Consider the following 144,179-nt stretch of genomic DNA (forward strand, 5'->3'; position numbering starts at 1 on the left):
GTCATTCCCAGTCATTCTGTTGTTAGGGTCAGTTTGCATATTATCCTTTTATTATATAGGTTAGAGGCCTGGTGAATGGGTGGGGGCCAGCTGGCTTGCCCTGAAGGGTGTCCCAGATCAGGGTGGGGGTCCTGCTGGGGTGCCTGGCCAGCCTGGGTGAGGGGCTGATGGGTGTTTTCAGGCTGGCCACACCCCCTTTAGGGTGGGGGCTCCCTACTGGGGTGCCTGGCCAGTCTGGGTGAGGGGCTGAGGGCCGTTTTCAGGCTGGCCAATGCCCCCCAGCGACGGAAGCTCCCAGCCTCTCCCTTTTTTCTTTTTTCTTTTTTTATTGTGGGATTTATTTACCTTTTATAATTGAAACTTTCTTGCTTTGAGTGGAGCTCAGAGCCGCCGCAGCAAGCTTGGCTTCCTCCATCATTGGGGCAACCAAGCCTCCTGCTTGCTCCAGCTCCGTGGCTGCTGGCCGCCATCTTGGTTGGGTTAATTTGCATATAGTCACTCTGATTGGCTGGTAGGTGTGGCTTAAGGCATAGCAAAGGTACAGTCAATTTGCATGTTTGTCTTTTATTAGTGTAGATTTGTCCTAAGGCGAGGTAGAGATATACACATCAAAGGGTAGGGTTTATACAGAATCCATTGTCAGGTTTTGGAGAAACTGCCTTCGGCTGTTCAGGTGTTTGGCCAGTAGGAGGCAATAACATGTAGATTAAGATGCCCTGAGCTGTCTGGCAGCAAGCAATTATCCTTTTCAGGTTTGGGGAAATGCCTTCAGCCATTCCCAACAGGCAATAACATATGTGACTCAGCCCTTGTTGAGTCCCCAAGTTCCATCAACCTTTTGATGAAACTCTTGCAATTATGGCATGCTTCCAGCAACAATGTTTTATAAATATCTATTAACTGAGTTAACAATTATAGTAATAGTTAACACTTTTGGCATTGTCAGACAATTAGATTTTAGCCATTCTGGTGAGTCAGTGGTGGTATGCTACTTGGTTTTCATTTGCACTTCCCTGATGACTAATGAGATAGAACACCTGTTTGTGTGTGTATTGGCCTTATGAACACCTTCTGTATTAATTGGTGAGGGCTGTCATAACAAAGTGCTACAGACTGGGTGGCTTAAACAGCAGAAACTTATTTTCTCACAATTTGGGAGGGCTAGAAGTTTGATATCAAGGTGCCAGTAGGGTTGGTTTCTTCTGAGGCCTCTCTCTGACTTGTAGATGGCTGTGTTCTCACATGGTCTTTCCTCTGTCGTGTCTGTGTCCTAATCTCCTCTTCCTATAAGGACACCAGTCATATTAGATTAGGGTTTATCCTAAAGACCTCATTTTAACTTAATCACTTCTTTAAATATCCTATCTCCAAACACAATCATGTTCTATTGCCGGAAGGCTGTCTTCATGTTATTCCTTCTTCGCCGACTCCGTCCACACCTTTGGGGACCCTGGACCTGCTGGGGTTGGACTCCAGCATCTGGCGCCCAACGTTTTTTTGTGTGTGTTTTTTTCTGATTCAATCTCAGTTTTATTGAATTCTTGATAACAGGAATAGGATTTGCAGGGAGAGCAGGGATATCAGAAAGGTCTGTACTGGATGTTTTCTGAGAGGCCAACAGAGAAGCAGCTGTCTGAACAGTCTCTGATTGAGTTGTACTTGTCTCTGTATCAAGTTGTTCCTCTTCTGTTTTGGTTTTCTTGGGATTTTCTTCTCTGTGAGGTGAGGATTTCCTCTTGACCCCTCCCGTGGGACTAGGTATTTTTGTTGCTGCATTTCCTGAAGGTCGTGGTGGTGGGTTGACCAGGTGTGTTGCAGAAACCACTCTGGAGACCGCAGGCTTTGGTGGTGATGAAATGGCTGGCTGTGTGGCAGTTTGAGGAATGCTCTTGCTCAATGTACCTGTCAAACCAATTCCCTTGCCCCCTGAGCTTTCACTGGAATCCACTTGTGGCGCAGGAACTTCGGCGGCCTGGACGTTGATCACAGATGCTGCTGTCACAGCTGGAGCAGGACTGTTTCCCTGAGAGCTGCCAGAACTGTTCAATGGACTGGTCTTCATAGCACTAGTAGGTGAAGGCACAGACATGCTGTTATCACTGTCCATAGACAACTCGAGGCTGTTCTCATTCAGAGGTGTCAATCTGACACCTTCTGTTGAATGCTTTTTCTTTTTTTGAAGCACATGATTAGGTAGTAGTTCATGGAGTTGCTTTCTTTTTACATGCATTGCAGCAATTTTCATGTCCACCTCAAACATCTTGCTGTTTATTGCTTGCCTATAAACTGTATCTGTGAAGGACTGAATATCATAGGTGAGATCAACACTGAGATTTTCAGAGTTTTCCGTTTTTTTAAACACTAATCCAATCACCCACATCGTGTGAAATTCTTCCTTGTCAGGATTTTCTTTGGGTGCTGGAAATGACTGGGGATTCACATGAGCCAGCGTAATAAATTCATTCTTCTCCAAACTTCCAACCAAGATTCGAATTTTGGATCCCACCAAGCCCGCCCATTCTAGGCGTTGTTTTTCTGTTGGTGCACTTGCTAGAAGTACAATATAATGCTTGTACTTTTGAAAGAAGTTTGGAGCTTCAAAAAGTTTGGACCACTCTCCCTTACTCAGCAAAATTTCATCTGTGATAGCAAGACCTTGTTTAAACTCCTCAACCATGACCATCCGTGTCGAAACAGACACATTGTACGTGGAGTTCTGCTGTGGGTATGCTGGTGTAATTATAGGCATAAGATGGTACCTATCACTGGGGTTTACCCTTGGGTCCCATACAGGCAAATTAAGATTGCATTCTTCAGGCTGTTTCAATAGCACTGGATTTGGCCATTCCCATTTAGAAAATACCAAGAAAAATTTATGTACAAGAGTTGATGCTATTGCATTTGGATAAAGCTGGCAAGTTCTTGCTACTAGCATAGCCCAGGAAACACCACCGAGGAAACCTAATATATTGGAATAGATGTTGTGGCGTTTGGCCCACAGTTTGATAGCTCTCAGAGTTAACCTGAAGTTGTCAATGTTTGGTACTAGGTGTAAAATTTCATCGGTTACCCTGCAACCGTTAAGACTTCTTATGCATCTTATATCTAAATTTTTAAGCAGACTGTCATCTCGTAAGTCCAAGTCTTCTGGGATAGTCTGTAGTGCTAATCTTGCAAATAAAATATCAATCTCTATCCCATCAAAACACAGTTTGATAACTGGCACAAATGCCTCTTCAACAGCCCTTAAATCTTTTACTTCTTCCTGTAATTTCAACTTATCATAGAATGAGGTGAAAAAGTCACTTCGATCAACATGCCTTGGTGCAACACACAACGCATCAATATCGGCACCTTTTGTGTGTGCTCCTAATCTGTAAGATCCAAACGTAAAAATTTTTCCTCCAACATTTTCAATTACAGATTGTGGAAGATTCTTGCTTTCACTGATTTCTCGTATCCACTCTTTTACCAGGTTATTTAATTTTCCCAAAATTAAAATCCTGCACTGCAATTCCTCTTCTTCTTCAAAAACCCCATAGGGTTTCAGAGTCTCAATTAGTTTCTGTGTAAGCAGGCAGTCCGTCTCCTTGGGGGCTGCTAAGCTGATAGGAGAGGTAATGCCATAGTGCTTCTGTGGCGGCTGTGTTTGCTGTGATCCCTGCGTTGTAACTGGAAATGGCATCGTCTCCTGCGCCGGCATTCCCCCCGCAACCACCGCTGCTGCCGCCCTGGGCATGATCCACTGAGGCGGGAGCGGGTGGGGGGGGTGCCTACTGCAGCCCAGTGTCCAACCCCACTCCTGCACCCGCTCCCGTCTCTTTAAGCGCTTCTCCTCCTTCCCCCTCCTCCTAACATGGCACCTGAGCTCTACCACAGCAACGTTCTAGAACCGCTGACGCCGCCACGCAAGCTGGGCACTCACCTGCGCAGAGTCGGTAGAGCGTGAGACTCTTAATCTCAGGGTCGTGGGTTCGTGCCCCACGTTGGGCGCCAGATGCTGGAGTCCAACCCCAGCAGATCCAGGAGTCCCCAAAGGTGTGGACGGAGTCGGCGAAGAAGGAATGACACGAAGACAGCCTTCAGTTGATCAGCAGCCTAGTCAGGACCTCTAGTCAGGATCTCCAGCCAAAGTTCTGGTCAGCGTTCTGGTTAGGAACTGATCAGAGGATCTGATGTATATTGTCTGGTTACATTCGTATTTATACCAGCCGATTTTAATCCTGTCAATTTCTATTACAAAGGTTAGGGCGTTTCTTATCTCCATTCCAGGGAGTAAAGATTATGTAGCTTAAGGGTGATTGTTCATAGTTAAAGTGATTAACTACCCGCCTGGCACTTAATTAAGGGGTTGTATCTCCTCCCTAACCTCAGGGAAAAATCCCCACCTGGGGAAACAACCTTTCTCAGAGAGGTGACCTTGGTTAAAACACATAGCACCAAGGGGAGCAAACATATTAAGAACAGTATGCTATATACACCAGGTCCCTTAAAACATATACTGTGCAGATGTTTCTTTCCTGCAGCGACTGTGTCAAGCAGCAAGGATGGACTGGCTTCCGGCATTATATGGCACAGATGAATTTGGGAGTAGGGGACACAACACATCTCTCACCTCACATATTCACTGTATTTATTTATTTATTTACTTACTTATTGGTGAATACATTTAAATTCTACTCTTAGGAAATTTTGTAATACTCAACCCATACCAGCCATTTAACAAATTGTTAATAGAATGGATGGCTGAATCTTTCATGGGTCCTCACAAAGGACAAATGAGTATCCTCTCAATAAAATTTACTCTTGCACATATGCTGTTTTGGTTTTCTTTAATATATCTTTATCTGTTTTCTTCACCAAAATGGTGAAAAGATTGAGGACAGAAAATATCTACTCATTTTGGTATTGTTAGCAATTGGCACTGTAAATTGAATGAATGGTTGAATAGATAAATATGGGTTTCAGGAAAGTTAAATTGACAAAAGAGTAATTAGGAGTATAATACAAAGGCAATGAAGACCTGAATTAGGATGCTAGTAGTGATGAAAGAAATACTAAGAATGTCAAAGTGGCAAGGTTAAAAGAATTTGACAACCAAGCAAAAGTTAAGGAGGGACGAAAAACAAAATTAACTCTAAGTCAATTTTACTCTTCTTGGTTTCCTCACAATGAGAAGGAAGAGTTTGGATCTATTCAATCTCATCATAGGGACTCCACCCCCATGACCTCATCCAAACCTAATAACGTCCCAAAGACCCCACCTCCAACGTCATAACATGAATTTGGGGGTGACACAAACATACTGTCCTTAGCAGGTGGAAACTTTCAGATAATAATATAGAAGCTGAGCCCACCTGACATGGCTTAGTGGTTGAGTGTCAACCTATGAACCAGAAGGTCACGGTTCGATTCCCGGTTGGGACACATGCCTGGGTTGTGGGCTCGATCCCCAGTGGGGGGCATGCAGGAGGCAGCCGATCAGTAATTCTCTCTCATCATTGATGTTTCTATCTTTCTCTCCCTCTCCCTTCTTCTCTGAAATCAATAAAAAATATACTTAAAAATGATAGTATAGAAGCTGATGTAGGAAGTGGTTTCTAACCCTAAAGATGTAGAAATTATGAATATTTAAAAAATTGTTTAAAGTACATAGCCAAGCCAAAAGCAAGAAAGAACAACCCCACTTGCCAGAAATGAAGAGAGGCCTAAACTAACAGCATGAAGTAGGAGCTAAAACAGAACAGGAAATAATTAGAGACCTTTGGCACAGGAGTTTTAGTACTTTTGAGAAGAACAGCAAACAGTTTCAGCCCATGTGTGAGGGAGAACTTGAATAATCCTATGAACCAAGGTTGTCCTGTTTAGTGAAAATGGGAAAAGGAAAAATTCTACCAAACCAACACAATAAGACAATAAAAACAAATAAGAAGTATAAGAATTAGAAGTGAAGAGAAAAGATTCAAGCTGGACCAAGATGGCGGCGTAGGTAAACACCGGAGACCGCTGCCGCAAACAACCATTTCAAAAATACAACTAAAAGACTGAACGGACATCACCCAGAACCACAGGAAGGCTGGCTGAAGAGAGACTCTACAACTAGAAGGAAAGACAACAGCACACCGAGGCTCAGAGGAGGCGCAGTGTGGAAAATACAAAGGTACCGAGGTGCACGCGAAAGCAGGCTGGTGGCTGAGGGCGCGGTTGTCGTTTTCGGTCGGGAGTGAGTCTCAGACTCTGGGCTCCAGATCCGGGCGAGTCTCTAGGGACCCAGACTCAAACTGGAGAAGCAGGATTATCCGGCATCAGTTGGAACCTGAGGGCAGCTTTCTCTCCGAGGTTTGCAGCGGCTGCTGGGGTTCTGAGAAGCAGAGCCTCTGGGAACGGGACTGAGAGCGGCCATAACTGCTCCCTCCGCCTGCCCTGTTGATCCTGCCCCGCCCAAACCCTGCGCACAGCCATTTGCCGATCGCCTCAGGCAAAGGCTGGATTAGCGCCTCCCCAGAAGACAGCGTTTTCCACACAGCTGATTCCTACAGCCAGTCGGCCTGGTGGTCAAATCCCTCTAGTGTTAACTACAACAATTAAGGCTTGGCTAGAACAAGACTGCGCACAAAGACCACAAGGGGGTGCACCAAGAAAGCATAAAAGATGCGGAGACAAAAAAACATGACAGAAATGGAGGATATGGAGCTAAGAATCGCAATTTTGAGGGCTTGCTATAAACTTGAGCAGAGCCTCACGAAAACTAATGAGACCCTCGATGCTACGATAAAGAAATTAGAAAGTAAGCATACACGGACTGAAATAAAGAATATTATACCAAATAGCAGACCAGAGGAGCACAAGAATCAAACCAAAGATTCGACAAAAAACACCCAACTGGAAAAGCAAAATGAAAAAAGAATCCGAAAGTGTGAAGATAGTGTAAGGAGCCTCTGGGACAGCTTCAAGCACACTAATATCAGAATAATAGGGGTGCCAGAAGATGAGAGACAGCAAGATATTGAAAACCTATTTGAAGAAATAATGGCAGAAAACTTCCCCCACCTGGTGAAAGAAATGGACTTACAGGTCCAAGAAGCGCAGAGAACCCCAAACAAAAGGAATCCAAAGAGGACCACACCAAGACACATCATAATTAAAATGCCAAGAGCAAAAGACAAAGAGAGAATCTTAAAAGCAGCAAGAGAAAGAGACTCAATTACCTACAAGGGAATACCCATACGACTGTCAGCTGATTTCTCAACAGAAACTTTGCAGGCCAGAAGGGAATGGCAAGAAATATTCAAAGTGCTGAATACCAAGAACCTACAACCAAGATTACTTTATCCAGCAAAGCTATCATTCAGAAGTGAAGGTCAGATAAAGAGCTTCACAGATAAGGAAAAGCTAAAGGACTTCATCACCACTAAACCAGTATTATACGAAATGCTGAAAGGTTTCCTTTAAGAAGAGAAAGAAGAAAAAGGTAAAGATACAAATTGTGAACAACAAACATGCATCTATCAACAAGTGAATCTAAGAATCAAGTGAATAAATAATCTGATGTACAGAATGAACTGGTGATTACAATGAATCAGGGACATAGAAGGGGAATGGACTGACTATTCTTGGGGGGGGGGAGGGGAATGGGAGATGCGGGAAGAGAATGGACAAAAATCGTGCACCTATGGATGAGGACAGTGGGTGGGGAGTGACGGCGGAGGGTGGGGCGGGAACTGGGAGAAGAGGAGTTATGGGAAAAAAAGAGGAACAAATGTAATCAGAACAATAAAGATTTAATTTTAAAAAAAAAGAATTAGAAGTGAAGAGACAAATGCTTTCATTATTTTTAGGTGACACAATTATTTAAAAAAAAACACAAGGTAAACTATCATAACCAATAAGATAAACTATTATACAAGGTTGTTATAATAATTTACCAGAACAAGATCAGTATATAAAAATTATTACTGTCTCTCAATTCCAGCAATATCTAATTAGAAAACATAATCAAAAGATTTCATTTAATATTTGGTGACAGAAGATGATTTGACTTTGGGTGGTGGGCACACAATGCAATATACGGGGAGCAATGGGCAGCAACAGCTTATCCTGAACTAACCCCCTGAACCTGTCGCCAAGGTCCTCTTTTCTCTGACTCTCCAGTGAGCTGACAGCAGCACTGCCTTGGGCTGCTTCTCTTCCATAACATTTCTAGAGCCAAAGGAGCCTCACTTAGTCTCTCTTCTGTTGCTTCTTCTATCCTGAGCCCTTCCTTGTTTCACTGTCCTCAGCCTTAATAAACATACTCTCAAAAATTTTTATTTCATTTATAATAGCAATGAACAATAAAGTTGGAATTAACATAATAAATAAAGCCAGACCTTATGTAGAAAATTTTAAGTAAAGATTATATATAAAGTAACTATAGCATACATACAGTTCAAAAAATTTAACATACAGAAAGAAAGAAATATTACTTAGAAATTCCATTCCACCCTTTCCCAGCTATTTGATTCCCTTCTGCAGGGACAGCTACTCTTAGTTTCTTATGCATTCTTTCATAGATATTCTAGACATATACATGCAAATAGGTATCATTCTTATTTTTTTACAAAATGATAGCATAGAAGAACATTGCCCAGCACCCCACTTCTTTTCACATATCATATATCTCGGAAATAATTTCATATCAGTACATATAAAATTGCCTCATCCTTTTAAAGTATACCACTGTATCACTTATAGAACCAATCCCATATATATGGAAATTGGTACAATGCTACTGTGAAAACCCCTGTACATAAATCAATTTCCACATTTCCATGTGCAGGCAATCTCAAGTTCAAATTGCTAGAAGAGGAATTATTAACTCAAAGGGTACGTGCATTTCAATTTCTGACAGAAAAGCCAATAGGCCTTCATAGGGGGTGCACGAATTCACATTCCTACCAGCCATGTAGGCCAGTGCCTGTTTTCCCCCAATATATTCTCCATCCCTGCGGGTTTCTTTTTTTTTTTTCCTTCAAAATTTGATCTTCACCAATATGATAAGTAAAAAATGGTCTCATGCAAATGAGATACCATAGAGATATCACTTCACATACACTAGGATGGTTATAATAAAAAAGATAGATAGATATTTTGGTGAGGAGCCCTCATACACTGCTGATGGTAGCAATTTTAAATGATGCAGCCACCTTGGAAAACAGCTGGGCAGTATCTGAAAAACTGAAACATAAAGTTACTATTTGACCCAGCAATGTCACTCTTAGGGATATACCCAAGAGAAATGAAAATATATGTCCTCACAAAAATTTGTACACAAATGCTCATAGCAGCATCATTCCATCAAAAAGACAGAAATAACCAAAATGCCCATCAGCTGATGAAAGTATAAACAAAATGTGGTATATTAATTCAATGGAATAACATTATTTAACCAGAAAAAAGCAGTAAAAGTACTGATACATGCTACAACACGATGAACCTTGAAAACATTATGCTAAGTGGAAGAGGTCAGTCACAAAAAACAACATATCATATGATTTCATTTGAATGTAATGTCCAGAATAGGCAAATCTATAGATACAGAAAGTAGATTAGTGGTTGCCTAAGGTTAAGGTACAGGGAAGGATTGGAAATGACATCTAAAGGTGATAGTGTTTCTTTAGGGGGTGATGAACACAATCTAAAATTGTTTGTGGTGATGGTTGTACAACTCTGTGACTGTACTAAAATCACTGAATTATACACTTAAAATAGGTGAATTATGGTATATGGACTATATCTCAATATATCTCAAGCTGTTTCAAAAAATGGCCTCTGTGTAGTTTGCATTGCTACTATTAAGAGTGAAGTTGAGTCCTGGTGGGGTATCTCAGTTGATTAGAGTGTCATCTGTATACCCCCAGGTTGTGGGCTCAATCCCCAGTTAGGGCACATGCAAGCATTAACCAATGAATGCATGCATAAGTGGAACAACAAGTCAATGCATCTCTTTCTCTCTTTCAAATCAATTAAAAAAAAAAAAAAGTCCTAGAGCTGCAAAAACATGGTTGGAATTTGAAGGCATCATAAGTGAAATAAGTCTGACAAAGAAAGACAAATACCATATGATTTCACTTATATGTGAAATCTAAAAAAACAGTAAAGAAACAAAAACCAAGCTCATGGATACAGAGAATTGATTGGTAGTTACCAGACATGGGGAAGTGAGGGGTGGGAAAAATGGATAAAGTGAGTTAAAAAGTACAAACTCCCAGCTATAACATAAATAAATCACAGGGTTGTAATATAAAGCATATTGGTAATAAAAAACTATATTGTATATTTGAAAGTTGCTGATAGTAAATCTTAAAAGTTCTCATCACAAGAAAAACAACTGTAACTGTGTGATGATGAATATTAACTAGACTTATTGTGGGGGTCATTTCAGAATATATACATATATTGAATTATGTTGTACACCTGAAACTAATATAATGTTATATATCAATTATATCTCAATTAAAAAAATTGTAAACATGTACTTTTCCTAATGCTCAAATTCTACTTCTAAAATATATCCCGTCAAATAACCACATATGTTCAGAAATAAGTATGTAAACTATATAAAGGGTGTTTCTTGCAATATCATGAATAATAATAAAAAATTACAAGTTAAAGTGTCCAGAAAAATGGAAATCATTCATGAATTATGAATTATTTGTCCTGTAGATGTGATGAAGTTGTTTAAGGAAAGTATGAGGTAGACATATACACCTTGATATGCAAAGAACTCCAAGGTGAATAATGCTAAAGTCTTAAATATGCCCACACAAAGAAAGGTATATGTTTGTGATTACAATTAATAGAAAGAGGGTATAGAGATTATAATTTTTTAACAGCAGACCCAGCTCATAGTTGTGTTTGCTTGGAACTTTTTTCATAAAATGAAAAAATAGAAAATGTCACTTTCAAAGATTAATGTGGGAAGACTGATAGAGATCATGAGAGGACCAAAATCTTCCTAAACCAAAGGTCAACAATAGTTGAGTTTGTGAATCGGGGTGGGAACAAGGGGGATTGTTCATATTTTGTTCCCAACTCTTTTGTATTCTTGACTCTTGCTGAACAGAAAAAAATATTGACATATTAATTGTAAAAAAGGGGGGAAGGGGTAGGACAATTGCATACTGTGTACTCTATGTACTGATAATTGTATTCAACCCAATTCTATACATCTAGGGCAGGATCGACAAATATTTTCTGTACATAACCAGATAGCAAATATTTTAGCCTTTGTAGATCACATAATCTCTAGTGTTCAGTAAAAATAATTACTAGATGGGCAAAGAAGCACCAATAATGTGATTCATAAGTAGGAGAAAATTCAAGCAATAGAAATAAACCCAGAAATAGCAGAGATGATAGAAATAACAGAGGTCTTTACTACAATTATTATAAATGTGTTCAATAATTTAAAGAAAAGACATATAACACAAGAAATGGAAACTATAAAAATAATTAAATGGACTTCCAGAGCTGATAAATTTTTTAACATCTTATAAAAAAAATAATTGGATGCATTTAACAGATTTGACACTACCGAAGAAAGAGCAATAAATTTGAAACTATTCAAACTGAAGCAAAGAAAGGAAAAAGAGCTGAAAAAAATAACAGAACATCAGTGACCTGTGGGACATTTTAAAGTACTCTAAAATTATGTAATTGGAATCTAGATGGGGAAACAGAAATAATGTCTGAAAAGTTTTCAAATTCTGCAAACACTAAAAAACTACAGATCTAACAAGCTTGAAAGACTCTAAATAGAATAAACACCAAGGAAACCATACCAAGGCACATTACAATATAATACTGAAAATCAGTGATAAGGAGAAAATCTTAAAAGGATCAAGAGAGAAAAAAAAAAGACATTATATACAGGAAAACAGGTAAGAGTTTAAGTGACTTCTAATTAGAAACAATCCAAATCAAGAAGACCATGGGATAGTATCTTTAATATACTAGGAGGAAAAACCTGTGATTTTACATACAGTAAAAAATTACTCAAAAAAGTGACATAAAGTCATTTTTAGACAAACAAAAAGTGAGAAAATTGTCAGCAGCATACCTACATTATAGGAAATATTAAGGAAATTTTGTAAGGCAGAAGTAAAATAATACCCAGTGGAAACTTCGACTTATACAAAGGAATTAAGGGGAATGGCAATCATAAATATCAGAAAATGTAAATAATTTTTGTTTTCTATTTTAAAATTTCTTTAAAAGAAAGTTAAAACAAAAGTGGTAACAATGTATTGTAGAGCTTAAATATTTAGGAAAGTAAAATGCACAATGGAATGGCACAAAAGATATGAAGACAGCAGTATACTGTTGTAAAGCTCTTACATTATACACTACTAGAGGCCCGATGCACAAAATTTGTGTAAGGGGCTTGGCCTCCACTGCCATGGCGGCTGCCTCTGTCTCGGCCCCTACCACCGGAGGCTTCATCTGGAAGGTCATCTGGAAGGTCATCTGGAAGGACATCCGGTCTAATTAGCATATTACACTTTTATTATTATAGATTTGAAGGTAGACTTATATAAATTAATAATACATATTTGTAAGAAACTAATGGACATGTGAAAAGATGTTCCTGGTCAAGGATATATAGTTTAAAGCAATAAGATACCATTTTTCACCTGTTAGATTGATAAAAATGACAGAATATGAATTCACTGTTGGTGACCATGTGGTATGCTAGTAGGAGTGTGAATTACTAGTCTGGATAATAATCTGGTATAATCTATTAAAGTGTAAAAGCTCATACCATTTTTTTAAATTTAACAAGCCACATGTGAGATTCTATTACATACAAATAAAAGCACCATATAATTGTACATGAATATTCTTATTTTATTGAGTATGTTGTATTTTTGTTTGGGAGGAAATTGGGAAAAACTTGAAGAACTATAACTAAAAGAATAGTTGACTAAATCTTAGTACATATATAGCATAGTATGGAATACTTGTAGCTATTGAAAAAAATGAGTTAAATCCATGTATGTTAAAGAATAAAGTTTATGCCATGTGGTAAAGAAAACCAGATGACACATAGAAAGTTAGATGGGTAGCATGGCTCAATTTTTGTTCAAATGCAGAAAAAAAACTATCATGCTTTTATACCTCTATAAGGCATGAAGAAAAAAATGTGGAAATATTCTCACAAAGCTATTACTTTTTTTGTGAGAGACTGGAAGGGACAGAACAAATTATTAAAATTTGCTATTTCTCTGCTGTGTTTGAGTTGTAGAAAAGGATACTTTATTGAGATTCTTCCTCTCTCGGTTTTAGCAGAGGTCTCATGGGCCAAATGAAAGAACTCTAATACATCACCTATCAGACAGCAGTGCTTGAACCTGTGACTTCCAGTGTCTCACATTTTCTCCTTTCCAAGATGGAGCATTCATTGTTCCCATTCCACCACTTTACACTGTGGCTGGGGAGTGGGGTGCAGGTAATGTATGTTTGGGGATTATAAGCAGTAGACCAGAGTAATCATATCCCACAGTAGCTGCTGCTCACTACCCAGCGAGCTTGACTCTGAGCTGGAGGCAGTGACAGGACAGGATTTGGACTGTCTCACTTGGGAATCAGAGAGTATTCTTATGAATGAGAAGCATGGAGTAAAGGAACACTGGAGCCTAAAAATACTGAAATATAGAAAAGGATGTTCATGTTCACCAAGCTTTCACTGAAGAACTCTATAACGAAATAAATAAAAAACTAAGGAACATATGTGTGGTTTTGTGTAAGAATGTTTGTGAGAAGGTTGTCTTTTATGTGACTCACTCTCCCGTGGGCCACCAAAACACTTTCTCTTGGGCCACCAAAAGTTCTGCCACTGCCCTAGCCAGTTTGGCTCAGTGGATAGAGCGTTGGCCTGAGGACTGAAGGGTCCTGAGTTTGATTCTGGTCAAGGGCACATGCCCGGGGTTGCGGTCTTGATCCCCAGTAGGGTGGCATGCAGGAGGCAGCCAATCAATGATTCTCTCTCATCATTGATGTTTCTATCTCTCTCTCCCTCTCCCTTCCTCTCTGAAATCAATAAAACTATATTAAAAATAAAAAAGTTCTGCTGCTGATGACCAGGTTACAAACCATTAAATTATGGAATCTGTGAATCCTATGACTCATATGTGTTTTCAATTTAGCTGTTGAGAATGACAGACTGTGAATCAAGTTCATATTATGTGCAACCCTGTGGCTGTCAGTGTTTTAAATTTACTTCATATTCTAATTTTACACTTGAACCTTTATTTTCATTCAATAAGGCCTGTGGCAACTTAAACACCTCTTGGAATTGCACTGCTTCTATCCAAGACATGGCATTTTCCATGTGGTTTGTTCATCTATAAACAACATCTGTGCTTGCTGAATATCAGTTGTAAAAAAGTTACAACTTTGAATTTTGGGAATATTTTTATTGCTAATCTAAGAATCTTGTACTACAGTATCTATATATATAAAAAGCCAGTGTCTGTGACAACTGTGACGACCAAACGACCAGTCACCATGAGGTGCATTGAGCACCTCTCGGTCCCTCCCCACCGGCCCACGAGTGGGGTGGGGCGGGACTGGGGACTGGCCAGCGGGCTGTACGGCTGACCTCTTGGTCCCTGTCCCTGACCCGCAGGCTCCAATGGATCAGCAATGGTGAACGGGGGAATTGGGTTGGGTGGCGGGAGGACCGGTTGGCTGTCAGGCTGTTGGGATCACCAGCTAATCCCCTGCTTCTCGGGGGCTCAGGCCTGCAGGAAAGCGGGTGCCGGTGACTTCATCTCCATGTGCATGCGCTGGGCCGGCCACTGATGGAACGCACTGCCTGCTCAGGGCCGCTCACGCCAGGGTGGGTAGGTCATGGGCACGCCCCGCAGCTTCCATCAGCACCTCAAGTCCCAGCAGCAGCGGCGATTGTGGCGACGACCGCGTGAGCGGCCCTGAACGGGCAACATGTTCCATCAGCGGCCGGCCTGGCACATGTGCATGGAGGTGCGGTCGCCGGCGTCCGCTTTCCTACAGGACTGAGCCCCCAAGCAGCCAGGGATGAGCTGGTGATCCCAACAGCCTGACAGCCCAGCGGTGGAGGGCGTTTGGCCTGGGGACTGGCAAATGGGCGGAAGATGGCCCTGATCTCAGGAGGCTAGGCCTTAAGGACCCTACCCGCACGATTCATGCGCTGGGCCTCTAGTTTTTATATAAGCCTTTCAACACATGATGCAAGTATATTTAGTAGTTGCATTGGTGTCCTATATATGTAATGCTTTAGTCCAGTGATGGCAAACTTTTTGAGCTCAGCGTGTCAGCATTTTGAAAAACCCTAACTTAACTCTGGTGACGTGTCACATATAGAAATTTTTTGATATTTGCAACCATAGTAAAAGAAAGACTTATATTTTTTATATTTATTTTATATATTTAAATGCCATTTAACAAAGAAAAATCAACCCAAAAAATGAGTTCACGTGTCACCTCTGACACGCGTCATAGGTTCGCCATCACTGCTTTAGTCAGATGAGTAAAATTAATAATTAAGTAAAAACTTTTACATATGTACTATTTGTAATACTTTAAACAATAAAATAAAATTTAAATTTTTTTATTGATTTCAGAGAGGAATTAAGAGGGAAAGAGAGATAGAAACATCAATGATGAGAGAGAATCATTGACTGGCTGCCTCCTGCACAACCCCACTGGGGATCAAGCCCGCAACCCAGGCATGTGCCCTTGACTTGAATCGAACCTGGGACCTTCAGTCCACAGGCCAACACTCTATCCACCAAGCCAAACCGGCTAGGGCAATAAAATAAAATTTTAAAAAACTTTTAAGAATGAAACTTCTGTAAAGTGAAGTAGCAAAGATGAATAATTAATCTTAGATTCTGATCTCCTTATTATAAGTAAAAGGTTAAAATGTATGTAAAAACCTTCTTACCAAGCTTAACGGGGGCCAACATTGGTCTGATGTCCTAAGTCACTATGTGGGCAACCACCTCTTAGTATTTATTCTGACAAATGACTCAGTTGTTCACAGCACAGTGTGAGTAAGTATTTTCAGGACTGTTGGTATCAGCAATGAACCAAAATAGACATTTAAAGGAATGGAAAAGTATCAGAAATGGAAACTGAACTAATATTTCCTAGAAAAGTCTTTGTCACTGTCACTGTGGTTTTCACTTACTTGAGCTTTTGATTTGCAAGTACGTACGTTCATCTGCTATAGCTGTACAGATGGCCATCTCACACCCATCGACCTAACAACAACCATCCTAACAATCCTAGGTTGATATTTGGGTTTGTATGTTTGAAGTTCTTGCTTCATCAGGCATTCTCTACTGTCTAGGTCTTGTTCTCAGAAAATATAGAGGCAAGATTTTTCTCCTCTCCAGCTAGATAGGCAACTACTGACAACAGCCATGAATTGACTAGGATAACTACCCAGATATTAAAAGGAGGAGGAGGAATATGCATAACCCACAGACACAGACAATAGGGTGGTGAAGGCCTGATGTGGGGGAGGGAGGACAGGCTAGAAGAGGTCAATGGGGGAAACAACAGGAAATAGGTAATACTTTCAACAATAAAGATTTTTTTTTAAGTTAAAAAAAAAGGAGGAAGAGAAGGGAGAGAAAGGGAGAAGGAAAACAGAAAGGTCTCTACAGATTCCATAGGTGAAGGCCACCTACTTGCTAAGGAAAACTATATATAATTTTCAAACTACATTTTAAATACCCTTTTGAAAGTTTTAAAGATTTAACATCACCTATAACTTTGGTTGACCAGTGAGATCTCTCCAGAACGTCAATTCATCTCAGTAAATATTTATTGAGCGCCTGTCGTGTGCCACTCACTGTGCCAGGTGCTGGAGATAAGGGATCAAACAAGACAGATGTGTCCCTTACATTCATCCAACTTATGATATAGAGAGAATCACTATTACCAATAACTATTAGCACAGGTCTTATCTTGATTTTAAGCCTTAATTGGATAATATACTCATAGATTTAGAAGATGATAATTTCTCTAAAACTGTTTATGTAAGCCTTGGCCGGTGTGGCCCAGTTGGTTGGGCATTATCACAGGCACCAACAGGTTGCCGGTTTATTTCTGGTCAGGGCACATGCCCAGATTGCGGGTTCGATCCCTATAAGGGGGCATGCAGGAGGCAGCCAATTGATGTTTCTCCCTCTCCCTTCCTCCCTCTCTAAAAGCCCGGCTGGTGTGGCTCAATGGTTGAGCAATGACCTATGAACCAGGAGGTCACAGGTTTGATTCCTGGTCAGAGCACATGCCCGGGTTGCAGGCTCGATCCCCAGTAGGAGGCGTGCAGGAGGCAGCCGGTTCATGGTTCTCTCTTATCATGGATGTTTCTATCTCTTTCCCTCTCTCTTCCTCTGAAATCAATGAAAATATATTTAAAAATAAAATGAAATAAAAGTCAATTTTAAAAGCTTAAAAAAGAAAAAAAGAATTGTCCTTCAAAAAAATATTTATGTAAGATTGGTCATCTTCTGATGTATTTGCATCTAAGAAAAAGAAGATAATAAAGAAGGCTGTCATTGTTGCCTTTATCTTATTGCATTCTCATAATGAGTTTTGCTTGCTTTACAATCAGATTCAGTCCAATATCTCTCATCTGTTCCCCTAGAGAAAATGGCTCAGGTGCATTTGGAACACTGTCTTGTGTCTGAATTAGCAATTTTCTAAGATGCTGCAATAAAAGTTAATAGACCAGCGGTCTTTAAACATTTTAGATTGTGCATTCTTTCAGAAAAAAAGGGACTTGAGAATACATCCTAATATATGTTCAGTTGTGTTTTCATTTACTTATAAATTTTACATACACAAATAAATGTTTTGCAAATAGATATTGTAAAATATACACAAAAAATAAGTTAAATTTGAAAATTAAATGGAGAACAATATAGTTTTGAAATAACTATTAACAAAATAAAAGCCTTCCTTCTCACTAAAAATTATTGAAAAATAAGCTAATCCATAAATTATACAAGCTAATTATTAATATTTGGTTACCATAATTTTATTATTACTGATATTGATTAGTTGTCATTTTAAACTAATCAAAAGCTGTTGCATTTTCATTTTTTTTTTAACAAATGAGTTAAGAATTCACTGAACTACTCATTTGAAAAAAGATAGCAAATTGTTTCCAAGGTTTTTAAAGCATTTTTTTTTTTTTGGTATATGACAAACTTACATAATTTTTAGCAAGCCATTCCCCCGCCCCTCCACCACCACTAATGGCAGTATTTTGAACATTTTTTTCAAATGTTCTCTTTATTGCATGTTCTCACTCAGTGTTAAAATGTTAACATTACCTCGAAAAGACAAAGAAGTCTGAGATTTTTATTTTATTTTATTTTTTAAGGAAAATCTATTAGGTAATATACTACTGCAAGACAGCTATCATTACAGAAAATATTTTTAAAATGAGAATATTTGCTCTTTTGTAAAAGATAAATAAAAAATAACTCACTTCTAATTAAGATTACTCCCTCCCCCCAATATGTTGTATTGATTTGAGAGAGAGATAGGAAAGGAGAGTGATAGAGAGATAGAAACACCCATCAGCTGCCTCCTGCATGCCCCACACTGGGGATCAAGCCTGTAACCCAGGCATGTGCCCTGACCGGGAACTGAACTGGTGACCTCTTGGTTCATGGGTCACACCAGCTGGGCTAAATTATTCTTTTAACTTTGTTGCAACTGATTTTCACAATCATTCATCATTTTACTACACAGTAATGTTAAAATTTGGCAATTTATAAAATTCATTTTTATCAAGTTGTCCACATAAATAAATTGCTGAAGTATCCTATATAATAAAGAGCTAATATGCAAATGATCATCACACCCTCATGCCCTAGTGCCAGGGCCGGGGGATTTTGTGGGTCTCGTGGTGCACACAGGTGGGCGGGGACTTGACTCTGGGTCCCGTGGCACGCCCCAGACTCTGACAGGAGGGAGATTTTCATGTACATTTTACTAATTTTCTTTCATCCCTGACACTTCTATTATAGAGAAAGGGAAAATAGCAATATTAAAATATTTCCTCTAATTCCCTTTTAATGTGCATGAATTTCGTGCATTGGGCCACTAGTATAAACTAAAATGTCACAATGTCATAAAAGCAATCTATGCATTGTCAATTCTAAAATGTACATTTTAAAAATTTTAGCATCTTATGTCTACTACCAAAATATGGTAAGGTAGTTGGCTCTAAGCATGCTCAGCAAACCTAGATTGGTTTTAATGGACTGAAAAAATATCCCAGAGAAATTAGTGGGACATTCTTTTAAGAATTGCTGCCTTATTAACACTCTTACATCATTGAGGTTGATATTGGGTAAAACAAGGAAGTGATGGGAAACACTGAAATCTGAATATCTAAAGACTATTTTAACAATTTTTTCTTATACATAGTTTCCTTTTTCTTTCTTGAACGAATAAGGATGGCTAATAAACATATATGCTTAAATAAATCTAAAAGAAATACTTCAATAAATAAAATTGTAATTAAAATATTCTAAGTGATAAGAAAGCATTGTCATAGTTTATGTGACAGATCTTTTTTTTAAAAATATGTTTTATTGATTTTTTTTACAGAGAGGAAGGGAGAGGGACAGAGAGTTAGAAACATCGATGAGAGAGAATCATCGATCAGCTGCCTCCAGCACACCCCCCACTGGGGATGTGCCCGCAACCAAGGCACATGCCCTTGACCGGAATCGAACCTGGGACCCTTCAGTCCGCAGGCCAACGCTCTATCCACTGAGCCAAACTGGCCAGGGCTGTGACAGATCTTTTAGTTTCTTACTGGTACGTAAAAAAAAAAAAGGACGTCTTACACTAGTAGTTGAAGAATTCCTAGATTCAGTGCAATATTGTCAGAAGTAAGGGCGCCGCTGTCACCCCCACTGCATTTTGTGCAATTGCCCCTCTTCCCCCAGAATCCCACTGACAACACAGAACATGGGCCCATTTGGGGTGGGTGTCATAACATCGAGTAAATGTTCACTTCTTCCTTATACTTCAGAAAGCAAACACAAACGCAAGTCCTGCTATTTCCTTCCCACCCTGCCCTGCACACGGCCCACTCAGGAGACCAGGGCCCTGGGGTGTGGTAAGAACGGGGCGCTCCGGGCTGCACAGAGGAAGAGCATCTCAGGAAAGTTCTCTAATCAGACCGTCAACCAAGTGCCACTTCTCTGCGGCTGTGAAAACCCACAGCATGACTGTGTCGCGCTCACCCCGTCGGTGCAGAATTCACCGCGCCAACTCATCCTGGCTCGGGCTCCTGAGACGGGCTGTACCCCCGCGTTTACAGAGGGGAAACGGAGGGGTGGAGAGAGAACTTCCTTGCTCGGGACCTCAGAGGCACAGCCACGGTGGCGGGAGGGGTCCCTGGCCCGCTTTGTCCGCCCGCTGCGCGGAAACCTCAGGCGCTGGCGCAGGGCGTCAGGGCTGAAGGCGGCAGCGCCGTCCTTCCGTCCGCGTCGCCGTCTGCGCACCTCGGCCCCTGCGCGCGGGCGCCACCCCGGGGTCTCCAGGCGGCGCGGCGGGCGCGGGGCCCAGGGGGCGCTGAGGCCGGGACTCCCCGAGCGCCCTCGGCAGGCGCAACACGTGCGACCCAGAGCGCGGGGAGCACCCGGACCGTGCTGGCCGCATGGTGAGTGACCAGGGGCTCAGGTGGGGCAGGGGACGGAACCCAGGGATACAGGCGAGCTGGGTGGGTAAGTGCCCAAGCTCCAGTGCTGGCTTCTCGCGGGGCTTGGGTGGTGGCCTCTCCTCAAGGTCCTCATTCTCAGGGCGCTGGTGTTCCTTGAGGGTGCTGGGTGGGCTTTGGCTAGGTGGAGGGGAGTGCGCGCTCACACCGAGCCCAGCCAGACACAGGATCACAGGTTCCTGAGAAAGGGGGGCGGGGGGGGGGGCATCTGGAAAAGGGCAGAGGGCACCCCTCAGGGTCCAGCCCAGGTCTAGGCCCACGGGCGTGACTCGGGGCTTGAAAATGGACTTTCTATGAGATACTGAGGATCATACTTAGTCTTGCGTGGGGGCGATTGCCCCCTTTCCGGCAGCGCTTTCCTGTGGCCTCTCAGGTACAGTGGCTGGCCAGTTCCTAGCACAGTGCTCTGGGGTGAGCAGACTGTCTGGCCAGCCTGTTTTCTCATCTGTGAAATGTCTCTTTCAGAGGCCCTTGTCACCTGATTGAAGGACACTAAATATAAGCACTGTAAGAGATTAAGGTCTTATATATTAAGGTCTAGATATAGGTCTTACGATAGTAGCCCCAAAACAACTTTATACCCTGGTATGTCTAAAGAACAGGGTGAAATTAGTCCTTGAAAGAAAGGAGGGAGGGGAGGGGAGAAAACTAGATAATTGTTACAATCCTTAGGTGTATATCCGGTGTCGATAAAATCTTTGTTGAGCACCTACTATGTAGCCAGCACATTGTTATCCCATATAACTGTTTAAAAACCCAGTGAGTGGTTATTAGTATTCCCATTTTACCAATGTGGACACTTAGGCACTTTCTCAGAGATAGTGTTACACGTTACTGGCTCTAAATTCTGTGCTCCTTGCCTTTTCACACCTCAGGCTTAAGGTTATAGCCACCTCCTCTTGGGCAAACAAACATCAGATTCTTATTTCCCTATAACAGGTGTCCTATTTCTCTGTCCCACAGATAACTGAAAAGACCTTAGTGTTCAAGAGCGGTCACTCTCCTCCCCATTTTAGTGTGAAATCCTCAATTCTAGATTTAAACCCTCGATTTTGCAGACCTTCGGATTTAAAGAACAAAATTTCCGGTCCATATGTCATATGTGAGAATTAACACCCTGTTAACTTTAAAATGCTTTTAATCAAGATTTTCTTGTAATTAATAGGTTATTTTGTTATTAATTCACTGTTATTTTTAACAAATGTTAGCAAATAGGCTATGTTGGAAAAAATACTGTAGTAATTTCATCGACATAAATAAATATTACATATCTACAACTATAATCTACATATTTAAATCCAAGAGCCACCATGCATAAACAATGTTGAGCAAGTGATTAGCAAGTGATCACACTCTATCACACTCCATAACGGGCTCTGTCATGTCCCGTGGCATGACTTTCTGCAGCAGTTTTAACGCGTGTGGAGGTGGTGTTCCACTGCACCAGGTGTGAGCATTTGTTTACTCAAGATGATTGGTATGCATGTGTTTACCAGACTAATCAATCTAAATTAAAAACTGCAGTAATACATATAGAAAACTTCTCTGTGAAATTAAACTTTTCATACATTCTTCATTTTAATTACACAAACGTGTCTACATAAGTAAAAACAGGTAAACTAATTTGTCAATTTTTAACACATGCATTCGGAAAACCTACTTTATTATATAATGAACTTTTGGCTTAAACGGATGCCCCCTACCCAAATTAGCTGTTATATCGAGGTTTTCCTGGATTATCACTTCATTAGTCGCAAAAGTCTCTGCAAGAGTTTGCAACATTCTTTTATCTTTTGTCATGTTTCTTGAATGTCCCGATGTTTACATAAGATGGTAAATTCCCGAATGTTGGTAAGCTCTTAATCTTTTTTTGTATGAGAATGAGTTCTAGTGTGAAAAAAATTCTAAAGCACATGTAAAATTTTTATAGGGAAAGACTCCTCTAAGTACAGTAGTAGATGTTGCACTCATTTTTTTAGTACTACACCTGGATTCTTTAGCCAATTACTTGTTATCTTTGTAATTACACTCACTGTGGTGCTCTCAGCTTCTATATATAAATTTGTGCAAACTAACTTGTAAAGAAAGCCAAGTCCTTCCACCCCCACAAAAGAAAGCCAAATCCCAAAGAAGCCTTGTCCAATTTCCTTTGGCTCTTCTTCTTTTTTATATATATTTTATCTTGGTCACAGATTTCTCCACCTGTACAATAGAAATGCCAGTGGACACTTTATGCAGAAGACCAAGTAGTAACAACTCAGTTATGTGCTCTGAATTGTGATAATTTGATAAGTAAATGCTTATAAAAGATTAAGATTAGAATCTTAATTTACTTTTTTTTGTGTGATGTCCAGAAGAAAAGGGAAACATTAAGTAAAATGTTAGTCAGAGATGCTGAGGCATGGGGTTGTTAGTGTAGAAACTTCAGTTGAATTCTTAGTTTATTTAAGAAACTTGAGGAACACTGCAGGATGCAATCATTAGTTTTAGTCCCCACCCCATCTCCACATGTGCCTCCAGTTACTTGAAGATAATTGTGAAGTTCCTAGAAAATTCCCAAAACAAAGTAATTGAAATGTGCTTTAATATCTTTAATGTCTCATAGCACTTTATGAAAAGACTCAGGGGTTGATGTTATAAACTGGCAAGACCCAAGGTTAAATCCCCACCCCCATGCCATGGTCCACAATTAGAGACTTCAAGATTGAGGATGTCCAATGAGAAACCTTCCAATAAACTCAGGATGAAACGTTAGTGAAGGAGATTTAATTCTCACAATAAATGTTGATTGTCATTTTTCAAACAGGAAAAAAGGCTTTGAAATGTGAAATCACTTGTGATGGTGATAGAGGTAGAAGTGGAGGACCCAGAATGGCACGCAGGTTTTCTAGCCCCAAACATCATGCTCTTTCCAGTTCATCACCCTTCCCAGTAGAAAATGGCTTATTTTATTTACTAGAGGCCCGGTGCAGGAAATTCGTGCACAAGTGCGGTCCCAAGGCCTGGCTGGTGATCGAAGCGGGAGCATCTGGTGTGGAAGGGCAGCTCCTAGCTGACCTCTGGGCCCTGGGCAGCACCTGGGCCCCCGAGTTCCTGAGTGCCCCCCTGCACCTGAGTCATCAGGCCCCTGCCGGGCTCCCTCAGCGCCTGGGAGCCGGGCAGCAGCCCACCCCCCGCCCCCTTCCCTGCTGCCGCCACTGGTCGCTGTCTGCTGGGTGATCAGCAGGGGCAATTGGGCCCTGTTTGCACCTGCCTTGGCCTGGCACCACCTGCTCACCTGCTGCAGTCTCGCTCTCATCAGGGCCCATCAGGGCTGGCAGCGCCTCCACTACCACCCACTGCCAGCACCGCGTTGCTGACGCCTGCCATGTTCCGTGCTGCCCCCTGGTAGTCAGCGCATGCCATAGCAAGCGGTCAAACTCCCAGTTGAGGGGACAATTTGCATATTAGGCTTTTATTATATCGGATAGCTCTAGAAGACTGCAGAGGGGGGGAAATAGAGAAGGTTGGATTGTTAAAACTTAATTGAACAAGTGTGGTGAATAGTGTAGGCTTGTGGAGCTATTCTAAGAATGAAAAGACAAAATGTAGCAAATAACATTAGTTAATTTTAAAGCACCTTCTTTCTTCAAGACTCCACCCATGTTGTCTGCCTTTCTTTCTTTCTTTCTTTCTTTCTTTCTTTCTTTCTTTCTTTCTTTCTTTCTTTCTCTCTCTCTCTCTCTCTCTCTCTCTCTCTCTTCTTACTTTCTTTCTTTCTTTCTCTCTTTCTCTCTCTCTCTTTCTTTCTTTCTTCAATTTATAAGGCAGTTCACAGTACAAATGATTCAGGGATTAAGGCTGGATAAGATTCCCTAATGCATTTTAAAATTTACTTGTTTACACACAACATTTGGGGAGCCTGTCCAGTGTGATATATCTGAAATGGAAATAAAGACAAGTGAACTGGTAGAAAAAACAAGAGAAAAGAAAGGAGAAAAATGTAAGAGTATCTTTGTTAAGAAAAATAATAAAGGGGTCATAAAGAGGGAAAGAAGAAAACTTTGTGACTAAAATTAAAAAAAAAAAGTACCAAAACTTCAGAAGTCTCTTGAATTTGGGTAAGAGAGGAAAATTTCTATACATGGTAAAATTAGGACTACATGGGAACAATTCAAGAGCCTCAGTAGCTGCATAAGAAAGGAAAACAGGGGTGTGTCCAATTCGGCTCATGTAAAGGGTGTTGAGACTATTGGGTAAAAAAGCAGAGAGGATTGATGTGTTACTTTTTCTTCCCCTTCAAGACATCTAACTTGGTACGAAGGGGCTGATTTGATTGGGGACTGACAGGCCAGCATTTGTTTATGTTATAGCTTGTTAGGTTTTTCTCCAAAAACCTCAGAAAGAGAGAAGAGACAGTGCTTCATTCAGGAGACTGTTCTTTTTCATGACATAGATCATGAGAAGTCATGGAGCAGAGGTTGGCTCCAATGCTAGGCTGCAAGTTAGCTCCTTGGCGGACCTGATTTTCCTTTTCCATTCTCATAGCAGAATGGATCATTAGAGACACTTACATCTTGTATATGCATGGGGTTTTGTTGTTTCATCCTCTTTTGAGGGCGGTGGGTATCAGAAATAATGATTCAAGCTTCTGAAGATCACAAGCATTAGGCATTATAAGTGCTTTACTAGATGTACCGGTATCATGAATACCATGTTTGTAATGTGTATGGTGCCTGGGACATAGAGATCAACAAACCGTAGCATTACTTGTAGTATTATGCTGCTACTGTTGCTACTGATCAGAAACTCGAACATGTTGGATCAGAAGTAATATTGGATTAGAAATCCGGAGAACTGTGATCTGATCTGGATTCTGCTATTAGTGTGACCATTGGCAAACTCCTTCTTTTCTCTAGACCTCAGTTTGTCTCTCTGTAAAATGGGGAAGGTAGAAGAGATGAGCTCCAAAGTGTTGTCTGTATACTGATCTGGCACCGGTAAGCCATGCCTATAAGTAGCTTTCCTAGAAGGGAAGGATTTTGGACCCTGCCTCATTGAGTCAACTGGGTAATGAACAGCATACATTTGTAAGACGTCCAACCTTGATGTAGGTTCAGGGTTGTTCTGCAGTGGCCCAGACTCGAGTTGGGTGGGGAAGGGGGCAGCAGGCACATGGCATTTACTAGCAAACCTTTGAGCTTCCTTCTTCCTCTGACTTATTAAATTATCTGATGGTCAGTGTTCGAATAAAGAGTGCCTAACATAATTTTTTACTTAGTCTAACAGAACATACAATTCCTGTACATTGAAAGTACTCTCCGTGGATAGAGCATCGGCCTGTGGACTGAAGGGTCCTGGTTTGATTCCGGTCAAGAACATGTACCTGGGTTGCAGGTTTGATCCCTGGCCCTGTTCAGCGCGCATGTAGGAGGCAACCAATCGATGTGTATCTCTCACATCGATGTTTCTCTCTGTGTGTCTCTCCCCTTCCCTTCCACTTTCTCTAAAAATCAGTGAAAAAATATCAAAACAAAACAAAACAAGGTAATAAGTGACTTTAAAAAGAAATGCAAAAACAAGATACAGAAGGGAAAATGAAAACTAGCCTGAGAGTGGTGCTACTTGGTGTTAGTTACTCTTATGGTCCAAGACACTATAAGACAATATCATGTTAACCTTCCGAAAAACTTTGTCTAGGTACCTGGTGTATGAATGAGGAAATGGTACTCTATGGCTCAGAAGGCAAAGTGGAACTGAGATCGGCTAGCCTTTCTCTTTTCCACCATACCATGCTGCCCCCGGAACTTAATATGGTGCTACAGAAGAAAAGCAGAGTAGAAAGTGTTTCTCTGCCTGTGAACGTATCACCTGTGGTAAGGGTTTTTCCTAAACTAGTAAAATAAGATTTTGAAGTCGTTGCCTATTTTTTACTTCTTCCTGGAGCAGTGGAGGAAGAGACTCACCGAGAGACAGTCGTTGCCTCTGCCACCTGCCAGTAGCTCTGTGTCTGGCTAGTCCCCGCCCCCCTCACTGAGACATTGTTTTCTCTGTCTGGGAACTGTCACAACTGGAGTGATGAGTCAGTGACACAGCACACTCTTTCTTTTTCTGATTCAATGTAGAGTTGTAGTTTTAATACGGACCCTCCAGGCAGGCTGTGTGAAGGATGTTTACAGTAGATATGGGGTTTCATTTTATTGGAAGATACCTCATTTACTTGAAGGTCTTTGGGTTTCTGAGTTTCTTATAAAGGGAGAAGGTGTTTTACCTTGTATTCAGAGAAAATGATCAAGTTTGTGTCTGGACTATGTAAACTGAATTTGATCCTCTGTTTTGCCTATTTCATATATACAAGGTATCCCCAAAATGTATACACTACTAAAAGCTGATAGCTCAATTGATGTTCCTTTCTTTTCAGATTTAACCCATTGGAATTTATAATTATTCAAAGTGTATATACAATTTGGGGGATACCCTACATACATATTTTATATATATATATATATATATATATACACATATATATATATATATACATATATATACACACACATATATATATACACACACACACACATTTTAAAAATTCTTATACCATCCAGTTAAATAATTTAATATTGAATATTTTACTATTTGGAGAATGTTACAGCTTCATAAATTGCAATGCGCATTGGAAGATACCCCGTAGATACCCTTTGCAGTTAGGAAGCAGAAACCTGTTTAATCCTATGTATCTGTCCATTCTAGTTCAAGTCATAATTTCCTTTATGGAGAATATTTCAAATTTTAATGATGCAAGTAAAGTAACTATAATAAACAAAAACTTATTAATGACATCAGCCACAATGTAGCAGAATAAGATTTAATGTAGTTTTAATTACATAAAACTAAACTATAAGTAAACTAGTAGCCCTGCGCACAAATCTGTGCGCCAGTAGCTCTCTGCAGGGCCTGGCTGCTCCATGCCCGCTGCCTAGAGGCTCTCTGCAACACAGAAGCCCATCTACGGCTGGACGCGGAATGCTTGCCTTGTCGCCGCAGCGATGAAGCAAGCATTCCGCCAGGCCCCTCACGCTGCCTGCTCTCAGCAGCCGCCCCCCCGGGACTGGGGGACTCCAGTGAGGCTAAGAGAACTGGGCACTGCCATCTTGTGGCTATGGGCGCTGCCATCTTTGTGACAGAGTGGCGGTTAATTTGCATATTACCCTTTTATTAGATAGGATTAGATAAACACAGAAAAGTTTCATTCAGTTCAGCACATGCCTACTATGTGCCACAGATTGTGGCTTCTGCCCATGAGGAGCTTGCAAGCAAATGGAGGAGACAGGTAGATACCTAAATAAGTTAGTTCTACTTAAGGCAGGTGCTAAGATAAGAGGATGCAAGATGCTATGAAGATACTAGTAGGAGGCTTCTGTCCGACCTGAAGACTTAAGTAAAGCTTCCAAAGATCTGACAACTTCTTTCCATCTCTGCCGCTATAACAGTGGTCCACACCACCATCATTTCCTACCCGGGTCTCTGCAATTGCTTCCTAACTGGTCTGCTTGCTTCCACTCTGGCCCCCATACAAGGGGCCAAGACTAGTTTTTTGTTTTGGTTTTTGTTTGTTTGTTTGTTTTGTGTATGTGCATTTAATGTAATTCATATCTTCTATCACCCCCAATTAAAACCCAGTTAAATGTATAAATGGAACTTCTAATTAAACACCAGTGGTTTCCCATAGGGTTGAGGGTAAAATGCATGCTCCCCTCCATAGCAAACAAGCCCATGATAGATTTAGCTCCTGCCTTCTCCAGTTCACTTCATACCAATCTCCCATAGTCACTTTCCCTAGCCACTGTGACCTTATTTCAGTGCTTCATCCACAGCAAGCTTGTTCCTCTGCCTCTGGCTCCGCAGTCACCATTTTCTCTGTCAGGAAAATTCTTCCCGAGCCTTCACTTGGCCTACCCCACTCTCAGCTCCAGCTTCACCTGCTAGAAACACCTCATTGACCAGCTTCTCTTCTCCCCAGGCTCTCTCTCCCTTTAGCCTCGTGTTCTTTCTTCTGTCATTATCTGAATTTGTGATTTATCTCTTTGTCTTCTACCTCTCTACTCCAGGATGTTGGTTCCAATGAGAGCCAAAACTCTCTGTCTTCCTCTCCACTCTGTCCCAAACTCCTGGCACATAGAAACTTAATACATATTTGTTGAATGAATGACTGAATAAAAGGTGTCTGGGATAAATGAGTAAGACTCAGCCAGTCTAAGAACAGTGGAAAAGTAGCAGAAGGATGAGTTGGCATGAGCTGTGCAGTTCAGTCTCATTAGAGAGCTGAATGTCAGCAGAGAGGGGTGGTCAGCACGTGGCTGGTGGTAGACAGGAATTAGCTTGCAGAGGCCATTGTAAGCCATGTACTTGTACTTTATGGTTTAGAGAGAGGGACACTGTCAGATTTCTATTTGGATCAGTGTTTCTCAAACATTTTTAATGAAGGCCCAGAAGAACTACATTTTATATTATCTGCACATTGAGATCTATCCCTAGACTTCAGAAGCCACCATATTTCTTGGCTCTGGCCCCCTTTCTCCATCTTCAGAGCCAGCAGAGGTGGGGAGAGTACTTCTTGCATTGAAGCTCTCTGCCTCCCGCCTCAACTTTTATGAATTGATGCTCTTAGACTGAGCCCATTTGGCCACCTCCTGGTCCTTAATTTTAAAGACATCTCCGCCGAAGCCAGTTTGGCTCAGTGGATAGAGCATCGGCCTGCGGAATGAAAGGTCCCAGGTTCGATTCTGGTCAGGGGCATGTGCCTGGGTTGCGGGCACAATCCCCAGTGGGAGGTGTGCAGGAGGCAGCTGATTGATGTTTCTCTCTCATCAATGTTTCTAGCTCTCTGTCTCTCTCCCTTCCTCTCTGCAAAAAATCAATAAAATATATTAAAAAAAAAAGACATCTCCAAAATCCCTTTGTCATGTAACCTAATATATTCATGGGGCCTGGGAATTAGGGCAATGGTCGGCAAACTCATTAGTCAACAGAGCCAAATATCAACAGTACAACGATTGAAATTTCTTTTGAGAGCCAAATTTTTTAAACTTAAATTATATAGGTAGGTACATTGTTATTAACTTAAGTAGGGTACTCCTAAGCTGGCCTTTGCTAAAAACATCCTCAATCTGAGGGGTTGACCTCAGCGAACGTACCCCCACTTCTAATGCCACTTCTTCAAAATAGACTCGCCCAGGCCGAAAACCAACTTCTGCGCATGGGCCACGAAGTTTCAATCGCACTGTACATGCGTGCCTGCACATGGTATTTTGTGGAAGAGCCACACTTAAGGGGCCAAAGAGCCGCATGTGGCTCGCGAGCCAAGGTTTGCTGACTACTGGATTAGGGCATAGACATATTTTGTGGACCATTATTCTGCCTGCCATAGGAATGTTTAGGGAGTTTTCTATAGTTTATATCCCTTGTCCCTCCCTCCTTTCCTCCCTCCCTCCTTCCTTTTCTCCCTCCCTCCCTGCTTTCTTTCAGGAACCATTTATTGAGTAATCTTTCCCAATGCTAAGTGCTGGCATACAGCAGTGAGCAAGACAGTTAATGTTTCTGCTCTCATGGTGGCTTAAATTCAAACAAGTAATTACAAACAAGTAATGAAGTAAATAAACAAGGTGGTTATAGATTGTACCATGAAGGCAATGAGTAGAAAGTAGCTAGCTGGGCAAGACCACTTTGGCTAGGTGGTCAGGGAGGGGCTCTCTGAGGAAGTGACACATGAGATGAGATCTGAAGAATGTAAGTCAGTCAGCCACTGAGAACAAGGGAAAGAAACTTCTAGCAGAGGAAATGGAAAGTGCAGAGTCCCCTGGGCAGCAAAAGGCATGTCTTGTTTAACGAACAGTCAGAAGGTCAGTGTGAATGGAGCAGAGTGAGCAGAGCAAAAACGTAAAGCAAATGCTGGTGACAAGGCGGGGAGAGGTGAGGCCATGCAGTGGCTGAGAGATCCTGTGTGTGGTAAGGACTTTGAATTTTATTCTAAAGCATGGAGGACCCATTCAAGGGTTTTAAAAAGTGGTGGTGTAAGAGGTAACAGAATCTGATTTATGTGTTTATTTTATCTTATTTTTTATTATTTATTTTTTATTTCTTTTCTGATTTATGTTTTTAAAAGGTAGTCAGCTATGTGAAAATGACTTAGAAAGGGGCAAGATGACCTATGGATGAGGACAGTGGGTGGGGAGTGAGGGAGGAGGGTGGGGTGGGAACTGGGTGGAGGGGAGTTATGGGGGGAAAAAGAGGAACAAATGTAATAATCTGAACAATAAAGATTTAATTAATAAAAAAATAAAGGGGCAAGATGGAGTTGAGAGATACTTTAAGGGGCTACTTCAGTCATCTGTGGGAGAGATGACAGTGGTTGGGATTAGAGTGAGGATGGTAGAAAAGGAGAGAAGTGAATGATCTGTGATATACTTTGGAGGTAAAATTGATAAGACTTAGTAATGGTTTGGTTGTAAGGGATGAAAAAGAGAATGGAATCAAGGATGACTTCTAGGTTTTTGAGCAACTTAGGGATAAAAATGTTATTCACTGAGATGGAAAAGGCTGGGGGAAGAACCAGTTTGGAGAAGGGAGCATGTTAATATTGAGTAGTCTGCTGGACATCCAGGAAGTGATTCCAAGGAGACAGACATGTGAGACTGGAGCTCAGGGAGAAGTAGAGTTGAAGATACGCATCTCAGAGCCCTAACCAGTTTGGCTCAGTGGATAGAGCATTGGCCTGCAGACTCAAGGGTCCCAGGTTCGATTCTGGTCAAGGGCATGTCCCTTGGTTGCGGGCACATCCCTAGTAGGGAGTGTGTAGGAGGCAGCTGATTGATGTTTCTTTCTCATCTATGTTTCTAACTCTCTATCCCTCTCCCTTCCTCTCTGTAAAAAATCAATAAAATATATTTTTTAAAAAAGATACGCATCTCAGAGTTGTTAGCATACAGATGATATCTAGAGCCAGGTGATCAGATGAGATCTCCCGGGAGAAAGTAGAAATGGAGAAAAAATAATGCATTAGGTGAGCTGAGATCTTCCAAGAATTAAATGTCAGGAGGAGACAGAATTGCAACCAGCAAAGACTATAGAAAAGATAGTGATATTATTTGGGGCTACCCTGAGTGTGATAGGCGTTAAAGGAGCAAGTAGGCATAGGGAAGCCCATTAGGGCAAGACTGTTGTGTCTAGCAGTTAACACTGTGGCTGGCATCATTGAATGAAGAAGTGAATTTTTCTGAGGCTCTATAGCATGCTCTGGCACGTTTCTAGGTATGGGGATAAGAAGTGAACATTTGGAATGGCTGTTTCCCAGTGGCCTGACATCAGGGAACTTTCCATCTTACTTTGTGAAAGCCCACTTTTAATAGAATTTAGATAATTTGCTAATGACTAGTAGAGCCATTCCTTAGATTTACATTTGGAAACAATCAGAAATCGCCAGCTTGCATTTTCCAAACCATTCAAGATGAAAATACTCTGTAAAATAGTAATATATGAACAAACAAACACACAAGTAAAATTGAACTTTTATAGAAAACCTCAACAACCCTCTTTAGAACCCGTTGACTTTTTTTCCTACTGTCAAAGAGATCAATCTTTTACAAAGTTCCAGGCTGTGTGTGTGTGCGGGGGGGGGGGGGGTGTGCAGGGACGGGGGAGTGGGCATTATGAGCTACTTTTAATCTCTTACTTCCAGAAGTAGGTGACTAGGTCAGAAATTCTCATTAGTCTTGGAATTTCACACTGTTGTGTTTGACTGTGATGAGGCAACATGTTTGGAAGAAAAAAAATGTGTAGGATTGAGGCTTAGAAAGTTAAATGACTTGCCAATAGTCTCAAAGTATTTACACCCAGTTCTAAAGGACTCCAAAAGCCATGGCTCTTCTCCCACCCTTTGCTGACCCCAAGAAACTTAAATGACGTGGGGGTTAGAGATGACTAAGATTTTTCAATTTACTAGTTTTAAAGATACACTTCATTATTTAAAAAATAACAAGCAAAATCTTAACAATATGGAGAAAATTAAAGGGGCATTTTAAGCACTTCTAAATGATGTTGGTTCTGGTATTTTTTTAATGTGTTTAACATGAATGAATCCTTCTTTTACAGGAAAAATATAGAGGTATATTCCAGAGGTGACAGTTCATGGCACATATAGTTAGAGCATGCTATTTGGCACTTATTTTTGTCATCATGTCGCCATTGGTTCAAGCAACAATAGGTAAGATATTTCTGTAATCTATTTGTGGAAGGATTTGTGGTTTAAATTCTCAGTTACAGATTAAAAATATGCACTTGTGGTAAATGTTCTGGTAGTTGGTCTTTTGTAATCAATCTACCATGTAAGTGGATAATCTGGTTCTATGTATGTAACTAACATGTATTTTATTTAATTTGTACTAATGATTAAAAGTTCAGTGATAACATTTCCTCTTGAAAATGGCTAGGTAGCCAAGCTCAGCATCATGAACGAATGTTTTACATTATAATGTACGAGAGGCCCAGTACACGAAATTCGTGCATGGGGTGGGAGATCCCTCAGCCTGGCCTGCACCCTCTCCAATCCAGGACCCTTTGGGGGATGTCTGACTGCTTGTTTAGGCCCGATCCCTGCAGGATCGGGCCTAAACCGGCAATGGGACATCCATCTCACAATCTGGGACCACTGGCAGCTCCTAACTGCTCACCTGCCTGTTTGCCTGATTGCTCCTAATCACTCTGCCTGCCTGCCTGATCACCCCTAACCACTCTGCATGCCTGCCTGATGCTCCTAACTGCTCTCCTGCCTGCCTGATTGGCCCTAATCGCCTCTGCCTGCCTGATCACCCCTAACTACCTCTGCCTACCTGCCTGATTGCCCCTAACCTCTCTGCCTGCCTACCTGCTCACCCCTAACCACCTTTGCATGCCTGCCTGATCACCCCTATTTGTTCCCCTGCCGGCCTGATGACCCCTAACTGCTCTCCTGCCTGTTTGATCTCCCCTAACTGCCTCTGCCTGCCTGCCTGCCTGCCTGATCACTCCTAACTGCTCTCCCCTGCTGGCCTGATCACCTCTAACTGCCTCTGCCCTGGCCCCCATCACCATGACTTTGTCTGGAAGGACATCCGGAAGATGTCTGGAATCTATTAGTATAGATTCTAAAAGGGTATTTATGGTTGAAGTCAGCTATTTTTTAAAAGTGGTGGCTGGCATTTTCTTTGCTTCTTTCTATTGGGAGCTTATTTTTTACTTTCTGGCCTATTAGGATCAAAGAATATCAAACAAGCAGAAAACAAACATAACTAAGATAAGAGAAAGATGTAGTTTTAGTTTTGAAAATAGAAGTGAGAACTTTTTATTTTAAAAGAATTTTCAGTACTTCATTTATTTGATTTAAATAACATGTTTTTTACATCAATTTCTATTTATGGTAGTTGACCCAAGAAATCTTACAATTACCTCCCCTTCCAAAAATAAAAACATAAAAAAATAAAAGACTTTCAGTGAATATTTTATATCACATCTAAAAATTCAGGGTGAATCTATAATTCTGAGGGTTTTTTTTTTTTAAATTGGCAATTACTAAGTACCACCAAAAACTGTTAATTCTGAATAGTTGTCATATTTATTTATACAAAAACTTCAGTAATAAGAATGACCTCTCTTTTAAATAAGAGTTTAATGTGGTAACTGACATATAGTAAATAATATGGAGGACTCTTTTTTTCATATTGGCTGTATTGGGTAATGGTTCATCTAGCCCAAGGTCTTACATCTTGAAGGAATATCAAAATATGGCATGGTAAGACCTAATTTCTATCTTTGTTGCCAACTACAAATACACCAGAGCCCCTGAATATTTTCTGTTATAAAATAATGTTATAGATTACACATACTTTATACCACTAATATAATAAAAGAGGGAACTATTCCAAAATCTGTCCCTAAAGTTTGTAATAGCCTTTTAAAATTGTCTCTTTTTGGAATGAGTATTTAAGTAAGCATCATAAATCATAAATGGGAATGGAAACAAATGTGATTTATTCTGGGAAGTACTTTTTAGTAGTCTGGTGAATAATTTACATACAGAGAGACTGGCTTTTCCTGGAACTGTGTTCTTGAATGTTCTTCCAACCCTGTTTTCTCACCACTTTCCTATTTATAGTTCTGGTTCTAATATTACTGTTTTGAGAGGAATGCGTGTTTTAATTCAGTTAGACTTTAATATGGTGGCCTTCTGTTCTCGTTGTGCATCACCAATACAGCCGGAGCAATGGAGGTTATTTATATTTCCAGGATTTGGTGGGGTTCATTTTGCCCTGCATTTGGGGAATTAATGAACCCTCCGTTTTGGAATGGGTTGCTTATATGCCAACGAAAGTATTGCGTTTTGTGTCTCACAGCAGATGTGTGCAAGAGAGGAGATGTGACTGTGGAGCCTTCCCGTGTCCTTCCACTTGGATCTGCTGTCAATATTTCATGCTCTTTAAAGCCCAAGCAAGGCTGCTCTCCATATTCCAATTTTAACAGGTTAAGCCTCTACAAGTTTCATCAAAAAATAAAGTTCCAGCATGGCCACTCCCTCAGTTCGCAGGTCTCAGGTCTTCCTCTGGGCTCAACAGTGTTTGTCTGCAAACTGGCCTGCGGCAGTAGTGAGGAGATCCAGATATGTGGGGCAGAGATCTCAGTTGGTGGTGAGCATTCCATTCTGAATTCCTAAAAATTGGTGATCGTTTGGTATTTGTCCTGTGTTAAGCAGAAAGCCCAGTATAGGACTGTGTTCTTTCTTCTCCCACCATGTGGACATATTTTATCTTGGTAGTAACATGAGCACCTCAATGTGAGAAGTCCAGAAATCTATGAAATTGGGGTCTCATTTCGTAAGGCTCTATTTCCTCTCTCTCTTCTTCCTTCTCTCCGTCCCTCTCCTCCCTCCCCTTTTTGGCCATTAACACCATTTACCTGTTGTCCTTGGACGCCAATGTCAGGAAAATGGATCTCTGCAATCTTCATGCCTTCTTGACTTTGAGAATTTGTTCAAAACTACAACCTCCTAAAAAGAAGAAAGAGATGTCTCTTTGGACTTAAGCAGTCCAGGCTGCCTACCCAAAGCTGAACACTTCTCCTCTCTCTAACTTTATGTACAAAAAATAGTTCTTCCATCCATAGTCACTCCTGACCACTGATCATCATACTTAGCAGAGGTTAAAAGAAAACTATCATTATATTTATCTTTTCTTGAAAATTGCCTAGGGTAAACCTGACATGCTAACACTCCCTAGGTGGGGGGAGAGTTGTATAGTTCCAGGGAAGCGAGAGTAAGGGAGCCAGGAAGGTAGCAAAGCAAACACAAGGTGGTTAAGTTACTGAGCTGGTCACAGAGGCATCAGAAAATACAGTTGGTTGCTTGGTCACTAGGAACATCCCCAGAAAGAACATATGGAAATGCAATGACAGGAGAAAGAGAGAAGAATTTAACTGTCTGCCTTTGGTCAGAGCATCAACTGCCCCTTACTGCTGGCTTACACAGTGGATCCCTCCAGGCAGCTGCTGGGAATAAGAGCTGAGATGTCACAGTTGGCATCTGTAGCATGAGCCACAGTGCACAGAGTGAGCCAGCAGAAGACCTGCCTGCAGCTTTCAGTCTGCAGCCTGCAGCCTTAAAGGCCCAGCCAGACAAACCCGTGAGCATACATGGGTCCTGAGAGATCCCGTGGTGCTTTGTGCCCCTGTGGTTCCAGGGAAGGTCTAGAGTAGCAGGTGAGAGGCATGAAGAGAGTAGGAGCAATTGCTACAGCAGGCTGACCAAATGCAAGGACAGGGTCCCTGTCATAAAAACAGTGATGTAGAACTCAATAAGGCTCTTTCCTGCAAAGGTGAAGCCTCTTCTCTGTGACCTATAAGGATATGGTTGGTGCCAGGCAATCTTCCTGGAGGGTCACCAGAAGCATTGAGAGGAACACCAAGCAATGGCCAAACAAATCACTGGGGGACAAAGAGACATAAACTAGGTCCAGTACTCCTCTTTCAGTTCAGAGTCTCCTGTCCCCACCCTTATGGATCATGTGCTCTCAGCTCTGACAGCCTGTGGTGTCATAAGAGGAGCCTGGGCTTTGAATTCCAACCCTGCCACCAGCAATGTACCCTTCGACAATTTCAATTCTCTGAGCCTCAGTTTCTCCCTCTGCATTATGGAGATACTAACACCTATCTCATAAGATGGTTTCAGATATTAGATGGTACCTTGTATGCAAAGTGCTTCATCTAGTACCAGGCACATAGGAGGTACATAGGTCATGAGTGCGGAGATTGCACATCTGTCCAGTTTTACTCTCTTCTTTCCCTTAAGAGAAAGAATAAGCATTGGTTATAGACAAAATGAAAATTTTTCTAAAAAACGCCAATGGTCCTCACCTCCCTTGTCTTCAGAACTCCTGAATTTTTCACCCAGGTTATTTGCCATCTTACAGACTGACATTGCATATTTGTATTAGACATTCCCAGCTCTGTGATGTCAGTTCCAGGAGTCCACAGTGCTGCTGTGTTGTTGTTTTTTCTTTTTGGTGGCCTAACAATGGCCTTGGAAGTCGGTATTCTTGTCGTTATCCTTAGCCATTTTGTTCCATTTCCTATCTTTGCTCAGATAAATTGGAGTGCTGCAACTCCTTTTCATGTTTTGCTTTTTCCATCCACAGTATGCGTTTGTGACAGTCTGCAGCAGCAGCGGATCTAGGGAGGTGGGGAGGAGATCTGTCAGGTGCAGCTCAGTTGGGTGGTGCTGCCTGCCTGCCGGAATGTTGCTTGTGCAACGCGCTCAAGGCGTAACCACACCATGAAATGGCTGCTCTTTGAGCAAGTTTAACACCTTTGAGGTCAAGGACTGACTGGAAGCAACACCTTTTTCTGAATAAAGCTAGTCATTCCAGGAAAAGACACAGTGAATGTTGGTTTCACCCAGTGTAGTAAGAGTAACCCTACCTAGTGAGAGAGTAAGCAGCCTAGCCCATGGAAACTACTCAGTGTCTATTTAAATCATTAATGTATAAATGTCCATAAAGTATGTACTCCAAGTAAAGCTGTAGAAATTAGATTTAGATGGTACAGCTCAGAAGGACATGAGTAGGGTCAATGGATAGAAATGTCTTGGCAGTACATTTCAGGTTCAACGGAGAAAAAGAGCCCCCGATGTTTAAAGATTTGTAATATTAAGTGGACTTTATTCTGGAAAGGTAAACTCATCGTCACTGGGGCCATGGAGGCAGCATTGGGTATTCACCTGCCAGGGAGAATAGTAAAATGTGGTGAAAGGCTTGGACATAAGTCAGCCACTCCTAGGCTGGAGCCCTGCTTCTGCCACTTCATAGATTTGTAATCTTTGGCAAGATACTTAACCTCTAAGTCTTAGTTTCCTCTTCAATAAAGTGAGGATAATAATAGTATGTACATAATGTAGCTGCGGTGACGTCTACTTGAGAAAAACCGTACATAAAACACTTAGCATAGGACTTGGCATATAGTAAGTGTTTGCTATTGTTAGTAGAAGAAATTCATGCCTCGGAGGCAAACTTGAATTTGATGGGATCTAACATAGCTACCAGCTTGTCTGGGATGGGACATATAGAGAAAGTATTGTTATCTTGTTGACAAATAATAACAATGTGATTGAATTATCACTTGTGTGGCATTTCAAATGTATGGCTTTGCTCTTTATTTTTAAAGTTGTTCCAGAACAGCCTCAAAACTTATCATGCACACAGAAGGGAGAACGTGGGACTGTGGCCTGCACCTGGGACAGAGGACGAGACACCCACCTACCTACTGCGTATACTTTACAGTGAGTGAGAGACTGTTCTTGCAGGTTTTTGTGGGTCTCTGTATGACATTTAGAAGTACCTAATAGTTCTAGTTTAACCAGTGAGAAGAAGCAATAGACAGCTCTAGATCATTAGACGTTTTTTTTAAAAAATGCTAGCGTTCATAAATTAAAACTGGTTCAATTCATCTAAAGTGTGGGAACTGATGCATGGGTCTGAGGTCTAACTCAGAGTTCTCTTCAGGGCATCCAAGGCCAATTTTTTGCACGTTCTTCCCTGCTCTAGGAGGGTTAAACTGGCTGCTTTATATACCTTTTCTCACAGACTCTTGTGGTCATGATATATAAATAGACTCTTCCTTGTGGAGCTTTCCATTAGCCTGGGAGAGTTTCTTTTCGAAGCACCTTTGCCTGACGTGCACGAGCGTACGCAGAGAGAGTCTGGGAGTTTCTGTTTCTTGCAGTTGATTCCATAATCCCATCCAAAGATCCCGCTGGGTTGCACTGTGCCTAAGTGAGCAGCAGATGGGGAAAGGAAGTGGGCCCCAAGGTTCTGGTCTGTACTAGAAACTGGCACTTCTGTGCAGTAAATGCCAAGGTGGACCATGGATCCTTTGGATCTGACCTAAGGAACCAAGACATCAAGAAAGGGTTTGGGAAATTCAGGCAGTGTAGGGATGCTTACTCATCTCTATGAATGTCAAAAAAAACAAACTCAGTCCTACTAAAGAAAGGGAGAGGGGGAAGTATGATCCTATTTATGACCATAGAATATAAACATTTCCATAGTGTACCCTCTAGTAATAAGACTGACCCTAAAAATATGTCTAGAATTTTAAATATTTGAAAGTTTCGTTCTTTTGTGTTAAAAGGGGGAAGTAGCACATAACGTATCCTGCTAAACACAGATGTCTCTTAATCACAGGTTAAATGGACCAAAAAATTTAACTTGGCAGAAGACATGTAATGATTATTACTGTGACCATTTGGACCTTGGAATCAACCTAACCCTGGAATCACCTGAATCAAGTTATACAGCCAGGGTTACTACCATCAGTGATCTTGGAAATGCTTCTTCATTTCCATCCACATTCACATTCTTGGACATAGGTACATTTTATTTCACTTTTTGTAGGTGTCATACATTGGCACATGAACATTATTTCAAAAATCACTTGAATATCCTATATGTGATTGTTTCAAAAGAGGCAGTGGTTGATGGAAAGTGACCAACAAGCATAGGCATAGGATAAACATTACTTTGATGCAGGTAAAAGGGTGCATGATCCTGGAGCTATATAGAGATGGTTGTATAAAAGTCAACATTATTCTCTATATTGGACAAACAGGAGCCCCTGGTTTCAATCCCACGAAGGCACCAGCTGCCAGTAATACTATCTGTCTGAGAGAGGGTCCTGTGAGGTTATCTCAAGAAGCTCAGTGTAGGCCATTCTTGGTAGAGATGTCTTTTTACCCCCATGGCTGTTCCACTCTTCTGAGTTAGGCTACATGTAGGCCTGCTGGTCTGGAGCAGCTGGCGCAAACTAAAAATAAAATGGATCAAGGTTTATGTGCACCTCGCTCTGTGAGTACTTACCTCTGCTCCTCTCAGCGTGGTTGCTAGAATGAGCCAGTCCCAGCACATTTCTGAGCAAATATAATTGGCCCAGGTGAATCAAAGACCAGTCCCAGGCATTCCCAGATTCTGCCCATCCCAGGTAGAACTGGGTTTCTGGCCTGCCTGAAGTCCCAGCCTCACACTATGTGTTTCTCTTCTCTCTTCCCACAGCACCTCTTTGCATACACACTGCTAACTATAAGTCTGAACATAGGCATTTAATATGCATTTTCCTATCACACTTCTCCCCATCTACTTTGCATCTCTTTACATAGGCATCTCTAAGCCACGTTCTTCCCTCTTATTCTTTTCTTCTGTTCCCCTGTTCTTATATCCCCTTCTTGTGACTTTTCTACCAACATTTCTTCTCTTCCTGAGGGGATCACCTCTAGCCACCTCTAACTCAGCACTGGGACTCTCAGATTTTGCACATCGTTTTTTTTTTTTAAATCATTGAATTAAGTGGAATCAACGATAGTGCGTTGCTGTCGGTGGTAGTTTATTTGGTAAAAATGAGGGCAGATTAAGAGGAATTATTTTAAGGACTTAGAAGTGAATCAAACTTTTTCTTCTTTCTAAAAGCCAGGGACTTCTCTCTTGTTTATTTCACCAAATTGGTTGGTCATGCATCTTAGAGATGAATTTTGTTCAACTCTTTATAGCTCATGGTAATACATAAGACAATTTCTGATTGTGGAGCCTGAATCACACCTTTTTGTTTATCCTGTTTACCAGTGAGGCCTCTTCCTCCGTGGGACATCAGAATCAAATGTGCAAATGATTCTGTGAGCAGGTGTACTCTTCAGTGGAGAGATGAGGGGATGGTGCTGTTTAATCGACTCAGATATCGGCCCAGTAACAGCAGGTCCTGGAATATGGTAATGGTTTTTGGAGTGAAGGGGGAAAACAGACCTCTGTCTTTTCATACCAGCAAAATATGTAGTTTAAAGTATATACTTGAGTTATACCAGAAAGCCAGATATACCTCTATTTATGAAGAAATATCTTGAATTCTGATCACTGATTTTTTTAAGTTGCAAGCTTCTGTAGACCAGCATTAATTTTCCATATTTTGTGTCTAGTAAAGGGCTCATTTCTCCTTGAGTTTTTTTTAACCCCTGCCCTATTATTACTTTTTAGTAATTTTTTAACATATTGGGAACAGAAATATTAGGGTCTGTCCACAGAAGTTTATGTGGAATTTAATATTCCAAAGATAAAGCCCCACACTTTGATATATTAGGCATTATTTTTTTTACAATAAAAAGTATAGGATTATAATTTCTTCCAGTATTTTTATAAACTATAATGTCTTTTTTAAAATATATTTTTATTGATTTCAGAGAGGAAGGGAAAGGGAGAAAGAGATAAAAAACATTAATGATGAGAGGGAATCATTGATTGGCTGCCTCCTTCACACCCCCTACTGGGGATCGAGCTCTCAACCCAGCATGTGCCCTTGACAGGAATTGAACCCAGGACCCTTCATTCTGCAGGCCAACACTCTATCCACTGAGCCAAACCAGCTAGAGCTAAACTATAATGTCTTATAATGACAAAGGATCAGTTTCATATACAGCTGATATTCAAGAGAGGTACAGTAACTAAATTTCTTAAATATTTTTATATAATTAAAGTTTTCTGTTTGAACCCAGTTCTATGTCTTTATAAGGATTAAAATATGCATCACATTCTAATTGTGATCAAATGTAGAAAATTCTCCAAGGCCTTTATGAAAATTGGCAGTTTTCAACTTATACTTCCTTTTCAGCTAGTTTTAGGAATCCTCTTGGAACTTATGTAGATAGGTTCTTAATCTCAGGAGATATTTTTGTTTTGTTTATTCTGAAACAGTATTATTTCAGTGTATTCAATAACCCAGCCATTGATATATCTTCTCATTGAATAACAGATCTGAAAAAAAAAAATGAGTTACCTGGTCTAGTTTTTTACCTTTTTGTTAAAATTCTTTAAATTAATAGAGTATTAATATGCACCTTAAAAATCTTGTCTGTTTGAAGGTTAATACTACAAATGCCAAAGGAAGACATGATTTGTTGGATCTGAAACCATTCACAGATTATGAATTTCAGGTTTCCTCTAAACTACATCTTTATAAAGGCAGTTGGAGTGACTGGAGTGAATCATTGAGAATGCAAACACCAGAAGAAGGTATGTGTCAACCCCCCCCCCCCCCAAAAAAAAAACAGGAATGGGGTGGGGTGGGGGTGGAGAGAAAGGATGGAGGGAAAGAAGATGATGCAGTGATTTCCTTGGAATAGAATCGCTAAAGTACTGATACTGAGTCAAAGAGTATGATTGCATTAATTAACAAGTTAATTTCCACATGAACTTAAGTTCTGAAACTGTCAGAGAGATCTGTTTATATTGCTAGGAAATATTTAACATTAGGTAAGTCCTACTTCTGTTTGGCACATGTCATGTTGGTGACAAGCTTAAGCCTCAGTAATCTTTGGTTATAACTTCCTATTTTTATTGCACTTATTATTCTTTTACTTACCATCTCAGTAATTCTCTCTCTCTTAAGTTACAGAGCTAAACCAGTAATTAATTTCATTCTTTCATAGTTAAATCTTCATTCAGTTTACTGTTTGGATTCTATGAAAATGAATTTGGCTCTGTGAGCCACTAAAAGCTTGAAAGGAGGAGGATTCTGGACACATAATATTTTAAAGTAAAATTTAACATCCAGCCATCTTTCTCCTTCAAATACTGCAGCATTGCACTTCTTCCAGGCTTTGACTCCCTGCTTAGATGAGTGCCAGCAGACTGTCCATAGCTATGAAAAGGATATCAAATGTATTTTTCAGTCTTATGGGCTTTTATATTTGGTAATCATTGGGAAGGTAATTTTACTGAAGTATAATAAAAATATTTTATTAGAGCAAAAATGCTTATATGAGCATTATTTCAGTAATTAACAAATCTTGGGAAACAAAAGAAATAGCCACCTGAATATTAGTATTCAAAAGCTCTCAATTAGTTATATAGCATGGACTTTTCATAATTTGTGTACATTTGGCTCAGGAAAAATTATTAGCATATAATACATTGCTTTATTATCTTGAGGTTTTGTAATATTAATACTTACTTGTGGAAACTTATGGATCTGTGTGCATATGAACTAACCTTGTGATTAAGTTACATTCATTTTCTGTGAGCAAGTAGTGGCTTTTGGTAATTGATGACACTTATCAATGATTCTTCAATGACATTCAAGCACCTAAAGGACCTATTAATAAAATGTAATTCCTGAGATAATTGTATATTCTTCCCCTCTTCTTGTATGAATCTCATTACTTCTATTTTTAAAAAATGTTTAAAAATGAAATCATTCAACAAATTAGAATTTATTTCCTCTTATTTCATAATAAAAATCTCGTAAATTAAATCTCATTGATCCATTTGCTGTCTGCTTAAATACTTGCCATTTTCATAATCCAGAGCTTATTTTTATTATCCTTGTATTACACATAGTCAAAGTAATGAATTTTTTAAAAACATATTTTATTGATTTTTTACAGAGAGGAAGGGAGAGGGACAGAGAGCTAGAAACATGGATGAGAGAGAAACATCAATCAGCTGCCTCCCTCACACCCCTCACTGGGGATGTGCTCACAACCAAGGTACATGCCCTTGACCGGAATCGAACCTGGGGCCCCTCAGTCCGCAGGCTGACGCTCTATCCACTGAGCCAAACCGGTCATGGCGTAATGAATTTTTAAAAAGTACTTCATGGAGTTGATTTTATTTATACACAGTACAGATAAAATTCTTGAAAATGGGCCATATTTTCTAAGTTCAAGGTAGTAAATATTTGTTATATTACATGAGTCTAAAGTATAAACAAGGGAAACTCTGGATTTGTGAATCCTTGTCATTCTTACTCACCTTTGGTAATAACCTGTTAAAAGGGTTTTCTTTTCTTGTAAGTGTTTATCTGTTGAATTAAAAACCCTTCAAGGTAGGACAGTAGTAACTTTCTCATGTCTTATAAAATAAACCACTATCATAACAATGAATGCAGCAACTTGTTATGGTTAAGAATTTGTGGATGGTTGTGAATTGAACCAAGAATGCTGGCTCTTTCAGAGTAATTGCAGGCATTCATAAAGAGAGAAACCCATACTCTGAGATATACCACGGTTACCAAGCTCTGTTGGCTTCCTTTCAGTGTCTGAATCTCCCTTTATGGTGTTTGATCTTTTTGTGGGTTGTTGTAGGATTTCTTTTCTCTTACTCTAAGCTGCATGGTTTTCACCTTTTACCACTATTTCTGTCATCAGTTTCTTTATGAAACACCAACTGATGTAAACCTAAAAGGTGTGAAATTTTTTTAACACGCCTTCCTTTTAACCCTTTAAATATAGACTCATATGTAACTTGGCATTTAAAAAAATTACTAGTAAGCTTTTTTTTTTAAATGTCACTCTAAAACCAAATAATACTTTGCTACCAAAACTGAGAGCAAAATGTTGTCTCCTGGTGAATTGGGCACAGTTATTTATATCATACTAGAGGCTTGTTGCAAGAAGAGATTCGTGCAATAGGCCTTCCCTTCCCTAGGCTGCTGGCACCAGTTTTCCTCTGGCACCTGGGATCCAGGCCTTGGCTCTGGCTGGGCTCTGGCCAGAGCCCTCCCCCCCAGCCATTAGGCCTCATGGCTCCGCTAATCCCAGGGCTGTCAGGCCTCTTGGCTCTGCTGATCCTGGGGGCGTGAGGCCTCGTGGCTCTGCTCATCCTGGGTCTGTGAGGCCTTGCTGCTCCACCGGCTTTGGGTACATTTCGCTTTGCTCCACCGCTTGGAGCCTACGTATGCAAATTAACCACCATCTTTGTTGGCAGTTAATTTGCATATCACCCTGATTAGCTGATCGGAAGTGTAGCGAAGGTATGGTCAATTACCCTTTTTGTCTTTTATTAGATAGGAGGAACAGCAGGAAATGAGGTCGTTATTTACTCCATATGGCCTTTTCCTATGTTATTAAATTTAACTCCAGTAATGGTCCTCCATGAGAAACACTTTTCAAATGACCACTAAGTAAGGGGTAGGAGGAAAGAAACCACTTTCTGTGTCCCACAATCATCCATCAAAGGCAGGATTGATACTGGGAATTGAGCAACCCTATTTTGTGTCTAGTGGGAAAACACTTTGAGTTTGGGCTGCATGGGGTCCAGAAAGGCCTGAGAATAATATGCTCAAGTGTTGGGGGGAGGTGATCCTTCACCACTCAGAACACCCAGGAGGAATGTTACATCATTTTCATGTCACTGAAAATGATTTTTTAAAATTTGTTTTCAACCATTTAAAAATATAAAAACCATTATTATTAGTTCACAGGCTGTACAAAACAGGGAATGTGCCAGATTTGGTCCATGGGCCATAGTTTGCTGAGTCCTAAACTAGCTAAACTTGAAAGTTTCATACTTGTGCCTTCTTGCTTAAAACTTGAGGAAATGAGAATGAATGGCTTTTTACCTTCTAAAGGGACTTACGTGCAAACATTTTCAGTAGAAAGAAAATGTTGTGTTTGAGAACCAATGCCAGTCCCTACCCTTTTGTCTTCTTTTGGTCTCCTTTAAGCCCAACATGTACCCTGGAAGAAGTGAATGCAGGCACAGCAGATGATAACATCTGCAGGCAAGAACCTATCACTGAGGATTTGTTTAATCAAGTAGGCACTTGTAAGTTCTATTTGAATTGAATTGTTTGAAACTAAATTTTAGATAAATGAGATAAATGTAGCACAGCCTAAAGAGTGGACATCATGAAACCAAGGCAGTGAATGACTTATCTCTCTTGCCCTGCTTAGAGCATGACTTGGATCAAAAAAATTTTGTGCATTTCACTTAGTCCACTACCTGAAAGTTGAGATATGTCTTTTCTATATTTACTGTTTGTCAAATTCTCTATTTTCACTGTTCTTGGAGATCTTGATTCTTCTCTTCACTGCTTGCTAAAACCTCTGTGGTGGAACGGCTTTCCACCCGATTTAGTTGCTATTGTCCCCAGCCCTGCACTACCTTGGCTTCAGATATAGATGCTGAGCTGAGAGAAACAATGGCTTGGCTCTGATTTGGTTGCCACACATACAGTTTCATGGAACCCTAGGATCCTGGGATTTGAGAGTTGAAAGAATCCTTGAGGTCATTTAAGTCATTTAGGCCAATCTCCTGCTTAATTTAGGAGCTTTCTTTTTTTTCATATTGGTGACTCTAGTTAACCCTATTATTTTCCCCTTTATATTGGAGCTAGTTTTATCTCAGGAAAGCTGACTTTCATTTCACAATATTTGTATATTTAATCATTTGTACCCATTTGGTTTTTTTTTTAAGATTAATCTAATAATTGTTAACAATCATTTGTTTATTGATTGACTGGTTGATTTCAAAGAGAAAGGAAGAGGGAGAGAGAGCTAGAAACATCAAAAATGAGAGAGAATCATTGTTTGGCTGCCTCCTGCACACCCCCCACTGGGGATCAAGCCTGAAACCTGGGCAGGTACCCTGACCGGCAATCGAACTTGGGACCTTCAGTCCACAGGTCGACACTCTATCCACTGAGCCAAACCAGCCAGGGCTGGACCCATTTGTTTTGAAATCACTTTGACATATGGGCCTTTGACTTTCCTCTTCCCACCTGCCTATAATATCTTTAATATGTCTTTTGCTAGATGACACTGTGGTTAGAATTTTAAGTGATTTTGTGAAAGTTGACTATCAGAGATTCTCTTTAATATTAGACCTTACATTGCATTAAACAGTAGTGGTTTGACACCATTGGTCATGAAATTCTACACTTTGAAATTCATACAGATTCAACTAATGATTTCTCTCCCATAGTGACTTACACTGCAGGTAGCCACCATTAAAATTTCAGTTTCACTTGCAATTTCTCCTTTGAAGAGACTATGATTCTAGAATTTGGGTTTTGGCTCTGTAATAATATGGAAGGTTGTAGATCTTTAACGAGGCAATGAGTGTTCCTTTAAATTTCTTACCAATATGTAATTAACTGAAGACATTTAGTGCTTCGGTACAAGTCACTTGGCTTTGCCACTGAGTACACCCAAGTGACCATATCGTGATTATGTGTCAATGATCAGATTACCTGATTTGTGAAGTGTTTATATCTTTGCTCCACATAATGAGCTGTAATGGAAGAGCAGGGTCTTTGGGGACCTAAGCTCAGCTCTCAATTTTGTCATTTACCAGCTCTATGTCTTTCGTAAATCATTTAACCTTTGTCAGTTGTAAAATATGAGTAATCACAGGCACCCCCTGCAATGTGTAGGATTCTGTGAGATAATGTATATAAACTATCCAAATATTACCTGGCACATAGTAATTTAATAAATGTCAGGTTCTCTTTTCTTCTGTTGCCTGTTCATTTTTCTCTTTGTGCATCTGGGCTAGCAGGAATAAAAGTCCTGGCTTGATTCCTGGGTTACTCTTCATAACCCTAAAGCATTGAGAGTTTCAGGATGTCTTATGCATGTATTTCTTACTGCTAAGTCCTCACTGGTGGAAAGAGGGGGAAAAGAAAAGAAGTGAATGTTTAGAAAGAAAAAAAAAACAGAAAAGAGGGCAAGAGAGGCAGGAAGAGGAAGTGACAAAGGAAGAGAATAAAACATGAAAGAGGCGCACCTGCTGGGGAATGGAAGTGTTGTAGAGAAATCATAAGCCTTCTCAGAACCAGGCAACTGCATGGTGCAGAGTGAAGATCACAGGCTCTGAAATAAAACAGACCTGTGTTTAAAGCCCGGCTTCTCTGCTGTGTAGTTCTGGGACCTTGAACAACTCCTTTACCTCTCAGCACTTTAGTTATCAAATGAAGAAAAAACATCAGCTAAGTTTTATGAGTGTTTACCATGTATCAGCACTCTGTGCATTTAAATTCTCCAACAGCCCATGTGGCGTGCAGAATTATGATCCTCACTTGACAGATGAGGAGCTGGCTTAAGGACATAGTTAACATTTGTTCAAGGTCACAGAGCTGGCATTTGCCTGTAGATGGTCTGGCTCTGGAGCTCACACTTTAACCGCCGCCCTGAAGCTACCCACTTCGCGGTGGTGAGGAGGACGGGAGATCTAACTGCGGATGGGCACACCCAGGATCTGCCCATAGTATGTGCCGGTGCCTGTGCTCCCTTCCTTTCTCTCTTTCTCTTCTCTTCCTGGCTACTTGTCTTCTGTTATCCAGATGGAACTTAATTTTCTAGAAATTTCCATCTGGTTAAAAGGAACCTGCTACTCCAGAAGGAACCCTATTGTAGCCTCACCTCAGATACACTCTAAGTGTCACTGTTAAACAAGTGAGGTTGGTCCACTTACACACACACACACACACACACACACACGCACACACCCTCCCTCTCTAATACACAGGAGTTGATTATTTCGTTTCTTTTCAAGCATGTTTGATTAACTTTCTCATATTAAATTAGGTCATATTTGACCATTGTCTTATAGATTGGTGGATATTTCTTCTATCAGTTCAGCCTGTGTTTTAGCATCAAGTAGATAATATTGCCTGCTTTGTTCATTCATCATGTAACAAAGAGTTATTGAGAGCCTGTTACATTCTAAGTATGGTGCTAGGTTGGAGAAATATTAAGATACATGAGATAGGCCTTCCTTTCAAGTAGATCATTGTCTAATAGTCATAAAACCAATTAATTATACTACAGCATTAGGTCAGGAATGGAGGTTAACATAAAATTTATTATTTGTATTTTGTACTTTTACAGGGTCAAAAAATGTGTTCGTTACGATTTCTGTCTTTGTTTTTTGGCTGATAATTCCTTATGCATTCCAATAAAAAAGAAATAACCACACACGTTTTGAGTTATTTTATTAATATATGTTTTAAGAGTAAGTTAGGAATCTAATTTCCTCTGCATTATTTTATTTTACTTCATTTTATTTTATTTTATTTTTTAAGGTAATTGTGAGCTTTCTATGGCCAAAGATATACATGCTCATTGTTTAACAAAAGAAGAAAAATACTGGGGCACAAGAAAATTGAAAGTATCTTATAATCCTACTCTCCCAGAATCATTTATAAAATGACCCATTGACTTTTAAAGGTTTTGTAATGTATGTATATTTATATATATGAAAATATGTTCTTTCCCTTTCAAATCAGAGCCTACGGGGACATTAGATGTCTGGTACATCAGACAGAACACTGACTACAGGAGACAACAGATTTCTCTGTTCTGGAAGGTAAGTTTCCAATGTCAGCTTAAAACTCAGGAGAATTGCCTATTTGTGTTTTTTTTGTTTTATTTTGTTCTTATTGAGCTATAAATAACATATAAAGAGGATTCTATATTTGAACAGTATGTTTCAGGATGGAAAAGGGCCCTTTTTCACACAGTGAGGCTTCAGAGACTTTGTTGGTGCTCATTATCTCAACCACATCTTCATGATACTCAACTCAGTGTCATTTACTTCTGCCAGATAAGGGTGGGAGCTCTGACTCCACACAATCTCATCTTTCCCTCATCCACTTCTTCATCTTTTCCTCATCAAGGTCCCTTCTACCCCTATGCATGCCCACCCTCGGACCCCACTACATCATCTCTTCTGGCTCTTGCCCCCTCAATCACCCTTCTCTCCTACATACAGTGTGACCAGGCCACCAGACTTATGCACTTTTGGGGAAATTAAAGCTGGAAATCTGTGGATGTGGATATTTAGGAATCTATTTTCTATAGTCATTGAAAAGGGAGAGGGAAAGCTGCCCTACCTCAGGAACACAAATAATAGCGAAAAATAATAGGATCGGGGAGGGGAAGCAGCTCTTCCTCAGGAATAGTAGTAGAACAGCAGGACGTAGGGCAACCTTCCGGAAAACAATGTGGCTAATGTTGTACAGGATGTCAAAGTTCCACAGGGTGCTGAAAGCTGGCGCTGGCGCTTCTTTTAGTCCTTACCCAGACCCTGTGAGGTAGGTGCTGGGCATTCCCACTTCACAAATAAAAAAACAGGGGTCAGAGAGAGGAAGTCCTTGCTAAAGTCACCCAGCTATTGAGTGCAGAGCTTGGATTAAAACCTGATCCAGAACGCTTTCTGCTACATCCTGACTTTTTCTTTGTTGAAAGAAAATGCTCTTTGAATTGAGCTACTAATTAGCATGCTCATAATAAGAGGTGTTCAGGTGCACTGTACCCTTCCTTTTTCCCCAAAACCTCCCCCAGATAAGAGTAAATAAACAGTTTTGGAATTACGAAGCTGGTGAGCACAAAACCAGAAAGGGTCAGAGTAAGGAATAAAAAGTCCCCTGATGGAGTTAGCATGATCGATCTGGATAGTTGCAATCTTCTTCAGATTTAAGGAATGAGCCAGGCAATCAATAAGCTCTTTCTCCCTCTTTTCTGTCCTCTCTCTCTCTCACACACACACACACACACACACGTCTGGTAGAAGAGGGGACTACTATAAATAGCATGGTGAGTCATAATCAAGCTCTTAACTTTGAAACTAAAACCAAAGCTTAAAATTCATTTTAAAATAAAGCCATTTTGTACTAGCAAGACAATTCTCAAAGCAAGACATTTAGAGCAGCCATATCTGTGCCTATGATAGGAGAACCCAGCTCAATTCTTGGCTCGTGGTTTTCATTTTCACAAGTAAATGACTGGTTAAACCCCAAATTCCTCTTCCCATCAAGATTTCTCCTCCCAAAAGGTCTTCAACATACATATGCAAATTCTTCTCTGCTTCTCATTCTGATCTTGCCCCTAATCCTCACGAAGTAGAGGTTATAAAATGAGGTTTAGGAATTCAAAGGGACTTTAATCCTCTCCCAGTCCACCCTTCCTCTCACGGACATTGCTCCCGTGTCAGGTGGGACAGACAGATGTCTCTGCTGGGACCTCCTGAGACAGGGAGCATTCCACTTTGTCTGCAGTCCATGCCAGGATAGGCATTTCCTATTGTCAGAAAATCTTCGTGTAGGTGGGGCCAGAATTGTAGATGCTTGGACTGGAACTGGCTGGGATAAGAAATCAAAAATGCAAACACTGGAAGCTTCTGTAACTTGACTGTGGTAGTGACAGGGCACCCACAAAGCCTTCAGTGACCATGCAGTCTGAGAGGCTCCTTGGAAAGTTGGGTCTAGTCCTCAGTCTTGTAGGGCCATTCCTGGGCTAAGTCCTTCCCGGCTAAGTCCCTTTGTGCCAAGTCCTGGGCAGCTTCCAGGGCCCCAAATAGACCACTCACCTGAGGGTGGGAATAAAACACTAGCCAGAGTCACGAAAGTGAGCAGGCCTGCTTTGGACCACAGAACCACTGAGTCACAGGCTCTGGCGCCAAAGGGAATTTAGCCAGCATGCAGTCCCACCATCCGTTTTACAAATGTGGGAATAGCCGTGGCCGGTTTGGCTCAGTGGATAGAGCGTCGGCCTGCAGACGAAAGGGTCCCAGGTTCAATTCTGGTCAAGGGCTTGTACCTCGGTTGCAGGCTCCTCCTTGGCCTGGGCCCTGTTTCTCTCACATCAGTATTTCTCTGTCTTTCCCTCTCTCTAAAATCATTGGAAAAATATCTTCGGGTGAGGATAACACACACACACACACACACACACACACACACACACCACAACCGCCCCCCCCCCCCCCCCACACACACACACACGCACAAACCAAACAAACAAAAAACTGGCGGGGGGCGGGGGGTGCGGGAACAGCTCTAGGGAGGTGAAATGATTTCCAATGAGAGGGCCTATGGTGCTTGTTCCAGGGAGCCTTTCCCGGGCAGAAACCACTGCCCCTTCTGTCTGGACCACTCCTGTCCCACCATCCCACCGGAGACTCCTCATGCGCCCTCAGGCAGGCTTGGGAATGGACGGGGTGGCGCCGCAACACAGGGGACTCAGACTAGAAAGGAACGCTGCAGCCAGACCAGGTGCCTTGTGGTGGGGCCCAAATTAGACTTCATTGAGGAAAGGAAGCACAGACAGGCAGGCGGTGGGTTGGTTTTTTTAAACTGTGATTAATACTGGGAAACCCAATGAGGGGACACCCCACCACGGCAGCGGGGGGTTTTCGGGTGTGGGAACCAAAGGAAGCCCCAAGTAAAACCCCATTGGTCTGTGAACAAAGTGAGAGCACGTTTCTCTTGCAGTTGGGGAAATGTGAGGTGACCTTTCATTTCTGCAGGATGTTTACATTAGAGGAGAACAGCCAGGGGCTGAATGGGCACAGTCCCTGTGAGTGTGGGTGTGAACGTATGTGAGTGTGAGTAGAGGTGGGTGTGTATGTGAGTGATGCGGGTGCATGTGTGTGATATACGTGTGTGAGTACAAAGGGTATGTGTGAATGTGTGTATGAGTGCGTGTGAGTCATACGTGTGAGGGATATGAGTGGGGATGTAGGAGTAGGTATGTCTATATGAATATGTGTGTAAGTGCCTGTATGTGAAGGTCTTAGTCCATTCAAGCTGTTATAACAAAATACCATAGACTGAGTGGCTTATAACAACATAAATCTATTTCCCAAAGTTCTGGAGTCTGGAAGTCCAAGGTCTGGGTGCTAGCATGGTCGGTGAAGGGTGTCCTCTGGATTGCAGATTTTCTGTTGTGTCCCCACAAGGTAGAAGGGGCTAGGGAGCTCTGTGGGGTCTCTTTGATAAAATCATTAATCCCATTCATGAGGGCTCTATCTTCATGACATAATCACCCTCCCAGAGGCCCCACCTCCTGACACTGTCACCTTGGCATTAGGATCCCAATTTTGGGGACACACAAACGTTCAGACCATAGCAGTGAATAAGTGTGAGCGTGTGGAAGGTGTGCATGTGGGTCTGAGTGTGGGTGTGAATGTGTGTGAATTTCATCTATGTCTGTATGAATGTGAGTGTGTGTGTGAGAGTGAAGGAGACCTTTGCTTTGTTGTTCTGGTTCCCACATAATTACTTATTTTCCCAGCCCTCGGTTTCTCCTGAAAACCGCATTTCTTCAAAAATATCCTGTACTATTTTTTGCCATAGTTATTTTTAAGAGAAAAAGTATTTTCTCTGTTGAAGCCAAAAAGTACCACCTAATCCATGGAATGCCATAAAAATACCAGGTATTGTTAAAACAAATGCAGTAACATCTAGAAACTGTTTCTCTGTCATAAACAACCTGTTTTGTATGAGAGGCCTTCACAGGAGGCTCTTAGCAATCCTGTCCCTCAGATTCCCTCTGTCATTCTCTGTGCAAAGTTTCATACTGTTTCCTTTGCTTAGATTAAGCATTTCAGTCTGTGAGTCCAATACACTGTTCTCCAAGTTAATACAACATATATCCTTTAAGAAGAAAAATCACCTTTTAAAAAAAATTTATTTACTATGGATATAGATATGGATATGGATGTGGATGAGGATATGGTTATGGATATGGAGATATATATAGATAGATAGATACATATGTAGATACAGATACAGATACATGTGTAGATGTAGATAAGAGATAGAGGTATAGAGATACAGATAGGTAACGTATGAAAAGATGACGGACAAAGCTACATTAACCTTTGTAGTTTCCTCTGTTACTTTCTTCAGAGACCTCTCACTATCTTGATCATAACAAATTAGAAACTTTCTGAAATTATGAGGCCATGAGTCTGGAAGAAAAATATCTGTGTGTATATGAAGCTGAATTCATTCCATTAATTCATTCAAACAAATAGATTAAAGCCAGTCTTTGGTACTGGACACTACATGTTCTTCATGCCAGGGGTATGGAAGTGAACAAGATCAATCCTCACAGTCCAGCAGGAGGGCAGGCGGAGGAGTGGGGATGATGATGCACTCAGGCATTTAGAAGAAGTTCAGGGTTCAGCTGGGGGCATGATGGTTGGGCTCACACCGGAGAGCAGGGGAATGGATCAGGAGTCAGAGCAGACCTCTCAGAACATAATGCCTGGAAGAACGGGAGAGCCAGGACAAGAGGAAGCACATTTGTCAGGAGACCCTCTGGGGGCCATGGATTCAGCATAGAAATGACACACCACTTCAGTGAAGGGCCATCCCATAGAAATATAAAGCAGGCCACAAATGTGAGCCAATCACAGGTAATTAAGTTTTTTCTTGTAGCCGGATTTTTTAAAAGAAAAAGAAACAAGTAGAATTAATTTTAAAAGATATTTAACCCAAATATATCTGGTATAGTTTCATTTCATTACGTAATCGATACTTTTAAGTTATTAATGAGCTATTTTACTTTTTCCCCTACGAAGTCTTTGAAAACTGGTGTGTTTACTAAGCATCAGTCCAGTGCAATGGCTGAGGGTTCGCCTCCCGCAGACAGCAGCACATCCCACACAGGCTGGCCACACCGCCAGGGCTCCATGGCTTCCTGCAGCGAGGGGCACCCTCCTATAATGGACAGTGCAACTAGGGGGCTCTTTTTAAAAAAAATGATTTGAGGGGAGTGGAGAGAGAGATGTTGTTCCGCTCATTTATGCACTCTTTGGTTGTTTCCTGACCCGGGATTGAACTCGCAACTTTGGCCTCAGTACAAGGCTCTAAGCAAATGCGCTACCCGTCAAGGGCCAGCTCGAGGGTTTTGATAAGCAACACAGAAGAGAGTGAGAGAGACTCCTGGTTACAAACGTGGGAAAATATTTGGTGTTTTTTATTCATTTGTTAAATGAAGCAATTCATTTCAATTAACAGCTGCCCTCAAACCACAGGAGGGGAGAGAACAACGAGCCCCAGATGCCAGCCTCAGAGACTGGGGACCAGCGGCAGCTTCCTCAGTGCACTCGCTTTGTCTATTTCCCCTTGTGTCTCTCAGTATCATGTGAAGAATATCCCAACCTGTATCACATTGCACTGAAGGGATGGATTTTTTGGTCCCCTCCTAGGAAAGAGATTCAGTGAGAGTAGACAGTATTATTTGTAACCTGATTTATTTATTTTTTTAAATATATTTTTATTGATTTCAGAGAGGGAGAGATAGAAACATCAATGATGAGAGAGAATCATTGATCGGCTGCCTCCTGCAAGCCCACCAAGCCCACAATCCGGGCATGTGCCCTGACCAGAAATTGAACCATGACCTCCTGGTTCATAGGTCGCCGCTCAACCCCTGAGCCACGCCGGTTGGGCTATAACCTGATTTCTTGATGTAGGACAAAGGCCTGGTTGTAAATCCCCAGAGAAGACTGGCCGCCAGGAGCCTGAGGGCTTATGTAATTATAGGATGTATGCAATCTCAGAATCAATACTTAAATACAAAAGGCACCAGATGGGAGGATTTCAGTAGTTTGTCACAATATTCAATTCTATCTCTTTTCTTTCCCCAAACCTGTCCCATTGCAGGCTGGCACTGCATTTCAGAAGACTGTTTCGAAAAGAATAGGTTGCTTTTTTTTTTTTTCAATGCAAATATCTTTACTCCTGCAGGATGGTGCACATGCACATGGTCTGGGAGCACACACACACTGAGCAGGCAGTCGCTCTGCTTTTTAATCCTGACACACGTGAACTGTTCCTCACCCTTGATTGGAGCTCAGGTGCACAGTCTCTCACGATTGGCTAATTCAAAGGGAGGGGTTGACCTTTGCAGATTGACCTTGTCAGCCCCCAGGGGAGCTGCAAGCCCTGCGGCCACAATGGAGGCTGCCTGAACTGTTCTTTAACAGAAAAGATGACTTGGTTATTCTCACAATTCCCCCCTTTTCTTTATTTAAACTCTTTTCTTCAAACTCGCTGACATTCATTGACTTTCCTGCTCTGCAGTGTCTAGACAGCAGTTCTCAACCTGTGGGTCGCGACCCCTTTGGCGGTTGAACGACCCTTTCACAGGGGTCGCCTAAGACCATCCTGCATATCAGATATTTACATTACGATTCATAACAGTAGCAACATTACAGTTATGAAGTAGCAACAAAAATAATTTTATGGTTGGGTCACAACATGTATTTAAAGGGCCAGAAGGTCGAGAACCACTGGTCTAGGAGGAGACTAATTTGCTGTTTGGTCCATGCGGTTTCAGTTAACCTTTGGATAATACTTGGGAGGATGTAGCATCCCATCACTGTAGCTCCTCATCAAGGGAGTGAATGTGGACACCATTGCTCCCTTTCACTTTCCAAACCATCGCTCTGGTGAATCGGAGAAGGGAGCCTTGATCCCAGGTTCCAGCTCACTCGTCACTAAAGCTGCCATTGCCTTAGGGCCTCAGTGATGGTCCCCCTGACCATGTTGTCAGGGGTGAATGTACAGCACTGGCCCCCAACATTACACATATTCCCCCTTTTTCTGCCAGAATCCTAGCCAAGGCCAACCTGGTTGCTTTCCCTGGCTTTCTAATCACACATATGATACCAGCTGTAAAACAGGGATTTCTCATTGGGTAGCAGAATGGCGTCAATGACAAAAATAAGAGAGTAGGTAGCAGAGAATTAACAGAAAATAGAAAACCCAGGTGGAAAGGGGAGTTAAAGTTTCACTCTTATGAAAGTTCCCATTATTTTGCTGTTTTTCTAGCTGCAAAACAGGATAGAAATTATGTGGGGTAACTACCGTGAGGTGTGACTGGAATTAAATCGGTTCAGTGTAGCAAAACAACTGGGCAGTGTCTGCCAAGTGCCAGCTGGCACCACAGCGGAGAAGAGCTCATCCTCTCACCCAGCCAGTATGCTCAGTGGTTGGATACCATCCTGTGCACCAAAAGGCTGCCCATTTGACTCCAGGTCAGAGCACATGCCGAGGTGCAGGCTTGATCCCTGGTAGGGGGTGTGCAAGAGGCAGATGATTGATGTTTCGCTCCCTCTCTCTCCCTTTTCCCCTTTCCCTTCTCTGGAAAAAAAAAATCAATTTAAAAAATCTAAAAAAAAAAAAGTTCATCTTCTAGCTAGAGCTATACTACCTGACTTCAAGTTCCAGCTTTACCACTTAATGGCTGTGTGTTCTTGAGCAAGGTGCTTAACCTCTCTGAGCCTTATTTTCCCCAAGAGTAAAGTAGATAGCCCTGGCCAGTTTGGCTCAGTGGATAGAGCACCAGCCTGCGTACTGAAGAGTTCCAGGTTCAGTTCTGGTCAGGGCACATGCCCGGGTTGAGGGCTCGATCCCTCGTAGGAGGCATGCAGGAGGCAGCCAAAATGATTCTCTCTCATCATTGATGTTTCTCTCTCTCCTTCTCCATTCCTCTCTTATATGTTCTTTGTAATCAACTGTGTGACATTGGTGAGACTTCCTTATAGAGCTCTGGTATAAGCCAAGTCAAGATGGCTTGTCTCTCCATAAATTGACAGAAGAGTCATATGACTATGATGGGGAAAATGCCAAGTATGATAACTTTTATATTAGAGTAGGTGAGAGAAGGGAACTCACCCAGTATCTTTACACCTGCCATGTGCCAAGCACTTTTTGAAACAATTTACTTCCTTTAGCCCATCGAATCCTCCAAAACTCCTGTGCTGTCCACAGAATTATCCTCATTTTACAGAGGAGAAAATTGAGCCTCAAGGAAGTAAAATAACTTGTCCAAGGTCACATAGCTGCTATGTGGTGGGGCAAGAAGGCAAAGGGTCTGCCCAAAGCAAACAAAAAAGTCTTCCCAGAAGTTTTTATTTTTAAGTCCGAAGGAGAAATAATTTATCAATTCAGAGAAACACCCTTCCTCTAACGTACTTTAAAACAAAACAAAAAATAAGGGCCCTGAATTTGAACACGTGTTAGGTTTTGTCCTCTCATGGGTTATGTTCATCGAGCCATTTTTAATGCTGAAAGCCTTTTCAGGCAGCAGAACTCTTAGGATAGGTTTATGAGGGGGCTGTTCACTCTGCTTCTCAAAGTCAAAAAGGCTAAGTTTACTAAGTTAAAGCATTTCCCACTGGACAGAGCAGGAAGCAGCTGCAGGAGAGGGGCACTAGGACAGCGTTTCCTTTTTTAGCTTACTCTTACCAGTAGGAGAGTGGCAATGGGAACACTGACGTGAGACCAGCTTCGGCGCTGCCCAAAAAGGTACGAGAAGTACCAGGTCTTCCAGACACTCTCAGGGATGCCAGGAATGGTCCAGGCATCCCTTCCTCTCCCCCATCCACCAGGGGGCGCACTATGCTCTCACGTTTCTGTGGGGACTACTTTTCTGTGGGGAGTCAGTTTCCTAACCATTCGGAGCTTCAGCACCCTCATAGGAACTAAATGTAACAACAGATGTAAGCTCTTGACTCATGGTATGGCCCAATAAATGATAGTTTCTCCCTTATCACTCACCCAAACAAACAAATACTGAAATAAAAAGAAGTTCATCTGGAAAGACCCAGCTGGCTCCTCAGGTAGTCGTTCTTCTGGGTTCACAGCTGGTCCCCTTGTGACTCAGGGCCATTGTCTCCGGGGGGGGGGGGGGGAAGAATTCTGGATCTCCACCTCCCCCAAATTGCTGACCTCATTCCACTGCTGGTGCTCCACATCAGAATATACCACAACCTCATAGTTAGAGACGCTGCTTTGCAACTTTGGGGCAGAAGAGTGGCTGGTGATTCCAGCTCTGACACATGGTGGCCCATACTTACTGTTCATCATTCAGACTCACCAGTGTGGAGCAGACGTCAGAGTAGACACGTCTCTAGTCTAGAAGCCAGGAGCCCTGGATTCCACACTCTCCTGCTCCATTGATCCCTTGAGTGGCCTTAAGCAAGTCACTTCCTCGCCCTGGGGCTTAGTTTCCCCATTGACAAAAGGAAATGTTGAATTAATTGTTAATCTGTGGAATCCCTTCCTGTTCTGTTGTTCTGTGATGATATTCCATTCCATCGGGGCCACATGTGATTTAAGGGTGATGGATGACATACATTTTTTGCAAATTTTACGTTGCTATTAAAAAAAACTCAACTAATTATCCTGTTTTAAGCTGCTACTAGCCCAGCTGGATAAATACTTGTTTTCCCATTGGCTCACTGAATTTTTTGTTTCCAGGATCCTGTCAGACAAGTTAGGCTCAGTTTTTAATTTGGTTAAGGAAGCCAGTTACCTGAGAGAGATTAACCTTTATCCCAAAACTTGAGCTTCACATTTTATAAAAGCACAACTCACGAAATACATACTTATTTGTCTAACTACCTCAACCCCACCCTCACCTTCTCACTGATCTTTTCCACTCTAAGATATGGGATATGGAAGAAAAATGCTAAGTATGGTCCAGGTCCTTTACTGCCCTCTGGGAACCGTCACTCATTTTTCAGACTCACACGTCTGGTCACTGGATCACTGTGATCAGCTAGATTTTCCCAGCGATCACTAGGCCAGTTCAGTAGATCCAAGACGACTTGACATTTCCCCCCTTCTTTCAGCATTCTATCATAACACTCTGAATGAGAGTGTTGAGGTGTCTGTGCAGGACAGTGAGAGAGATGATAAAGGCTGGTTTGCAAGGTGTTTTTTCTAGTTAAGGCTCTGTTTGATTAGTTGTCAGAGTGGGACTGAAGCCTCTGTGTCCATGGCAAGAATGGAGAGCTTGGTGAACTTGGCTAACTATGGGGATGCTGTAGGGTGGGGTAATAATCATACTCTGAACCTCAGAGGAAACAGATAGTGAAGGACAGAATGAGAGATACCTGAGGGAATGGTCTTCCCTAGCAGGCTTTTGTTTTAATTTACCCTGTTCTTTCTTTCTCTTATGACAAAGGGTATGTTTATGAATAAGTTTAGAACACCATAATTTCTAAAGCACTCACTTATTTTAATTTACACAACAGGCCTACGGGAACAGCTGTGGCGGACATTTGGAATGATGGACATTTTCTTGGTTCTTGCCCAAACACAAAGATGTCTTCTAGGGAGAGGCTGGACGTGCACCCCAAAGCGCCCTCAGCCACGTGGTATTTACCTGGTGCATGGACCATGGTTTAAGATCCAGTCTCAGGCCTTGTGGATCCAGAGAGGCACCTAGGACAGGACCTGCATTAACCACGCTCTCAGAGACTAAAATATAATAAAAAGCTGCATGTTCATGATTAATTTATAGTGAAAAATTCAGCTGTTAGGCAAACCAGAAGGCTTGAGTCAGCAGATAGGAATATTCTTTCTCAGTATGCTAATTATTTTGGAAACCAAATTATAATCAGAAGGGCAATTTATTCACTTAAAGTGAAAAACACAGATTTTAACCGAACCAGATGTTCATGCTAGCCAAGCCTCTCCTGACAGATAAACTACAAATTATTAGAAGATTGCTTAGGGAGTAGGGAATCAGAGAAAGGGGCATTTGACAATTTTAAGGTGTGTCTTTCAGCAGCTTGAGGCCACCCTGCACCCCATGGGAGGAATAGCCTTGCCAAGAAAACTGTAATGCTTACGTCTGGTGAGCTAAGCCTTCCTCTCCATGCAGTAGGCATGGACGGGCACTGCCAATGCTGACCTTGGCAGCTCTCGGCTCTCATTGCTTCTGTTTCTCATGGTCCTTGTCCAAACAGGGCTACAATACAAATAATTAGCTTTCTGCTTACTTTCTGGGATTGCTCCCAAGTGATCTCAGTTAGAATTTTTGCAGCTCCAAAAACTCGTTGGGTACACATTTAAAAAGAGTGTCTTCGTCTCCTAGCATAGACGGCTCATCCAATTCATCCAATGGATTTTACTAGTTTAGCTCTTGAAAATCTTGTTTTTTATTTCATGAGCAGCATTGTGCTTTCTATTTAAAAAGGTGTGTGTGTGTGTGTGTGTGTGTGTGTGTGTGTGTGTGACAAAGTTAGAAATGGAGATTCAGAGGGGCTGAGTGTCTTGCCCTGAGTCACATAGCTGGTGATCAGTAGAGCTAGAACTCAAATCCATGTCTTCCCAGTTTAGATCCTGCTCTTGTTCCATTGAATGCAATTGAGTTTTCTACTGGTAGGAAGTTCCATTTTGAAGCAAGCAAGAAAAATCAATGTTCTGTTAAGAATTAGCTTTAAAAAATGTTAAGTGATATTTTTCTCTAGATGGTGGGGTTGGGCAGCAGCATAAAGTGTGCAGTTGAGGAGCTGAGAAGATATAAATAAAAAGATCACTCAGATGTAGCCACCTGCTGCAGGGGACCATGAGGTCCAGGCATAGGGCATCCAATGACCTTGTCTGAGCCTACATAGTAAGTGGATGTGTTTTGTTGCAGAATCTGAGTGTATCAGAGGCAAGAGGAAAAATCCTCCACTATCAGGTGACTTTGCTGGAGGTGGCTGGGGAGAAAGTCACACTACAGAACATCACAGAACATACCTCCTGGACCTGGGTCATTCCCAGAACTGAGAACTGGGCTGTGGTTGTGTCTGCAGCTAACTCAAAAGGCAGTTCCCTGCCCACTCGTATTAACATAACAGACCTGTGTGGGACAGGTAAGTACCAACTTTTCTTTAATATTGCCTGTGGGAAACCATGTCTTACTCACCTCTTATCTTCCTCAGCTCAGTTCAGGGCCTGGTGTGGGTAGCCCTGGAATTTAGACTATGAATCAACAGCTTCAAAGGTTGTCTTTTTCACTCAGACTAGGAGTGGCCTTGGACAAGTGAATTAACACTTCTGGGCTTCAATTTCCCCGTCTTTAAAGTGGGGATTGCATCATCCACTTTGCAGGTCATTGTAAGATTAAACACAGAGACTAATACATAGCAGGTGCTTAATAAGTGTTAGTTAAGGAAATATTAGTTGCATTAAGTTGAACACTAATATCTGGCTAATTTTTCCAGAAGCAAGAATAATATGGGCTGTCAAATTCTAGAAGAAAACATTTTACACCTATAGTCAAAACATATTTTAAAACCAATCGTACTAAAATGAAATTCTGGCTGTAATGAAACTATAGTTAAAAAAAAAAATTTATGTTATAGTTCTTTATACCACAAATTTAGGTGTGATCCCAGTTATCTACATTGAAAACCTCCCAACTAGCTATACACATTTTATAGTTGCATTCTCTGAAAACTAACTTCTTTGAATAAAAACCTATAATTAGTGTAAAAAAAAAAAGGTACAAAAAGAAAGAAAAAGAGGGGGGATAAAAAGGATGCTAATGCTATTTCTCAGGGCCTTTTTCTAAAAAATGCCTGATAGAATAAAACTCTAATAAGATCCTTGCTTAAAATTCAGTGTAACAATTTTACATGTGAGTCTAGCAATCATCATTTTGAAGAAGCTGCTACCAAAACATGATTATTTTATGTATACTATTAAATCTGGGTTATATAACTTTTCAGTCACATATCTATAAATATAGATACAATAGAGTAATAAAAACAAGTAGAAGAAAATACAAGTAAATATTGATAACCTTGGATTGGTATATGAGTTAGGAATTGCTCTTAGGAGTAAGGGTTGCTCTTAGCAGAGGCCTGAGCACAGTGATTTATTTATTCTCACACATTAAAGAAGTCAGAAGTAGCCAGCCTTCTCCAGGGCTGGTGGGGCAGCTTTGTGACATCATCAGGACTCCAGCCTCCTCCTTCTGTTCCTTCTGCCAAGTTGGCTTTCGTCCTCAAGATGGATGAACTCCTGAACCCCGAGGCGGTTGCCCGAGTTCTAGCCATTTCCATCCAGGCAGCAGGAAAGATGGAAGAGAAGAAGGCACACCCCCTCTCCCTTGAGGAGCTTTGCCCCAAGTCACACACAACATCCTTGCAGCCATTGACTCCAATTGGTCACCAGGCCACACCCAGCTCAGAGGAGGCTCAGAAGTGTATTTCAGGCAGCAGTGTTGCCTCGCTAAAGAAGATGAAGGCGGGCGGGTATTTGATAGGCCGCTGGTAATCTCGCTCATGTGTATTAGGTACCTAAGGCAGAAACCTGATGGAAGAGATGGATTAACTATGGGGGAAAAAGCTTAAACTTTCTGCATAGTAAAATTTAAAAAGTTGAAAACACCAAAAATAAAACTTTAAAAATATGAGTAGCAATTTTTTTCAGAGTAACATAATAAAATCATGTTCCCATTTTCAGATCTAACAAATGTTAACAGTTGGCCAGATTTTCTTTTCTATTTTAAAAACATTATTTATTTATTTCAATTACAATTTACTTTCAATATTATTTTGTACTAGTTTCAGATGTATAAATAGAAATTTAAGAAAAGTATATATCACATTTTTTACAAAAAGAGGATTATCTAACTTTTTAAAAAATATATTTTTATTGATTTCAGAAAGGAAGGGAGATGCAGAGAGAGACAAAAACATCAATGATGAGAAGGAATCATTGATTGGCTGCCTTCTGCATGCTCCACACTGGGGATCAAGCTGAAACCCGGGCACAGGCCCTGACCAGGAATCCAACTGTGATCTCCTGGTTCATAGGTCGAAGCTCAACCACTGATCCATGCCAGCTGGGCCTATCCAACCTTTTAAAATAAGATAGCAGGGATATGAACAAGCAACTCAAATAATAAATATAAAAAGAATAATAATTATATGAAAATATGTTCAGTCTATTTACTAATCAATGAGATGCAAATTTTAAAAAACCATGAGAAACCAAGTCAGACTGAGAAAGAGTAAAAAATTAGTATAATCCACACTGGTGAATGATTAAAGTATTCTTGTACCCTGCTAGTGGGTGTGTACACTGGCATACCTTTCTAAAGAACAATTTGGCCAAATGTAATGAACTTTAAAGATAAACATATCTTTTGACCAAGAAATTTTAGCATTAGAAATGTATTCTCAGCAAATAGTAAGTGCTTAAAATAAATAGCCAAAAATATGTTTGTTGAAAAAAAAATAGTGAAATAGTACAAATAACCTAAATATAAAATAATAGAAAATGAGCTGGGTTAATATATCCTGACTCTCACTGGCACTGATTTCATACTAGCATTAAAGTGATGTTGTAGCTATGTTTTTATTGCCATGGAAAGATGCACATAATAAGTACAATGGTAGGCTTCCAATAGTGTATATGGGATAATGTCATTTAAAATATGTATTTACATGAATATACACTTTTCGCATGTTAAAAACATTTAGTGGGATATAAATGGAAATGTTAATAGAGATCATCATTGCATCATGGGATTGCAGGTGATTTTTCTTCCCTTTTGCTTGTTATACTTTTTAATTTTTTTTCTTCGATGAGTAAGGACTACATATGTAACTTTTTAAAGTGAATTCTGTGGGAGAAGAGCTCATACCATTGTTTATATCCTGCTGTTGTTAAAATACAGTATGTCAGAATACCTTACTTCTTCAGACCTCACTGCAGAGGAGTCTTGGGGATATAAACCTCATGAATTTTCTGGGCCCATTCCAGACTCTTTATTTAGATTTGATAACAACTTCTCAAAATGACACATTCTTTATTTTAGAGTTGGCCTCTACTTTATTCATTCAGTAGTCCTTTATTGAGCATATACTTTCTAAGTCAACTGGACTCCAGCAGTAGGTTAAAAAATAAGATCCTCCAGTTATATTTACTCAGGTGGAAGGGCAGACATATAAACGAGTAAACTGTAGTACAGTATAATAAGTGTGAGGTTAGTGGTATGCACAGGTAGCTCTAGGAACAGAGAAAAGCCAAAGTATGGGCTTGGAGAGGAGGCAATATGGGAACAGGGTATGGAGAGACCACTTGGTACCAGCCAGGTGAAGGGATGCAGGTGTGCAGGCATGAGGGTTTGTTTTAAAGAGGGATCCGAATGAGCATATAAGTAAAAAAGAAAAACAAAAACAAACAAACAAACAAACAAAACAGAATCAGGGGTAGGGAAGAGTTGAAAATAAAGGGGATAATTGATGGAAGGAAGACCCTGGGGAGCTGGAAGTTGATGGAACCCAGTAACAAAAGCAGTTAAAGGAACATTTCTTCCTCTCAGAATGGACAGGTGTTCAATAAGGATGAGGCTTAGTAAGGATGAGCATGTAGAGAAGGTAAGGAATGACACTGAAACAGTTCTCTACAACTGAGCTGTCTCTAAGAAGGTCTCAGAAGGTGAAAACCTTGGATTCTCAAGAGTCTTTACCACTCCTAAGACCACACCTGACCCTTCAGTGCAAAGTTGTGTGTCTCAGAGTGGCCAGAGGACAGATTGGCAAATTACATAATCCCATCCTTGATGGCTCTTGTCTCACACATATTCTGAATAATCAGTAGAAATGTTGTACCATAATTTTGTGTGTCCCTCTCGTTCAGAATGTGCTCACATTACTCACAATAGGTAGAATTACGTTGATTTTGAGAAACGTAGGGACAATTTTATTATCAAAGACGCCTGCCATCGCATTGCATATCAAGAAGCACTAGAACAGTTTTGTTGATTTATCATGAAAATTGAATGTGTGCCAAACCCACAGTCAACAAGTAAAACATATTTCACACCAGTCCTTGTGCTCAAGAATTATTGAAACTTTGGGAAGAATCAAAAGCCAGTAGAGTCATAAACAGGCTCATACAGATGTCAAAGACTTAGTCCCAGGAGGGGAAGTAACTTAGCCAAGATCATCCAATTAGTGGCAGAGCTGGACAGAAAAACCAGGCCACCTGTCTCTTTCCAAATATCTCATGAACTTCATAACTCTATTCAGAAGCTCTCAGTGGAAATGGGGATGGGAAGTTGAATGATTGAGGCTAAAGGAATAGTGTGAAGGGTCACAGAGAGGAAGTGAGGTGTGAGGCGAGATCTGAAGGAGAGGACAAGCCCTGGCAGCCCTCAGTGGGAGGACATCCAGGCTGGTTCCTGGCAAGTGTAGTGACTCAGAGGCAGGGCAATGCCAAGTTGATTTTTTTTTAGCTAATTCCAGAGAAAACAGTGGTCAGAAAGGCTCTGGCTATGTTAGCCCATCACTAGCAAAGGGTCTTGTGAACTATAGGTGCTCAATAAATATTTACCGAATTAATGCATTTCATTTAAAAAAAAAATTCCTGGCATAGGAAGTCAGATACGAAGGCAAATGAAGATAAAGGAACCACAGCTGCGGAATTCAAGTTTGTAGAATTATGCAGGTTACAGGCTCTACTATGCCCAGCCCTGAGGGTGCCAGGGGACGGCAGAGGCCTGTGCGAAGGGGAATAGTGATGAAGGGAAGGGCTGAGGCAGCACTTGCTGCTGCACTCCTTTTTCTTGCCTGTGTTGTTCTGATATGATCATCGCCTGGGCATTTCTACTATAGGGCAGGGAAGTCCTGAGAGCAGGGCAGAGTGTTTTCTAAGAAGCCCTGGAACCTAACCGGGGAGAGGAGTTGAGAGCAAAGAGTGCCTGTGAGCTGGCTGGCTCCTGAGATTTCTGGTGCCATCCACCCTGTGGGCCTGGCAGTTAAGAAAATCAGAGCCCCACTCCCCCATAAAGGAAAGTGCCAGACATAAAAGCACAGGTAAGTTCTGGAGGTGCCGGGACACCTGTCGGGGACCTGTGGACCGGTAGAGCTCAGTTGGCATCACTACAGGCCCTCTGACCTCGAGCTCTCCACCCTGAAAAGCTCCTCCTTACCTACACTTGCCTGTAGAAGCACGAGCTACAGCTAAGCTTTCACTCCTCCTCCTACAGGAAGATGAAGGTCAAGGCTGTTGATCAATCCAAGAAAAATAAATCATGATCCCAAAGGAGAAAATTAGGAGAAATTGGAGGGGCACACATTTGGTGGGGGTGAGGGGGGGGGGTGGGGGGAAGAAGGCAACAAATAGAACGACTTGTGCCATAGGAAATATAACGAATGCAACAGAAAGAACAAGAGTTTAGAATAAGCATAACAAGTGTCCTCAGGAAGGAAGAGAAGAGGGAATGATAGAAACAGGTGGTTGTGAAGAAGCCTGCAATAAAGAGGTTCGGAATGGAAAGTCTAATTGCTGAAATAAAGAGCTCAGCCAATGGGTTGAATAGCAAAAAGGACTCATTGGGAGATGAGCGAGTGAGTGGAAGATTGGGTAAGAAACTCTTCCAAAAGGCATCGGAAACGGGAAAGAAGATGAAAAAACAAACTTAAAACACTGAGAGCATTGAAAGGGAAATAGGATGACTGCCTAAAAGGAGACCCAGTGAGAGAGAAAGTAAATGAAAGGGAAAAATTATTGAAAGTATTTATCAAGAATCTTACTGTAGCCCTAACCGGTTTGGCTCAGTGGATAGAGCGTCAGCCTGCAGACAGAAAGGTCCCAGGTTCGATTCCGGTCAAGGGCATGTACCTGGGTTGCGGGCACATCCCCAGTAGGAGGTGTGCAGGAGGCAGCTGATTGATGTTTCTCTCTCGTCTATGTTTCTAACTCTCTATCCCTCTCCCTTCCTCTCTGTAAAAAATCAATAAAATATATATATTTTTAAAAAGAATCTTACTGTATACTGGTATGTACCACTCTGGTGCAGGATGTCGGTAGTAGGGGATGCGCTGTATGAGGGGCACTTGGAAAATCTCTGTACCTTCTGCTCATTTTGCTGCAAACTTAAAACTTCTCTAAAAAATAGTCCATACTGTTAAGTGTCTGCAAAACATAGTGCAGGATGACCAAGCAAGGTTGATCCTAGGAATCTAAAGATGGAGGAGTATCAGAAAAATGTATCAATGTAATTCATCACATTAATACTGAGAGAGAGAGGAAAAAAAGGGGGATATGTTCTTCGCAGATATAGAAAAGTATTTAGAAAAAGTTTTTAGTAATATATTATTTTTAAAAACCTATGGAGAAACTATGAATAAAATAAAACTTTTAGTGTTTTAAGACTTTCAACAAACACATGCAGTAGTAAATATCATCTTAATAAAGATATGTAGGCACCTTCTCTTTAAAGTTAGCAACAACATAAAAACAAAAAAAATGAAATAAAAGATTTAATTTAAAGATTGGAAGGAAGAGATATTTTAAGTATGCAGCTAGTAAGATTATTATATGAAAAATTCAACATGGGCAATAGATAAATTATTAGAACTAATTAGAGAGTTTAGCAAATTTGTCAGAAATAAGAATAACACACACAAATTAATAGTAGAAAAGTAGAAAATAAGATGCCATTTACATAGCAAACTAAAAGTATCAACTGTCTAGGAATTAAACTAACAAAGAATCCATGAAAACTTTAAGGAGGACTTTTTAAAACTCCATGAAAAGATGTCAAAGGAGAGCTGAGTAATCTTCTAATGGAACGATTTAACATTGTAACAGCATCAGTTTTCCCTGAATTAAACTATATATTTAACTTTTAACTCCAGTAAAAACTACCAGCTGGAATTTTGGGGGACCCTAATAACGTGAGCCTAAAAGGAAGAATAACGTTTTATGTATAACCAAGAGTATTTTGGAAAAAGAACAGCAAAAAGAAGAGGAGAGTTTACCAACCAAATAGTCAGACATCACAAAGCCTGGTAATAAGAACAGTGTGTTCTGGTGACGAAGCTGACTAGACCCAGACCTAGTCATATATAGAACTTTGTGTATGTTAGGGATGGTGTCACATTTGAAAAAATTTACTGTGTGGGAAAATTAATAAAATTTATTCCCTTAAAAGAAAAACTTTCAGCTAGATTTCGATAAAAAACAAATAAACTTGAGTGTTAAACGTAAAACCAAAAGTCAATAGGAGAAAATGTGGTTGAGTATTTTCATGACCCCTGGATGGAAGGATTTCATAAACAAGACTCAAAATGCACAAACCATACCTAGGCTTACCTACAGCAAAGTAAATATTTATGGGCAACAAACACATCATAAAGGTATCAGAGAGTCGAAAGACAAGAGTAAGATATTTTTAGAGTTGAAAACTGACAAGTGATTAAGATCTAGAATATGAAAGCTATTTCTGCAAATCAGACACAAGACAGGAAACTCAGAAAAAATTAGCAAAGTATATGAACAGGAAGTTCACAATAGGGGAAAAAGTCAGATGATTAGTAATATATGAAGAGAAGCTCAGTCTCATGAGAAATCAGAAAATGAAAACAAAACCACAGTTAAATACCACTTTACACGTAGCAGATTGGCAAAAGTTAGGAAGTCAGAAAATACCAAGTGTTGACAGGCGGGGTGCCGGAAGCCGGTCCATCCTTGCTGCTTGACACAGTCGCTGCAGGAAAGAAACATCTGCACAGCATATGTTTCAAGGGACCTGGCATATATAGCATATTGTTCTTAATATGTTTGCTCTCCTTAGCGCCATGTGTTTTAACCAAGGTCACCTCTCCGAGAAAGGTTGTTTCCCCAGGTGGGGATCTTTCCCTGAGGTTAGGGAGGAGATACAACCCCTTAATTAAGTGCCAGGCGGGTAGTTAAGCTACATAATCTTTACTCCCTGGAATGGAGATAAGAAATGCCCTAACCTTTGTAATAGAAGTTGACAGGATTAAAATCGGCTGGTATAAATACGGATGTAACAAGACAATAAACATCAGATCCTCAGCAGATCCTCATCAGTTCCTAACCAGAACTCCTAACCAGAACTTTGGCTGCAGATCCTGGCTAGAGATCCTGACTAGGCTGCTGATCAACTGAAGGCTGTCTTCGTGTCATTCCTTCTTCGCCGACTCCGTCCACACCTTTGGGGACCCCTGGACCCGCTGGGATTGGACCCCAGCAGCGGGGAAATGAGATCTCTCAAGCTTTTCTTTTTGGAGTGTCAACTGATTGGCTATTTTAGAGACCATTCTGGCCATCTTTATAAAGGGTGTCCCAAAATTCACGCAAGAAGTAATTTTGATAGAAAACACAGGTTTATAATTAAAAATTGTAAATTTTTTATTGATTCATAAAGTATACTGCATATGTGCCAGCAAAGCCGTGGAGGCCATTTACCCGATATGCTACTCCATACATAACCCTATACTGTATACTTTATGAATCAATAAAAAATTTACAATTTTTAATTATAAACCTGTGTTTTCTATCAAAATTACTTCTTGCGTGAATTTTGGGGCACTCTTTATATATATATATGAAATATGTGAATTATTAATGGAATGATTTAACATTGTAATAGCATCAATTTTCCCTGAATTATATGAGAGTTTATTTGAGCCAAACTGATGACATATGCCGGGGTATAAAGATCTCAAATGCTCTGAAGAATAACAGTTTTGCAGTTTTGTTTATGCGTTTGAAATTAAAGAGAGGATGTTAAGGAAGATTGCATGAAGGTGGGAGAAAGCAAGGCAGGGCTTGGATTAGAAGATGATGTGCTTTCTTAAGGGTGGTTATGCCTTCGAAGGATATTCCTTCCGGCACCACTTCTGTTAATCTAGATGCACAAAAACAATGGACAGGGCTGGCTTTAAAAACTCTCACTTAAGTTACAGGACTGGGGTGTGACCATCCACCATGACCTGCCCAGTTAGGAATTTATGATTTATTACAGCACTTTTTTCTTTTCCTACCTCAGTAAAGAGTTGGAGGGAAACCTGCTTGTCACTTGGAGACTGGGCAAAGAAGGGGTTGAGTCAGCAGTCTAAAGGAATGAGCTAAATTTACATATAGGAACTGGATGGATATATCCCAGAAACATAATGTTGGAAGGGGGCGGGGGGGGGGGGGGGGGTGGGCGGGAGTTAGAAAAAACATTAGGTTTACTCCCAACACAGTTCATGAAATAGCAACTCACAAGCACAAAGCAGCACTAATTTCCAAGGATCCATATATATCTGAATAAACACTTATAGAAGCTGGATTAGAAGGATTCCTATTACATTCACTAGAGCAGGTACCATTGGGGACACAAAAATGAAAAGTGAAGTGAAATATGAAGGGGAAATAATTCTATAAATAACTCTACACAGGGTCCTTGTCCAAGTTGCTGATGCCAGATCTCCACGAATTGAGAAGTACAATGAACTTAAATCTGTGAACCTGAAGACCTTAAAAAGAAATCACTTCTTCTAAAACTTTGCTAGGATGAGTTGTTATGTTTTATATCTTTATCCACAGTGATTTTTGTTTTTGTCCCTCCCCATTTTCCCCATAAAGGGTTGCTGGCTCCTGGCCAGGTCTCTGCAAACTCAGAGGGCATGGACAACATTATGGTGATGTGGGAGCCCCCCTCGGAAGCCGCCTCTGCTGTCCAAGAGTACGTGGTGGAATGGAGGGAGCTCCATCCGGGGCGCGGCACGCGGCCCCCTCTGAACTGGCTACGGACTCCCCCCTACAACGTGTCCGCTTTGATTTCAGGTACTTGATTGTTCACCTGCCTTCAGGAGGGTTACTAAATTCACATTTGTTTGAGGAAATTGCAGGTGAGAACCCAAAACCCTGCCCTTCAATTACGAGTGGCTACATGAGAATGCGGACAGTGATCACCTAGGGTCCTTCAGGACAGCACCCCAGAATACACCACGGCAGCTATAGAAGGCCAACCAACTGGTCGCCTAAAAGCTCCAGTATCTATGGAAAACCCACGTGCCTGACACGGTGCCATATAAGTGAATAAACCAAATGAGTGTGGCTGAGAGCTAAGTAGTAACCAGTCAGTGTGATGGGCAACTTACATTGGGGAGTTCATTTAAGTCTCAGAAATATCATGTGCAGCCCATTATATAGACAAGGATTCCATTCTTGCTCTTTCATGCTCAGATCTGCTGCCTATTTTTGTGATAATAAATTCAGAATTATCTGTATAATTGGTGTCTCTAATCCTCAAATTTTTCAAATCTGTCAGTGGTTACAATCAAGTGAAAGAAAGCATCTGAAAGCATATTGAGATGATTGGACAAAACTTAGGCAATGTCCTTTTTAAGTGTAAGTTTAAGTACTAGTTCTGCAGCTGGACTATCTAAATTTGAGTCCTGGCCCTGCCCCTTTCTAGGTTGGATAATCTAGGGAAAATTAATTTCTCTGTGCCTTGGTTTGCTTATCTATAATATGGGAATATTAATATTATCTACCTCATTGGGTTATTGTGAGGATTAACTGAATTAATATAGAAAAAACGTTTGGAACAGTGCCTAGCGTATTTTAAGTGCTTGATAATTTAGCTAGCTAACATTATTATTATTATTTTTTAATTAAATCTTTATTGTTCAGATTACATTTGTTCCTCTTTCCCCCCACCCCCATAACTCCCCTCCTTCCAGTTCCCGCCCCACTCTCCGCCCTCACTCCCCACCCACTGTCCTCATCCATAGGTGCATGATTTTTGTCCAGTCTCTTCCCACATCTCCCATTCCCCTTTCCCCCCCAAGAATAGTCAGTCCATTCCCTTTCTATGTCCCTGATTCATTATAATCACCAGTTCATTCTGTACATCAGATTATTTATTCACTTGATTCTTAGATTCACTTGTTGATAGATGCATGTTTGTTGTTCACAATTTGTATCTTTACCTTTTTCTTCTTCCTCTTCTTAAAGGATACCTTTCAGCATTTCGTATAATACTGGTTTAGTGGTGATGAACTCCTTTAGCTTTTCCTTATCTGTGAAGCTCTTTTTTTTTTTTTTTTTTTTTTAATATATTTTATTGATTTTTTACAGAGAGGAAGGGAGAGAGATAGAGAGTTAGAAACATCGATGAGAGAGACATCGATCAGCTGCCTCCTGCACATCCCCCACCGGGGACGTGCCCGCAACCCAGGTACATGCCCTTGACCGGAATCGAACCCGGGACCTTTCAGTCCGCAGGCCGACGCTCTATCCACTGAGCCAAACCGGTTTCGGCTATCTGTGAAGCTCTTTATCTGACCTTCACTTCTGAATGATAGCTTTGCTGGATAAAGTAATCTTGGTTGTAGGTTCTTGGTATTCATCACTTTGAATATTTCTTGCCATTCCCTTCTGGCCTGCAAAGTTTCTGTTGAGAAATCAGCTGACAGTCGTATGGGTATTCCCTTGTAGGTAGTTGACTTTCTTTCTCTTGCTGCTTTTAAGATTCTCTCTTTGTCTTTTGCTCTTGGCATTTTAATTATGATGTGTCTTGGTGTGGTCCTCTTTGGATTCCTTTTGTTTGGGGTTCTCTGCGCTTCTAGGACTTCTAAGTCCATTTCTTTCACCAGGTGGGGGAAGTTTTCTGCCATTGTTTCTTCAAATAGGTTTTCAATATCTTGCTGTCTCTCATCTTCTGGCACTCCTATAATTCTGACATTAGTGCGCTTGAAGCTGTCCCAGAGGCTCCTTACACTATCTTCACACTTTCGGATTCTTTTTTCATTTTGCTTTTCCGGTTGGGTGTTTTTTGCTTCTTCGCATTTCAATTCTTTGGCTTGATTCTTGCACTCCTCTGGTCTGCTATTGGGTATAACATTCTTTATTTCAGTCCGTGTATGCTTAATTTCTAGTTTCTTTATCGTAGCATCGAGGGTCTCATTAGTTTTCGTGAGGCTCTGCTCAAGTTTATTGCAAGCCCTCAAAATTGCGTTTTTTAGCTCCATATCCTCCATTTCTGTCATGTTTTTTTGTCTCCGCATCTTTTATGCTTTGTTGGTGCACCTCCTTGTGGTCTTTGTGCACAGTCTTGTTCTAGTTAAGCCTTAATTGTTGTAGTTAATGCTAGAGGGATTTGACCACCAGGCTGACTGGCTGTGAGAATCAGCTGTGTGGAAAACTTCTGTCCTCTGGGGAGGTGCTAATCTAACCTTTGCCTGAGGTGATCTGGCAAATGGCTCTGCGCAGGGCTTGGGCGGGGCGGGCTCAACAGGGCGGGCGGGGGGGAGGGGGGGGAGCAGTTATGGCTGCTCTCAGTTCGTCCCCAGGGGCTCTGCTTCTCTGTCCCAGCAACCGCGGCAAACCTCGGAGGGACCGTAGCCAGACAGTCCCACTTCTCCCGTTTGAGTCTGGGTCCCTAGAGACTCGCCCGGATCTGGAGCTCAGAGTCTGAGACTCCCTCCTGATTGAAAACTACAACCACGCCCTCAGCCACCAGCCCGCTTTGCTCGCGCACCCCCGTACCTTTAAATTTTCCACACTGCGCCTCCTCTGAGCCTCCTAATGCTGTTGTCTTTGCTTCTAGTTGAAGAGTCTCTCCTCAGCCAGCCTTCCTGTGGTTCTGGGTGATGTCCGTTCCGTCTTTTAGTTGTATTTTTGAAGTGGTTGTTTGCGGTAGCAGTCTTCGGTGTTTACCTATGCCGCCATCCAACATTATTATTATTATTATTATTATTAATTATTATTTTACAGAGCTAAGATTTTAATAGACTTTCAAGCTCTAAATCCCATAACACTTCCATCACATCCTGACAGTCACTGCACCTGTCCAGGAGGACACACACACACTGCTTAAGGCAACAAAATTTACACGGATAGAATAAACAGAGCACACTGCGTGATAATACATGAGCCGGTCCTTACCTGGGTGCCCTTTTTTATAGTCTAGCAGCTGCTCAGATTTTTAGTGAGTTGTGTTCAATTGTAATCACTACACATAAACAGAATGCTGCCCAGTGAGCCACAGAAGGTGAGCAAGTCCCTGGGGTTCTGGAACTTTTAATGTGGAAACTACTTAGCATATGGAAGAGAATTCTAGATGAGGGTGGGGTGGTTCGATGGCTGCTGCTGGCTTTGACATACATGAAAAGGAGGATGCATTCTTTACTGTTTTGGAGGGCAAAACTAGGCCTCTTCATGGAAATTATAAGAAGGCAGATGCCCGCTCTCTTTTGAGAAGGAACTTTCCTTGTATTGGTCTCTCATAGGACAAGTGATTGTCCCTGGAGTTGTCGCAGTAGCACCAGTGTACGTTGAGGGCTGCTTTGCCTATCAAATCAGATGAAACAGTGCCTAGAGCAGGTGTTTAGTGAGCTCTAAAGTGCTGCAAAATTGCAAATGCTTATTGTCAACTGAATTAGGATTTACCCCTGCAGGACAGTTTAAATCAGTGATGGCGAACCTATGACACGCATGTCAGAGGTGACACGCGAACTCATTTTTTTGGTTGATTTTTCTTTGTTAAATGGCATTTAAATATATAAAATAAATATCAAAAATGTAAGTCTTTGTTTTACTATGGTTGCAAATATCAAAAAATTTCTATATGTGACACGGCACCAGAGTTAAGTTAGAGTTTTTCAAAATGCTGACACGCCGAGCTCAAAAGGTTCGCCATCACTGGTTTAAATCATATAGTCCCTACAGTTCCTTCCTTTTATGATTCTACACAAATACCATAAAGTAGATGAAAAGAGAGAATGGTTTCCATATTTAGGAAACTAAAATGTTTTTAAGCATTTTAGAAATATTCATTTGAATTAGATCCATATACTGGTTGGTAAAATAACTTTAATAATGGTTTTCTTGCTACTTGAAAACACTTGGTGAACTATTAGTTTGTGTTGCTGTTACATTATGAAAATAAACTCTTAAAAAATTAAGTAATTCACACCACGAAATCAGAAGGGCCCTCTCTCCTCAGTGAGATGACTCATTGCCTTCACATCCTCAGCTGCTGGCTGGGGCCCTTGCTTGTAGTGGGCCTGAAGACAGTCCAGCTCCAGGACTGTAGGTCGGTGAGACCAGGCGAGGGATCATCAGTCCCGCCCTGTCTGCATAAAGATGGTTCAGGCCACACAGAGCCACACCTTTTACAATAGGTGGCCATCGCTGTGTCTAGAAAACCTTCCCTGATTCCTAGGCTATTTTGGGCCCCCCTTCTGCATGCTCCCTCATTCTTCCTCTAGGTCAGTGGTTGGCAAACTGCGGCTCGCGAGCCACATGCGGCTCTTTGGCCCCTTGAGTGTGGCTCTTCCACAAAATACCATGTGCGGGCGCGCACATACAGTGCGATTGAAACTTCGTGGCCCATGTGCAGAAGTCGGTATTTTGTGGAAGAGCCACACTCAATGGGCCAAACAGCCACATGTGGCTCACGAGCTGCGGTTTGCTGAGCCGCAGATTGCTGACCACTGCCCCATACTTAATAGGGGAAATTAGCTTTCTGCAGAAAATCCACCTAAAAGAGTATTTATAGACATGGACACCAGGTATATAGGTATGCTTGCCAGTATGAGGAAATGAGCTGGTAGTTGGGGCCAGGATGAAGAAATAAAAATCTTAACATTGTGGGGAGCAGGGCTAAGGAATTTTTGAGGTGGAGAGCAGACATGATTAAGGAGTGTTTGTATAAGATTTAGCCAGTTCAACGGGAGTCCTCAAGATCAGAACCAGGGAACCAGCTTGCTAGGGCCCCACGCTTCACGGAAAAGGAAATGTCACCTGAGTTAAGGAGCCACATTTTCTTCCCTCCTCCACTAAGGGTAGGCTCTTCACAAGCAGCAGCCCACAGCTTCTGTAGAGCCAGTCCCAAGGCTTCTGCCTTAAACACAGTTTGCATGGCAAAATGTAACAAAAGCATTTGCCGGCTGAGTTCATCTGGAACTCCCACGCCTCTGTATGGCACTGTGGTTGGTTGGCACCTTCCTCGACGAGTAGCAGAGCAGCCAGGCACTAGCCACTCTGAAATGAAATGTGATTCCATTCTCCACGGTGCCCTTGGGGCCCCCGGGTCTGGATGCCACCCACATATAATCTTTGGATTACAGGACTGAGCTGACTGTGTCCCTACCTCCATCTCACTTAGTTCATGAATACAAATGGGAACTCACCCGTGGCTTCGTCTTTTCTCTTCATGGTCATTCTGACAGAACTAGTGGTGTGTTTGAGCTTTATATGCTGCGTATTTGCTGGAATATTTAAAGGACAGCGAGTTTTCTTATAAAACACACAGTTTAGTAAATTATTCAGTGAAATTCTTCTTCCCCAAACAGGAAATGTTAAATCCTAATCAATCGTCCGTGGTAGGGGACCAGACCTACCTATGGCAGGGCTTTAAACAATATGGGAGAGAGCTCTTGTTTTGACCACATGATACTATAGTTACCTAGTAGGGATTATCTCTCGTTTTCCTTTAAATTTTAATGGGGAATTTAAAGATATGTCATGGGCAGTAATACGAGAGGGGCCTTTTTCTTTATAACAAGTAGAGAGAATGGAAATAAGGAGCTTGGGCAGGAAAGAGCGACTTTCCAATAAACTTTGTAGCTGATAGAAAACTGCAAAGGGTGGCAGTTTAAAAGCTCCAAAGGTGTATCAACATTCCCGGGGATCTTCCAAATCTTCCATGCTTCGAAGCAACTGAGATCTAATTGGATCATGGTGCGGGCAGGTAGAGAAGGAGCAATGGGTCGGATTGCACTGAGCATGCCCTGGTTAGCCACACCCGAACGTGTCACCCCAAGCTCCCCAGTCAGATCCTGATAAGCGTCTGTGGAATTGAAGAGCCTTCCAGGTTCTATGCCTGAAACACCCAGCCTCACTTTTTGATAAATGGCAAATGATTTATTTGTAGAAGTCAGTTGTTTCTTTTTTTTCGGAAGGAAAGTTTTGTTTCAAAAGCGGTCTGTGTGGTTATATTTAAATCCTGGTTGAGACTGGGCTAGCTTTTGTCTCCTTAATCACGATGACCCTTAAAAGAGACTCAGGTTTGCTTAGTTGTTCACTATGAGGTGAACTTTGGAGTTGGAAGCTGTGGCTTCTAGGAGGCAGTTCCATACCAAATAGGAGGCTGAGATTTTGTAACAGGTCATTCCTTTACCCTTGAGCCATCTTCACACTAAGAAAAGGCAAGAAATGCCTTGAATGCGTCTGTATCAGATATGGAGGCAGCTCCTTTAGTGACTCACAGGTGATACCGCCCCTGTGATAAGAACTCCCTTTCCTTGCAGAGAACATAAAACCTCACATCTGCTATGAAATCCGCGTGCACGCACTGTCAGGGCACTGGGGAGGATGCCGCTCCATCCGGGGTGACTCTGCGCACAAAGGTGAGTCTTGGGAACCTTTGGCAACGTTTTGCTTTAGTTCCATGATTTGGATTTAGAGGGGTGACAGCGCCTCCTGTGCTCTACTTTACAGCACCACTGAGTGGCCCCCACATTAATGTCATCACAGAGGAAAAGGGGCGCATTTTAATTTCATGGGACGAAATTCCAGCCCAGGAACAAATGGGCTGCATCCTCCATTACAGGATATACTGGAAGGAACAGAGCTCCACTTCCCAACCTCGATTTTGTGGTACGTGTGAGAAAAGAATGCTGCGGGGCCTTCCTTGTTCAGATGCCAGGAGAACGCAAGCACATGCATGTGCATACATACACAAAGTGCTAGTACCGTGCCTGGCACTTAGTAGATGCCCAATAAATATTGCGAAATTAACTGAAGGAAGGAAAAGACATCTAAACTCATAAGCACAGTTAGTGGAAGATGATAGACCAGGCTCTCAAGGAGCTTATTCACATGGGGAGGTGGCATTTCAAAAAGCAATAAAGACACTTTCGTATTATTATATAGACCCTTGAGGTTTACAAAGAATGCATCTGGAGAACTTTTTGAGTTCCCACATTTGCAAACACCATTATAGCATACTATTTTATTCTCAAAATGGGTGAATTACAACTTAATTCCTTATGACCTATAATCTATATATATAAAAGGCTAATATGCTAAGTGTCTGACCCTCCGACTGGTCGCTATGATGTGCACTGACCACCAGGGAGCAGACGCTCAATGCAGGAGCTGCTGTGATGCGCACTGGCCATTTACAGAGAAATGGCACCACGGACCTGGCACCAACAAAGCAACACTCGGCTTCCCCCAGGTGGGACACAGGCCCTGCCACCACCCCGGATTGACAGCCCACCAAATTGCAGCTGACACTGTCGAGACCCCATGGTGCAAAATGTGGCCCACAGCCCAGCCCAGCCTGGAAACAGTGGCTGTGGGTGCCGGGTAATGACATCATGTAGCAATGGCCGGCTACCTCTCCCTAGCGACTAGCCTCCTTAGAATTTCTTCAGCCCAGGAACCCAACTTGCTTTATAGCCAGGTGCAAACATTTTCTAGTAGAAGTCCTGGAGTAGGTAGCTAGGAGACCTGGTGGAATCCTATTTTCTTTTCATGAGCCAGAAAATGGAGATTTACAAAGTTTAGAAACTTGACCCAACTGAAAAGAGGAAATGGTGGAACTTGAAAATGACTTCAGGTTTTCTCACTGTGCAGAATATAGTCAAACACTGCTATAGTTAAATATTTTACCCATTGTTCTCCCTGTATGGTCTACAATAATCTGCTTCATGTTGATATTTACTGCTGTGTTGCTGACAATTACCTGAAAGAGAAGTTGAGGTGCTTCACTGGGTGGGAAAAAGTTTTCGGACATGGCCAGTTGTATGTTGCTTTCTCTTGAGTCCAAAGAGCATGTGACGTTAAAGTTAAAGTTGTTAATACTTCATCATAAGGGAAATTAGTCAAGTACTCTGAAAGTGTTTTTACTCTTAATGTGGTATACAGGGAGATATTAGAATAAGTTTAATCAATTTATCAGTCATTGTTTTTATCAATGTTGTTTTTATATCATGTTTTTGTAGTTTTCATGTCTTTATGTTATATCATGTTATTGTTTATTTCTTAATCAATTTATATATTATTTTCATGTACATTTTACTAATTCTTTCACCTCTGACACTTCTATTATAGAGAAAGGATGAATAGCGATATTAAAATATTTCTTCTAATTAATTTCCTTTCAATGTGCACGAATCTGTGCACTGGGCCACTAGTTATTCTATAAGACTAAAGCAATTAAAATAAATTCTGGCTGGAGTATAATCTTGAGTGACTTCATGGATCACTTATTCATAGCAGCTCCAAGGCACCTGCCAGACTTGATGTTCTAATTTTGATTTATTCTGGCTTGCCCTTCTTATTTCAAAGGCAGCTTTCTTCCAGGAGAATTTATCATAAAGAAGCAACTTTTTTGTTCATTCATGAGAGCTAGTGGGTCCAAGAAGAATGTAATGGAGCCACCCTGAGATGTGGGTGCCAGGGTGCTGCCTGCAAGAGGGATTTTTACCTGGGAAACTTGAGCCGTCAGTCCTCTCTCTTGACCTTTCAAGACCTGGTGTTGCTTTTCTGAGTTAGGACTTTTGAAGCTAGTTAATTTTTATTATATAAATAATACTTGCAAGTGATAAAAACATTTAAGTAGTTCAGTAAGACATAAAGTCAAAATTATCCCTTTCTTTATACTTAAACTATTAGCAGTTCTTTGTATGCTCATCCAGAAAAAATTTTAAGCCTATCTATATATATAAAAGGCTAATATGCAAAGTGTCCCCTCAGGAGTTTGACCGGGAGAATGGAAGTTCGATCGCTCGCTATGATGTGTGCTGACCTCTGGGGGTGGCACGGAACATGGTGGGCGACCAGCAGCGGTGGGGCACTGAGGGAGCAAGGAAAGGAGGATACGGGGAGGCGGGGAACCTGATCAGCCCTGATGACCCACCAGGCTTAAGGACCCTACCCAAGCATGAATTTCGTGCACCGGGCCTCTAGTGTTTTGAATAATCATCTGTATTCTGATCTTTTTTGTTTGTTTTAATCTTTATTGTGGAAAGTATTACACACGTCCCCTTTTCCCCCCCCCCATTGACCTCTTCTAACCTGCCCCCACCCCCTGTATTCTGATTTTCATTTTGCTTTTACTTCTCAATAATAAATACTGGAGATCTTTCCACATCAGTCCGGATGGATTTGCTTCATTCTTTTTAATAGCCCTCTAGTATTCCATTATAAGACTTTATAGTCATTCACTTAACTAACCCACCATTGATAAACAGGATGTATCATTGAACAGAACTGCTTCCCACTGGGCCAGCCAGGGTCAGTTCTGAAAAACACCCCAGAAGGTGATGAATCAATTGACCTCCTCCTGAGCCATTTTTAAAAATATATATTTTATTGATTTTTTTACAGAGAGGAAGGGAGAGGGATAGAGAGTTAGAAACACCGATGAGAGAGAGAGTGACATCGATTAGCTGCCTCCTGCACACCCCCTACTGGGGATGTGCCCGCAACCAAGGTACATGCCCTTGACTGAAATCGAACCTGGGACCCTTCAGTCCACAGGCTGACTCTCTATCCACTGAGCCAAACCAGTCAGAGCCTCCTGATCCATTCTGAACTCTTCATGTGGAATTTGCTTCCCTCCACCTTCCAATTTTCATTTTGGCAGAGTTTAAACCGAAAGGCCTATTTACAACCAGACATATGCATGGTCATTTGGTTCATAAAGCTGCTGTTGTAGATGTAGAAGAAAATACCTACTTTATTTTGCCACAAATCTGATGACTCTAAAGTCTATATAAGGGTATTTAAAAATACATCAAAAACGGAAGGAAGCCCAGATTCAAAGTCCTGTTTTATACCGGTTTAGGTTATACTAGTATTCCTTTTATTCATGAAGCACATATTGATGAGTAAGACCCATTCCCTGTCTCACAGAGTTCACAGTCTATTGAAGGAGATGGAAAAGCACCAAAAAAATGATGTAACTGCTATGATCAGGGACTGACAACTGTCTATTGCATTTGATAACCAGAAATCACAGGTGAATTCACAAGTGCAGCTTCTAGAGAGTGACAGAAGGCAGGAGGCTGAAGGAAAAAGACACCAGGATGGAGGCACCACAACAGCAAGAGCAGGATGGAGACCGAGGGGGAGGGCGCTGTAGAATGTGTCTTGTGGCGCTGCCCACCAGGCCCCAGACTGACAGACATGCAGGGTGCGGTTGGAGCACTGAGCCCTGCTGGGCAGGAGAGGAGAGGTGTGGACCTGGGCTGGGCCCTGGCATTTGCATGTTAGTGCAATCCCAGCGGAATATGGTGCGAGACTTCTTGGGAAGTTGGTTGGTACCTCCATGTGCACCAGTGGCAGGTGCTCTTCTGTAGTGGTGCACACACTATGCTTTGTTCTACTTGGCTATTTTTGCCCACAGACCCTAAGCATCATGAGGGCAGACACCATGGCTGTTTGCTTACCATTGTCTCCCCTGTTCTTACAAGACAGCCAGGCACACAGTAGGTGCTTAATAAAAACAGTATTTGTTGAATAACAAATGGGTGATCACCACCCTCCATGTTGTTAAATCAAGATAGACTATTAGGGAAAAACTAATTTTCGGTAACGATGCAGCAGTTTTGCGGAGACCACTTGACCTTCTTACCCACTGCCTGTCAGATGATTGGCAACTATCACATCTTCCTAAACTGGTGCCTTTGTCTTTTAACCACCTGAGCCTAAAGTTTCAGAGGGCTAAGGATCGAATGGCCCTTTTATCTGTGCCTGAGATCACAGCCCAGACCCAGGCAGCAGAACCAGTATTTCCTGCATGATTTCTTTCTCCCATTACTCAACTCAACCTATTTTGCCAACCAAACTGCTAACACCATCCTCCTCCTTACTGCTCCCCCATAGTCTCCTATTTTTCAAATATATTTATTTATTCTTTAAATATACGTGTGTGTGTGTGTGTGTGTGTGTGTGTGTGTGTGTATAAACCGTTGGGCCCAGCACACCATTCAAATGTCTTCTCTTATGTTCCGACATCTTATTTCACTCCCAGAGCCAAGGATGCCCTCACACAATCCAATGGTTGACTCACTGATGCTCGCTGATGCTTTGCTGCAGCAAGATGAGCAGAAGATTGCTTCAAAATTAATTTTTTAATCCCCTGACTTAGGAAGAAGGAAAGAGTTTTTTTAGTTTGATCTCAAAGCTTAAGTCTGTGCAAGCAATTTCATCAGGTTAGAGCAGGCTTGGGAATTTTCCACAGGGTACTTTTTCTCAACAGGATGTAAAATGCAGAAATTGCTCTGATAGTCACAGCTCTTAAATGATCTGCTCCAACCCAGCCCCTTTGGGTGGAGTGGATATAATATTACAGGGCTCCATCTTGCTGGGTACCCACAGTGAGCAGGAGTGGGGAGTGTAAGGGGTCTGTTTCCCTCATTGATGGTAAACTCTTTGAGGCAGATACAATGCCTTTGTATACTTGGTGCCTTATCCAGAGCAGATGTTCAGTACATATTTGTGACTGTTGAAATAATTTCAGCAAATAGGGTCATGTGACTTGTCCTGGGCTTTGTGAGTTAGTAAATGTGATGTTGAGGCACAAAGTGCTGAGTTCTAGTCACCAGCACAGGGGCAAGTCTGCTGAGCGAGCCAGCAGACTGCTTCTGCTGAAGTTCTGCCCTTCATTGTATGTCCCCTCCCCCATTCCCACCCCTTATCCCACCCAGAAGATCGCTGGAGGAGAAGACTGCCTATTTACTGAAGGCTACCTACAAACAGCCTCAGTGCATTGTTCAAAAACAAAATATTCCCTGCTGAGAATCTGCAGGGGGTGGAGAGCATAGGGAACTGATGATTTAGGCTTAAACTGCCAAAATAAATCTAGTCTTAAATACCGCTGCTCTAGGTTTTAAATTTTACATCAAATTGTAGCAGATCATCATATTAAGCCTACTAAGCCTACTGAGTGGAAAGTCAAAATTAATAAATGTTGCTTAAATATCTGTTTCATTAATTGCTAAACTTAACTTTCTAAAAGGTCAATTGGAAACAATTTGTATATTGAATTTCTTTCTCAAAGATTCTCAAATATACCTGGTAAATGCCAGAAACATTACAGGAAATAAAAGGAGTTAACCACTATGGCTCAGTTGGTTGAGTGTCATCCCATGCACCGAGGTCACTGGTTTGATTCCTGGTTGCAGGCTCCATCCCCAGTAGGGGGCATGTAGGAGGCAGCAGATCAATGATTCTCTCTCTCTCTCTCTCAAGTCAATAACAACATTTTTTTAAAAAAATAGGAGTTAACTACAGCTAAATAATTTAAAAAACAAAACAATAAAAGTTCTTTCAAAAGATTTTGCCCCAGAAAAAATATTTACTTCTTCTAATATGCTGGAAAGTGAGACCTCCATAAATGACTGTATGTAGGGCCTACTAAAGTGTTAAGTACTAATTAATTAAGACTACTTTAAAACAGAAATGTGCTTTTCTCTTTCAAATTAAATGAAGCCTTAACCAATGAGTAAAAGCCCATATTCAAATATTCCCTTTGATCTGTACCTTGCTTCCTTTATCTTCCTCTCAGAAATTCCCTATAGTGTCTCTGAAAATTCACATCCAATAGACAGTCTGCAGCCCAGAGTGAGATACGTCCTGTGGATGACAGCTCTGACAGCAGCTGGCGAAAGCCCCCGAGGAAATGAGAGGGAATTTTGTCTGCAAGGTAAGAACAACTTTAGAGGTGAAGAGTCCACCCTGGGTTCCCACACAGGTGGTACAGTCCCACGGCCTTTGGCATGGAGATTATCAGATTTTCTTTAAGTTGCTCATAGCTTTCTTACTGCTACACCTTTGCACTTGTTTCCTGTAATTGGACTGCCCTACCATGTCATTGTCTGCTTGGAGACAGTGTCTACTCAATCTTCAAAACTCAGTGGAAATGTTTCCTCCTCCAGGTAGCCTTCCCAAATGCACCTCCTATTTCCCTCATAATGTACTACATTTGACCCATATTCAAACTCTAAATCCAATGGGCAGGGGCTGGTATCTGTTTATCTCTATCTTCAAGGTCTTAGAATGGTGTCCACCACCTAGTACTTGTTCACTAAATATCTGTTTAATGAATAATGAGAATAATCTCAACAATAGCAATAGCAGCTACTGCATATCAGATAGTTATGTACTAGTCATGTGTTAAGTGCTTTTACACCATATTAGTTTGCTGGGGCTCCTGTAACAAAGCACCATAAATTCGGGGTTGCTCAGACAATAGAAATTTATTTTCTCACATTTCTGGAGGCTGAAGGTCCAAGATCAAGGTATCAGCAGAGTTCGTTTCTTCTGAAGGCTATGAAAGAATCCGTTTTATGCCTCTCACCTGGAGTCTGGAGGCAATCTTTGGCGTTCCTTGGCTTGTGGATCTCTGCCTTCATCTTCATGTTGAGGTTTCCTTGTGTGTCTGTGTTCAAACTTCCCCTTTTTATAAGGACGCCTGTCATATTGGATTAGAGGCATCCCTACTGCAGTCTGACCTCATCTTAACTAATTACATCTGCAACAACCCTATTTCCAAAAGAGGTCACTTTTTGAGGTACTGGAGATTAGGACTTCAACATATGAATATTTGGTGTGGGAGAACACAATTCAACCTACATAACACATACTTTTGCTCATTTAATCTTGACCACAACCATGTAAAGTGCCTCTTTTACATGATTATACCTGGTCACACTACCAGGCACTCAATATGAAATGAATAAAGTAATGAGGGATTAGGATGCCTTTTATAAATGTAAGGTACAGAAAAATTACTCAAGGTCACAGAGGTGGTAAATGGCAGAACTACAAATCAAACTCAGATTTGAGTTACTTAAGGCTGAGTATGTAAAGTGACCCAGCTATCCTGTGCTTCCACAAGCTAAGTTACATTGTTCTCTCTAGCAGCACTAGTTTGCATTTGCCCCAAGAGTAAAACACACTATCCTTGCTTTCTGACAAGGAGTATCAAATTGGTTATTCAGGACTTTGTTGTTCTATGCCAGGTACTTCTCCACTGGGAAAATTAAAAACCCATCTTTTCATCTCCCAGTGACTCCCATGAAAGTTAACTGTGAGCAGTTAACTAGATGAAGAGCTCAGCACCATTCTACTTGTGGTGCTCCAGGCTGTCCTATCTGCCCAGGAAGGAAGGCAGATGCTGAAGAAACGTCAGATTGGGCTGGTTGTATGGGGTGGTAACGGCTGCCTGTGTTAACTCCCCCACTCAGCCCTGGTAATACACCTCTGTCACTGAACCTAGCAGGTCTCTGGTCTTTAGTTCCCCTGCTCACCCTCCCTCCCAGCCTGTCCTTCATTCCATCAGAAGAATCTTTCTGCAAGACCCCCAGTGCTGACATTCCACCTCTTGCTGCAACCCATCAGTGGTTCCCCAAGGGCTTCAAGCTAGGATTCAAACTGCTCTGTTACCAGGACCTGCATGACTTGGTCCTACTCACTCATCCAGCTTCATTCTCTGCCTCACACTCGTTTATACTCCAAAGGAGGACCAGACAGCCTTAGTCCCCTGAAAGTGCTAAGCTGTTTCCTCCTCCCATGGGCTTTGCATAGCTCTCGGTCTAGTCTGCGCTTCCCTAACTTGTTCGCTTAGCTACACTTTTGACATTATGCCTTTTGGGAAACCATCCTGAGCTTCATGTAGACACCACCACTCACCTTTTATGGATCAAGAACCTAAAGTCCAGCCCTAACTGGTTTGGCTCAGTGGATAGAGCATCGGCCTGCGGATTGAAGGGTCCCAGGTTCAATTCTGGTCAAGGGCATGTACCTTGATTGAAGACACATCCCCAGTAGGGGGTGTGCAGGAGGCAGCTGATGGATGTTTCTCTCTCATCGATGTTTCTAACTCTCTATCCCTCTCCCTTCTCTGTAAAAAATCAATAAAATATATTTTTTAAAAAAAAGAACCTGAAGTCCACAGATCACATATCAGTCAGTAGAAGATACAGTACTAGAATCCAGGGCAGTTCACAGCCAGTGCATTGTATATCAAACTCTTTTCCCCCCACCCATAGAGGAAGCAGCCCTTGTAGGGCTGGAGCTCCTCCCAGAACTATAGCATTGGCTCCCTGAGGCCCTTCCTCTTCAGTGGTTCTCAACCTTCTGGCCCTTTAAATACAGTTCCTCATGTTGTGACCCAACCATAAAATTATTTTTGTTGCTACTTCATAACTGTAATGTTGCTACTGTTATGAATCGTAATGTAAATACCTGATGTACAGGATGGTCTTAGGTGACCCCTGTGAAAGGGTCGTTCGACCGCCAAAGGGGTCGCGACCCACAGGTTGAGAACCGCTGTGACTTAAATGAATGGATAAAATGACTCGGCCTATTCCTGGGCCCAGCTACCCAGGAGCTGTAGTAGGGCCGAGTTTCACACTATAGAGAGTATTTTGAAATGTTCACTGAAGATAACTCAATCACAGGGTTTGCTGTCTTTTCAGGTAAAGCCAATTGGAGCACATTTGTGGCACTGAGCATTTGCACTGCTATCATCATGGTGGGCATTTTCTCAATGCGTTGCTTCCGGCAAAAGTGAGTTGGGTACACCTGCCAGTTTTGGTAACTGTCTTTTTAAATGATAGTTGTTATCGTTGCTATGAGTCCAAGAAATGGACACTCTCATACATTGCTGATGGCAGACTAAATTTATTTCTTTTGGGATTGGCAATATATATTACATTTTAAAAAATGTTCTATCATTGACCTAGCAATTTCTAACTAGAAATTTATTCTAAGCATATCATAAGGGTATGCTAAAGTATTGTTCATAAAAGGGAAATAATTTGAAACAAAGACCCAATGACATGGGATTAATGAAATTATGATATATCTCATGCTATCTAGCAATATTATGTGTCCATTAAAGATGTAGAAGAAAATAAAATCATGAATACTCGCTGTATTTTAAAAGCATCTTGCAAAAGATGTACTTCCATTTTTTAAAAGAACAGTACATACACACACAAAAAAAATATTATCAGTTATCATTAAATTTGGTTGTATATAAGATAAAAATCCAAAATAATATGACAAACTAGCTAACAGCTTCTCACCCAGGTAAGGGAAGTAAACTCAGGTCAAGGGTTGGTGAATAGCTCCAATGCATCTTTCTGCTCCATTATCCTGACATTGGCTTCCATCCATTTCACCTCATGGTCCAATGGCTGCAGGAATGATAGCCATCATGCCTGCTTTCTACAACTACAGGGAAAAAAGAAGGTGCCCACACTTTCCTTTTCAGAAGACTTTACATGAAAAAGTCACACAGGATACCTTTGGTTAGATTTCATTGGCCAGAACTTGGTGAGGCAGGGAAGTTTAGAATTGTGGCCTTACAGCTGGGTTCATGGTTGTCCCAATACATTAAGGTGTTCTTCCTAAGGCAGAGAGGAAAACAAGTATTGGGCAGCAATTAACACTCTCTGCCCCAAGAATATACACCAAAATATTAATGGTGGTTATATCAGGGAATAAAATCATATTATGTGGTTTTAGTTCTTTTATTTAGTTATATTTTCTAAAATTTCTTTAAACATATTATTTTATTGAAAGAATTTTTAAGGAGGTAGTTACTCAATACAAAGTTTTCTTCAGATGTTGTATAACGTAAGAGAAGAGGTAAAAATAAAACTAGCTCAAAGTCATTCTGCCAGCTATTGAACTTATCTAAAAGGCTTTACATTTATTGAAACCCTGTATGTGATAGGTACTTCAAAGCAGAGCTCTCTTTAGGTAGATTTTGAAAAAGTTTAACTAAAAAAAGAGTTAACTAGGATCACATGTATCCTCTTCAGGGAAATAGTATTAGTGAGGGGCAAAGCTTCTGCTGTTTAAAAAAGGAAGGAAGGAAGGAAGGAGGGAGGGAGGGAGGGAGGGAGGGAGGGAGGGAGGGAAGGGAGGAAGGGAGGGAGGGAGGGAGGGAGGGAGGGAGGGAGGGAGGAGGGAAGGCCCAAAATATAGTGGCTTTAATAAAATAGTTTATTTCTCCCCCATATAAGAGATAAGTCATCCAGGTTGGTTGGCAGCTCTGCTCCACACAGTCATTTAGGGACCCAGTTTTATTCCATCTTATTGGCCGACCACCCTTTGGGCACTGCCCTCATCTGCATGATCTATCCTAGGTCACAGGTACCTCTGCTCACATTTTTTTTTTGGAGAAAAACTAATCACATGGCCACATCTTTTGTTTCAAAGAGCTAAACACATCCCAGAGCTTACCATTCTTATTAAACATCAAAGCTTAAGGTTTTAAAGATGTTTCATATTGGTCTTGAATTTTTAAAAATATAGTCAAAATATTTAACCATATGCATTTATAAGAAACAATTTAAAGGATTTTTTTCTCTCCTACATCATAAAGGTGATATAAAATCATTTAAAAAAATTTTAAAAACCTAGAGATGTAGAAAAAAAGACCCATATTTCCTCTGATCACCAAACACAAGTACTCTTCTAACAGTCTGAATGTTTCTCTACGGTATTTTTCTTGGCATTTTTTTGCATGGTCTATGTTTACGTTATTTATATCATTAGTATCCTGTTTGTTTTCTTACTTTTAGCATAATTTACTTGTCATTACAAACTCTTTATGAACATTGTAGTTACATGATTAGAAAACTCCCAAGAGTAGGGACCATGCCTTCTTGTTTGCTGTCCTACCCCAGCACTGTGCTGGTCATACCTTAGGGAATTTTTGTTGAATAAGTGCATGGCTGCATAGTGACAGCTAAACATTACACTGAGCAAAAGTGCCATCATTTATTTAGCAAACCCCACGTGACTGCATTGTGACTCTATCACCTACCCAAACTTCAGAGAAAACTAGTCCATCCTTAGATGATGCATCATCTTTCTCCTTCAGTGTTTACATTTCACTTATTTGCGTACCCCTGCACTGAAATCACTGTGCTAAGAACCCGTGCTTCCACGTCATGTGTACTCACTTAACCTGTCAGTGTTTTCTATATCTATAGGGTATTTGTTCTCCTGTCAGCCCTCAGACCTCAGTGGTGTAACAGAGAAATTCCAGACCCAGCGAACAGCACTTGGGCCAAGAACTATCTCATTACGGAGGTAAGGTATAAAGCCTCAGTGGTCAGTTGATGGGGTTCCAGGCATGAGCAATCTAAGTTTCCCATTGTAGTTAGGAGGAAACCTGGGTACTTGGAATCCATGAACAAACTGAAGTCATTCATACTAGGTTACCATCTGAGTCGTTACTGCCCTGACGGGAGTTTTCTGAAGGTTATGACCTCGACTCAGATTCATCGCTTTTCATTCCTCTCTATGCCTATGTTCCCCTCCTCCACCTTAACTTACTTTAAAAGAAATTTAAAAAGCAAGTATTTTTTGCCATTTGCTTACCCCTAGCCTGACACTGACTCATTCGAATTTGAGATTTGAAGCTTTACCATGATGTTTGTTCCCAGCCCCGTCTGAGCATAGAACAGATAGAACCCAGACTATTTTGGTTTTAGCAGGAAGCCAGTAAGTCATCCCACTGTGTATGGAAGAGGTTTTAGAGGAGAGGTTGCTCAGCTGGCAGATGAGAGAGGAAGCAAAGGGAGGCGCTGCTGTGCAGTCTGAGAGGTGAGAACAGCTCACAGTGGGCCAGATGGTCCATCTCTGATGGAAGGTCTGGAAGCTTAAGACATCTGAATATGGAGCAAGACTGTGCATTTATGGAAAGCAGAGGGGAGGAAAGCGGTATGCAAATATTCTTCCCAAGCCCAGGTTGTTGGCAGCCCCACACTCCCTTTCTCACACCTTATAGCCCTTCTCCTCCAAGATTCTTCTCTTCAAATGCCCAGTGTATTCTATTAACGACACCCTTCCTCAGGCCAGAAGCCAATGGTACAAGCCGCTGCTTAGGGAAAGAGCTGGTCTTAGCCATGTCTGCCCCAATAGGATTTCAGTCCCTGCAGTTTAGTGCCTTTGAGATAAGGCTGGGATGCAAACCTCTCCTCTGCCCCTTACTATGTGGATAACCCTTGGGCAACTTGCCTAACATCTGAGCCCTAGTTTTACCCTCTGTAATGTAGGAATTGATAGTATCTCCCATGTATACTGTTACGAGGATTAAGAAAAGTAAAGATTATTCTTAATGTAAAGCACATGGTTTAAACAAAACAAAGATCTATCATTCACTTTCTTCCCAGGAAGACTCATACTTGATGTCTCTTCTGTCTGTTTAGGGGTTTTATCACTGTTAAGTTATCATAGCAAGAACAGTAATAATAGCAGTAGCGTATGTATACTTTTAAATTTTATGCATATATTTTTCATATATTACATATCATCTGCATGATATATAATTATAGTAGGGTATATTATTATATTTTTTATATACCCATATATGTTACTTTACATATACCAGGCACTTTGAAAAAACATTTTTCATGTGTTTAACATATAATCCATACAATAGCTTTATGAAGGTGTGCTATTAGCCTCATTTTTTAGATGAGGAAACTGAGGCAAAGAGGACTAAGTAACTTGCCCAACGTTAGTCCGCTAGTAAATGGTGGATCCCAAATCCACATAAGAGCAGGATGTGCCATCCACCACTATACTATTCCTTCTGAAAGATCTTTAAACACTGGGTATGAGGGGTCTTTGTCAAAGTCAGCGCCTCTGAGCTGAACAGATTGAGAGGCCTCACTTGGTGGCAATACTGTGATGACCTGTGGAATGCACTCTGTAAGGATGCCGCTGCCAGCATTCGAGGGGATTCAAGGACTAGGTTGAACCAGCTTATCATTTTCTTGCAATGCTGAGATACCACTGTCTCATTTCCTAAAAGCCTGAAATAGCATGGTGGGAAGCAGCTCCGGTCAGTCACCGACACCTGGCTTCCGAGCTGGTAGCTTTGGGGGTGTGGGCATGACAAGAGCCCATAAAAAACCTACAAGAAATGCTAAGAAAGACACAGAAAGGGTTAGACAAAATAACACGGAAAAAGGGTAACAGAAATTGCCACACACATACCCAAAGTCATATAGTATAAATATGTTCATTAGAGCACTATAAATAGAAGCCAAAAATTGGGCAGAATGTAAGCTGCCACTAGGAGGACAGGTTGAATATTTTGAGTATATTCATACAGCAGGATATTATACAATTATTTTTTTAAAAAAAGATATATATGTGTCTAAAAATCTCTAAGATATTTAAAAGTAAAAAAAAAAGTTTGTAACAGTTTCTAAAGTGGGTTTTTATTTGCATAAAAAGGAGAGAGATTTTATACACACAGCCCTCCACACGCTCACAGATATTTCTGGAAGCCTACATGTAAAATTGATAACTGGAGTGGCCTTTGGGGAAGGGGTTGGAGATATGAGGGCGACTTAATTTTCATCATAAATTTGCTTTGAATTTTTAAAATTTCTTACAAAACTATATATCTTTTGTAAAAATAACTGGTAAATTAGAAAACTGTAAAAATTTAGCTTGGACATGGCATCTGTAATGAAGGCCTTGAGACAGCCTCAGAGCCCTGTGTCGCTTGACCTCTGAAGTGAGTAGTCTGGCTTTAAAGACCCAAACTGCTCTCCTGGTGACAGACCAAATCCAGACCAGATCACTCTGACATTGACAGATTTGGCAGATGTCAGAACTACAATAGTCTGTCTTCCAACTCCAACAAAACGTTTTCTGTTCTCGGGCCCTATGTGGCCCTACCATTTCTTAACATGTGGCTAAAAAAACATGTGTCTTAAAGCTCTGGAGGAAAAAGCCAAACCGTAAAGGGGATCACTGGAATGCTAATCCATTTTGAGCTTGTAAAATCTTAAAACAGTGTCCATGAGGCACATGAGTTAATGGTGGTCTAAAAGGCCCTGCCCCAGGACTGTCCGCCACAGGGCCTGCTTTATCAAAGGAACAGCTCTATCAACACTGTCCAAGCTTTTAGGAAGACAGGTGAACACCTCACCTTGTGATAAGAGCCACTTCCACACCCTGAGCCACCAGCCATGTTCCAAGCCACACCCACACACCAGCACCACTGTGGGCAGGGATCCAGAAAATAGAAACACACACATACCCTCCAGCTTGTGGGCCCTTGGCAGAAGTCTGTCCTGAGACAACACCATCATTCACTTTTTAGAAACTTTTCATGCTCCAGGCAAGGCAAGGGACATCAGAGCCAATCCAGACCAAAGCACTCTTGACATTTGACAGATGAGGGGATCAAAGGTCACAAAGGTTGTTTTCCCAAGCGGTAAGGTGTCAAAACTTGGGACTAGTCCTGAGGGTTTGCCCTGTCCCAAGGCTATCTTTTATCATCTTAAGCCTCCCTTAAGACATGGTCCCTGCTTACAAATGGCTTTGACATGCTTAGACATGTTTCTAAAAAGTGACATTATAAAGCACCCTGTGCCAATAACCTAACAGGAGGTTGCTTTCCTACTGTAATTCAGTGGAGGCAGCAGTCATTAGGGGCTTCAAGAAAGGGGAAGGTACCTGGCTGGTGTGGTTCAGTGGTTGAGCATCAACCTATGAACCAGCTGGTCACGGTTTGTTTCCTGGTTGCAGACTCGATCCCTGGTCGGGGGTGTGCAGGAGGCAGCTGATCAAGGATTCTCTCTCATCATTGATGTTTCCATCCCTCTCTCTCTCTCCCTTCCTCTCTGAAATCAATAAAAACATTTGAAAAAAGAAAAACAGAAAGAGGAAGGTGTCAAGCAGGGGATGGTACCATAAACAGAAGTTGTTAGAGGCTGGCAGTGGAAGCAAAAGTGTGGCATAGAGAGAGAGAAAACACTGTCTTTAATAAGACTAGGATGGTGTGCCTGAAATAATTTCTGAACAAAAACATGGGGAAGTGGAGGAAGGAATCTGATGGATAAGGTCAGGGCTGGGAGCTTTACTGCATATGGAAGTCCAAGCCCTGAAAGGCTCCGGAGCTTTGCTTGATCAGTCAGCGTGAAGGTGGTTTCCAGGATGCAAGGAGAGCCCAATGAAGCCCCTTACAATAAATGCTAATAAAGTGCTGGGACTTGGAATCAGGGATCAGCAGCAAGTTTGGAAAGGAGAGGTAAAACATTGAAGAGTTGGTAACCAATGTGCTGTTGAGAAGGTAAGCAAGAGAAAGTTAGTTACAGGGGGAAAAAGAATGAAAATTTCTTCCAAAAGTTATTCTAGAAGGGTCATTCATTAGAGTAGAACTGATAAAGATATTACCTAAAACCTTTCAGAAGTTGTATCCAAACCCAAACTCCTTAGCATCCCTTAAAAGCCCTCCATGGGACCTCCTAATTCTGAAGCCTGTTTGCCTGTCATAACAACTAGCAGGTTCCAGAATAGACCAGTCCTCTTGCTCACAACCTATCTGAAAAAATACTCCGCTTCTCAAGATTCAATTCTGGTCTGACCCTTTTATAGTCTTCCCTGCCTCCTCCCCCAGACAGAGGCAAGCTCAGCCTTTCCTTTGCACGCAGTATGCCTCTATCCCAGAGGAAAAGCAGCGAGTACAGTTTGACTCACCAGAAACAGTCTGGTTGAAGGTGGAGCAGGGCGGTGAATCACTCATTGGCTGGGGGTGGAGAGGACCCCAGGACTCTTGCTGTCTTCCTCCCTGACAATGTGAACTGCTCTCTTACCTCGCAAAGGGCCCGGTGTCCACCTTGAGCTGACTAGGTATTGCTGGCCGAGGCCTTTTGGAACCTGGAGAAGTCAGTTGTCCAGGCTACTCACTTAGCATAGCCCTGAGTTTCTTCCTCCCATCTCAGGAGGTGCAGCTGCCCGGGGACAGGCTCCTGACAGACGGCCCCGCTCCGAAAGAACCCGAGACCCTGGTCATCAGCGAAGTCTTGCATCAAGTGACCCCAGTCTTCAGACAGCTCCTTCATGCCAACTGGCCAGAGAAGGGAAAAGGAGACCAAGGTCACTATACCTCTGAGGAAACAGGGTACAGTGCCTCGAGATTACCACCTCCAAGAGCTCTCACGGCGGAGACAGGGCAGCTAGTGGATCTGTACAAGGTGCTGGGGAGCAGGAGCCCCAACTCAAAGCCAGGAAACCCAGCAAGCCCCTCGCGGGTCCTCCCAGGGGACTACCTTCCCACCCAGGAGGGCTACTTACCCTCCAATATAGATTACCTCCCTGCACACGAGGCTCCTGGAACTGAGCCCCCGGAAGAACTGGAGCCTCAGCACATCTCCCTTTCTGTGTTCCCCTCAAGTACCCTGCAACCACTCCCCTTCTCCTGTGGTGAGAAGCTGACTTTGGATCGGTTAAAGATGGGGTGCGGTTCCCTCATGCTTTGAGTGAAGCTTGAAACTTGGAAAGTTGAAGTGCTCCCAACCAGCACAGCAGGCCCATCGACCCAGTCCTCTGCTCGCTGTCATCACCTCTGGTGCTACCATTAGGTCTGGTTGCAGCTAGAGGGCAGTCAAGCCAGCTCAGGGTTATCTCAGGAACTGCAAGTTGGCTGCAACCCAGATACTTCCACATTGCCTTCTCTAGAGGCTTGATATTACATCGTGGACTTACAGACTCCAGAATAAGTTCCCACAACTTCCTTGGCTTTGCTGCAGAGTGGAAACCAAAGCTCTTACTGGCAATGGCATATAGTCCTGAGGACTGTTCACACAACTGTTTATAAAGCAGCTACTACATACCAGGTCTTATGTCTCACCGGCCTATCTGCACTGTTCAGTACTGGTTGCTGACTCTTTGGGATGTGGCAAATATGACTGAAGAACTGAATTTTGATTGTAATTATGTCACACATGGCTAATGGCTACTGTATTCAGCACAACTACAGATAATGGACACATTGGTGAGAATTACAGGGGGAGCCTCAGCCTAGTTTTGCAATTGACATAAAAGACCCTGATAAACACCAATATAAAAGGATTTCCAAGATGGTTCTGACTGTCCTTTTTTGTGGAGGCCTAAGAATGTATTTTTCCCCCCTAGCTTTGCTAGTTAGGTTTGTTTTGCCTTCATCATGCAGTAAATCCAGAGCAGCCTGATGGTGGACCCACCTTAGGACCCTGAGCAAGTGGCCTCCCCTGTAACATCAGGTGTCTTGAAAGGGAGTGGGCTGCCACACACCTGTCATCTTTCCTGCTTTCCTTCTTGGGGAAAACTGCACTGGTCCTCAGAGTTCTTTTCCTCAGCACAAATTTGGAACATGACCCATACTTTACTGTTAGATCTGTGGCCCTGGCCTGTCACCTCCCCTTGCCCATCACTGCCTCTATGCAGTCACTGTAGGCATTTCTGTTAAGCTGGTGGTCCAATTGCTGATAGTAACTTTTAGGTCCAAGACTTTTTTTCCTTAAATCTCTGTCAAGCTTGGGACCTACCTCTTACCCCCATCCCACCCACTGGAACTGAGGCATGTGTCCCTCAGAGCTTCAGCAATTGAAGTAACAAACATTGCTCTGTTTGTTCATGTTGTTAGACATGTCTAACTCGTCACCCATGCTCTTGCCATTCCAGACTTAACATATTTTCTCCCAGGCTTTTCCTTCCTTACATCTCTGTTCAACTCTCTTTAGCCGCTGTGTGTAGTCCCTTGCATCTCAGCAGCTCCATAATTGGCTTGCTTGCACCCAGGATGTGGTGCCTCATTTGTCTGCAATGGGCCAAGACAAGGATACCTCCTTAGAAGGTGGCCAACCTATCACCTCTTGGCAATGGAAGCCAACTTTTCTTTCTTGCAATACTTGTTTTACAATCCTTGATCTTCTTTTGATTACCTTTCCATCTTGTCACTCTGCCCTTCTCCACTTGGTCCCAAAGATAGCTAGCTCCCAGTCTTCCTTACACCTTCATCCCCCTGCCCGCCCCCCCCCCCCCCCCCACATCCTTTCTGTTCCCTTAAAACCCCAGGGGATAATGCAGTCCTCATTTGTTTTCCTAAAAAAGTAAAAATAAATATTAAACAGGGAGACTTCTCAGACTCCTAAAGGCTTCTCCTTCTAAGGATGCAGAGGCCTCCTCAGTGCGCCCCTAGCATGATGCCTATACAGTCTACTTCCTCTGGACTGTAAATAACTTGAAGGTGGGAACCATGCAGTCTTCTCCAGCACCATACCAGGTACATGATAGGCTATCAATAAAAAGTAAGAGATGTCACCGGCCACACGTTCATTGTGTTCCTTCTGTCCCAGCAGCCAGTCTAGCTGTGTGTGCTTCCTCTTTATTGGGACAACAGAGTTTGCATTTGTTGATCCCCAATGCCCCCTTCTGCCTTGCTGTCCACTGGCAGTACTGCTGTTACACGTGTAGCAGAATTTAAAAACATATCTGAGGAAGACATTGGCTGCTCACATCACCAGGGAAAATGTCCTCTTCCCATGAATGACAGAGGATGGGTAACCCTGTTCTGTCCTTGCACTAAGTAGTTTCACACACCCCTTTTCTGTCCACACAAAATCCCAAGTCAGGTGGCTTAATTTACCAGGACTAGGTAGAGCTCACCAAGATCCATACAACCAGTTTCATTACTCAAGAAAATCAGCAATGATTTAAATCCTCACTCCCAATATACATCCAAAGCCAATCCAGGAATTTCTGCTCTATTCAAACACATTACATTTCTTTGTTTTCTCTCTGTGACTGAAATATTATAAAGTCCAAGTTCACACGTACTGGATACATGGGACTCTCCACCACTAATCCTTGTGCAGAAATCCAACTCTTTGAATTGTTCCTTGAAAGGGGCCTTTCCTAGGAGGCAGAGATTCTATTTCCTGGGCTTGTCTTAAACTAGTGCTATCTAGTTCTTTTTTTTTTTTTTTTACTGTCTTTCCCCCTCCACCCTGTTCCAATTTCCCAGTTTCCATTAATAGCCTACAGCTGCAACTTGCCAATGCCCGAGGCCAGTGAAAAGATGCCAAGCTAGGCATTCTATTCCAGTGAATCCGTTTGATTCTTGGTTTTTCTGAAAGTTCTTCCTTCACATGACACACTTGTCGTGAAGGAGCCCTGCTTTTCTCTAATGTGCAGGACTCATGGATGTTCACATTACCCAAGCTTTATGATAGGTGAATCCTCAAACTACTCTCTAGAACAGGAGTGGGGAATGTCCAGCCCCATGGGCTGTATAAGGCCCAGGAAATCATTTGGTCTGGCCCTACCAGGCATTAAGGGTAAGTTAATTAAATGTGTGACCGAATATAGCAGGCCAATCTTTAAGTTGATAATTTTGCTTGGCCTCCAAACGATGTTATAAATATCCAAATAGCCCTTGGCAGAAAAAAGGTTCCCCACCCCTGCTCTAGAATAAAAGATCAGAAAGGTCTTGTCTCCGCGCCCCCCTCCCCCACCCCCCAAAAGATAATTCAATCAACTGGCTAATGGACAACTAAAGAAACAAGTCATATCTTTACATCAGCCTATTCTGGAATAAATTTCCAATTAAAAATTTGCAAAATCCCCACACACCAAGTTAGATAAAAAAAAATATTTGCAACATGTGCCAAAAATAACACATTCTTACAGATCATTTTGAAAAAAGCCAATACTTCAAAGAAAATAGATTAAGAAACAGAAAACATTAAATGCTCAACAAGCATTAAGAAAACAATTACCTGCAATCAAATAAATTAAAATTGAACACCACTTTTCACTTACCAAATTAGCAAAATGTAAGGAATAACCAGAAACTGGGTGTTTGTAACCAAGTATGCTAGCTAGCTTCTTTCTGGAGGCTGGGCAGTATTTTTTTCTAATGCTTTTATTCATTTCAGACAGGAAGGGAGAGGGGAGAAAAATATCGATGAAAATCGACTGGCTGCTTCTTGCACACCGCCTACTGGGGATTGAGCCTGCAACCCAGGCATGTGCCCTGACCTCCTGGTTTATCGGTCGATGTTTAAACAGACACAAAGGCCAGGCTGGGCAGTATTTTTTAAAATTTGAATACACAACTCCACTCCTACAAATGTAATCTAAAGAACAGATTTTATCAATAACAAATTGATTAAGACTTATCACAGCATTGATTAAACCAGAAGGGCCTGTTAGTAGGAACTTGGCTAAATCATCTATACTAATGGATTTGTATAATCCATTACCCCTATTTCATTATACTCTGAATAAGAAAACTAACTAAACTAAAATGCCTCAATTTCTATGGTGCACGAGCCCCTAACCCTCTGAAATTGGAATGGATCTTAGAATTGAAAAGCATACTATGCAATCTTTCAAAAAGTGTAACAATATTTGACATAGAAATGGTCAGCTGCAAAAAAATGAACAGAAGGATCACATCATCTTTATAAATCAATGCAAAAGTTTTTGAAATATACACAAAAATGGTAATAGTGGTTTCTAGCCATAGGTTTTTAAATTACACTTCTGCATTCTTTTCATTAAATACTCCTTACTCTGGTAATTGGATAGTCAACTAAATATAACCAATCTTCCCCCCCAAAGACCTGACACAAGGGGTCGAGACACTACCAACCACTTTCTTTATGATCCATATCTCTTTCATCCTCCACCTGACACCTTCACTGACCTTTAGCTCGCCTGTCAGTTGGTAGAAAATTCATTATGACACCCTAGGTGAGTGGGGATTGGGGATGTTAAGGTAATAACTGAAGCAATGCATCTTTGAAATACAAAGTTTATATAACAAGCCAAATATTGCCAAATTCCCACTCAACATATAACACAGTATATTCGTTCCTTGGTATCCTCCGTGGTTTGGTTCAGGACCACCCCTGCTCAGATACCAACATTGTTGAATGCTCAAGTCCCCTGTACAATGTCAGCAACAACGTATTTTTTTTTTTAATACTTTTAATCCTCAGTTCAATCTGTGGATCTGGAACCATGGATAGAGGGGATCATATTCAGTACATGCTGTTTTTAAGATATGTAACTCAGTTCTCACCATGGCTGGTTTAAGGTAGACCACTATACAGAAAAAGAAACTGAAATACAATTAGCGAAAGTCACACTAGTACCTAATACAGGACAGTCTAGTTTCAGGGCATAACTTTCAGCTATACAGTTCTTCCTATGCAAATGACTGCTCTACAAACTTACATCAATTGGGGTTAAAACTGATGCCATCTTTGGAGCTGTTTTACTAAATAACCAAAACCTGGCATTTCCATACTTCTAAAGTCCTAGACCACTCTTGGTTCCTAAGAAATCTACCTTAAAAACAAAACCACACAGGTAAATTTTTAAGTTGACAAATCTGGTACTACTGAATTTGTTAATTTATCTACCCAGCTAATCTAAATCCTACAAGGCACAGGTAGGCAAAGAAAGGAGAGAACACTCCCAAGAAAATCCATTTATATTAAGAAAATTATAAATGGAAATTTCAAGCTATAAATATCATTAAGCCTTTTAAATAGAAAAGTAACTAGAGAAATTGTGCTCGTTAGTTATAATAGCTATAACCCCACTGATTTGCCTACTGCTTTTTTCCCAACACGAAGGCTATTATTTCCTAAGCAAAAAGGAATTAGGACTACATAACTCAATTTTTGTTGCTGGTATTATTAAAACATAAATGCCTGTCCTTTACGCTATGGTAACTGGCTGCACGTGTTGTTAGTGGTCATTTACTTAGAAGTGGTTAAGTAGGTTCTGCTGAAATTTCAGTAACATCTCTAAGAAATATACAAATGCATTATGTGCTACAATGGGGTCCCTTTAAGTCAATTGGGGCCACTTTTCAAATTCCACAACTTCAAGGTATTCCATAAAACCCTGGCCTTGTCTAGGCAAGAGACTGTAGGCAGATTCAAAATAGCTTTTCCTTCCTTGCCAATTTCAGACATTTTACTACCTATAGGTAATAGGAGCCAAGGAAATACTGTAAAAGCTGTTCTAAGATTCTCACAGAGAATAAGCTATACTGAAAGGCCCTAAATTATCACTGGACAGGCAGGCCCACCCACAAATAAGAAATTTCCACTATATTCAAAAGCTGCAAAAACATTAAAAAAAATTTGTTCCTTTACTAAAGAAAATCACAATTCACTTGCTAAAATGGCTTATACATCTCCCTGCAGAGTAGGTGAGAATGTGGCCTGTGTTAACCCGAGGATAGTTTCTTGTGCTGTACCAAGTCCAAAAGGCCCCCATACCCAGCCTTCACCAGTCAAAAAATCCCTCAAGGTGAAAACAGGACACTGCAGGATTTCATTTAAAACAAAAATCTCACTTTATTCCATCACAAAGGGAGTAAAAGACCATTTGCCTTCTTTTCTTAGCACTGTAGAAAATAAAATCTTCTCTCCTGCGGTTCTTCTTCTCATACTTGTGCTACAGCACCACAAGATTCCTTTGCATTCCTATATACACTTCCTTTAGTTTACCCTCTCCTATGACAGGGTAGCTTTCATTGCAATTGAGTTGGTTTTTTTAAACACCCACTTTAAAGTGTAATAACTTAGTAGCAAAAGTGATGATCTTGGAAAAAAGGGGGGGTGCACATTAATGCTCTCGTATAATCTGGAGGTGCTAGTTATGTTCCTCAACAGTACAGGTTTGGGGATTTTTTTTGGTTCTTAATAAACATTACCAATTTTTCCTGAAGAGAATTTCTTTCTCATATGCCAAGTATTTTCACTTAGCATTCATTACACAGCATCCAAACCACTTCTGCTTCAGTCAGCATGACTTCCAATTCTACCTTTTGGCAAAAGGCAGGGAGGTCAGTCCAATTGGTAAAAACCGATATACTGGATTTTGTTGACAAACAGTGACAAAGTGCCACTCAATCTTCAAAGAATACTGTAAAGAACAAAATATAGTGGTCTGTAGTACACACTATACCTGCTAGGTATGTGATTTTTCTATGCTAGTGACCAATGAACATGTCTTAAAAGTAGCTTTAGCCAATCCAGTCTTCCCAAGCACTCCTCAGAAACTCCTAAACTATAGCACCTAAGCGAAGCCTTGTATATGTAAGGTTTGTATACACAAGACAAGTCAAAACCAAATTATTTGTAGTTTGTAGGAAAGGTTCTTCCTTTTTTACTGAGGAAAAAAACAGTGGAAGCTTCATTGGAAATTCTGAATTTCCAGGGAGAAGACAAACCAACTATCTTTGAAAAGCTATCTGCCGGTGTTTAGTTCAATTCATTAATTATTAAATCCTAAACATTTTCAGGCATAAAATTGGAAGAGGTAGAGGGGAATCTACCAACTTCTCTGATGTGTTTAAGTCATCAATTTCCAAAACAGCCCCTGGCAGTCTAAGCACAAAATGTCTAAATGTGCTGGCCTATTGTCAGTGTGGTTGCCAAACAAAGCAACATTTCACCATGGATTATTACACCCAAGGCGTGAAACAAGCAATTCCAACATGCAAAGTTCCCCAAGTTCCTGACATTTAGCTAATAAAAAAATTTAATGCAATTTGACAAAATTCTAGGTAGTCAAATATCAAGAACCAAGTTCAGCTGGATCACTTTATACAGAACCATCATTCTAGGTAGATAAAAATGCTATTTCTTCCAATTAGAGGTCTTTTAAAGTTCCTAAAGTCTGTTAAATCAGCTATAACTACGATTAGGTGATATAAACAATAATGCCTAAAGATAAGCTATTTCCCATTTTCCCTACTCAGTTCACCAAATAACAACTATCATAATCCTGAATATTAACCCTTCACTGTTCACATTTCCATACCAGTAATGCAGCTATTATAAGTAATCAAAACCACAGCAAGATCTATTCAGAGCAATTCTCATTACCTGATATGAATCCATTATCTAAATAGGTTTAAAAAATCCATAATCAGAATTCTCATAAACGTTATCACCAGGTATCCTGTCTTGAATGCACAAGGCTTAGAATAAACATACAATGCACCGGGAACTGCTACTCTCCCCCCCAAATGGGCAGCAAAAGGGACAAAGGTTACTGATTTAAAGCACTAAGTACCTACATAATACCTCAAACTAACAATTTGGTAAATTATTTTCTAGCTTGTATAGGCCATTTCTCATCTTTTCTTTCCTTCCGTTTAGAAGTGAACAACCGACTCCCAGTTATTCAGTACAGAAGTCATCAACGGCACAAAATCTAAATTCTGCCCAAATGAATATCCTATTAAAGTAATCCTCAGAAGTCATTCATTCTTGTCCTAGCTCAACCTATGAAGTTAACAGACATTTCTTACCCATTCAGAATTCTCATCTCATGGAAAAATTAATCACAATAGAAAGATTTCAGTACTGAGTGACAAGATGTGTCACTAAACATGAATCATGAAACTATAACCATGGCATTAAGCTTACTTTTATAGCAAATTTATACTTTCCTTAACAGCTTTTAGGATAACATTTAAGTTACAAACTACATAATCTTTTCTTAAAGTAAGATCATCTTTACTAAGTGGCTACCAGATATTTTGGCCCTTATCCTGAGTATAGAAGAGACAAAAAAATTGCTTGAAAATACTTGATTTCACAACTTCCCACAGAGTAGGATGATTTAATTTGTAGCTAAAAATGACACTTTTATTTAAAAGAACTCTTATATGTGCTGACCTAGAAGTGATAGCTTAGATCAGGATTCAGCAAACGTTTTCTGTTAAGGGCCAGATAATGTTTTAAGCTATGTGGGCTTCATACATCTTTGTAGAATAGTTTTGTTTCTAACCCTTTCAAAACAAGCCACAGGCTGAAAATTTGCAGACCCCAGGCTTAGATATAGCACTTCATTTAAATGACACTTCCATACTATTACTTTTTTCTGTAGCCAAAATCTTGATGGCCTTAATCATTCATCTTTATACCCTAATTACCTTCTGAAATTAAACTTCTAATTCTTTAGGACACAACCTTTCACTATATTCTTCTCAGACTGAAACAGACTTATTCCAAACATTTCTCATATAAACTTCCTATTTGCATAACTTCAAAATCAAGTAAGAGTCTCAAATGGAGAGAACATATCCAAGGTAAACCCAAGCCGAGCAAAAAGTAATTGAACCCAAATTTCTGAAAGCTGACACTTAATCTATACCTCAACTATAAAACCTGACAATTTTGCAAATGTTAAATTTGGCCTGAAGCTTGATTAGAGATCATTTTACTGCAATGTCACTAGATATACTCTGCAAAGTATAACAGTAATTAACTTCTAGGCTTTTTCCACTTAACTTGGAGATCTGGCTTTTATAAGGTTCAGACTCAATAAACACTTATTTACATGTTAACCTCAGCATAATTACAAATGTTTGGGTTAGAATCTATTTTCTCAGCCTCTATTTCAGTGGTTCTCAACCTTGGCTGCACATTAGAATCACGTGGGAATCTTTTTAAAATTCTGATTTCTGGGCCTCATCCTCCGGAAATTCTGTTTCTTTGTTATGGGGTGGGGCCACATTAGTAACAAAGAAACAGAATTTCCAGAGGATGGGGCCCAGAAATCAGGATTTTAAAGATTCCCAGGTGATTCTAATGTGCAGCCAAGGTTGAGAACCACTGCTCTATTTACTTTAAAAAATAGAATTACATGCACCTGAGAACCAAGGATTTGTTATACCAGTTACTTAAATGTTGGGATAGATGTCCATAATATCAGGTTCCAGCAGTTTCACATTTCTCCTTAATTTTTTTTAACCTTTAATACTCGTTGGTTCCTTCAACACAAAGCTAGTGCTCTTAAAGATTATTTTTGAAGTCCAATATATAATATTTAGGCTTCATATGCAACTCCCTAAGAATGTAAGATTTTTTTCTATTTCAGTGCAATCATCACTAGCGATTAGAAAAATAACACATTCAGAATGATTACTTAATATACTCCCTCCAAACCCATACCAAAAAATAAGCCCCAAATATATTTAAACCCTGGAGATGATATGTATGTCCTACTTCCACTTTTAAAAGTGAGTAAAGTAACTATGTATAATACCTAGTGACACATTTAAAAATCTTTCATAACTCCACACAGGTCTCAAAACAGTATTTAAACTAAAGAAGAAATCATATTCCAATCATTTCAATGCAAACTGAAATTATCTTAAGAAATAAATTCTGGCATTACTTCCAATTAAAAGCATCCATAAAAGTTCACTAAAACATTCAATCAGCCACAATTATTATTTATGGATCTGTATCAAGGGATTTCTTTAGAGTATTATATCCGGTTTAATACTCCCTTCAAAAAACAGTGGTGCTCAGTATAACTAACCTCTGCATTCAAAATGTGATATTGCTAAGAGAAATGCCAATGTAAGGTCAGTCCTTGAAATTCATTTTGTAAGAGTTCAACTTTCTAATTATAATACTCATTAAAATAGCTATCCCTCCCAGATAAACAAAATCTAAGCATAAGGTAAAAAATGAAATATGAGCATTATCTTTGGGGTGCACACACAGGCCAGAAAACACATGACGATAAGTGGGTTCCTATTTGATTGTTTTTATGACTTTTAAGAAGTGAGCATGAAAATAAAATCTTTATTTTCAGTCATTACCCACCAATAAAAGAAAGTTAGGTTCACAGTTTTAGCTTGACACAAAGTGAACTAGGAGGCAAATTTACATCCATCAGATACAACTAATGGACTAACTTTTTAAAGTTCAGGCTATTGTGAAAGCTTGCAACATATCAGATATTGCTGTGTATTCTCTACTGACAAAATGCCAGCAATGGCTGACAAAGTGGAACTTGTGAAGTGTTAATAGCAGGTGTTTTCTATATGTTGCTAGAAATCAAGAGGTTTATAAGCAGGTTGCAAGTCCAGAAATGAGTTAAGATGAAAAGTCCAAACACACTAACTTAGAAGGGATCAAGAGTCCATATGGACTAATTTAACACTTGCCTCTGGGTAGCAGTTAATGTTGGTAAATATAAAATTATATTAGACATTAGCACCAGTACAGAACACACTCTGCATAAGATTCAAATCATCAGCACAAGTTATTCATTAAAAACCAATTACCTCCTTCCTAATAAGATGTCAAACTAGTAGGTAACTAGGTTAATAAATCTAATTCAAATGAATAACTTTTATACTGTACATCTCTTTTGGAAGTATATGGGAGAGCTAATCAGCAAACAGCAGACATTTTATGATTTTAAGATTTTCAATATTTTAAAAACTGGACATTACTACACATAGGTAGAAAATTACTGAAAATGAGTGACAAAATTTTTTTAAAGCTAAATAAAATTCATTTTCTGCTTAAAAATAAATATGGCAGAAGATTTAAAAAAATCCTAGAAAACCTGTTTATTGATCATTCTCTACATGTTTACTAAGTGCGTTGACACTCCCATTCAGGAATCCATTATTAACCTACTTTTCTAAAATAGGAAGAGGTAAAAGATACTTATTATTTTCTGTGGAACAGTCATTTATCAACTTAAGACCAAAACTAACAGCAATGTAGGAAATTAGGCATCAATAAGATTTTTGGCTTATATTTCATGGGTGGTGCTGCTGTTCCAACCTTAGAAAGTAAAGCTGTCTGCTTTCCAAATTCCGAAAAGTAACACACTCCCACATCTTACCATACTAACCAGGCCCTTTGGTTTCTTTAGAACAGGAAGGGACAAAGGATCATTGATTATGGGTATATAATTTTGATTTGGAACCTTTCACAAACAAATCATATCGAGTGGCCAGAAGCAGTTTATGAATTAACCAAATCAACTTTGTTATACCCACCCTGTTGGAGGGTGAAAAGCCCAACACCCATAAAACTATTTCACCTGACAGGATGTGTTTTTCAACAATAAGTAGTTTAAACAACTTTCTATTAGACCGTAAGGTGTCTAGTTTGGTTTTTGAAATGGGAAAGTCACACACTTTTAAATATAGTTGAAATTGTCAATCAATTATAAATTGAACTTAATGAACTATGCAGGAGCAAGGATTAATAAACCAATGTGCTTTGAATTTGTTCAAGTCTGATATTTCTGTATATAAAGATTTAGCATATAACAGCTATCATGAGAAGTGAAAAAGGATTTTCCCCAGAAATAAAAATATTAAAACTAAGTTAAAATACGTAAAGTCATTAGTATTCCACATAGCATAAATTTTGACAATCAGAGTTTACATGTCCCAGTTGACCACATGTGTAAATGCAAAGCAGGTACTAAAACGGATATTATGTCCAATATTTAAAACCGGTCTGTAACTGGGGGAACATCTAAATCCTTAATTAAAAAACACAAATGAAGTGAAAGCTTTAAACTGGTACACATGTTCACACCTATATTTCAAGTTTGGAAATGCATATTTGCAAGCAGCAATACAAAATATCCATGAAGTAATGCATAATCTCTGAAAATTATGAAAACATCCCTGCTACCAATACATTTCTAAATACAAAACTGACTACCATATTTGTTACTTCTGTGTAGCGAGAGAAGTTCATTTTCAAAACAGATAAAATTCAGTCTGTAGGTGTGAATGGTATGAATGACAGTCTTTTTTTTTTTTTTTTTTTTTTTTAATTTCTTAGACGGTTGGGATCCTTAAGCATGCAAAACCTCAGAGAAGTAGGGTCCACAAAGGAACCAGGGTTATCTTATGGCATCCAGTTAAGCCAGAGCTGGGAATGCCTCTGGGTCATCTACATCAGGAGCAGAAGCACTTGACTGAAAAAGAAACAAACCAAAATTAATAATGCTCAAACTTTGAAAATAAATTGCCAGTGTCTACATGTAGACAAGAACTCTAAAATACCTTGAAGTTAAAATACTAATTAAATACTCAAATGTGTCAAACCTTTTAAAGGCAAAATTATGGATCAGACTAGGGCCACAAATATTTGCAATGAGTCTTGCCCTAAATTTCTATCAAGATCTAGGAAAATTCCCTAGTAACAGCCTGGGTTATTTTATTTTTCTAATACTCATACAAGTGGATTCACATGGGATGTGTGTGGAAATTCTTACTTTGTTAAGCATTTCTGTATTTTCTCCACTTGCTAAATAATAATGGCAATAATTTGAAAGCAAACCGATTACAATTATTTAAGCAGCACATTCATCAATGTTAGAATGGGACCCAACTGCCAAATGCTATTTATAACGTACAAATAACAAAACAAAACAAAACAAAAGAGTATTGAAAAGGTCCCACATACATAACATTGGCTTTAAAAACACCTGATATGAAGGGAAGAAACAGAAACAAAATATCACTACACTGGTACTGGTGACCATAAAATCTGTAATATTTAAATTGCCACTATAATCAAACACTGGCAGACCCAATCAAGCAAATGGGTCCCCCAATTTGTGTATCAGTTGTTCAGAATTCAGGAGGACATCATGATTGTATCCTAGATAGACAATAAGAGACAATGAACTAACTAAAAGGTTTTCTCAAATAATTTAGTTTAATAATTAATACCTAGACATTAAAAGCTTGAACTATGACATCAGACAGATCAGAGCTCAAATATATCAATTACTAGGGCTTATATCAAAATATTTCTTAAGAACTTGTTTTGTGTAGTACACTATATGCAAGGCATTGAACATGACAAAAATTAGGACAAAAATGAATCCCACCTCTTACGTAACAGTCTAGTAAAAAAAAAAATAATCAAGAACTAAAAAGGTGTTCACTAGACCATCATCTAGTGAGTTTCACACAATAAACAAGACACAAAGGTTATGTTAAACTGAGACCTAAAAAAACAGTGAAGGCAAAGGATATAGGTTAGCATTTCAGGTAGACCCTGTCAAAGGCCAAGAGTTAACTTGGTTCCCTGTACTGAATTCCTCTTCTGTAAAATGAGGATGTCAACATAGTAACATGAATCAAATGACATAGCACATAAAATGCCTAGCATAGCACCATGACCAGCATCTAATTAAGTATTCAATAAAGTGTGGTAATTTATTCTATTGGCAGCACCATTTAGTCATTTAAACACTTTAAAAAATATATAACCAAAAATGTAGTTTCTTTAAAAAAATTTTTTTTTTTTTTACTTACTGATTTTACAGAAGAGGAAGAGGGACGAATGGAGAGGGGGAGAAACAGATAAACACTGACTTGTTGTCCTACTTATTTATGCATTCATTGGTTGATACTTGTATATGCCCTGACTGGGGACTGAACCCAAAACCTTGACATATTAGGACAACATTCTAATCAAGTACCCAGACAGGGTCTACCTTTTCTCCTTCCAATATGTCCCCCAAAGGACTTTAAACGATTTAAAGAGGTCCTTGAATTAAAAGAACAAAATAAATCTTTAAAACTTACCTTGTCAGTCCTGCTGCCTCGGTTTGGACGTCCTCCACGCCCACGGCCACCTCGTCCTCCCCTGCCACCACGTCCTGGGCGGCCAAGGTCTCCAAAATTGATCTCCAGCTGAGACGTGATATCATTTGCTGGCTTCCGGAAATGATGGTCCATAACCGAATCTTCAGCGTGAGCCTGAAAATTTAAGTAAAGGCCACTGGATGATTACTAGGAAAGTAATGCTGCAAATTTCGGAATAAGCTTTCTTCTGGGCCTAGCGGTTGATCAACCTATGAACCAGGAGGTCAAGGTTTCATTCCTGGTCAGTCAGGGCACATGCCCAGGTTGCAGGCTTGATCCCTGGTAGAGGAGGCAGCTGATTAATGATTTTCTCTCATCGCTGATGTTTCTATCTCTATCTCCCTCTCTAAATTCAATAATAGTATTACTTAAAAAAATTACAGGTGATACTGGCAAGTCTCGATTAGAGGTATCTAATCACAACCACTCAAGTGACTGGGCCTCATCCCAAACCTAATGAATCATAATCTTTACCAGTACATTTAAAATATGCATTCAGATTAGGATTCCCATCAAGGAACCCCTGATAAAGACATGGATAGCATGTAAGGCTTCTATTAACGATAATACTGAAGCTGTAAGTTCTAAAGAAAACTTTATATTCTTCCAACCACAGGTTAAGAAATTGTGTACAGACTTTTGTTCATACACTTTTATATGTTCTTTCATATAAACAGGAGAGCTACAGATTCAAGTAAATCACAGCTTTACATAAGGGAACCTTGAAAAACTGCACCCAAGTAAAACTACGCCTTAAACATATTAAAGGAACCATCTTAAAAATGAAAATGTCATGTTTGTGAAATCCAGATCCTTTGTATTTATATAATAAGCTACATGACCCAGTCTGGGGGAAAAACACAAAAAACAAAAAAATATATTACAATTGTTAATAACTATCCTTAAAGTACAAATAAATGTTATATTTGTATCCATGCTTTCATCCCTTTAATCATCTAATACCAAATTAAGTGTCAGACCAACCTAAAGGCAATAGAAGTCTTTGTAAAGAAGCCTAAAAGATATGTCCAAAAAATTGCTAGCAAATTAAAGTCAATTATATATACTGTCTAACTTTTAAATGTTTGCTATTGCAAAGCAATATCAATCTATTAATCAGAAGCTTTTACAATTTTCTAGAGCACAGAAACAAAAAAAAGTCTAAGTTGATATACTACTGAAACAATCTAAAAGGTTTTACTACAATATAAAATCTAAATGTTGAGGACACATCCCTAACCTTTGAGTAACTAGTAGGATAAATTGGCAAAGCATATGAACGTGTCTTAATAGTGAAAATGTATTGGTTTGTTATTCATAACCAATTTCACATTTTATAGTTCCAAAAATATCTAATGATATACATCACCTTGTATAATTATTTCTGAAAAGCACACTGGAAAATAATACTTAAAACTATGATACCTAACCTGGTCTATAAAATACATGAAGAGGATTCAGGATATTATTGACTCACCTATAAAATTATATCACAATTTTGTATGTGTCTTGTTCTGGAGAAAAGTTCTATCAGGACCTCATAACAGTTACAAATAATTGTCTCAAAGGTGCCCAATAAATCTTTCTCATATTAACCTAAGTAGTTTAATAATTAGTTCAACAATCTCCCCAAGGAGAATTTTCAAAGTTCTTTAATCTGAAATCCTATTTGTTTCACCCAGATATACAAAACAACTGTATCTGCAAGAACTATGAAAAAATAACCACATGTTCTAAACTTTTGTTCTGTATGACTTGACACTTAAAAGACAATGTCCTCATTTATACTATTTTTATAGACTGTTTTTTTTTTTTTTTTTTTTTTTTTTTAAATATATTTTATTGATTTTTTACAGAGAGGAAGGGAGAGAGATAGAGAGTTAGAAACATCGATGAGAGAGAAACACCGACCAGCCGCCTCCTGCACATCTCCTACTGGGGATGTGCCCGCAACCCAGGTACATGCCCTTGACCGGAATCGAACCCGGGACCTCTCAGTCCGCAGGCTGACGCTCTATCCACTGAGCCAAACCGGTTTCGGCTATAGACTGTTTTTAAAAAACACCTCTAAATCTAGAAAAATATTTAAAACTCTTCAACCTGTTTCATTTCAAAATGTTTCCAAGTTTGCTTCACAACTATTTTTTAAAGAAATTAAAATGTATTAAGATCTTATTGCATCTTTTTATTACAGGTTGCCTTCATAACATTTTAACTTTATGACTAAAATATCATACTTACACAAGCTCTAAAAGGATGCAGCAATGGGACATTCCTCTAAGAATGTGCCCCAAGGCTTAAGCAGAAGATGCCAAAGTAAAAACTACCAACATATCTTTCTCATTAGTTTCCATGTTTTGTAAGTAAAGGAAACCACTCATTTTATTGTAGGTTAAGCCACATGAAAATGCCAACCTTTCAATCTAATACAAGTCCTTGAATTTAGGCATGATTTTTAAAACTTTGAAAAGACCGACTGTATTTATGAAATATAGTAATTGTAAGATATATATTGACTAATAGCTTTTGGGGATGGGGACTACCAGATTGAATATAACAATAAGTAGAAGGACTAAATTTCTTAAAATATGCAGTTTATTTTCCTTTTTGAACAATTTACCTAACCCAATGACACTATGCAAAGCTTTTCTTTTTTATAAAGATTATAAATAACAAAAATTATAAATGTGTTGAATTGTCAAGACACACCTAAAAATTTTCCAATACCACAAAAATTAATTTTACCTCTTCACTCTTTGACTTATGAAGAACAAATCCCTTCTTCCACTGACCATCAGCACCTTCGTTTGGTTTTCGTATATTAAATTCTACTTTTGCCCGGTCCTTATTTTGAATAGCCTTCCACTCATCCAAAGTCATTTCTTTTGGACCCTCTTCCTTTACTTCTTCAACTTCGTTTTCCCTGTGAAAAGATGTTTAAGTTTTATACCTACTAGGTGGCTGACAAAAATCTGTATTACTTGTAAGAAGTTAAGTCTTGGTAAATCAATCTTTTAGGGAAAATTATCCAAGGGTGAAAGGATCATAATTTTTGTAACCCAATGGCTAACATTAATTTCGTAGACACCAGGTATTCAACGCTTGTTGTATTAGTGAAAGTATGGATAAATAAGAAAAGTACAATTCATCTTCATAAACTTTTAAATGCTCATCTATCAGAAATACAACCTGGAATTGGCTTTACCAAACATAAAGAGAAACATCAACTGGTTGCCTCCCATACACACCCCAATTGAGATTGAACCTGTGACCTAGGTATGTGCCCTGACCAAAAATCAAACCCGCTACACCTCCTTGGTGCATGGGATGATGCTCCAACCAAGCCTCCCCCCGCTGGGGCTAAAATACACATTTCGTAAAACAACACTACTTTCTCTTAAAACTGTACCGTTACATAATTAAAACATTTGGCCTAACTTCTCCTAAAACATTTTTTTAATTTCCCACAATACATAACTCATGTATCATCTAGAATGCCTGTGAACCACACTTCACATTCTAGAATATAAAAAGAACTATTCCTCTATCCTTTATTTTAGGATAACGCTGATGGCAAAACAAAAAAATCTTTAAAACCCAGGTTTATACAAATCCTAGATTCTATATATGCCAATTTTCAAACCAAACTGTGTGGGCGGGAGACTGAGGTTTCACTAGAAATAAAACTCTCCACAAAACACATTGGTTTCAATATTTAATAGTAAATTAGTTATTTCTAAATGTAATTCTTAGATTATAACTATTATATGAGTTTTCATTTTTGCAGAAAGAAAGCCTAGAAATCCATTATTTTAATCTAATATCAATTTCCAATTGTCACCAAACAAGTTGTTTGCTATTTTGGGAGCTCTGCTTTTTTCCAAAGATAGCAGATGATCCAGTTAGCTTCAGAGCTCAAATATCTCTCTCTTCTATGCTACTCTGTACTGTTTGACTAATCCTACCTTAAAATTTCAAGTTTACATTGAATTGATGAGATTTGGATATAAGGTCCAGCTGTTAGTTTACAGATGAGAAAGCTAAGAAAAAAAGTCCTAGTTACTCCTAAGTTGTGACAGAGCCAAGATTGTAATGTAACTCAGCACATTTTGCCAAATGGAACCATGACACCTACCTTCAAGGATTATTGTAAGGATCAAGTGAGACAAAACAAACGCTCTGGAAACTACATATAAGGGAGTCAAAGTCAGCCAAGCACTGCTTTATAAATTTGTATTTCCATACATAAGATACAATACTACGTTCAGATTCTCTCCACTCCGGAGACTGCTCTTAATACCATCATCATAATCTTTTTTAGACCAAATACCCTCAATTTCATTCCTGGGTCCTGAATTAAAGATCTGCTTCCAATACCCTATCAATAATGAATGATTTCCTTCTGGTAGACATTTATAATCTTTGCAGGTCACACTTACGGTGATTTAAATATGGGCTCTTTATTAAAGGAAAAACGGTTGTATTGAGCATTGTGAAGTACTCAATATTACATAAGGCTCATTTATGCATCCACAATTTCATTGTTTTACCAAATAAATTATTCTATATAGTTTCATATAAATGAATTTATCTAAGTTCAACACATCATTTAACACCATCTGTTTTTTCTACTGTCTCCAATAATAGCAAATGTATTATTCCAATAAACCCATGGAATATGATACCCTAATCATTAGTAATAGTTCACTGTAAGAGCAATTCTTCCTTAAGAAAAAGCAAAGTTTAGTAAAGCATCTCCTCCGATTGATTTGAATATGCCCCAGTTAAGATTTAGACCTAAGTAATCTATAATTCAAGACTTTAAACCACAATACCATAAGAAATGACTGGCATATAATTTCTGCTTTGATTGATGGAAACTAGAGAAAGGCATTATTATTATTTCTACCAGCATAACTTGAAACTTTAAAACTCTCTCACCCTTGAATAAATAAAAACTTCAAAACCAGGTCTTCTACCTAAAAAGACTCTCACACAGACAATGAAAAAGATTAAGAAATCTAGTGAATAATATATTCTGGCATTTGCTCTCTTCATATATTTTAAAGCAAGTCAATAATGCTATGTTCCAAATTCAATGTTGATGGAAAATAAATTTCAAAGAGGTACAATTTTAAAGTCACGTTTCCTAGTTTTAAACTGTCTCAAAATAAAACCTGCAGTTATAGATTCCAAAGTATTTTGAACTATGAGTTCTATATACAACTTCTCTTATTTCAACCATTTGGTCTAATTCTTAGTAACCCCCAATATCAGATTCTAGTTCTCACCTATTTGATGTCTCTGAACAGCTATCACTTGAATTACCCATTACTTATATATCTATTACCATTATCTCTATCAAGGTTAATTAGGTAAAATGCATAGCATCTTATTCTCTATTTTGAGGTTACAATAGTTAATTTTTGTGCTTGGGGCTAGCAGGTTTTAAATAGAAATAACCATTTCTATTTTTCAAATCATTAGAGCCCAATATACCAATAAATACATGTGTAATACACTCCTCTATATAAACACTACTTGATTAACTGGGATACCCTGAAAGTCTCTGTTAAAAACCCATCAAGTAACAGAATTAAATCTATATGCTTTCTTGGTAAAAACCCAAACTGATTTCAGTGACGGAGCATTACTACTATACATAAACCAACTTACTTATTTTCAGTGTCTGCAACTGGATGTTCTTCACCTTCTGGTGTTTCCTCAGTCACATTTGGTTGCTCCAAGTCACTGCAATTATAAGATATTTGTTTCTGAATGTATTTTGGGGACTCTCTAAGGAAAGAAAGAAAAAGAAAGGCATCTAGGTCCATTTACATGTAGCTGAAGAATTCATTATACAAAAATATTTTAAAATCCTCACATTCCCTGTGTCTTTTCCTACTAAATGTATACTCCAGTAGACCTTTAAGAGGAAATAATTTAAAAATGTGTACTGATCCAAGTTATAGTATTTTACTCAAAAAGAAACAGGACAGAAGTTAGTTTTAAAATAATGCCTCGCTTGCTTATCAAATTTTTCTAATAACCAGAAGGGTCAATAGCTACAAACTATTAAAGACATAGAAATAAGAATACCCAAACAATTTCAATGCAGGGTTTCAGAAAAAGCTATATATACATATGAAAAGAAAAACTGATATCGCATATACTGAAATATGAAAAAATTGGTCACTTCATACAACTATAATCTAAACATATCCAACAAGAGGTTATCTTGTATGGAAGATATACAAGATATTTAGCTATAAGGTAAGAGTTATTCCATTCTTGTCCCAGAGACAAATAATATTTGAGTTATGGGCGAGCCTCTAGTAAGGTATAGGATCAATTTTATTAAAATTATTTTAAAAAATCAGAATACCAACGTTAATTCATCTTTGACAGTTCCCCAGTTGTGCGATCCGCTACCTCCACGTTTGTCCTCGTGCTTCAGACCACTGTAATGTGAGAAAGAACTAAAAAAACTGAGTTAACATAATACTCTTTAATTCTAGAAGTTCAAAGTTTGTTTTATTAAAAAAAGTAGGCTCAAATATAATATAATAAAAACCAATATAAGACTTACGATCTATCACTTCCACTATGCCTATCAAATTCACGTTTGCCACGAGAGTCAAATCCATCTCCTCGGCCCATTCCGCGTCCACGTCCTCCTCGACCTCTCCCAAGACCACCACGGCCTCGGATAGGCCGGTCAATAATCGGTCTATAACAAATAAAGATTATATACATCCCAGGTTTCCAGAAAAAAGAATAGGGAAATTCATTCAAAGACTCAAAAATACAGGAATACATTTATTGGCTCATAAGCCAACAGTTATAAACACATGTTTTAGAAAATTCAAAACAGTCTATTTCTAAACACATAAAGGAAATAAAAACAACTAGGACGCTACTCCCACAACAAGAACATTAATTTTACATTGTCTAAAACTTATTAGTGCACATACTTTTTATTGTTATTCGTTTTACATAATAACCTAATAAAACTACTATTCATCAATACATTTAATAATTAAAATAAACAAATCTAACCTGCATAATGAGTAATCTGCTTTGCTATAAACAATACAACAGAACTTTCCTGTTAACATCTGGGGATAGCAAGAAAAAGAAATTGTCTATCAATTCAACTAAGTGTTTCACTACAAGGGATCTAAGGTTGAACACTAAAAACTGCTATTGAAATAACAATTCAGATGTTTCTTTGTAAAACTGATAAACACACTGCTACCTGGCAATTATTACCAATTTATAGCTTTGTGTTGAGACTCTATAAACTGACAAAACATGAAGAGATTTGAAAAAATCTTGCCTATCAACTGAAAATTCTCCTCCTTCACCCTTTTCTTCAAGTGGCTTTTCAAATCGTCTTTCACGAGGTGGTCGCCGTTCCGGTCTCCTATCAATTATTTTCCCTTCACCCTGAAGTTGTTGATCAGGTCTTCTTCCAACACGTCTTATTCCTAAAATGATAAATAACCAGCATAAGCAAATTATTTTTGCAACTCAAAAATTTTAGGCCTAGACTTAAAAAAAACATGTTAATCTTCAGGTCCCCTAACTAGCACTTACTGTTGAAAAGGCAAACACTGGGCATATCTAAAGTGGAACAAAGTACTTTAGAGAAACTCCTATTTTAAATAAACTTGTTTCAAACTTCTATCTAGTTTGCCAAGTCACTTTCACCCCCTAAAAGCATTCTCTGCAACTGACTTGGAAGTTACCTGGGTAGGTGGCCATTTCTCCTCTCACTTTTTAAAATGCCAGTCTTACTTTAAAATTCTAAATTTAAAGAAATTTTAGGCAAATGATACATTTTGGCTTTAAATACACCAAAGATAACACCAGCAGCCATTCATAAATAACCAAGCAAATCCATACACATTCACATTCAACAGATAAGGACCCTAAAAACAATTTTTTTTAAAGTAAAGGCCACACTTTTAGTTTACATAATCTGGAGGGGAAAAAAAAAAAACCTCAAGTGTAAAAAAAAAGACTGATAATCCTAGGAAATTACAAAATTGAAAGGAAAACAACTAGCATCTAGGATTACATATCCAGTCTGAAATAGCTACTTAACCAGAAAAAAGTACCTCCTCTATTAGTTTTTACACATGTTTTATACACACTACACCTAACAGAAAAACGGTTATGCAACCTCTAAAATACTCGATATTTTACTATAATGGATGGAGAACATTTCTTTTGGTTTGTTCTTACCAGTGCATTTACCCTGTTAGTATCTAATGCCAAGAAGCAACCAATATGCATTACTGGTGGCCTTAAGAATAAGTAGATTGATGGTTAAACTCAAGTCTATAAAATTCAGGTATGCCATAATTCCCAAACCACAATTTCTGCCAAGGCCAAACAGCAGCCAAGGAACTATTTTTATAACAAGATCTTAAGTTGATTTACCCTGGTTCTTTCTAAGAAAGTGGAACACAATCAAGATTCACCCAATTGTTCAGGTGCTTTTAAGTAGAGTAAAACAGTAAGTACCAAACTCTGATGAAATTTTAAAGTCCACTCTACATAAACTCTCAGTGTAGGCACATTGTTAGATCTTACACCAAGGCATCTTAAATAAATTTCATCAGAGCTAAAGTGTATTGGGGTGGAGCTTGGAACCAGTCTTTATAATGATATCCAAGCCAAACACACCCAAATGAACAATGGCTTATTTCCCCACCCAATATTCAATATTAGGCTTACAGAATCTAAAAAACTTACCAAATATATTCAACCAATAGTCATCATTTAAAAATGCATGCTTCTCTTGACATATTTAGCTGTACGTGCAAGCTCACTTGATTTTCACTAGATACCAGGCTTTTAATTAAAAACAAAAAACATCACATTGGTCTATACTCAGTGATAGTCTGTAGTGTCAATTCTCAATTCTTCAAATGGACAAAAGACTAGCTACAAAGCTAATTCTTATAATATGAACATTAAATATATATCTAGGGTAGTCTAGCACTATACCAGGACCTTTCTTCAAAAGCACAGAACACAGGATTAGGCTAACTATCCTTCCCCAATGCCCACAACATCAACTGACAGCAGGATCTCGAAATGAGTTTTTTCATTCAACATTTTCCCTTTATTTATAAATGTTTTATGCAATTTAAAGTTAGGAGTGCTCTGAAATACTGATCTAAGGAAAATGTTGATAGCTAATATGGGAGATTTCCTGAAGACCACTGAATTATAAATTTATGAAGCAATTCCCTAACCTTTGTAACTTAAAATACTAGTTTCCAAGTAAGAGCTTATTTCAAAGATGGGCTTTATGATCAAAACAACTGAGGAATTTCAAACATGCTTCATCCTTTGAACATTCAAAATGGGTGAACACACCTACCTTGCACATTTTAGATTTACGATTCAGACTCAATTTTTTCATGTGCTTTCTTGGGATTATTCTGATCAAAGAGGTAAAGATGAGCAGTTGAAATAATTACACAAGCTAGTCAAGCGAGTGTTCCTTAAAACGATTTATTCAGTTGTGCTACAGGTTGCTGTCAGTCTTAGTTGACAAAACAGATATATGGCTGACTCGGTGTACACATGCTTTCTAATATTCCAACTTGTGCTTCCCCCGACCCATAATTTTAGTACAGGAATTCTTTTGTTTTATTCACCACTTAGTTCTTTATGTCAAAACCTCACAGTTCTAGTTAAAACACACACACACACCAAAACCCTAAACCAAAATATAATACACGTGTTTAAATTTTAAAAAAGAAAAATTAGTTGAATGTTAAGGAATCCAACTTAAAGCTAATGAGAAACAACTCCTTTCCGGAGCACGTGGCAGCAAAGCGAGATTTCAACGTTGACTGTAGAAAACCAACCCAGATCCGGAGCCTGGCTTATTTGCTGTGGATCCCGTCTGCTTTCTCTGGCCCCCAACTGTTTTGCTTGTCCCAGTCACCACAAAAGACAAACACGTAATGCGTGAGAACGCAACACCCAAGCTCGGGACACTCGGGTGAAGCGTCCGGCGTGACCTGGAAGCAGCTCCCGCCGCCGCCAATGAGACGCCGAGCACGCTTCCCGCACGTGTGGAGGGAAAGCTGCACCCGAGAGCTCCCCGCGGCCGCCGGGCGAGCGTGACAGCCCGTGCGCTCCTCTCACCACGCGGCCGGCGCGGAGCCGCCCCACCTGAAGCGCGGGGGGCGGAGAAAGGGTCGCGACCAGAGGGCGACCCCCAGGGCTCCCTGCAAGAGCCCCTCTCCATTCAGAAGCCCCGCGTCTGCGTCATCGCATGCAGCCCAAAGCCTCCCCTTCCCAACAGCTTCACTCGCTGCAGCCACTTACCAAGTTTAAAATAGTGGAGAGGGTGTGTGTGTGGGGGGAGGGGGGGGGGGTACAAGGAGGCGCATGGGGCACCTAAGACAGGTAGCTCACGCCGCAGTACCTGACCCCCAGCTTCTCACCGTCGTGGGACAAGATGGCAGGACAGTAGCCCAAGCCAGGCAACCGCACCTCAGAGCAGCAGAGAGAGCCGGGGACCCCACGCTTCCCGGGAGCCTCAGGCCAACACCCGCCTGCGGGCGGGATCCGGCGGGAAGGCAACAGCCGCCGGGCCCCCCGAGCACGCTGAGGGCGGCTCGCCTCCGGGCCGCGCTCCTCCGCTCGGGACCCGAGGCGGGAACCTTGCAGGAGGTGGTTTGAACTCGAGGCTACCACGCTCGCAGGACCGGGCTCTGGTCATGTGGGGGCAACGGGAGGAAATCGGCCGCAGAACCTCCCGCGGACGCTCGGAGCCCGAGGAGCTGCCCCGCTCCTTCCCTCACGCCGGGTCTTCCCCACCTTCCACCACGGACTCACCTTCTTTCTTAAGCGCCACGGGCGGCTGCGTCTCCTCTTTCTTGTCAGCCACGCCGGCGTTGGACGGCAGCGGGTTCTTGCGTTCTTTCTGGGACTCTTTACGCAGCTGTTTGCCTGCCGCATTGGAGTTGGTCTGGGCTGCGGCCTGAGCTGCGCTCTTAGCCCCAGGGCCCCCAACACCGCCCCCGCCGGCTTCTTTTTTCTTGTTCTCTGCTGCCTTCAACACCTCGAAGGGGTCCGATTCGTCGTCAAATAACTGGTCGAATCGGTTGGTGACCACGCAGCCGAAGCCTTCCTGTAAATGCCCAGGCATGATGGTGGCTCGGCGGCGCGTTCCTCCACGGATTGCAGCGGGCCGCGCCGAGCCAAGAGCGCCTGCTTCAGCTCTTCCCACAAGATGGCCGGGCCGAGAGAGGGGGGCCGTCTTCTCTTCCGGTGCCAGGCACACATCCGGGAGCGGCCGGCGCCGCAGGGCACTATGGGGTATGTAGGCCAGAGTCGCTTTTACCGAGACGGCTCCCGACACCGGGACTACAATTCCCGGAATGCACAGCGCGACAACTCTTCGCGCGCGCCTGGGAGGCCGGACTTCAGGGAGGGAGTGGAGCTTGCGAGGTGAGGGAGGGGAAATGCGGCGATGGGCGGAGTCCTGCCACCTGCTCTCGCCACCCTTAAACTCTCGAGTCTCGAGCTGTGCTGAAAACAGGAAAACGTGTCGGCGTGTTTTGCTCCCGAAAGTATTCTATCTTTGGTTTTACTCCCCCAGTCTCTGGCCCAAAGCGTTATAACTTTCTCCACCTCTCCGAGAGGGTCAAGGTGACTCGCAGATCTTACAACTGGAGACTCGCAAACTTCCGGGGCCAGGGGGGGATTGCTGCGGTGCCTCGCCGGCCTCACCCAGACAGGACCCGACCTGTTTCAGGTCAAGTCCCTCGCTGCACAGTTGCTGGAGTCGCCCTCCCGTATCCCTAACAATGAATCGTCAGTGTTTAACGTGACGCAGAATACTCGCAGGGACGTGAACTTGGAGAGCAGAATTATTAAAAGGACAACCATCACGTGGGAGTGTTGCGCGCCTTTCCTGGGTGAGAAATACGGTTTTGCGAGGGATGCTGTCATTACTGTTAACTCCTTACAGGGCAGCAAAAGCTAGACACCGGGCAAGCCTCGAAAAGGCACTCTGCAGAAACACTTTGTAGAGTCAATCCAGTTGTCCATGAGTGTCCAGCAAGCCAAGGATTAGGTGTTCGTAAAAGGTGCTCAAGAAATAACATTTTAGAGCATCTGAGCGTGCGGTGTGCTGAGAGGTACAAAGAGGAGAGGAAAATGTCAGCGACTGGTCACACTTAAAGCATTCTTATTAGTTGAGACTATTGACGTCTGTTAAGGTAACTGAGTGTCAATGCCTGTTCAAGCATATTTGGTAACACTGTGTTTAAGTGTACCATCATAGTTCTTAAACTTTTTTCCATTAACACAAAATATAATAGAAAATGCACCTCTATGTCGCAGGTGCTGTGAATAACCTTCACCGGGACAGCTTTTTAGGTAGGTGCTTTTCCCTTTTCACTGATGGTGAAACCATTTCAGAGGTGAAATGGCTTATCAAGTTCACACCTCTGTTTAAATGCCGGGAGTTAATGCTGGCTTCTAACTCCGAGAGGAGACTGTTGACATCAACTCCTTTATCCAAACTCTGCCTTCTGATAGAAGTCAGTCCATTCTTAATTTCCAGTGTTTAGTGAGACTTAAATATTGTTGGCACATCAGGCAAAGTATGTAGCATGGCTGAATGTGATCTTCCTAACTTCTGAGCAGATTTTAAATCAGTTCCCTACCAGAGAAAATAAAAGACAGAGTCACATTACAGGCATGTGGCAGCAAGCCTGGTGGTTTTCTTTTCTCTAAATCCAGCCCCCACTCCTCAAAGTCACCTATTTCTCTGTTGCCTCAGTCCCTGCCACACACACTCCCTTTTCTCACACACACACACACCCTTCTACAAGCTCTGGCTCTTGTGGATCCTACCAAGATAAAAGACAAGGAGTTTTTGACCACATTCTTCAAGCACCTTTGAAAGTAGCTTAAGTGCAATTTGGAAGATCTCCATGCTTTAAAAACATTTTCTCTTTACCAAGGGTTAGCTGCATCCTTGAGATATGTGCTACAACTTACCTCTTTCTGGCCACTGCCACAATATTAAGAGCTAAAACTTGATGTTTCACTATGTGCTTGGTGTACTTTACATGTGTGACCTCACTTCATCCTCACATCAACTCATTCATTTCTAAGGTGAGGAAAATGAAGGGACTAAGTCACTTACCTACTTCTGCCATAGTTTGGGAAGTGGGGCTGGCCTGTTCGTAGTCATTTTTATCCTATGTACAGATCCCTGGTTTCTTCAAATAGATTTTTGTGACCACCAAGCACTATTACAATAAGAATATTTAAAGATAAGCTACACATAGAGGAATTGTATGGCTATGAATTTATGAGGTTCACTTAATGCTCTTTAGAGAATTTACGTAGTAATATAGCATAAAAATATGAGTAAAATTTGGAGGAAGAGGGAAAAACTTGTAAGCACTTTCAAATTCCTTCTCTCCCTTTCTTCTTTCCTGGAATTTTGGTTAATCCAGGAAATTTTTAAAGACCATTTTTAAAGTATACAAATAAAGCTTAAAATGGTAATTCTTTTAGATCTCAAATCAATCATCTATAATAATAGAAGTGTAATATGCAAATTGACAAAACAGCCAAACAGCGGAACCATCATTCGGATGACCTTCTGGACGAAGCCGGGGCTGCGAGGGCCTATTCTTGCATGAATTTTGTGCATCAGGCCTCTAATTATCTTATAAGTAACTATTTTCACTAAAGTTTCCATTCTGCTAAGAAGTTAAAATAGTTTTTAAAAATATTTAAATGTCCCTGCTACTTTCATTAGAAAATAATATTGCTGAATAAACCTAAGGGAGGAAGAAAGGAGACTTCATGGCAGACTGTTATTCAAATTAAAGGCATGCATTGTAAAATGACAAGTTATACCACTGATGAGAAATGTAGCAAGCTCTCTTTAGCAAGCTTAAATCACATATTGTTTTCTGAAAAATACACTTCACAGCCTTTACCTATAGCATGCTCTCAAAACAGTAAATGCTGAATGCTATCCAAATATCTTGATTAAATATCCAATATGTTTGCTTAATGGTTATGAAACTGAGCAACAATATTATACCTCCTTGCAACCCTCACTTCCCTTTAGGATATTAATACTCAGTTTTCAACCACATTACAACTTGTTTTCACCCATTTTTTAATCTCAGTCCTCCATTACTGTTACTATATCCTATCTAATAATAGACAAACATGGTAATTGACCATACCTTTGCTATGCCTCCCATTAGATAATCAGCATGATATGCAAATTAACCGCCAACAAAGATGGCGGTTAATTTGCATACTGCAGGCAGGGCGGGTCAGTGCCATCCCACCTGCCCCGCTGCCATCCAGACCTGCTATTTGCCACCCGGGGCGGTGGGGCGGGACAGCGCCATCCCGGCTGCCCTGCCGCCATCCGGGCCTGCTGTCTGCGACCCAGGGTGGCGGGCATCCCGTGCGCGACCCAACCCGGGGCGGCCAGGTGGGGCAGCAGCGATCGGCCGGCCCACCTGGGCGTCCTGTGTGACCTGACCCGGGGCGGCCGGGCGGGATAGCATGGCTCCTCTGTCACCCCAGCTTCCTCATCACAGCTCCCTTGGGGGCCTAAGCCTTTAGTCCGACACCCCCCCCTCCCCCCCGTGGGCTCCCTGTCTGTCAGAAGGATGTCTGACTGCAAGCTTAGGCCTGATCCCCCGGGGAGTGGGCCTAAGTCAACAGGTGGACATCCCCCAAGGGGTCCTGGACTGCAAATGGGCGCAGGCCAGGCTGAGGGATCCCCACCCTGAGTGTACAAATTTTTGTGCACTGGGCCTCTAGTTATAATCATAATTACTAACAAGTATAATTTGAGCCTTTAGTATACACTTAACACTGTGCTAAGTACCTTACATGCATTTTTTTCTTTAATTCTCAGAACAACATTGTGAAGTAAGTAGTATTAGTATCTCTACTTCCCTTTTACAGATAGGAAGACTGAGATTAAGAACATCTCCCAAGCTCTAGCCGGTTTGGCTCAGTGGATAGAGCGTCGGCCTGTGGACTGAAGGTTCCCGGGTTCGATTCCAGCCAAGGGCACATGCCCAGGTTGTGGGCTCGATCCCCAGTGGGGGGCATGCAGGAGGCAGCCGATCAATGATTCTCTCTCATCATTGATGTTTCTATCTTCCTCTCCCTTCCTCTCTGAAATCAATAAAGAAATATATTTTAAAAAAAGAACATCTCCCAAATTCACATTGCCTGAAAGAGTTCAGGCTGAATGATCTCACAGCCTGGACACCCAACTATTATACTTGTGAGGAACATTCTATTGCTGCCACCTGTAGCAATAGAAAACTATTATTCTGTTAAAACACTTTTGGGACACTAGATATAGGCATTGCATAAAATGTAAATAAGAGACTCTAATTTTTAATGTACTTTAAATACATTATGCATTTTTAAAATAAAAGCAATAATGGTGGTTCTTTTTTTAAGATATATTTTACTGATTTCAGAGAAGAAGGGAGAGAGAGATAGAAACATCAATGATGATAGAGACTCATTGATTGGCTGCCTCCTGCACGCCCCCCTCTAGGGACAGCCTGCAACCCAGGCATGTGCCCTGACCAGGAATCAAACCTGTGACCTCCTGGTTCATAGGTTGATACTCAACCTTTGAGACACACCGGCCAGGCTAAAGGTGGTTCTTATGAAGAAAGGGCATAACATGTATGTCTCAGGATGGAATGCTAAGTATAATCTTGCAAGTTGAGGCTCTTGCTAAAGTTAGAATATCAAAGCTAAATATAGAAATATTACACTTTCTATTTTGTCACCTCAAACTTACTTTGAAGGTTGATCCTCTTGATTTTAAACTTCCCTTTTTTTCCTACATTGTACTCTTAAAAATAAAAACAGCTTTATTGAGATATAATTCACATGCCACATAATTTACCCATCTAAAGAGTACTATTCAAAGGTTTTTAGTCTATTCACAGAGTTGTACAATTATCACTACTATCTAATTTTAAAACATTTTTACCACATACCCCCTCCCCCCAAGGTAATCCATACTCATTAACAGTCATTCCTCATTCTCTCCCACACCAGTCCTAGGCATGCAATAATCTACTTTCTGTCTCATAGATTTGCCTATTTGGGCATTTCATATAAATGGAATCTTGTAGTACGTGGTCTTTTGTGACTAGCTTCTTTTACTCAGCATATTTTCTAGGTTCATCCATGTTGTAGCATGTAACAGTACTTCCTTTTTATGACTGAATAATTTTCCATTGTATGAAGAGCCTATACTTTATTCATTCACCAGTTAGTGGATATTTGGGTTAGTTTTGCTTTTTTGGCTGTTATGATATTTGTTTGCAGGGATTGTGTAGACATACAAGTGCCTGTAGCAAATGAGCTGAGTTTGGGGTGGCAAATTGAAGGACAGATCCTGTAGTGAATACCAGGTAATTCCATCTGTGTGTGTTTTTAAGTTGCTTCCAGTTTTGTTTTGTTTTCAAGAAGAATCCCTCAACTAACATGGTAATAAGTTTAAACTTAAACCAGGAAAATATTCTGTAATCAAAATTCTCATTTGTTATTCTAAAAGAGGCCAGTTTAGCACATTCTTGAAGTTTTAACCTGATAGTTTACGTATTGAGAGGGCAAAGACATTTCTTCCTGATCCAATGGGAACTTAAACATCACTCTATTGCTATTTTTTACTAAGAGAAACATTCCCTCTATACTGCAACTGTTTTTGGCTTCTGTGAAGTGGATTAAAGGCAAAAATACCCAACAAAGATGTTGGCAGAAGCTTTCTTCATGGTGGCATCATATTATTTACCAGGAGCTACCAGAGAGCTGAGACAGAACATGTCCAGGTAGTATTCCTAAAACTGAAAAATTAGAAGAGACCATTATAAGCACAATGCTCAGACATAATAGCACTGAATGAATGGTAACCATTATCTCAATAGCTTGAACTGATCAGAGGTGCTACTTTTGATTGCTGGCTGGAATGTCTTAGGTTTCTGCTGCTCCCAAAGGAAACGGATTGTAAGAGTGAAGGAAATGGAGCCTCCATGGCTAGAGGTCACGTGTAGAAACTTTGGAGCACTGTGTGTATGTGTATGCACGCGCAGAGATCTCAGGTCAGGGAGAGATACCGGAGTGAGGGCTAAAAGGGCTAGCTGCCCACCACCCCCACTGGGAGTTTCTTCCTCTAGTAGAGATTGTAGAGATTGGGTATTCCTTTTAAATTTTAACCTGGGTCTGATTTCCTTGACATTGCACACAAAATTTTGCATATTACCAGGGTAGAAGCTACTTTCATCAGGCTCCTGAAATATTTCAGAGCAAATCTACAAAAACAGAAGGTAGATTACTGGCTGCCTAGGGCTGTGGAGGGGCAGTTGAGAAGAATGAGCAGTGGTTGCTAATGGGTATGGAGTTTCTTTTAGGGGCCAGTAAATTGTTCTAAAATTAGATTGAAGTTGTGGTGGTGGTTGTACAACTCTGTGAATATACTAAAAAATACATTGAATTATAAACTTTAAATGGGTGAATTGATGGTATATGAATTATCCTCCTATCTAATAATAGACAAACATGGTAATTGACCATACCTTCACTACGCCTCCCATTGGCTAATCAGCAAGATATACAAATTAACCGCCAACAAAGATGGCGGTTAATTTGCATACGTAGGTGCGAAGCGAAGACTGAAGGTGGCTCCAGCCAGAGCAGTGAAGGCTTGAAGGTGGCTCTGGCCGGAGCAAAGGCCTGGGTTCCGGGTGCCGGAGGAAAACCGGTGCCAGGGGAAGGGAAGGCCTATTTCACGAATCTTTTTGTGCAACAGGCCTCTAGTATCTCAATAAATAAAAAGCATCTATGACAATCAAAGGACTAAGAACCATTGCTGTCTGGTATGAACCTTTGATCATGTTCTATTTTCCAATCCCAGGATACTCACAGCTATCATGTACCGAGTGCTTACTATGTTTCAGCCACTGTACTAGGTGCTCTACATGTATTCGTATATTATTATATAACAAACTGTGAGGTAGGATTATTATCCACACTAAACATGAAACCAGTAAATGGTGGAGACTGGATTTGAATTCAGTTTCACTCAGCTCCAAAAACTCACGTTCTTCCCATATGCCACCAGAGAAGTACCCATAATAGCTTTAAAGATACCTCTTTTCAGTGGCAATGTACTGCTTTTCCCTTCTGCCCTATTCAGTCATTACGTTCTAACAGTTCTTCCTATTATCTCCCAAACATCTCCTCTCTGTATCCCCAGGGCTAGCACTCCAATGCAGGCCTTCATTTCTCTCTAGGAGTATCACTGTAATTGTTGGCCCTGACTTAAAATCTGGTCTGGATCATGTGATTATATCTCTCCTAGACTTGACAGCTCTTCATGGCTCCCCATTATGTAATCTGGTGCCATCTTTCCAGCCTCCTTCTTCCTGTCTCCCACCCTATGCACCCTAACCCTCAAGCCATGTAGGACTACTCATGCTACACCATGCACATGCACATGCTCCATGTCCTTCATACACCTTACAATTCACATATTGTCCTAATAATTCCTTCTTGTCTACCAGGTCTTACTTTGAGTTCACTTCCTGTAAAGAGCCCTCTCTGACCCTCAAACACCATGACCTCATTCCCCCCATGTGTCTAATATTACTCATTTCTACCCCATTTGCAATACTTACCACACTGAAATGTCCTTGTTTGTTTATTTACCTCTTCTAGTAGTTTGTAAATATTTGCAATGAGGGTGTTTTGTTTAGCACCTTCGCGCCTCCCCCACCCTGGTGCTTAGGATCTATTGGAGGACTGTGCCTCTATTTCCCAGTAGATTACAAGTCCTTTTGTTTCCAGTGCTTAGCATACTTCTATTTTCTAAATATCTGTTTAACGATACTTTATACTTATTGAGCATATACTGTGTACCAGGCACAGATCTAAGCTTTTAATACTCATTTAAAGCTCATAATAACTGCGTGAGATCAATGTTATCATTAACCCATTTTACATAAGGGAATTGAGGCACCAAAAATTTCCGTAACAAGCTGTGTGACCTTGAGCGCATAAATGGCAAAGTTACAATTCAAAGTCTGGTTCCAGTGTCTGTACTCTGACACTATGCCTTTTTGCCTGTGTGTGTGAGTGTCTGTCAAGTGAGGGAATAAAGAAATAGAATCCCTTCCAACCTCTAGGAATACAGCCCAGGAGCTCTGAACCTATTGAAGGAGGGAGGATAGAAAATGCATTAGGGACTGGAACAGACTTAATTTCTCATGGGCTTAGGTTATAGATTTCATTGGGATCAGTTGAAATACATACTGTGAGAACTTCAGGAACATTACAAGTAGCATAAGCAGCTGTGAGTTGAGGGGTAACAGAGCCTGGGCTTCATCTCCAGTTGTGTGAAACTGATTCCATTGGGATGATATGGAATAGAGCCTGCTCTCCGTCTCCCATCAATTACCCCATGCCTTGGTCAGTGTTTCTCAGTGGTTAGGGCATCGGCCCATGCACTGAAGGGTTGCAGATTCAATTCCTAGTCAAGGACACATACCTGGATTGCAGGTTTGATCCCTGGCCCTGGTTGGGGTGTGTGCAGGAGACAACCAATTGATATGTCTCTCTCACATCAATGTTTATCTCTCTCCCTCACTCTCACCCTGTGTCTCTCTTCTCCCCTCCCTCCTTCCTTTCCATTCTCTCTAAAAAATTGATGGGACAAATATCCTCGGGTGAGGATTAGCAAAAATCAAAATCTAACCATCACCCCATTTAATGGCCATGTGACCTGGGCTCATTTCTTCACCTTTCTAAGCCTGTTGTTTCCTTATCTGTTAAATGGGGGTTGTAATTTTTAGAGATCTTTTAGGATTTTGAAGATTCAATGAGTTCATACATGTAAAATACTTAAAGCAAAGCAGAGAGTGCTGAAAGAAAGAAAGAAAAAAAGAAAGAAAGAAAGAAAGAAAGAAAGAAAGAAAGAAAGAAAGAAAGAGAGAGAAAGAAAGAAAGAAAGAAAAAAGAAAAAGAAAGAAAAGTAAAGAAAAATGAGGGAAAAGTGGTTTCCTCTTGGGGAGGATCACTAAAGCCCAGTAATCATTTCAGTGGTTTATAAAGAGCTACCAGCACCTTTTCTAAGTCAGTAGAAGAGGAAAGAAAACGGATCCAAACTTAAGCCAATTCTGCTACTTTACATCAAGTTTAGAAATTAAATGTTTGGAAAGAGGCCATTGTAAATGTTTGTTAAAGGGAAATACTGAGGACACAATACAAATAAATAATCACCTTAGTGATTCTCCATGGCTTATTAAGAGGTTCCTAACCACATATTTATACTTAGAGAACCTCTCTTTTGAGGAATTTAAGTAGCTTTTAAAATTAGAAACTTCATAGCTCAAGTAGACTTTGAATTCTGTTAATAATTTTAAGGGCCCTGTTTCCTTCTTTCCCTCAATCATTTTTTTCCCTTTCCCCTCTAGCTACACATTTCGCCCACAACAGCTTTTTGAAATGCATTTCCACTAGTAAAATCTCTGAGTTCCCTTTTGTTTATGTTGAGAGGAAATGGTTAAGAATTAAAGTAAAAGAAAAACAGAGAAATACTCAGTTCCTTTGGCTGCCTGCCAGGAAAAAAATGCCAAATGGCAGAGGCCTCGCTGAAAGCTACCCAGCCACAAACATGAGGGATTGACCCACCACAAGATAACAATCCTCCCAGGGAATTTATACCAGCAGCCTAAAAATTGGATGACTTTAGAAACTTTCCTCAACAAGGTCTTACAACCAGACTTAGTAAAATATTAAGTTCTTAAGCTCCCAAATCAGTCACTAAACAAAGCCTCAGGTCACATGTAAAGGATTCAGATATGTTAATGCTTTAATCTATCTGGGAGGCTATATAGCCAGTTGGTAAAGCACATTGGGGCCAGAGAAACCTCAGTTTGGATCCCGGCTCACTGTTTACCACCCTGGTGAATTTGCACAAATTGCTTATTCTTGCCAAATACCCACCTCACAGGGTTGTAGTGAGGATTAAATCAAAAGTTTCTAACACATTTAACCTACTCAGTAAATGTTAATTACCCCCACTACTAATTTTGCCAGTCCTCAACATCAACAAGTGAGAACCAACACCTTATACTACACCTGCTAGTACAGAGGCTTCAGGACCATGCCATTCTTTGTTTGCTTTCATTATGTCTATACCAGCAAATCACCTCAGAGGATCTGGGTGGGTCTAAGAACTCAACTATGAGTGTTCACGGCAAAGGAAATTTAAAAGGTAGTGACTTGAATCAAAGACAAGTGATATACTTATTAATAACAGTACCTATTTGAACACTTAATACATTATCCTACTTAATCATCACAATAATCCCTATGGGAGTATCATTAGTCCTACTTTGTAAGTAAAGAAACTAAAGTACTCAGAGGTTTACCTATCTAATAAGTGGTGGAATTGGTATTTATTACAGGATTTTCAAACACCAAACCTTCTTCTCTTTCATCTCTAAGGTCTTAGAGCTGAAGGCTTCAAGATTTAGCAATGTAATCTAGAAAAGCTTAGTATTTTTATTCAACATGAATTGTGGCAAAAGGTAGTTCCTCCCAGCAGTCCTTACTCCACCTTAAGATCAGAATCCCTCATAAACACACTTCTCATAAACACATGATTGGTTTGAAGAGATTTGGAGCAAGACCCATTTTAATCATATTAGAAAGACACCAAAAGACAGGGCTAATACCCAGAAGCTGTCTTTTCTATCCACACTCGGTAATGAATGCCTACCAACAGGGCAGAGCTTGCAGGGAAGCCTGAGTAAAGCAGAGCACCCAAACAAAGCAATGCTGTGCCCCAAATAGCTCTGTGGTAGAGTGTATTTTTCCAAAGATGAACACAACAATATCTCATCCCACAGACGCTTCTGCAATGTGATCTTGCAACTCCCCATCAAGAGGTGGAGTCTGTTGCACTTACCCTTCAGTCTGGGCTGGTCTTAATGACTAGCTTGACCAATTGCATGTCGCAAGTGACAAGGTATTCTGTGTGTTCTGAGGCGGGGTCATAAGAGGCATTTCAGCTTCTGCTTGTGACTGTTGGAGCACTTGCTCTTGAAATTCTCTGAGAAGCCCAGACCACACAGAGAAGTCATATGTGGGGACTGCAGGTGACATCTCAGTGGAGCTCCCAGTTAACAGCCAGCATCAGCTGCCGGCTTTGTGATGAGGCATGTTGGACATCCAGTTTAGTCAAAGTCTTCAGTTGACTGCAACCTCAGCCAAGACTAGTTTCATAATTTATAGGACCTAGTACAGTGATGGCGAACCTATGACACTCGAACTCATTTTTTTGGTTGATTTTTCTTTGTTAAATGGCATTTAAATATATAAAATAAATATCAAAAATATACATCTTTGTTTTACTATGGTTGCAAATATCAAAAAATTTCTATATGTGACACGGAATGTGCTAGGGTGAGGGACTGTGCCACGGAAGGGTTACAGAATGTTACAGAATGTGCTGGGAGGGGGGACTGATATATGAGGAAGAATTGTGTTGCCAGGATATGAGAATTGTGTATGTACTGGGAGGAGGGACTGACGTATGGAGGGGGGTTGCAGGGTTAGGAACCATGAAAGAAAAATTGCTAGATTGTCTTAGACCAGTCAGGTGTGACTCTGTTTACCCCCTTTGTGCTTATGAACTTTCTGTGAGCTTCTAAGGTAACACTGTTTTGCTATAAAAATCATAATGCACACTTGCTCTTTGCCACATGCCGCGAGGCTTCCCAGAGGGGGAAGGTACGGGCTGTGGTCAGCTGGCCAGCTTAATAAAAAGGCTTTCAAATTTAAATTCTGAGTCGGTGGTCTATCTCGTTGAGCCAACCCATAACAGGAACCAGAGTTAAGTTAGGGTTTTTCAAAATGCTGACACACCGAGCTCAAAAGGTTCGCCATCACTGACCTAGTATTAAATGAATATTTTGGGTTCCCTGTTCAAAAAGTATTAAGAAATTAAAGGCAGCAACAGCAGGTATTGAATCAAGTGTGAGGTTCTTCTAAACAGCGGGCCCTGCGTGACCACACAGGTCACATGCCAGGAAGCCTGCCCTGACCATGGTAGACTCACTGCAACCAGTTGAGAGACCCCCAAGTGAGAACTTCCCAGCTGAGTCTAGTCAACCCACAGCACTATGAGACCCAATGATAAATTGTTATATATATATATATATTTTAAATATATTTTATTGATATTTTTACAGAGAGGAAGGGAAAGGGATAGAGAGTTAGAAACATCGATGGGAGAGAAACATCGATCAGCTGCCTCCTGCCCACCTCCTACTGGGGATGTGCCTGCAACCAAGGTACATGCCCTTGACTAGAATCGAACCTGGGACCTTTCAGTCTGCAGGCTGACGCTCTATCCACTGAGCCAAACCAGTTAGGGTGATAAATTGTTATTTTAATTCACAAAGCCTTAGGTGGTTATGCAGCAATAGAAAGAACAGTTCCACAAAACAGCTGCAGGTAACCCTAACCAGAAAAGTGTTAAAGGCAGCAAGTCTATAAAAGGACCTACTGCTTGATTTTATACAATTAAACACATAAATCCCAGATATAGGAGTAAGGCTTCCTTGGGGTCAGAGAGCTTTTTCTCATCTGGGCAGACCCTGGGAGAAAAAGGCAGTCAATACAGCTGCTTCAGTAATAACTAAGAAAAGAGGTAGCCCCGTTTAAAAAACACAAAACAAGTCAAACAAAATATGCATGAAGTTGTATTCTGCTATTAGATTTGTTGGAGTGATTAGAAGAAGTTAAAAATTAGAAAGCCAGCCCACTTTGGTTATCTTTCTGAGGTATCAGGGAGGATGAGAAAGTTTTCTGTAGATGTATAAATAGTTTGATTTTCTAAAAAGGTGAAAAAGTTGAATTCTGCAAACTTAGTTACTTTAATGTGCATCCTGGGCTAGATTCTTGGAATAGCAGGTTAAAGGAATCGTTTATGAATTACTAGGATCCCACATCGATTCACTTGGAATAAGTCATGGTAGACAGAGGGCTTGGTACACAGTAGGTAATCAAGAATTAATCTTATTTTTTAAAGGAATTACCAGACATTTTATAAAGAATTCAAGGCATTTAGAAAAGCATTTCATGAATTCCCTGAAGAAAAGAGAGAGAAATGTGGGCCACAGAATAGTGGAGTTAAGTCATTAACTTTATAGAAGTCAGAAGGAATAGACCACCTGGCCTATCTAGGATAGTGGAATAAGGCATGGGTTTTGATGCCATTGCTGCGCCATTTGCTAGCAATAAGACCTCGGGCAAATTACATAACTTCTCTCAGTCTCTGCCTCCTTGCCTGCAGAGAGTAAATAATAACACATATGTGATAGGCTTGAAGTGGTTAATGAGAAAAACTCAGGTCAGTTGGCTACATTCAGCTCCCAGAGGACCAGAGCAGGTGGTTCCTCTGCCAGGGAGACAATTACAGTGAGAGGCAGGAAACAACCAAAGAGGAAAAGGTTTTTGAGTGAGAGGAGAGTCTTCCAGGCAATACTTGGCTCAGAAGTCAGCCTTTTTTTCAATAGACTTTTTTTTAGAGACTTAGGTTTTTAACAGCCTGTCCTTTCACTATAGGACTGAGAAGGGTGGCTGACATTCTAAAGCAGTGGTTCTCAACCTTGGCTGAACATTAGAATCACCTGGGAATCTTTTTTAAATCCTGATTTCTGGGCCTCATCCTCCGGAAATTCTGTTTCTGTGTTACTAATGTTGTGGCCCCACCCCATAACAAAAAAACAGAATTTCCGGAGGATGAGGCCCAGAAATCAGGATTTAAAAAGATTCCCAGGTGATTCTAATGTGCAGCCAAGGTTGAGAACCACTGTTCTAGAGCCTTCAGAGGGATTTTAACTGGAGGGAGAATCATGGCTCCTGATATATGAGGGTCTTTTCTATAACTATTAAGTACAGAAGCAAAACATAAGAATAATATAAATCCAGCAAAAGAAATATATAGAGCAGGGAAACCCATGCTTGAAAGACCCAACTTTGGGCAGCTTCAGACACTGAGAGTTTTGTGCAGTTGGCAGATAAGCCTTAAAACATAAAAGTCAACAATTCAGGGACAGTCCAGGGGGCTGGACACAGGGCCTGGACCTCGCATTCAAAGCCCTCCAGACTTTTGTTGTTATCTCCAAATAAGGTTATATAGTTGGCTGTCTTAGAAATACACTTACAGACTTGAAAGAAGGTCATGCTCATTATACAATTTTTAAAAATATATATTTTTATTGATTTCAGAGGGGAAGGGAGACGAAGAGACAAACATCAATGATGAGAGAGAATCATTGACCGACTGCCTCCTGCACTTCACACTGGGGTCAAGTCCGCAACCTGGGCATATGCCCCAACCAGGAATCGAACCATGACCTCCTGGTTCATAGGTCAATGCTCAACCGCTGAGCCATGCTGGCCGGGCCATTATACAATTTTAAACATGCTTTTCAGGGCTGGATGATAATACCTATAATGTTTTATCAATTGATATTTGTAATAATATTAATAAGTTTAGTAAGATAATCCTGTAATTATTTTGTGCATAGCAAAAATACTGTATATTGCTTTTATCATATGTTACTAAAAACCTGTTAACATAAGCATGACAATTTTTTTAATCCTGTTTTAGCATTTTAAATATATTTTATTGATTTTTTACAGAGAAGAAGGGAGAGAAATAGAGAGTTAGAAACATCAATGAGAGAGAAACATTGATCAGCTGCCTCCTGCACACTCCCCACTGGGTATGTGCCCGCAACCAAGGCACATGCCCTTGACTGGAATCGAACCTAGGACCTTTCAGTCCGCAGGCCTATGCTCTATCCACTGAGCCAAACTGGTTAGGGCTGTTTTAGCATTTTAAAAAAACATACCAAGATTCTCAAAAACCATGCATGGCCTGTGCTTCTCTCAGCCTCTGAGAGAGGCAGATGAAAGCCAGATGCAAAATCATGAGAGTGAAAGTAGATGATTCAGGCCTGACAGCACAGGAGCCCCCTGGCTGAATTTCTCCAGAATCAGAGACAGGATTTGGCAATGCTGTTCTAGCTTTATGAGTTACCATTTGTGTGTTTGAAAGTACTTCCTCTATATACAGTGAGGCCTTGACTTACGAGTGTCCCGACTAATGAGTTTCTCGAGATATGAGCCATCTCTCAGCCAATTTTTTGCTTTGAGTTGTGAGCTAAAATTCGGGTTACGAGCCAGCTTCAGATACCCCACCGCTAGTTGGTTCAGCGAACGTCACAGTGAACGCCACAACATCAGCCCAGCATCACGTGTCTCACTCGTTCACTTTTTGATTTGACATACGAGTAATTTGAGTTACGAGCTCCGTCATGGAACGAATTAAACTCGTAAGTCAAGGCCCCACTGTACACTAGTTTTCACCTTTTATAAAAGGGGAAGATGTTGGACTGAAAGGTCTCTAAGATATTTTTTTTCTTTAACATTTTTTATGCAGCTATTAATACCCGAGTTGAGAAAGGTGATCCTCAATTCCTTATCCCAAACCTTTGGAACCACAGGTTTTCAGAATTCAGAACTTGTCAGATTTAAGCAAAATAATATGTGTTTATTTAAGCAATCCTATCTAATAAAAGACAAAAAGGGTAATTGACCGTACCTTCGCTATGCTTCCCATTTGGCTAATCAGGGCGATATACAAATTAACCGCCAAGAAAGATGGCGGTTAATTTGCATACATAGGTGCCAAGCAACGGAGTGAAGCCGGCTGGCCCTGGGCAGGAGCAGTGAGCGAAGGCCGGCCTGGCGAGCGAAGAGCAAAGAGGGAAGCCCGCCGCGCCAGCCTCCACCACACCCCCGGGGCCTGCGCGCGGTGAGCAGCGAGGAGCTAAACCCCTCGCCCACCTCACCGGCCCCTCCCGGCGAAGAGCGAAGGCCTGGGTTCCGGGCGCCGGAGGAAAACTGGTGCCAGCAGCCAGGGGAAGGGGCCCCCGAGGGGCCCCAGACTGCAAGAGGGCACAGGCCGGGCTGAGAGACCCACCCGAGTGCACAAATTTTTGTGCACTGGGCCTCTAGTATATATATAACACATATAACACTTTGGTGGAGTATACAGCAGACCTGTAATTAAACATTATTTCTTCAGAGAAAGATATGAATATTCATACTAAATGGAAAAGCCTATATAATAAAGAGGCAATATGCAAATTAACCCTCACTCCCTCACAAGATGGCTGCCTACAACCAGGCCGGCAGGGGGGTTAGTGAGGGGTGACCAGGCCATCAGGGGGGGCAGTTGAGGGTGACCAGGCCGGCAGGGGGGCAGTTAGAGGTGACCAGATCAGCAGAGGGGGGAAGTTGGGGGCAACCAGGCTGGCAGGTGGTGCATTTGGGGGCAATTAGGCTGTCGGGGGGGGGGGGGCAGTGAGGGGCAACCAGGCCAGCGGGGGGAGTGCAGTTGGGGGTGACCAGGCCAGCCTGGGGGGGAAGTTGGGGGCGATTGGGCTGGCAGGGAGGGCAGTGAGGGGTGACTAGGCTGGCGGGGGAGGGCAGTTGTGGGCGACCCCCCAAGAGGTCCCGGATTGGAGAGGGTGCAGGCTGGGCTAAGGGGATCTCCTCCCCCTCTCCCCCCTCCATCCCCCTCCCTCGTGCATGAATTTCATGCTCGGGCCTCTAGTAAAGACTATAAATAGACACATGACATGTGAGCTCAGTTCAGGTTTTGCCACTAAATAAATTCAGGTCAGGTTAGGTCTTACCAGGAATGAGTTGCAAAACAAAACAAAACAAAACACCAGCAACTTTTAGCTTTTAGAACTTCTCAAGAGATTTCTGACTTATGTAGCTAACCCCAGAACTACTCAAAGGTGTGTCTTCATATTAAATGAAATTGATACATATCTAAATATGTTTCAATAATTCTTTAAAAAACTTTAAATTGTTCATATTAGAATATACCTTGCCCTTTGCTTTTTCAACACTGATCATTTTTTTTCAATTAAGGTCCCAAGGTAAAAGAAATCCTTCAGATATGGAAAAAGAAAGCTAACTGGTAATTGTGAAACTAGTTTTCCATATATAACAATATTATGCTATTTTAAAATACCAAAACACTAGTCTATTTGTTGGCATTTAAAAAAAACTTTCAGGTTTTAAACCCTCTGTTTTGGTGATGTATCCTGAGAATTATACACTGCATTAAAATATTGAATCAAACAAAGGTGCATGTTTTAAAAAAAATGTTCTCACCATATTCCCTCCCCTGTTTAAAATCTCCTCCAATGTTTGTTAGCTTTGTTTTCAATTTCCTATGTTTGCAGAGAGATTGGCAGCTTTTCTTAAATGTATTAGGCATTTGTACTTTCCTCAGAACCTGTTTCTGTCTAAGGGTGTACATTTATAAGGAAAAGTGGGAGATAGAGAGGGTGGGAGGTGGGTAGGGAGTGGTACAGAAAGTGTGTAAGATGGTGGCCAAGGAAATGAGGGAGGAAGGAATTGAGAGAGGAGATGGGGAAGAAAGTAGAGAGAATGGGAGAGGAAACTGTCAGGTTCAATTCCAGTCCTGTTCCTGGAGCCTAACCACCTTTCCTTCCTCAGGACTGCCTTCCCTCAACACTCCTTCCCTTCTGTCTCCCAGATTAAGATCTATTTTCTCATAGCCTGACTACCATACTTCTAGGATAACCTATTTTTAACTACGATCTTCTTTCCTAGGCATAAGCATCCTATCCGGAGAAAGTAAAGGCTCAAGGTTACAGAATGCCCAGGCCTGGCCCCTGGTCTTTCCCACATAGAATAGCATCCTAGGACCAAGTATAGAGGACAGTGAGAAAACATCTCAACCAAGTATGAAGGTACCAATCTTGTCATATTGCATTGAGGTTATAGTCCCTGCAATCTTGAGAGTATCCATCATTTCAACAACTGGTATTTGTCATCAATTTCCTAGTAGAACAAACAAGATCTTAGAAAAATCCAAGTGGGTTTACTCTAGTTTATGTCTTCACTAATCTATACAGATAAAGAACATGAGCTTTGAAGTCAGGCTGAGACAACTTACAGTAGATATTTAGCTTTCTTGAGAATCAGTTTTATCATCTGTAAACATGGATTTAAAATACCCACTGCCTGTAAATTGGTGTATAGAAGAGATAAAGAATGTAGCATTCCTAAAGCAACAGCAAAGCATTTTAAATGCTTAATAAATGTTATTTCCCTTTTTCTCTTTATCGGAACTTGTGGCTCCAGCACACTAATAGAGAGGACGTAGAAGGTAGACAAGAGAGGGGAGAGGTGTGGGGCCTCTGAAATGACAGGTCTTCTTAACTAGACCTAAAGAGAAAGTTGATTGATATGTTTTTTAGATATGAATGGTGTTAGAATGGGAAAAAGGAACAATTTACTAGAATCTAATTATTTTCCCCAGTTTATTTAACACTTTAGACACATCCTTTTCCTTTATCTCATTTCTGTTGCCCTCATGACTCTTCTGGCAGAAAGGCACCACAGCAATAGAGTATCATCTTTGTGATCATCCCTGAAGGCAGTAGGGCATGAGGTCGATGGATAGTTAGCAATCACACTAAAATCAGATAGACTTTGTTTCTAGTTCCAGCTCTGCCATTTATTGTGGCCATAGGCAAATCTTGAAGTCTCTGTTTCATCAGCAGCAAAATGGTATAATCTTATCTTATTCAAAGGATCATTAATTTGCTCACAAATATTTTTGAGCACTCATCCTTGTGCCAGGCACTGTCTTAGGTGTTGGGGATAGACAGATCACAAAACAATATCCTGCCCTTACAGACCTTGCATTCTATTGGGAGAGACAAGAGAATATACAAAGAAATGTAATTATGTCAGATGATGACTAGTCGGATGCTTGACTATGGAGAAAAATAGAGCCAGGTAAAAGGATTGGGGGAGAGGGAGCAGGTTACTCTTTTATATAGGGTGGTCTGAAGAGCCTCTCTAAGTAGGTGCCCTTTGAGTAGAGACTAAAGAAAGCAAGAGAGTGAAGAGTGTTCTAGGCCAGCAGTCTCCAACCAGTGGTCCGTGAGGTCCGAAAGGCTGGCGACCGTTGTTCTAGGCTATTGTAATATTTGAATGACATAATGCAGATAAACTCTTGGCACAGTACCTGGAATACACTGGGTACTGTACTGCTGTATATATCTATATATATAAAAGGCTAATATGCAAAGTGTCCCCTCAGGAGTTCAACCAGGAGACCAGGAGTTCGATCACTCACTATGACATGTGCTGACCACCAGGGGGTGGTGTAGAATGAAGAAGGGCCCCAGGAAGCAGCTGGAAGGCCCCGATCATCGCCCGCCAGGCCTAGGGATGTGCGAATTTCAGAGAGGAAGGGGGAAAGAGAGAGAGAAACATCAATGATAAAGAGAATCATTGATTGGCTGCCTCCTGCACACCCCCTACTGGGGACCAAGCCAGCAACCTGGGCATGTGCCCTTGACCAGAATCAAACCTGGGACCCTTCAGCCCACAGGTTGATGCTCTATCCACTGAGCCAAACCAACTAGGGCAGCTGTTTATATTTTTAAAGAAGGTATTATGTTACAGTGAAAGATACAGGAAGGTGAAATCTTTCTAGTTCCACTTAAAATGTGCCAGAAGCCATGATGATGGCTCAGGGGACTTTTTTTTTTTTTTTTGCCAGCCAATAAAATGCCAATTCTACAATCAAAAGTACTTCTGTGGGACTGGGATGTTTTAAGCCAGCAAAAAGAGTGGGGAAAGACATCCTCCAAAGGAGAGTCTTCACTTCACATTCTTTGTGACAAATATTCCCAACTCTGAAGTTTGCATGTGTGAACTGTTCCCCATCATCAACAATAATCATGGTGATAATGACATTTAATTACGCATTTATAGGTTTGTAAAAGCTTTTCTTTCAAAGATCTAAAGAGTATTTATGGACATGACCTAATTCACCCTCACAATTTCCTAAAGGCTTGTCTAGTTCTATTTATTAGATGAGGAAACTGAGGTATAAAGAAGCTAAGTAACCTCTTCAAGGTCAAACAGTTACCTAGACAACTCCAATCTGGATCCCAGACTTAATTTTCAGGTCAGCTCTCCTTTTGCTTGACTCTTCATCTCTCTGGATCTCAGAGAAGACAAGATGGATGCATGGAAAGGAAGCCATGATGTCAGATGTCAGAGTGCCCACCCCCTGTTCATCACATAGTCAGTGATCAGTAAATGTGTTTTTTTCAAAGCTCTTTAAGAAGGGACTTCTTTAATACTACCAAAATATTAAAAATTATAATTCCTTTCTGCTCTCTGATTGCCACCTTGTACTTATATGGCATCAATTGCCACAATGGCATCACCAGATACAAACCTTAGTTGATGAGAGAGGCCTAGTTTGGAAACTTAAGTGCAATTATTCGGTTTTTCTCTGTGAAAATTAATAGGAACAGCCAGGGAACTCATCTGTGTTGATCACCTGCTCTAGGTTAGGCCTTTTACATACATTATATGTTATTTATTTATTTATTTATTTATTTATTTTTAATTACATCTTTATTTTTCAGATTATTACAGTTGTTCCTCTTCCCCCACCCCATAGCTCTCCTCCACCCAGTTCCCACCCCACCCTCTGCCGTTACCCCTCCCACTGTCCTCATCCATAGGTATACAATTTTTGTCCAGTCTCTTCCTGCACCCCCACACCCTTTTCCCCCCAAGAATTGTCAGTCCACTCCCTTTCTATGCCCCTGGTTCTATTATATTCACCAGTTTACTCTGTTCATCAGATTTTTTATTCACTTGATTTTTAGATTCACTTGTTGATAGATATGTATTTGCTGTTCATAATTTTTATCTTTACCTTTTTCTTCTTCCTCTTCTTAAAGAATACCTTTCAGCATTTCATATAATACTGGTTTGGTGGTGATGAACTCCTTTAGCTTTTTCTTATCTGTGAAGCTCTGTATCTGACCTTCAATTCTGAATGATAGCTTTGCTGGATAAAGTAATCTTGGTTGTAGGTTCTTGCTATTCATCACTTTGAATATTTCTTGCCACTCCCTTCTGGCCTGCATAGTTTCTGTTGAGAAATCAGCTGACAGTCGCTTGGGCACTCCCCTGTAGGTAACTGACTGTCTTTCTCCTGCTGCTTTTAAGATTCTCTCTTTGTCTTTTGCCCTTGACATTTTAATTATGATGTGTCGTGGTGTGTCCTCTTTGGATTCCTTTTGTTTGGGGTTCTCTGTGAATCCTGGACTTGTAAGTCTATTTCTTTCACCAGGTAGTGGAAGTTTTCTGTCATTATTTCTTCAAATAGGTTTTCAATATCTTGCTCTCTCTCTTCTTCTGGCACCCCCACAATTCGGATGTTGGTACGCCTGAAGTTGTCCCAGAGGCTCCCTACATTATCTTCATATTTTTGGATTCTTTTTTCTTTTTGCTTTTCTGGTTGGGTATCTTTTGCTTCCTCGCATTTCAAATCCCTGACCCAATTCCTGGGATCCTCTTGTCTGCTGTTGGATCTCTGTATATTGTTCTTTATTTCAGTCAGTGTATGCTTAATTTCTATTTGGTCTTTTTTCATATCCTCCAGTCTCACTAAATTTATCGGCAGTCTCTAGAAAACTCCCGAAAAACCCTACAACCATGGCCTTGAACTCCACATCCAGCAGTTCGCTTTCCTCCATTTCTGTCATTCGCAACCTGTTTCCTTGTCTCCGCACCTTTTATGCTTCCCTGTGTTGGTAGAATGGCTTTGTGTCCTAGGTGTCCTATAGGGCCCAGTGGCTCAGCCTCCCCAATTACCCGAGGCGGACACTCTTGGTGCACCCCTTTGTGGGCTTTGTGCACAGTCTTGTTGTAGTTAAGCCTTGATTGTTGTAGGTATCACTGGGAGGAATTGACCTCCAGGCCAATTGTCTGTGAGAATCAGCTGTGTCTACAGTGGGAGAACTTCTGTGCTGAAGACACCCTTATGGGGCAAGACTTGCTTCAGTGGGGCTTTGGTGCTCACTGAGTCTGCCCCCTGAGTGTGTCCCTTATGGATCTGAGGAATTGTAATCTGGATGATCCCACTCTGACCTCTGGGTACACTGGCTCTTGGTTCTAAGGAGGTGCTAATTTAGCCTCTGCCTGAGGCTACCCAGCAGGAGCTACGAAGAGATCTGCAGATTCCCCTTCCTTGTTTGGGGTTTGGAGGTGCCTAGATGAGGCCCAGCTGTGAAGCAATGCAAACTGCTGTGGGGCCTTGGGCTTTCTCTTGGAAGTTCTGGGTCTGTCTGGCCCAGCTGCAGTTTGTTAGGTAATTTTTCAGATTGCAAAGGGCCAGGGAATTCATATGCAAAAGCCTCTGCTGCAGCTTGGGTGGGGCGGGGTCTCAGGGAATCAACATGGTGGAGCAAACAGCTTTGGCTGATACTCAGCCCTGCCCTAAGAGGCCCCGAGTCTCAGTTTCCCGGTAATAGCTGCAAGCACCTCTGAGAGAAAGCTGCCCTTGAGTTCCAAGTTCTGCTCGCTGCCAGACAGTCCAGTTTCTCCCAGTATGAGTCTGGGTCCCCAGAGACTCCCCGGAACTGGAGTTCAGAGCAGTTGGGGGCTTGTGACTCCTTCCTGATTAAAAAAGACAGCCACATCCTCAGTTGCCAGCCCTTGCCATGTGTGCCTCCATACCTCTGCACTTTACTTCCGCACCTCCTCTGAGTCTCAGTGTGCTTTTCTCTTTCCTTCTAGTTGTAGAATTTCCACTCAGCCAGCCTTCCTGTAGTTCTGGATGATGTCCGTTTTGTCTTTTAGTTGTATTTTTCAAGTTGTGGGAGGCAGCAATTTCCAGTGTTTACCTATGCAGCCATATTGGTTTCTCTCTCACATTATATGTTATTTAATCCTCACAACAAACTTTTGCAGTAAAAGTGATTGACCACACTTTACAAATAAAAAACACAAAGGTATTCAAAAAGTTAAGTAATTTATTTAATGTCGCATGGCTTATAAATAGCAAAGTTGGGATTCAATCCTGTATCTCTATCTGACATCCAAGTCTTGACATCTACCAGTATAAGGTCAAACTGCCCATTCATATTACCTCATTTAAAGTCCATGCCTGCAGCCTGATGACCAAATGTCAGTCATTTATGACCCATTTCTCTTTTTATGTTAAATATTAGCAAAAGAATAAAATCAGCAGTTGAAATTTGAGTAATGCAATTTTATTATTTTTAAACTTTCCTCTTAAAAGTTTAACAGGTTAGAATATACAGTTAACATTTGGAATTTTGAAAGTCAGTCTTGATTTTAACATCTAGTCTATTCCTTAGCTCATCAGCATGGACAATTGGTAACTTTCTAGGTAAGCATTTCAGTGAACTTCTTTTTCCTATAGAAGTGAGAGCCTGGATTTCACAGGTAAGCACCTCTGGAGACAAGAGGAAGATCTGAAAACTTGACCTCAAAGACAGTAAGAGCTTCTCAGGTACCAGAAATAATGTCTTATAGTTAAATGTTATAGACTTTGGAAATAATTTCATTTATAATTCCATTATTCATATCATCCAAATTGGTAAAGTGATGAGTAGATAAGTTATGGGTATGTAATACCTTAAGCAACCACCAAAAAGCTATACAAAAAATTATACTAAAAAACACTATAGATAATCAAAATGGAATTCTTAAAAATGACAAGTAACTCAAAGAAGATGTAAAAAGAAAAGAGAGAAATAAAACAAAATAAATAGAAAAAAATAAAATGGCAAATTATGACCTCACATATTAATAATGACATCACATATAAATGATCTAAATATACCAAATGACAGAGACTGGTAGAGTGAATTAAAAAAACATTACCAACTATATGTTGTCTATAAGAAACTCACTTCAAGTATAACAATATTGACAGGTTGAAAGTAAAGAGAAAGAAAAAGATATGTTATACAAACATTAATCAAAAGAAAACATGTGTGGCCATACTTATTCTACCTAATAAAGAGGGAATATGCAAATTGACCATCACTCCACAACAAAAAGATGGCAGCGTCACAACCAATAAGGAGGAAATATACAAATTGGCATGACAAAGATGGCGACGGCCGGGCCAGGACGCTTGCTTCGTCAGCACGGTGACAACGCAGGTGTTTTGCCCTGTCCTGCCCATGGAGGGCCTCTGGGTAGCGTGCGTGTGCAGGCGCAGAGCGGCTGGGGGCAGGATGCTGGTGGACATCAGCGTTCTGCCCCGCCCTGCCCACAGAGGGCCTCTGGGCAGGAGAAGGGTCTTTCAGCTGAACTGAGAGAAGAGCATGAAGAGGGAAAATGGAGATATGAGAAAATTGTCTCTTATAAGGAAAAGCTTCCCATAACAAAACTAGAAGACTGAGGCAGCAGAGA

General features: G+C 40.9%; 3 protein-coding genes across 6 annotated transcripts; 1 reads left to right on the plus strand and 2 right to left on the minus strand.

Moving 5' to 3' along the window:
* Positions 1 to 1,521: 1,521 nt before the first annotated feature.
* LOC139003453 (poly(A) polymerase type 3-like) lies at positions 1,522 to 3,696 on the minus strand. The gene is given in 2 exon segments (XM_070405342.1): positions 1,522 to 1,794; positions 1,796 to 3,696. Coding segments are annotated over 2 exon segments (2,154 nt in total). The 5' UTR covers positions 3,686 to 3,696; the 3' UTR covers positions 1,522 to 1,530.
* Positions 3,697 to 32,941: 29,245 nt separating this feature from the next.
* IL12RB2 (interleukin 12 receptor subunit beta 2) lies at positions 32,942 to 95,346 on the plus strand. The gene is made up of 15 exons (XM_070405343.1): positions 32,942 to 33,017; positions 35,182 to 35,472; positions 38,498 to 38,612; positions 39,517 to 39,701; positions 40,945 to 41,087; positions 42,231 to 42,381; positions 49,379 to 49,458; positions 61,317 to 61,536; positions 71,063 to 71,263; positions 77,740 to 77,838; positions 77,930 to 78,088; positions 84,012 to 84,149; positions 86,926 to 87,016; positions 89,458 to 89,557; positions 94,216 to 95,346. Exons 1-15 carry the CDS (start codon positions 32,942 to 32,944, stop codon positions 94,750 to 94,752), a joined length of 2,586 nt encoding a protein of 861 aa, XP_070261444.1. The 3' UTR covers positions 94,753 to 95,346.
* An 11,522-nt stretch (positions 95,347 to 106,868) lies between these two features.
* SERBP1 (SERPINE1 mRNA binding protein 1) lies at positions 106,869 to 120,007 on the minus strand. Of its 4 annotated transcripts, none has more exons than XM_070405345.1 (8): positions 119,592 to 120,007; positions 116,062 to 116,212; positions 115,312 to 115,452; positions 115,112 to 115,183; positions 114,399 to 114,518; positions 111,468 to 111,645; positions 108,663 to 108,836; positions 106,869 to 107,038 (listed from the first exon to the last, which is right to left on the minus strand). In XM_070405345.1, the coding sequence occupies exons 1-8, from the start codon at positions 119,902 to 119,904 to the stop codon at positions 106,982 to 106,984; spliced, it is 1,206 nt and encodes a 401-aa protein (XP_070261446.1). In that variant the 5' UTR covers positions 119,905 to 120,007; the 3' UTR covers positions 106,869 to 106,981. The 4 variants fall into 4 exon arrangements, with proteins under 4 accessions (XP_070261446.1, XP_070261445.1, XP_070261448.1 ...); XM_070405344.1 differs by having other exon boundaries at positions 115,112 to 115,201; XM_070405347.1 differs by having other exon boundaries at positions 114,399 to 114,473; positions 119,592 to 120,006.
* Positions 120,008 to 144,179: the final 24,172 nt, after the last annotated feature.

The sequence above is a fragment of the Myotis yumanensis genome, unplaced genomic scaffold, assembly GCF_028538775.1.
Source record: "Myotis yumanensis isolate MYYU_CA2020_CCGP unplaced genomic scaffold, mMyoYum1.0.hap1 SCAF_2, whole genome shotgun sequence".
Taxonomy (NCBI): domain Eukaryota; kingdom Metazoa; phylum Chordata; class Mammalia; order Chiroptera; family Vespertilionidae; genus Myotis; species Myotis yumanensis.

Coding starts and splice junctions, on each gene's coding strand:
- SERBP1 (XM_070405344.1), bottom strand. CDS start 119,904: ATGCCTGGGCATTTACAGGAAGGCTTCGGCTGCGTGGTCACCAACCGA. Junction 116,213..119,591: donor CGTGGCGCTTAAGAAAGAAG/GTGAGTCCGTGG, acceptor TTATCATTTTAG/GAATAAGACGTGTTGGAAGA. Junction 108,837..111,467: donor ATAAGTCAAAGAGTGAAGAG/GTAAAATTAATT, acceptor TTAAATTTTCAG/GCTCACGCTGAAGATTCGGT.
- IL12RB2 (XM_070405343.1), top strand. CDS start 32,942: ATGGCACATATAGTTAGAGCATGCTATTTGGCACTTATTTTTGTCATC. Junction 33,018..35,181: donor ATTGGTTCAAGCAACAATAG/GTAAGATATTTC, acceptor TGTGTCTCACAG/CAGATGTGTGCAAGAGAGGA. Junction 87,017..89,457: donor ATGCGTTGCTTCCGGCAAAA/GTGAGTTGGGTA, acceptor CTATATCTATAG/GGTATTTGTTCTCCTGTCAG.